Source organism: Homo sapiens, chromosome 20, assembly GCF_000001405.40.
Source record: "Homo sapiens chromosome 20, GRCh38.p14 Primary Assembly".
Taxonomy (NCBI): Eukaryota; Metazoa; Chordata; class Mammalia; order Primates; family Hominidae; genus Homo; species Homo sapiens.
The window spans coordinates 37,335,866-37,470,848 of NC_000020.11; the positions used below are offsets into that span (position 1 = coordinate 37,335,866).

Here is a 134,983-nt window from a genome sequence, read left to right on the forward strand (position 1 = left end):
GATGTTCAGCCACCCGGCAGGTCCCTCCCACTGACCCCTATATTTGTTTCTGCAAAAAAATTCTGATGAGTCAGAGCCCCGTGTGTGCATTTTACCAGTTCCACTTGGAGGGAAACTTTATTTGCAGGGCATTACATTGGGGCAGGAAGGGTTGGGGGAGCAGACATCACCATCCCTCCAGCCTGCCCCCTGGACATCGCACTGCTTCCCTTAGCAGCTATGGAAACCACTCCGACCAGAGAGGGGAAGGGACTTGCCCAAGGCCACACTGTTCAGAGGCTGCACAGGACTGCAGTCCTGGCTTCCGATTTCCCACTGGGGTGTGGATGAAGCATGCGGGACACACGAGACATAGGGATTAGAGGCTCCAGGTCCAAAGGGCAGGGACGGTGCCAGTCTTGGTCACTCACTGCTCACTTGTCTGTCCCCAGCTCCAGCACAGGAGCTGACATGCAGGCCTGAATGGATAAAGACGATAAGGAAGGCAAGACTGGGAGGGATCTCTGTGGAAGACTTCCAGGAGGGGCCGGGGTTGGGCCAAAGGGGAGTGGGGCTTGGACCAGCAGAGAGGAGATGGTGGTACTGCGTGGGCAGGTGTGTGGAGGAGGGAGGAAACCTGGCCTGCTGAGGAGAGAAATGGGTCTGGGAGCAGGCCAGCCAGCCAGAGGGGATGAGTCTGGGCGTGGCCAGAGCAGACCAAGGAGGCTCCAGGCTCCGCCTCTGGGGCAGCCCCACTCCCCCACCAGCCCCCCGTCCCCCAGCCCCACCACAGAGCCCTGCCTGGGTAATTCCTGAACAGGAACAGAAGGAGGAAGCTGTACAAGTGACACTCAGCTGGTGAGTGGGAGGCAGGGTTTGGTTTCCTTTCCAGATGAGCCCTGGGTTTGTTCAGCCCTGGTGCGTGCCCCCACCCCTGCCCCTCCCCTGCTGTCTGTGGCCTTGGCTCAGGCACTGGTGAATCTCAGAGGCCAGGCAGGCCAGAAAGGAGCCATCCAGGCCAGGAAATGGGGAGGTCCTGTTGCGTGGGAATCCCCTGGGAGGGTGGCTTGACGTGTCCCCTTCTCTCTCGGACCAGACTGTGAGAACTGAAAGCTGGGACCGCAGCTTTCACATCCTTCCGGTGTGGCAAAGTCCTTTCCATCCTTCAGGACCCAATCTATTTTATTTTTTTACTTTGGAGATGGGATCTTGCTTTGCTGCCCAGGCTGCAGTGTAGTGGCACAATCATGGCTCACTGCAGCCTCAAACTCCTGGGCTCAAGTGATCCTCCTGCCTCAACCTCCTGAGTAGCTGGAGTACAGGCACACCTACCATGCCTGGCTAATTTTTAATCATTTTTGTAGATACGGGGCCTCGCTGTGTTGCCCAGGCTGGTCTCAAACTCCTGGGCTCAAGTGATCCTCCTGCCTCACCCTCCCAAAATGTTGGGATTACAGGCGTGAGCCATTGCACCCAGCAGAGACTCAATCTAAATGTCCCTCGTTTGGTAAACTCTCCGAGAATCCCCTATCAAGGCAAACTGACAAATGCTCCCCACCCCCGAACTCCTGTAGCACTCAGAACACACTTAAAAATAAAAAGAATCACTGTTTATTGGGTGTCCACAATGCACAGGGTCTCACATTTCACCTCCTTGTTGTACCTCTCAGCATCACTGACAGTTGGCACCATCCTTAGTTCCATTTTACTGAGCAGCTCAGTGGGGCACAGGGAGGTTGCAGGGTTGCAGGCAGTGGGGCTGGGTCTCCTGGATACCAAAGTGTGTCGCTCTCTGGCCCTCCTGCTCATAGTGTTTCAGGGTCTGTTTCCTCTTCTGGCTTGGAGCCTTCAAAGGGCAGAGTCTGTGTCCCTGGAGACCTGGCCTTGGGGAGGTGTTGACCCATGGACAAATCTTTGAACCTCCCCACCAGCCTTCACCATGATGAGGACCTAGGCTGGTGCCTTGTATACAGTAGGCTGTTACTGAATTCTTGTGACATTGAGAAAGCTTGATCTTAGTCCAGGCTCTGTCATAAACTTGCAGTTTGAGTTTGGGCAAGTCACTTCTATTCTCTGGTCCTAAGTTTCCCTGGGTTTAGAAGGAAATGTTTACAGACAAGTGTCTTAACTTCCTCCCTGTCCGAAAATTCAGTCCTTTGCTCTAGAACATGGCACATACCCCACACTCAATTTCCCTTATTATTATTGTTATATTAAGTTTTTTTTTTCTCAAGTGGGCTTGCTAGGGAATCCCTGATTATTAATATCCATGATAGTATAGTATGTTACAATTAACGAACCAATATTGATACATTATTATTAACTAAAGTCCATATTTGCTATGGAGTTCCTTAGTTTTTCCCTAATGCCTAATGTCCCCTTTTTTTTTTTTTTTTTTTTTTGAGACAGTGTCTCGATCTGTCACCTAGGCTGGAGTGCAGTGGCATGATCTCGGCTCACTGCAACCTCCACCTCCTGGGTTCCAGCTATTTTCCTGCCTTAGCCTCCTGGGTAGCTGGGATTACAGGCATGCACCGCCAAGCCTGGCTAATTTTTGTATTTTTAGCAGAGATGGGGTTTCACCGTATTGGCCAGGCTGTTCTCGAACTCCTGATTTCAGGTGTTCCACCTGCTTTGGCCTCCCAAAGTGCTGGGATTCCAGGCATGAGCCACTGCGCCTGGCACCTATGTCCTTTTTCTGTCCCAGGATCATGTCTCCTCTTGGCTTTGATAGTTTCTCGGACTTTTCTTTTTTTGATGACCCTGACAGTTTTGAGGAATACTAGTTAGGTGTTCTGTTTTTTGTTTTTCGTGTTTTTTTTTTTTGTTGTTGTTGTTTGTTTGTTTTTTGAGATGGAGTCTTGCTCTGTTGCCAGGCCAGAGTACAGTGGCGTAATCTCAGCTCATTGCAACCTCCACCTCCCGGGTTCAAGCAATTCTCCTGCCTCAGCCTCTCGAGTAGCTGGGACTACAGGCATGTGCCACCACGCCCAGCTAATTTTTGTATTTTTAGTAGAGACGGCGTTTCACCATATTGGCTAGGATGGTCTCGATCGCTTGACCTTGTGATCCGCCCGCCTTGGTCTCCCAAAGTGCTGGGATTACAGGCATGAGCCACCTTGCCTGGCCTTTTATTTTTTATTTTTTGGATAGTGTCTAAGTCTGTCACCCAGGCTTGAGTACCGTGACACAATCATAGCTCACTGCAGCCTCCACCTCCCAGGCTCAAGCGATTCTCCCACCTCAGCCTCCTGAGTAGCTGGGACTACAGGCATGTGCCCCCATGCCCAGCTAATTTTATTAAAAAATTTGTTTTTTGGTAGAGATAGGGTCACACCATGTCACCCAGGTTGGTCTTGAACTCCTGGCCTCAAGTGATCCTCCTGCCTTGGCCTCCCAAAGTGCTGGGATTATAGATGTGAGCCACAGTGCCTGGCCTAGTCTGGTGTTCTGTAGAATGCCCCACTATTAGAATCTGTCTGAGGCTTTTCTCATGGCTAGACTGGGGTTCCGGGTTCTGAGGAGAAAGACCACAGAGGTAAAATGCCATTCTAATCACATCATATCAAGGGCAAATGTTATCAGCAGGCCCGATCACTGCTGATGTTGTCCTGATCACCTGGCTGAGATAGCGTTTGTAAGGTTCCTGCACTGCAAAGGCACCGCCCCCACCCCTCTTTCCACCCTGAACTCTTTAGAAGGGAGCCACCAAGCACAGCCCACATCTAGGGACTGGGGAGTAATGTTCCTCTCCTTGAGGGTGGAGTATAGTGTGAATATTTTTTCTTCTATCTACTTTTCAAAGTACTCCCACAAAACATTGCTACATTGCATCTTCCCAATGCTTAGGAAATGTGGAGGATGGAGGCATTCCATTGAGGTGGAGGCCAGTGCTCAGAGGGGCAGCAGTGGTTCCCTGCCCGGCCCCTGTGGATCTGGCCTTTTGCTCTTGGATGTGAAATATGCGAGCTTTGAGGTTCACAGACCCGGGTAGCACAGAACCGCAGCACCTGAGTTCCAGATTCAGGAAGGCTTAATTTTTTTTTTTTTTTTTTTTTTTGAGAGGGAGTCTTGCTCTGTTGCCCAGGCTGGAGTGCAGTGGTGCAATCTCAGCTCACTGCAACCTCTGCCTCCCGGGTTCAGGAAATTCTCCTGCCTCAGGCTCCCGAGTAGCTGGGATTACAGGCACCTGCCACCACACCCAGCTAGTTTTTGTATTTTTAGTAGAGATGGGGTTTCACTATGTTGGCCAGGCTGGTCTCGATCTCCTGATCTCAGATGATCCACCTGCCTCGGCCTCCCAAAGTGCTGGGATTACAGGCGTGAGCCACCGCACCCAGCCAGGAAGGCTTGAATTTTGTTTGGGTTTGAATTCAAGGTCCCGCCCTTCCTCACCACGTCATGTCACCTCACTGAGCCTCAGTTTCCTCATCTGTATGGTGGGATAACAATAGCTAGCTCCTACCTTGTTGCGTTGTGAAGAATGAACTAGATGCTACATCCAGAGTCCCTGGAAGCGATTCCCTGCTCAGGAAACTCCTTGCACCAGGACTGTGAGCCATGGTGATTATTTTTACAATGATTCTTTCAGCCCTCCTGTCGTGACCGTCTCCTCTCTGTGCGGCAGGTTTCTCACCCCCTGTGGACTGTGGGGTCACAGCTCTAGCTGCAGATTTCCGGCTGCCCTCTGCCCTCCCATCAGGCCAGGCAGATCAAGGGCCCAGCCTCCTTTCATCTTTTCTCACAAACATTCTGGGATGTGGCGGAAGGAGGCCTGGGCTGGGGTGGGATGGTGGCTCTGCCTGCCAGCAACTCTCTGTGTGACCTTGGGAGAATGCTTGTCCTTCTCTGGGCCTCTTCTGCAGCCTGAGGGGAGTGAGGTGTTGAGCGTACTTGGCCGTCATGCGAGCCCAGTGGGGCCAGGCGTCTCCCCCATTTTCACATGGGCAGGTCTTTTCTGCCTTTGACGTCTGTGTTTTGTCTCCAGATTCTGGGCTGGGTAGAGACACACTTGAGCCTGAGGTTCCCCATCTGTGAACCGGCCACACAGCCCAGAAGGTCCGGCTGTGAGGGTTTGAATGTGTGGGGCTGTGCTCAGTGGTTAATGCCGTTTGAAGGTCACCACTCAGGCGCCACCTGCTCAGGTGCTGCTGTCACCATCTCTTCCCTGACGGGGGCACATTTGTTATGATTAATGAATCAATACAATATTGATACATTATTATTATTTAAAAAAATTTCAGAGGCAGCGTCTCACTCTGTTAGCCAGGCTGGAGTGCAGTGGTACCATCACGGCTCACTGCAGCCTTGACCTCCTGGGCTCAAGCGATCCTCCTGCCTCAGCCTCCCAAGTAGCTGGGATACAGGTGCACACCACGCCTAGCTAATTTTTTGTTGTTGTTTTTTGTGGAGACAGGGGTCTCACTGTATACCCAGGCTAATCTTGAACTCCTAGACTCAAGTGATCCTCCCACTTCAGCCTCGATGCTGGGATTACAAGGCATGAGCCATTGCACCTGGTCTGATACATTATTATAATTGAAGTCCATGCTTTAGTCAGACTTCCTAAGTCTTTCCCTAATGTCTTTTTTCTGCCCCAGGATCATGTCTCCTCTTTGCTCTGATAGTTTTTCAGATTTTTCTTTTCTGCCTTTGACACCCATGTTTTGGACGCCCCTCCCGGTGCTGGCCGCTGGGGGAGAACAAGCTCATCTGCTCCTGGCTCCTGACTCCCATGGGGTTGGGGATGCTTCTCTAGTGTCTTGGGTTTCCCACCTTCGGCCAGTTTGGCCTCACTTCCTGGAACACGGATATATGCCCATGCACACACTCCTGTGTGAGCCAGGCCTTCTGCATCAGCTGGGTCCCCGCTGCTCCTCAGCACAGAGGCCTCCTGACTGCCCCCTCCCTGTCCCCTAATGTGACCGCCACTCCATGTCTCCCCAGGCCCTGCTCTGCTCACCACCCTCCGTGGCTCCCACCACCTCCAGGACAGAAGCCACGCCTGGCACTCAGGGATCCTCAGGTTCCCCTACCACCCTTCCCACCTCACTTCCCCGACTCCAGCCCAACCGCCATGCTGTGCTTCGCAAACACCACCTGCTTCTGCATGGAGTTGCAGACGCAGCGGCGTTCCCCATCTCTGTCTTTGCTCACACTGTCCCTCTACCTGCACACCTGTCCTGTCCTGTTTGTTATTATAATTATCTTGTTTTTTGAGACAGGGTCTTGCTCTGTCACCCAGGCTAGAGTGCAGTGGTACGATCATGGCTCACTGCAGCCTCGATCTCCTGGGTTCAAGTTATCTTCCCAGCTCAGCCTTCCCAGTACCTGGGACCACAGGTGCACACCACCACATCTGGCTAATTTTTAGTTTTTTTTTTTTTTTTTTGTAGAGACAGGGCCTCACTATATTGCCCAGACTGGTCTCAAACTCCTGGACTCAAGTGATCCTCCTGCTTCAGCCTCCCAAAGTGTTGGGATTATAGGCGTGACCCACCATGCCCTGCCTCCCTGTCCCATTTTCACCTGGCAACCATCTCCCCAGGCTTCTAAACTCTCCATAGACAACTCTCTCCTCAACACACATGCTGGGTTGGGGGCCCCACTCTGGGCCCTGCAGCCCCTGTACTTGCCCATCCCTGACTCCTCTAAGTTAGAGACCAAAGACCAGCCTTGGTTTTTTCACTGCTGTATCCCAGCATGTAGCACAGACCCTAGCACATAGTAGATGCTCAATAAATGACCACTGCAGGAGGAAGGAAGAGTGAAGCCAAGCCAAGGACTAGGGGGTGGGGAACCTTCTGGGCAGAGGGATCAGCAAGTGCAAAGGCCTCAGGACAGGGACTGCTTGTGGAGGGACAGCAGGAGGCAGGTAGAGGAGGGGAGGAGACCAGGGCCTGCACAGCACGACATCTCTGTGTAAACTGTGAAGTGCAGTGCCAGGGGAGGTGCCAAGCCCATTCCACAGACTCAGGCTAGAGCCCATCCCCCACCCACCCTGTCCTGTAGCCCTGAGCCTGGTGGCTTCAACTAGACCACTCACAGCACACCATGTGGAGAATGGCAGAACTGTTCTGGAGTTTCCCACTGAGGCCTGTGATGGGTCCAGTTTCCTGGCTGCTGCAGCAAGGGTGAGCTGGGCTGGGGCTGGGCATAGCAGATCAGCCATCATTGAGCCAGGGTCACCAGGGCACTAGGTGTGCTGTGGGCAGCACCTCTGATCCCATGTCATGGGACAACTCTGGCTCGTGGGTTCACTGCCAGTCGTGGAGGGCCAGGCCTCACCCTACCCCCTCCACCCTGCCCTCAGTTGTGGCTTTGGCCCACCCAGGTTGAGGGAAGGAGGGAAGAGGAGGTTTCTGGAGACAGAGGACTATACAACCAGCACTCACCATCTCAGCAATGTTGACGTCAATAGCATCTATCATCTGCTGGGTGCTTTTGGGTTGGGAAGTGGTTCCTGTTGGTGTTCTAAGACTGGCCTGGGGCCATATATACAGTTGGTAGTCAATAAATGCTTGCTGTCCATTAACGATGATTTGCAGGAATTAAGCAATGAGTTGCTGCTTTACCAACAAAGAATGTTTTAAGCAAAATAATTTGCACAAAGAGTCACTTATCTACCAGGCCAGACCAGCAACTCCCAACTGCACAATCCTGGAACTTGCCAGGGTTGTTACCCTCGTTTTACTGATGAGTAAACTGAGGCCCAGAGAAGGCAGGTTCACATAGTCACTGAAGGGAAGAGCTGGAACTTGAACTCTTGTCTGTAGGTCCCAAGTCAGTGTGTGCTGCCTGGCCAACTGGGCAGTGCCTGCTCCGTGCTGGGCATGGGCCAGGCCTTGGTCACTGCCCTCAGGGTGGGGACAGACACACTCAGAACGGACTTAGCACGTGCCTCCATCAGGGCGTGTCAGGAAGCATGTTGTGGAGAAGGTGGCGTTTACTCTGGACTTTGAAGAACAAGGCGAGGTAGCCAGGGACAGGGGCTGAGCCTTCCTGGCAGGGGTTACAGCCTAGCAAAAGCCCAGAGGGGTAGTTAAAAATAAAGAGTGCTTCAAACGCTCAATAATGGAACCATTGTGCTGGCCACATCCTCCTGAGAACCTCAGCCGCTGAGCCAGGCCCTTGAAGTCGGCAGTGGCTTCAGGTGGGAAGCTGCATCTGTGCTTGCAGAACCTTTACTTGTCTAAGTTGCCTCCTCTCTGATAAGAGCATGTAGGGTATGAATGAGAAAGAGATTTCACATGTGCTGAGCGGGCATCACCTCATTTCATCCTTACATGCGTCTTCTGGGGGCTGTGATATCTTTAGCCCACTCTGCAGGTTGGCATACTGAGGCTTCTTACATTATCTGCAAAGTGGCAGAGTTGAGACTTGAACCTGGGTCTGGTCCAAAATCTGTGCTTTTAAGCTCTCTGTCATCCCAGTTCTCGAAAAGCCCAGAATTTTCTGTTGAACTCCTGGGGATGAGTTTAGTGATGTGCTCGTACATATTGAATAACCAGCTCTCTGGAAGAAAAAAGAGGCTTGATTGGTAGCGTATTCCGATGTCCAAGGGGTAAATACTCCCACTGTGGCTGACATGGAGCTATCAGTGTGACATTCTTGAATATGGAGTTGGGAAGAGATGAGCACAGTTGGTTCTTGCAAGTAGGTAAGGGCCAGCTCCAGCGTGTCACTGGGTAAATGTCCCTGCCTCCCCCCCGAGCCCAGTATGGCCAGTAAAGGCCTTTAGACATGTCTAAGGAATGGAAGAGGGCTGAGAAACCTGCTCCTCCAGCTGGGGGCCCGCCCTGAGCCCTGGGAAGCTGCGGTTAATCTTTAAGCCAGCCTTGCAAACAAGTGCGGCCATTTCACCAGCCCAGGCTGGCTTCTGCTGTTGACTGGCTGTGGCACCTCAAGCAGCCCCTTTCCCCTCTAGCCTCAGTTTATCACCGCAAGAGCTACCATTCATCTAGCACAACCTGACCATCCTCACACTGGTCAGTTCCAACCTTCCCAGGAATCTTCTGTGGCCATGTTCACTCCGGTTTTACAGGTGAGGGGGCTGGGCTGGGAAGCTGATCGACTTGTCCACCCCACAGCAGAGGGGCAGCTAGCCTAGATGCGAACCTAGATCAGTGTAGAGTAAGGCTTTGCTCATTCCTGGTCTCCTGGAAGGTATGTTGTACCCAGAGGCCTTTGCCTTCCACATTCTAGGGTGCTCCTCCCAGCTCCTCTCAGCAGGGACCTTTGCCCAGGGAATAGAAGCCTGACCTGTCTGGGCCTTAATTTCCCATCTGTGAAATGGGAGAACTTTCAAAGAAGGAATATGGAGGCAGGTGTGATATTTAAAGCTGGACCCAGGCCCACCTTTCCCTGTGCTAGGATTCCAGGACAGGTAAGGAGCCAAGGGTGGGGTGCCCAGCCCCAAAAGGATAGCCCTGGAGCCTGCGCCAGGGGGTAAGAGGGGAGTCTTTGTGGCCTAAAGCAGCATTTCCTCAATGTCCCGTTTTTCTGCTACATTTCCTGCCCTGGTTCAGAGGTACTTAGCCTCTTTACTTACTTGGAAGTGTGACTGCCACTCAGATGCCCTGGTCAGCCCCTCCTAAGCAGTAATAATTAGAACTAGGGGACTTCCGATGGGCTGCCAGGGATGTTTTGCCCTTATGCACTTAAAATGAACCCGTAACTATTAAAATAAATGTCGCTCCTCCCCACCCTGTCCCTCCTGCCCCAGCCCCTACTTTGAGAAACTCAGGTCAAGGCTAAAGTCCAAGGCCTGGTTCTTGTCAGTGCCTCAGTTTCCCCATCTGTAAAGTGGGGCGATCTTCCGCCGCTCAGGCCAGGTGGTGGTTAGGATTAAACCCTGAAGTCGACCTGAGCAGCTTAGCATGGCGCCTGGCCCAGAGCGGGCGCTCCACGCCCGCTGATATTATTACCAATCGTGATTTCGGGAGAGGCGGATCTGGGGCGTAGAAGGTGGGTGGGTTGGGGAGGGCATTTTGGCCTGGGGGCGGATGGGGCCCGCGGGGTGCGGCGCCCTGGCGGAGTGGGAGGCGGGGCTTCTGTGCCCGGTGTCCCCACCCCGCCCGGACCCCCAGCTCGGGCCGCCCCTGGGTCTCTCCCGGGTCACCGGCGGGGAATCCGTCCCCGCGCGCTTCCTCCTTCCTCCTCCTCCCGGCTGCCTGCCGGGCCCCTCCTCCCAGCTCGCGCGCTCCCTCCCTCCTCTTCCCCTCCCCGGGCCGCCGCCGCCTCCTCCTCCTCCTCCTCCCTTTCTCTCTCGATCTGTCTCTCCCGGCCCGGAATCCATTCCGGCCTGGGAGCCGGAGCGGCCAGGCCGCCGTCTGCCCGTCCCGCTGGACGTCCCGCGGTCCGCCCTCCCGTGCGTCCGTCTGCCGGTGAGCCCGCCCGCCCGCCGGCCCAGGTGAGCGCCCCCCGCCCCTCCGCGGACCCCCCGCCCCGGCCAGCGCGGGGGAGCCCCCGCCCCGGACCACCCTGGCGTCGGATCGCGGGCCGGCGGGGACTCCTGTCCACCCCCCCAATTCCCACCCCCCCTCCGGGCCAAGCCGCGATACCCAAGCGCCGGGCGGGCGCACGGGGCCATGCCCGGCGCGGCCTTTTGTTGTGATGCAGCGGGGGGAGGGGGCTGGGCGGGGGGGGCGCAGGGTTCCTGGCTGCGTGGGGACCCCCTCCAGCTCATGCTCCCCATAGGATCCCCCAGAGAAGCCAGCGAGCTGGGCCCTAGCCCCCGGGCCAGGTCTAGGCCAAATCTGAAATCTGAGCCAGTCGGCGCCGCCTCTGCCTGGGCTGCCCGGCCCTGCGCCCCCCGGCCCCGGGTGGGAGGTGGGGGGATCGGCAGGGCGGGCTGAGGGGCCCCGGGGTCAGGGCGCCAGGCCGAACTGCCAGGACCTCCCTGCCCTCGTGGGGCCTCGGGTAGGGCCTGGTGCTGCCGGCCTGGAAGGGACTGGGCCAGACTGCGTTTGGTCTCCCCTGCCCACAGCCCCCAGCCTCGCCCCTGAGCAGGCCCAGCTACCAGCCGGCTCAGAAGTTGGCAAAAGTTTTGGGGGTTGGCCACCGGGCCAGGTCCACCTGTCTGCCTGGGCTGGGATTGGGGTGGGTTTGAGTCCCCACCAGGGCTGCCACTTGCCCTGCTGTGTGTCCTCAGACAACTGCCTGCCTCTCTGAGCTGGGTTCCTCATTGGTGGCAGGTGGGCCTGGCTGGAATTGCTAGGCTGGTGGAAGGATGGGGTGAACAGAAGGGGCTCACCTGTGTGGTATCCTTTCAGCCCCTGCGTCCTTCAGGTGGACTTAGGAGTGGACAGAGCCTGTGTGTGCCCCTGGGCAAGACCTCCTGAACTTCATGGACTCTGTACAATTTGGGGCAGTGGTTGCTGGGTCACCTGGGGTAAGTCCAGGCCCAGCCACAGCCACAGTGCAGCTGGGATCAGACTTGGTTTCAAGGGTGGGCCAGGCTGGTCCTGTTGCAGACCCTCTTCTCAGCCCCCTGGCTGGGGGATCAAGGCACCGAGTCTTCTTGTCTCACCCAGTGACCTGGGCCAAGAGACTGCCCCTCTAAGTCCCTATACGTGAAATGAGAATCCTCAGGCGAAGATTCTAAGCGCTTCTGCAGGTAGAGGCTTGGCGTGTAGTAGATGCTCAATAAATGAATTGTTCACTGGACACATTGGCTGAGAAAGATGGGTGAGATGTGAGGTTGCTGGCTAGTTCATTCTAGAAGAGGATGGGTTGGTGCCTTGAGAAAGAAATAGCCCTGGCACCGTCCTGCCAGCCAGCAGCTGGGTGACCGTAAGCAATTCACTTTTCCCTTCTGGCCTCAGTTTTGCCACATATAAAACTGGGCCAGTGGTAATGACAGCTGCCAACATCTACTGAACACCTTTTAGGAGGTACAGACTCTTGTTTATCTTCATTTTGCTGATGGGGAAACTGAGGCTAAGAGAGGGGAAGTGACTTGACCAAGGCCCTATAGTTGGAAGCTGGAATGAAAGCCCAGACCTCAGAGACCACAGTCTGGCTGTCCCTGCATCCCTCCAGTGATGGGGCAGTGGAGGTTCGCAAGACAGGACTGCACACACAGCAGTGTCGGAAAAGACTGCTCTGCTGAGGGATTGAATGAAAGCCACGAGGCCTTTTTGGTGATGTGGTGATGTGGTCTTTCCACCCAAGGAAATGATTTACAGTGTGTCACCTCTCTCAGCTGACTGCCTGCCTAGGCCCTCCCGCGTGCCCCTGGGCCTTTGCTCCTAAACTGTGTCCCTCCCAGAGTGCCCTCTCCTCCAGGTGCTGCTTATCTGCCCTTGCCCCGCCAGGCTTAGCTTAGGCCCCTCTCTTCTAGGAGGAAGGCCCGTGGCTCTCTCTCCCTGTCCCCTAGCTCTTGTTGGAGCATGACTTATCCACAGCTCAGCCTGGTTCCTGCTTTTGCTTCTCTGATTGTGACCAGGGGGGTGGGGTGGAGGGATGTCTGGCTCCCCCAAGCCCCAGGAACCAGAGAGGAGATGGCTCAGTGACCTGTTGAGGGACCTTCTGCCCATCTCCGTGGTCCTCAGCTGACCCCATTTTCTCAAACCTCCCCATGTATAAGCATTTGTGACCCCTGTATTGAGCACCTGCTGCGTACCAGGAACTTGGAACTCGGGCTGAGCAGTATTGTGCTGGGGTTAGCAGGGAGTGGGAGCTGTGGGAGTCATGGAGGCTTCTAGAAGGTGGCAGGGCCTGAGCTGAGGACGAGCAAGAGTTCACTTGGCAAAGAAGGGGAGAGGGAGCTCTTTTTTCCCTTCCCAGGGGCCCTGAGGTGGTGGGGTGTGGTCAGCCTGGTTGGATACTTGCTGGGGAGCTGGGAACAGGTCCTTGGCCTCCCAGAAGTTTGAATCTGGAGGGTGAGCAAAGTTGCAAACAAGTTGCCAGTTGAGTTACTATATAATCACAGATATGATAAGGACTCAGGGAGAGAGGCCTAGGGTACACAGGAATCTTGAAGAGGGCATGTAGGGGTTGACCAGGCATGGAGTTAGGGAAAGGGCTTGCCAGGCAGCAGGAAGTGCATGTGCAAAGGCCCTGAGGTATGTGCCAAGACGTGCTGTCATGGAGAATCAGTGGGGGAAGCTGTGAGGCTGGAGCGTGCACAATGAAGGGGAGTGGGTAAGAGGTAGAATGAGGGGGTGTATCAGCAGGGCTGGACCATGCTGGGGCCTTGTGGGCCCTGGGGAGGAGTTTGGCCTTCATTGTCACACAGGGGGCTGATCGGTGTCCCCTGTGTGAACAGCCCCAAGCTGGAGGCCAGAGGTACAGAGCTGACCAATAGAAATAGATCTGATGATAGACCTAGATCTGTAGGCTGGACTCCAAAATTTTATGGAGGCCTAGATCAGGTCTCAAGAGGAGCGGGTATTTGAGGCTGGGCTTTGGAAGTGGAGTAGGAGTTCACTAGCAGCAAGGCTGGAGAGGATGAGAGCCGGGGGTGTGGGAAGTGCAATGCTGGGTGGCTGGAAGCTGGGAGTGAGGTAGGGAGCAGGGAGGGGTCAGCCCGAGAGATGGGGACCAAAGGTTTGGTAAGGGCTTAAGAGTCAGACAGGCCTGGGTTTATGTTCTGACCGTCCCACTTGCTGTGTGTCTTTGGATCATTTACTGTATCTTTTGAGAGACTTAGTTTCTTTGTCATGAAAATGGGGACAACAGATACCTCCTTGTTGGATTAGGGTTAAAGGAGGGCTGTGTGCCCAGTGTCTGGCACCGGTAGGTACTTGGCAAATGGGACCTGCTTTGCGCTGTTGCATTGGACAGGTCACTCGGCCTCTCTGGGTCTGGCCCTGCTAGCTCTGTGGTCAAGCCCTTGCCTGGGTGATCTCATGGAGTCTGAAGGTGCCGGTTGGGGCAGGGCTGGCTCGGGAGAGGATGTTGGCAGCCAAGGCCGCCAATGTGCAGGGTGACTTTGAGTCCTGCCCTGCCCTCTCTTTGCCTTCTCTGTGTATGAAGAGGCTAAACTGGGGAGAATGCCATGCGTCTAGCCCCAGCCCCGCTTCTTCGAAGCCTGCCTTCGGTGTGATTGGTCCCATTTTCCGGTTGTAAGTACTAAGACCCAGGAAGGGAAAGCCACTTGCCTAGGGTCTCCCAGTTGCCAAGTGACAGGGCCAGGCCTTGGCTGTAGGCTCTGGACTCCTAGTCCAGCAGAGCCACTGAAAAAGGCCACCACTTCCCTGCTCTGGGCCTTTTGCCGGAGCTTCATTTCCTGCCTCGGTGTGTGTCCCCACATCTCTATCTCCCTTCGGATTCCCACAACCCTTTCCTTCCCCTCCATGGCCCCCACCCCTTATCTCCGTGGGAAACCCCTCTGGCTTCCCCTTGAGCTCCTGGGGGCCACTTCCTCTGGGGAGCCTCAGTTTCTTCATGCCTGAAGTAGGATAGTGAGTCATGGTTCCCAGGATGTCCCAAGAGGACAGAAATAAAGTGCTTAGCACACATTAGGGACTCAATCAGTGGAGGCGGGGGAGGGCCAGGCACCTGCTCAAGTCCTGCCTCCTCTGGCAGCTGATGCCCTGTCCTGTGATTCAGTTTCTGAAGCTGTGAAATGGGCCTAGGGCTTGTACCTGGTAAGGCTAACAAGAGGATGGTATGAGGCTGTACCTTAGGTCCCCACCTGGTGGCTGGCTCCGTGTCGCTGTTCCTGGGGGAGGGAGACCCAGTAGAGGCCTCCCCTGTGTTCAAGGCCTCATTCCCTGCTGTTTGTCCAAAGCCAAGTCACTTAGTCTCTCTAAACCTCAGCCTCTGCACACCTCCCTTGTGAGGATTAAATCAGCTAATGTATTCCCCGTGGCTCAAATCTACTGGGTGCTTAGAAAATTTTATATTTTTCTTTCCCCATTCTCCTCCCTGTTGGGGACTCAGATATTATCTAGTTTAGGGAAGCTTCTGGGCTTTCATCCCCCTGGCCTAGAGTGCTGTGTTGAGAAGCATTCTGAGGCTCAGTGTTGGCTTCATGGGAAAGAGTGCTGTGATAGATTAGTCATGTCTGCCATGGGCACAGGATAAGAGAGTATTGTATGTGTGCCATGAGTTTGTCATTCTTGATCTATTCTGACCTTCTCCTTTCACAGATCGGGGGGATTGAGGCTAGAAAGACCCAGGGCAAATCATCTACGCTGGGAGAAAAATGCAGAGCTCTTGTCTTCGATCCAGGACTCTCCCCAGCCAGCCAGCCTCCTCCTTCCCACAGTACAGCCTGGTAAGGCTGAGTCAGGGATAGATGACCGGGGAGGATCTCAGAGCTGGGAGCCAGACCTCCATCTCCCTACTCCTTGCTCTGGGTCCTTGGGCAAGTGACTTTCCCCCAACTTTGGTCCATTTGGTCCTTCTTCTCCCTTAGAACTACCCAGAGAAGTTCCAGAGTAAAAGGAGAAGCCAGAAGGGAGGAGAAGTTGAATGATCTTGGCCAAATCCCTTCCTGTCTGGTCCTCAGTTTCCTCATCTGTATGGTGAGGACTCCTCCCACTGAGGCTCTGTGATGGTGATCCTAGCTGGGGAGTGCTCCAGGGGCAGGCCCAGCGGAGTCTTTTTTGGTGCTCATGTAGGGGTGGGGATGTCTGTGGTGGGTGGGTGGTGATATTTGTGGACCCACTGAGAAACTTTAGGAACGGGTTCTTTTGAACCCTTGGACCTGCTGGGCTATGAGGCTGGCACAGGCAGAATCCAGTTGCTGGGAGTGGAAATTGAGCTGGAGTGGCCTGGGGAAGCATGGCCTCCCTGTTGGGGTCTGATTAGCTTCTCTTAGGCTGCTTTGCCCAAATTCATGGCCTTGACTTTTACCTTGTCTGATGTCGATATCTTCATGTCATGCCCTTCTGAGCTGGGTCATAATAAGGTGACCCATTGTGTCCCTTGCTCCATCCTGGGAGCAGTCAAACTCTTATTCCTGTTACACAGAAGAGGAGACTGAAGCTCAGAGAGGCTAAGAGCTGGGGCCACAGGAGTGCAGCAAAGTGAGGTGTGAGCCCAGACTTCTGGCTGCTGAGTAATTTGTGGGGATCTGATTCTTATTAAGTGTGTACCCAACGTGGCTAAAACTTTTCCCAGGTATAGGAGGGGTGCGGTGCTGGGGGCAGGTGACCCTGACTCTCTGGGTTCCAGCTCTGGCTGATGGATTCCCCAGTCGGACGTGGAGTACTGGGATCTTGGGTGCTCACGGATGCTTATGCCATAAAGGGTAATGGAAGTAGCAAAGCCTTTGAAGCCAGTTGGTTCTGGGTTCAAATCGTGGCTTGGCCACTTGTTTGCTGTGTATGATTGTACAGCTTAGAACCTCAGTTTCCCCATCTGTGAAATGGGGATGACGAGGCTGGCACCAGCTTTGACAAGATGGCATGAAGATCCGATGAGCCAATGTGTGCCAAGTGCTTGGGCGCAGGGCCTGCACTCAGGAAGTGCATGATATTTATGAGTGCCTGTTAGAAAGGTGATTCCCTGATGAGGCAGGAATCCTGGGCCTCTGCAGGCCAACTGATCCGGAAATCACCAGGGCAGTGACCAGCCACCTTTGTCTGTGGTTGGCTTGTTCTGTGGGGAAGGGAGTGGGGGGAAGATTAACTAGAAACAGACAAGCTTGGTGACTGGATTGATTGGAAGCCACCAGCTCCATCCAGCCTCCCTGAGCCTGGCTTCTGCCTTAGCCCTTGCCTGCCTGTGACCTAGCATAGCCTCCCAGTGCCCCGATGCCTCACCCTGGCCTCCCTCCTCCGCCTCACTGAATGGGCCCCTCTCTTCAAAGGTGGATTCTATTTGAGCATCCTTGCCCGTTTGACCTGAGAGGTGAGAGCTGTTCCTGCTCTTGTTTTTTGGGAGGCAGCTGAAGCTCAGAGAGAGGCGGGGATGGGCTCGGGCTGCACAGCAAGGGCCCCTAGAGGTGCCCTGCCCCGATCATCTCCCATATTTTCGAGCCGTAGCTATCTTCCTGCCTGACCGGGGTTATCGGGCCGTACACCTTTGCCCCTGCAGCTCCCACTGCCTGGTGTGCCCTCCCTCTCAGTGCCCCTCCAGTGGCTGAGATGCTTCTGGCTTCAGAAGGCCTTTGTGAACACCCTGCCGGTCCCACTGAGTCCATGAGTCCGTACTGACCCCACATCCACCATTGAACTTCACCTTGTCCCTTCTTTGCCCTTCCTCATGGCTCTGACACATTCTGCCTTAGATGACAAGTCATAGGATTCTTTTTGCCTCTAAGGGAATATGGTAATCACCATATTCCCAAGGGCACAGCCCTTTACAGTTTACAAAGAACTTTCCGCAGTTACCTCTGTGCATCCCCAGCACCAGCGGGGCTGAGACAGACAGAACCACCGTAATAAACTTTGTGTGGCAGATGAGGAAACTGTGACCTCAAATCAGGGTCATGCCAGGTGCTCTCTCTGCTTGGGCAAATGGAACTGGACTCTTTCCCCACTGAGCCCGTCTCCTCAGTCTGGGACCCCTCTCCCAGAGCTCTGTGAATAGCATGACTTATTGTCAAAAGGAGGATTTGGAGGTTCAGAGAGGTAAAGTGACTTGCCTGAGGTCACGCAGCCCTGAAGGGACTTGGAGGGTTCCTTCTAAAAATCAGAGAAGAGGCAGATTGGGCCAGTTTTCCTCCCACTTCTGAAGGGAGGACCAGACACGCCCGGGACCCTGAAGGAGCAATGAGCCACCGTGAGCCCTTGCGGTCCCTTCAGCCAGCGTTCATTCCTCCAGCACGGAGTTGAGCCCTTCTGCAGTGCCAGGCAAATGGTTGTCTCATGCTCACAGCAGCCTCGCGGGGTAGTGGTCCCGGCCCCATTTCACCAAAGAGGAAGCTCAGGAGCCAGGGGACTTGCCCAAGGTCATCCAGTGCATGGATTTGAACCCAGGGCTTCCTGGGCATGCCAGGCCTGCCCCGCCTCATCTGGGCTGAGCCCTTCTCTACTTCCACAGACCCTTGATCAGCCCTCCAGCCCTCCCCACAGTTCCTCACTGGGCAGCGTGAAGACAGGGAGACTTCTCCTCTACCCCCAACTGCTGTCACCCACTAGCTGTGTGGCTTTGGTGAGTCAGTTTAACCTCTCTGTGCCTCAGTTTCCCCATCTGAAAAATGAGCCTAGTGGTAGAACCCACTCCATGGGCTTGTTGCAAGGATGAAGTCTTGTGTCCAACGCCCTCAGCAATGCCAGCACACAGTAAGTGCTCGGTGCGTGTTATTTTATTGCAATTTGTATTAACCTGGGGAAGAAGGGAAAGACCACCCCGTTATCCAGATGGGAAAATGGAGAGAAAGGAAATAGCATCCGCCAGGTCACAATGTGATGTCACAGCCAGAAGTCTCCTGGGGCGCATTCTGCTTTCCAGATGGGGAAACTGAGGCCTAGAACCTGAGAAGGGACTCAATCAAGGTCCTAATTTCTTGCCTTTAGTTTGGGTTGAAGCCTCCTTGTCCACCTGCTTGCCCTGGGACTATGGGTCAGTTGCTTCCCCTCGCTGAGGCTCAGTTTCTTTATCTGGGAAATGAGGGTAACAAGTGTGCACCCGGTGGGGCTGGGGTGGGGACTGGGTACGGTCATCTCCATAAAGCATTTAGTTCAAGGCCTGGCCTGGAGGCAGCACTCAACAGCTGCAGGGACGGACTTCCAGGACTCAATTTTCTCATCTGTGCCATGCTCTGTGCATGTCGTTGGGGAGACAGTTCCATCTTATCCCGCCAGTGTGTCTCCTCAGTCTCTTAGAAGCCACCCTAGGCAGGGGCAGGGGCAGGGGCCGGGGAGGTGAGGTCTGGCTTCTTATTCTGCCTGGGAGGCCAGGGCTGTGCCTTGTGGACTTTGTCCCTGAGTTGTGCCAAGTCCTCAAGGCTGGGCCTGGTTGGGAGACTGCACCAATCCCCACCAGGCCTTCTGGGTGCCCTGTGGTTGCCAGCACCCAGATCCTGCCACATCACTGCGTCTGCCTGCCTTTGCTGCCGCGTGCCCCGGGTGGTGGCTTCTCTTTCTGAGCCTTGGTTTTCCCACCTATGAGAAGGGGTAAGGAGTCTTCCTCACCGGGCTGTTGGGAAGGCTTGATGTGCTCATTCTCCCCATGCCAGGCTTATAGAAAGTGTCACTGTTAATGGGTACGGCTGTGAGGACGGGTAGGATCCTGACTGGCAGGAGGGGCGAGCAGCATCCTGGGTAGAGGATACACGTGAGCACAGGCTTGGAGGTGGCACAGTTTGGGGAGCACCCTGTAGCCAGGTGGGTGAAGTGGGAGAGGACCCCATAATGTGGGGATTTGGACTGGCGCTGGGTGAAGTGGGCAGGATCTCAGCGCCAACTGTGGTGATTTTGGGTGATGCTGACTCCCCTGCCCTCTAAACTTTAGATTTGTGTTTGAAGCCTCGGGAGCAGCCTCCTGCCCTCCCCACCCCCACCCCGCCAGGTGTTCCCGAAGGCCCCGGAACCAGATGAGACATAGTTCTATTTGGGGACAATACTGCTGTTCCCGTTTCTCTCCTGTGCCCTAGTTTTAGAAACGGAGTGGGTTTGGTTACCAGTTGGCCATTTGCAGCGAGCTCCCCCCTCCGCCCACTCCACCCATACCTTAGAGCTGTGGGCATCGCGGGCAAAATAGGACTCAGTGCTGCCACTGGGAGTGGCTCCTGGGCTCTGCCCCTGGGTTCTCTGGGTAGGGAGTTGGCAGCTGGACTCTCTGTTATCCACCGGTGATATCTGGGCCTTGTGATGGGTGCTGGGAACCCTGAGGATGTACTTGGGACATAGCTTATATTCTGGGGGAGCCAGAGAGACTCCAGTCATTTCCCTATGGCACGATGGGGTAGGGGCCATATGAACTATGGCAACCCAGCACAATGCCAGGAGAGCTTCCCGGAGGAGGTGATACCTGGCCTGGATCTTAAAGGATGAGCAGGAGCTCATGAGAAAAAAAAGAAGGGTGAGGGTGGGCCGGGAAGAAGGGACCGTGTGCAAAAATGTCTGGGGGTAGGAAGTAGCCAGGCGGTGTGGATAGCCATGGAGGTGGGGAGCAGCAGGCCAGGTACAAGGGGGTTAGAAGGTGGCTTGGCTGATCAGGCAGAGCCTCAAACCCTCACAGGGCACTCAGGCTTGGGCCTGGGGGTGATGAGAGCAGAGCAGGTTGAGGCCAGACTCTTGCTGCAGGTGTGGAGGACAGAGAAGGATCAGACCGGCCTCAGAGGCTCAATTACTTTTGCCAAGTAAAGGCAGCCCACAGGGTTCAAGACAGGGATCTAAAACCTCTCCCTGGGGCAAAAGGTAGGGGCTGACCTGGGGCCTTGGAGGGAGTGGGTCAGGGAAGACTTCCTGGGGGAGGAGGTACCCTGACTTACCGGAAGGATGGGAGGGACCTCTGAGGGGAGATAGAGCTTGACAAAGGGCCTGAAGGTGCCCTGTGAGCAGCTCCTCTTGGAGGTCTGAGGAGCCATGGAGTCTTGACTTGGGTCAGTTGGCTGGTGCCAATGGGTAGAGGGCCTGGGGGCCTGCTCCTCGGGCAGTGAGGAAGGGCTACTGGATGAGAGTAATGTATCCCACATTCTGGGTAGTGTCTGGGTCAGGGTCAGTGTGGCTTCAGTGAGGTGGCCCTGGTGGCCGCACTGAGAACAGATGGGCCTGGAGAGAAGCAGGCACTGGCAGGGGAAATGGCCAGGTCTGGGATGGACAGGGGAGTGGTGGGGGGCAGGGTGGGGAGCTTCTGCCCCTGGGTCCTTCTGCCTGTCCATCCTTTCCTCGAAGACGCCTGCCTGGCAGGAAGTGGTGGAGACGTGTTGCAGCCCAACTGGCAGATTCCCAAGGCGCCTGGGGCATTGGGCAAGGGCTCTGGGGTTAGGGCCCGGCCTCCCTTCCTTTTTGGGTAAACCTCACCAGGGCAAAGCTCCCCGACGTGGGTGAAGGGCTAGGCCTGATTGCCTCCATAAAGACCCCCTCTGCCCTCTTGAACCTGGAGGGTCTGGACTCTAGACAGGGGGAGTTGAGAGCCGTGGCTGTTGGCACTGGTGCCAGATGGGCCTGGATTAGAATCCAGGCTTTGTTACCTGCTGGCTGGCAGACCTTGGCCTTTGAGAGCCTCAGTTTCCCCATCCGCAAAAATGGGGGTCACACTAGAGCTTCCCTCCTACGGCTCCTGAGAGAGTGAAATGATATTGTGAAGAGCTGTGCCAGCACTCTGCCCGCCTCGTGGGTCTGTGTCTAGAGCTGTTGCCCCAGCCGGCTCGGGGACTGAGACTTGCTGGGCTGTGGGGGGCGGCTTCCGGTCTACCCTGGGCTCTCAGCACAGAGGACAAAGCCCCTTTGTGGAGGGCGGATGGAGCTTGAGAGCCCCTGTCCTTGGGGAGCAGGGGACTGCTTGCCCCTTCTCTTCACTCAGTTCCCCTGGGGAGAAGGAGCTTCCTCAGACACAGAGGGTGGGAAACGAAAGTCGGGCTGTGCAGGAGGACAGGCTGGGCTGGCTACAGCTGCCCTGGCCAACATCTGGCTGTGAGCTCGGATGGGCCCTTCTCTTCTCTGGGCCACCTTCTCAGGCAAGTCCCAGGCCTACTGTGGGTGCCCTGCTTGCTCTTCCATCCATCCATCCATCCATCCATCCATGATCAGGTACTCACTCCATGCTAGGCTGTGTGCCTTTGGCCAGTGTCTGTTCTGACCCACTGGTACCCAAGCATCCCAGCTGTTCATTGTTTTGAATATTACACCTGCTGCAGAGTATTAAATTATAGGGAAGACAGAAGTGGCCCCCGTCCCCGTGAGACAGGTTCTCACACAGTGAGTTATGTCATCAGAGCTGTGGTCGGTCCATGCTAGGAAGCAGAAGTTGAAGATCCTCACTTGGACTGGGGTTTGAGGGAGGCTTTCTGTGAGGAAGTGGCTTTGGAGCTGAGACTTGGAGAGCAGAGTTGGCTGGGTGTATCAAGAAACAGGTGGTCGAGCAAGGCCTGTCTGAGCAGATGGCTGAGTCCTGAAGACCTGAAGGAGGCAAGGGAGTGAGGGTGTAGGTGAGGGTGGAGTGTGCTGCCAGTGCAGGAACAGCAGGTGCAAAGGCCCTGAGGCAGGAGTGTGCTGGCTTTTCAGGGAAGGGGCAGGCGGCTGGTGTGGATGGAGTAGAGCGAGGGGAGGGATGGGGTTGGTGGAGGCCACTGAGGGCCTTGGAGGCCCCTGTGACGACTTTGGCCTTTGTGTCAGGAGTGTGGGTTCTGTGGGTGGTATTAAGCAGGAACGAAGGGTTCAAACTGACATTTCAGAAGGGTTCCCTGCTCTGTATTAGCCAGCCTGAGAGGAGGAGGCTGGGCACAGTAACGGTCCCTACCCCACAGTGCTGGCAGGAGGAGCCGATGAGACTGAGTGTGAAGTGCCGAACTGATGTCCTGCATACGCCATGTGTTCAGTAGTTAGTAAGGATTTTGATCGCTGTTGTTTTTGTGGGGAGTAAGGGCATGTGTGTGGGCCCGGGCTCTGGCCGTGGTCACCCCAGAGCTGGGCTTTGGGAAGGGGCTGGAGGGCTGAGTGGCCCCTTTCAGGTAACTCAGCACCTTGGGATTCACAGTCCTGGAATCCATACCCAACACCACTTTCCACACAGGGAAACTGAGTCCAGAAGGGCTCGTGGATTCACTCAAGTCTCCCCAGCACCTTGGGACAGATCAGGGTTTCCGTACCGGGTGGTCTCTGCACAGCCCAGGGCTCACCTCTCCTTGCCCTCTTCAGGCGCCACCCACTTCCAGGCAGTACGCTTCCTTGGAGGGCTTCCAGGCCCTGCACAGGTCCCATTGGGAAGGGATCCAGTCCCCTACAGTGCAGGCCAGGGATTGGGGTCTGATAGAGGCCCCTTTTCTGCCTGGGAGGAAGCAGAAGAGCGGTCAGGGCTGGGACAGTTGTGCTCTCCAGGGCGTGAGTTTGGTAGGAGCTCCGTGGCCCCCCTGCTGGGCTTCTGCCCTTTCTGGGCTGCAGGCCCCGTCCCCAGTGCACCCCTCCATGTCTGCCGGTGTCCGCCCCGGCCTGCCGTCTCCACCCCAGCCCCACTGGCAGAGCCGGTTTGAGTCTACTGTCCCTGAGCATGTTCGCGCCGCGGACACGGGACCAGGCATGTCCTGGCTGCCCTGGCACGCGCACGGCCCCTTGCTCACTCTTCACTCACTCTTTGCTCACTCAGCAAACATCCTCTGGGACCTCAGTTCCTGGCCTGGGCCATGCTGGGTGGGGATCAGGGCCTGGAGTTGTCTCAGACTTGCTTCTGCCCTGTGTAAGCCAGGGTGGGCAGAAGCTCTGCCGCAGAGATGGACCAGGCAGGTGGCAGGAGGGCACAGTGGTGGGGCATAGGCTGTGGGACTGGACAGATCTGGGGCCGAGGGCTGCCACCTCTTATTCCTGTGGGGCCCTAGGTGGGGCCCATCCGTCGGTCTATCCATCCCACAAATATTTTCTGTGCTCAACAATGTTCTAGAGCTGCAGATAGCAAGGAACCAACCAAAGATCCCTGCTTTTGCAAAGCTCACATTCTAGAGGGGGAGACAGAAGAACACAACAAATAAGGAAACTGCACACACAGCCCGTAAGAAGGCGGTAAGGGCCACGAATCCATAATGCAGGGAAGCGGGTGGGCCTGCTGGTGGGCTCGTGGAGGATGGGTCGCAATTAGATGGTGGCCAGGGAAGGCTTCACACCTCAAAGAAGCTCACAACAAAGGAGGGGAGGGAGGAGCCATGCAGCTCCCTGGGGAGGGAACAGCCAGTGGGGAGACCCCGAGGCAGGGGAGAGCCTGGAGTGCTGGTGGAACTGGAGGGGGCCAGGGGAACAGAGTGAGAAAGGGGAAGAACAGGGGAAGAATGGAGAGAGGAGGGCGGATCAGGGAGGGCACCTGAGCCATCTAAAACGCAGGCTTTGGACTTGGAGCGAGATGGGGTCACACGAGGGTCCTGGGTGCACCTGGCTGCTGTGTGAAGAGCAGACTGGGGGCTGAGGGTGGAGGTGGGTGGACCAGTGAGGTGGCTGCTGCCTTAGTCTAGGGGGTGGCGGTTCGCTCAGTCTGGGCGTAGTTATTGGGAGGGTCAAAGGGCCAAGCATTTTTTTTTTCTTTGCATCATTTAAGTTAATCTTGCTTTTCCCACTCTATTCTGGAGGCATGTTCATAGAATGAACCCCATGAACCCATCGCTGAGCCAAGCACCACTACCCATGGCCAGTCCTGCCTCCTCCACACCTGTTCTATCCCATCCTATCTTGTGTCATTTTAGAGCAAATGACAGGCATCTTATTTCACGTGTGAAATATTTCAGTGTGTATCTCTAAAAGACAAGGACTCTTGTGTTTAAAAAGTAGCCATAAAACTAAAGTCCATGTAAAAAATGTGAACAATTTCTTTCTCTTTCTCTCTCTCTCTTTTTTTTTTTTTTTTTTTTGGTGAGACAGGGTCTCACTCTGTCACCCAGGCTGGAGTGCAGTGGTGCAATTACAGCTCACTGCAGCCTCAAGCTCCTGGGCTTGAGCGATCCTTCCACCTCAGCCTCCTGAGTAGCTGGGACTACAGGCGCATACCACCCCACCTGGCTAGTTTTTAAAATTTTTAATTTGTAGTGATGAGGTCTCTCTATGTTACCAAGACTGGTCATTCCTGAGTCAATTCCTGACTCAAGTGATCCTCCTGCCTCTGCCTCCCAAAGTGCTGGATTACAGGCGTGAGCCACCATCTAATGGCCTAACTTCTTAATATCAGCAAAAATCCCCTCCTCTCCCAGATATATTTTGATGGTGCAACTGATGTCTCTGGACTTCCCCCTCCTTGCCATAAAGCGAGGTTCATAATAGCCCCCGCTGTCATGCTATTGTGAGATCATTCAAGTAGGATGCCTAGCATAGGCCCGGCACATAGTAGGTGCTCAACAAAGAATAGCTGCTCCTACTCTTTTGACTGATAGCAAACACTTAGGGCACACTTGCTAGGGTCTGGGTCCAGTCCTGTGTGCTTCACAGATATAAACTTATTTAATCCTCACAACAGTCCTTTGAGGTAGATGATGTGTATCACTATTTGACAGGAGAGGCAGTGGAGGCACAGAGAGGTGGAGTAACTTTCCCAAGGTCACACAGCAAGGAAGGGCCAGAGCTAGGTTTTGAATCCTGGTAGTCTAGCTCTTAATCCCTATGTGGTGGAGGCTACATTAGCCCAGAAAAGGGTGGCGGTCCCTCTCTCAGCTTGTGGGGGGGCAGGCAAGGTCAGGTACTGCCTGTGGTCAGGCCGAAAGGGTACACTGTAGTTCATGGTGGGGCAGTGAAAGGGGAGGTGGGTGGTGGAGCTTAGGGGGGGAAGAATATGTGCAAAGGCTTGGAAGCTAGAGGGTAGTTACGAGTTTAAGGGAGGGTCAAGGGATGGGAGCTTGCGGCAGGCCCCCTCCATCCAAGTTTGGCCTTGGTCCTGTGATCACCAGGCTGGAGTGTCGATCGTTTTTATCATCTTACGATCACCCGTCCCCAGCCTGTCTCGGATGCCCTCTCCTCCCTCTGATACCTGCCAGAGACCCATTTCATGGATGAGTAAAGGCAGGCTGACCTTCCTGTGACCACACAGCCAGGGGCAGGCCACCTGCAGGCTTGAACGGGGCCAGGGGGTGGGTTTGGGGCTCAGGCTGGGCCGTGTGGAGGGCCCTGGCCACTAGGCGCTCCTGCCCACCAGTGTCCCTGGAGGGAGATACTGCATGGGTGTGGGCGGGGAGGAGGGGGCACTGTGTGTTCCCAAAGCAGCTGGCAGGGAACAGTGGGTGCCATGGGCAGGGGCCGGCTGGCGGCCATCTCCACAAGGCACATCAGCCATCACCCATCAGGGGTGGGGCAGCTGGGGGCTCTCGGAAAGATGACCTACGGCTGGGAGAGAGCAAAACTTGCCACCTCAGTGTTCTCTGTGATCCTCTCCTGACACTGAGCAGGGGCAGGGCAGGAGTGCTGCTGAGGGCCTCTGTGTGCAGGTAGAGATGCCGGGGTCTCTGTGTGCAGGTAGAGATGTAGAGATGCCGGGGTCTCTGTGTGCAGGTAGAGATGTAGAGATGCCGGGGTCTCTGTGTGCAGGTAGAGATGCCGGGGTCTCTGTGTGCAGGTAGAGATGCCGGGGTCTCTGTGTGCAGGTAGAGATGTAGAGATGCTGGGGTCTCTGTGTGCAGGTAGAGATGCTGGGGTCTCTGTGTGCAGGCAGAGATGCTGAAGCCCAGGTTAGCTCTTATTTATGTCTTTATTTATTTTTTTGAGACAAGGTCTCACTCTGTTGCCCAGGCTGGAGTGCAGTGGTGTAATCATAGCTCACTGCAGCCTCAAACTCCTGGGTGCAAGCAATCCTCCCACCTCGGCTTCCTGAGTAGCTGGAACTCTTGGGCACCACCATGACCGGTTACATTTTTTTTCTATTTTTTTTTTGTAGCGATGGGGGTCTCACTTTGTTGCCCAGGCTGGTCTCAAACTCTTGGCCTCAAGCGATCCTCCCATCTTGGCCTCCTGAGTCACTGGGATTACAGGTGCAAGCCACTGCTCCTGGCCGCACAGTGATTCTCATGGAAGCCTTCCATTCAGCCACGTGGTGGTTAGCCCTCAGCAGGCTGGGCCCCAAGGTTCTGTCTCCTCTTCCAGTTTCTCCTCAGCTCAGTGCTCTGGGGCCTGGTGCCCCAAGAATCTTATCCTCAGTGCCATTGCCCCCAGCCCACACCCTCATTCCAGGGCAGGCCTTGGTCTTGCTGTGTGACCAAGGCCCGGCAGCCCCCTTCTCTGAGCCTTAGCCTCCTCAGCTGCCAAGGAGAAGGGCCCACGAAAGCTCCTGGGGGTTGAGGCTGTGACCCCCTGGCCTTGTGAGCTGCCCTACCCACCCCGTTACGGGGCGGCCTGGTGACAGACTCTGGGATGGTTCCTGGGGTGGGGTGGGGGGGTCTGCGAAGCCTCCTAACCCCTCCAACTCACCAGTCCCTAGATGCTGTCTCCTTCTCAGTGACCTCACTCCAGGGTGTGGGGGCTCGGAGGAGGGAGAGATGGTGGGAAGTGGGTATAGGGAAGAGAGCGCCACCCTGGTGTGCCAGTCTTTCCCCCATTTTGCCGCTGAGGAAACTGAGGCTGCAGGACTGAAATTGACATAGCTCCCTCGCCTTTCTCTAAGCGGTCCCAGCTGCAGGCCCTGTCAAAGCCATCCCACCTGCCTGGATCACACTCCCCACCCTCTCTTCACAAACCGCCTAGCCTTTGGGCCTCAGCTGAGATACCCCCTCCTCTGGGAAGGCCACCATGGTTTAGGTGTCTCCTCTTGCCCCTCTGGCCCTTTGGAGCTGGAGATGACGGTCCCTGACAAGACACTGTGGGAAGGGCCACTGTTCTCTGACCGCCGGCTCCCAGGGGCCTGAGAAAAGCTTCCTGGCCCTGCTCTCAGTTTTGCAGGCCTTCGTGACTTGCATTGAACATATCCCTCTCAGGGTCTTCCCCGGGCCCCCTCGTGCCTAGGCCAAGGGCCAGCAGTGACCCAGTTATACCGGAACACACTCTGGCCAGACCTCGCTCTGAACAAGGCCCTGCCCACCTGGCACCCTGGTCCGCCTGCGCCTCTGCACCCAGGCTCCCTCCTGGGTCGCCCTTGCTGTGCTCCTCACAGGGGAGGTGGGGTAGGATGGGCTCTGGTGTCCCTCGGATCTGGCTGGTATCCTGGCTGTCTGCCTTCTGGCTGGGGCAGCCTCCTGGGGCCCCTGTGGCCTTGTATGTAAAACGAGTGTGGCCACAGCTTGCTACAGGGCTGCTGGGAACATTGGAGGGGAGCGTGAACCCCGGGCGGGAGGATGTGAAGGGGAGAAGTGTGGGTTTCTGCACCCCCATCAGCACACCCCATTCCACCCCCGCCTGGACCAGAGCAGCTGGTGACATTGGGTTTTGCCAAGAGGAGCCCAGGCTCCTTCCTTGGGCGGTTCCCAGGGGCTCTGGGTGGCCGTCCCGGTTAGGGAGACATGCAGAGCGTTAGGGATTGTCACTCGGCTGCTAAGAGTTGGGATCTCAGGCACGCCATTTAACCTGTCTGTGCTTCAGTTTCCTCATCTGTGCGATGGTGTGATGAGCGTGGTGCATGGCAGGTGCCTGACAAGTCCTTCGGCTCTCCCATCAGGGAGAGGATGGCTGCTAATGGGCCAAGTCCCTGCCCACCGCCTTCCCCCTCCATCCCCGCACAGGCCTGATACTACACCCACCACTGCTCTTCCCTGCCCCGCCTCCCACCTCTCCCCTGCCATTGGGGTACTGTTATCAGGAGGCATTCCAGGACTGGCTGAGAACAGCTTCCACCCTGGGCCCTTCTGAGAGGATGCGATCACTGATAGATGCCCTGCCGGGGCCTCCTTTGAGGAATGGGCTCTGGGGTACGAGACGGTGGAACCCAGATAGTCTGGGTTTGCCTCCTGGTGCTGTGTCTTATGAGCTGTGTGACATCAGGCAAGCAGCCCCGCCTCTCTGTGCTTCAGTTTCCTCATCTGCAAATCAGAGCCCACCACAGAGGGTTGGGGTGGTTCACTGAGCTCGTAAGCATGGTGCCCGCCACCCAGGAGCACCGTGATGGTGACGCCGTAGCTGTTGTTATCCTCTGAGGACCAACTGTCCCTCCTCCTTGTGGGGCCCCTGGTTTATTTGGCCTCTGTGTCCACCCCGTGATGAGGGCGTGGCAGGAGGACCCCTCTGGACTTTCTCTTCTCCAGGTCTAGGGGACAAGGAGAGGGTGGAGCTGAGAGAGGCTATGTTCAGAAATTGGGAACCTGCTGTGTGATCTTGGATGGCCCCTCTCCCTTTCTGAGCCTCCATTTCCTGGCCTGCTCTATGAGCACGTGGACCTGGCCCCTCGTTATCCTTGTCACGATACTTTCAGTAGTTCCTCCCTCGGCCAGCCCAGCCACATGGCTTTTGACTGTTTTTCCCACTACGGCATCTGGGGCGCAGTAGGTGCTCAGCTAAATCTTGTTGGAGAAGCCCAGGAGTGCACCACTGAGTGGCTGTCCCGGGCTTTCCCACTCCCGGCCTCTTGCTTGTGTAGCCCCCTTTGCCAAGAATGTGGCCCCCATTCATCTCTACTTGTGGAAATCCTTGTCCTCGAAGCCCTTCGCAAATGCTGCCTCCCCTAGGAAGCCTTTCCCAGTTTCTCCCAGCCAGAGGAGATGCTGGTCCTTGGAACACTTGCTCTGAGGCTCTCTGGTGGTCCCTGTTACAGTGCACTGCCGTGTCCATAGTAACAGATGAATGGCAAACAGGGACTGTGCACTTGCTAGGAGCCAGGCACAGGGGGAGGCCCTGAGCTTGTGCTGTCTTATTTCATCTTCCACACCAACCTCACAAGGTGGATATTAATCCTATTGTCCCTCCCTTTACAGAACAGAGAACAGAAGCTCAGAGAAGTGAAGCAACTTGCCCAGCTATGAGAGACAGAGCCAGGATTTGAAACCAGGTAAGCCTGTGTTTTTTCTTAAAAAGGAAAGAAAAGACATCAACACACACACACACACACACACACACACACACACACACACACACACACACACGACAGGGAAAAGTAAGCCTCTCTCACACCCAGGTCTCCTTGCCAGAGGCAACCACTTGAAAAAATTTCTGGTGTATCCTTCCAGGGAGATCCAAGCATATATAAGCATGTATATTAACAATTTTTTTAGCATAATGTGAATTTCAATAATGATGGGAATGCCAGGTGTTGATATTTTTAGCTTCTGCACTTGACTCAATATTACATATTTGCAAAGAATTTTTTTTTTTTCTTAGACAGGGTCTTACTCTGTTGCCCAGGCTGTAGTGCAGTGTCACAATCATGCTCACCGTAGCTTCGAAATCCTGGGCTCAAACGATCCTCCCACCTCAGTGTCCCAAGGAGCTGGGACTGCAGGCACATGCACCACACCCAGCCAGTTATTTATTTTTTTGTAGAGACAGAGTCTCACTATGTTGCCTAGGCTAGTCTCGAATGCCTGTGCTCAAGCAATCCTCCTGTCTTGGCCTCCCAAAGTACTGGGATTATAGGTATGAGCCATCATCCCTGGCCAGAATTTTTTTTTTTTTTAGACAAATGATAGCACACACTCTACCCTGTCCAACACACACAATTGACTTTTTTCTCTTGACAGTGTACCTCAGAGATCATTTATTTGTGCTGCACTTTTCTTGTTCATGGTTGCGTAGTATTCCACTGCATGTATGGTAGTCACACTTTATTTAATTAAGGACAGATATTTTGGTTGTTTCCAGGCTTTTGCTTGTTCTAGACAATTCCACAAATGAATATCCTCAATCATATGCCTTGTGTTTGTGTGTTCTTTTAGGATCAATTCCACCTTGCAGGGCCGGTGGGTGTGTAATTGTGATAGGTATTGCCAAATTGTCTTTCAGAGAGATTGTGCTGGTGTCACCACGCCCTCTGTTCTCCTCACTCTCACCAGCATAAATTGCATAAGTGCAATTTGCCAATCTGATAGGTGAACAGTGGCCCCCAGTGTAGTTTATTTGAAAAATGTGTATCACAGCTTTACTGAGATAAAATTCCCATACCATACAATTTATCTATTTAAAGTATACAATTCAGTGGTTTTTAGTAGAGTCACGGAATTGTACAATCGTCACCACAGTCAAATTTAGAACATTTTCATTACTCCAGAAAGAAACTTCACCCATTACAGTCACTCCCCACTTCCCCCTAAACTTCCCTTCCCTAGGCCTAGGCAGCAACTAATCTAGTTTCTGTTTCTATAGATTTGCCTATTCTGGACATTTAATAGAAATGGAATCATTCAAGTGTGCTCTTTTGTGGCTGGCTTCTTTCACTTAGCATAATGTTTTCAAGATTCACTCATGTTGTAGCATGGATCAATATTTCATTTTTTTTTCTTGCCAAATAATATTCTATCATATGGATATACCATATTTTATTTATCCATTCATCAGTTGATGGACATTTGGGCTTTCTGGCTATTATGGGTAATGCTGTTCTGGACATTCATGCACAAGTTTTTGTATAGACATATGTTTTTCATTTCTTTCGAGTGTGTACCTAGGAGTAGAATTGCTAGATCATATGGTAATTCCGTGTTTAACTTTTTGAGGAACTGCCAGACTGTTTTGCAAAGCAGCTGCACCATTTTACATTCCCATCAGCAATGTCTGAGGGTTCCAATTTCTCCACATTCTTGCCAACATTTGTCTTTTAGATTCTAGCCATCCATCCTAGTGTCTGTGAAGTGGCATCTCATTGTGGTTTTGATTTTTTTTTTTTTTTTTTTTGAGACAGGGTCTCACTCTGTTGCCAAGGCTAACTGCAACCTCAAACTCTTGGGCTCTAACAATCCTCTCATCTCAGCCTCCCAAGCAGCTGGGACCAAAAGTGTGTGCCACCACGCCTGGCTAATTTTTTTTTTTTTTTAAATTTGTGGAGATGGGGTCTCACCGTGTTGCCCAGGCTGGTCTCGAACTCCTGGGCTCAAGTGATCCTCGCACCTCAGCCTCCCAAAGTGCTGGGATTACAGGCATGTGCCATTGTACTTGGCTGTTTTGATTTGTATTTCCCTAATTACTAGTGACATTAAGCATCTTTTCATGTGCTTATTGGCAATTTGTATATCTTCTTTGGAGGAATGTCTATTCAAGTTCTTTGCCTATTTTTATGATTAATGTAATCTATTTTTTTCCTTAGAGACAGGGTCTCACTATGTTGCCCAGGCTAGTCTTAAAGTCCTGGCCTCAAGTGATCACCCTGCCTCAGCCTCCCAAGTACCTAGGACTATAAGTGCATGCCACCATGCCTGACTTAATTTTTTTTTTTTTAATTTTGTAGAGATAGGATCTTACTCTGCCACCCAGGCTGGAGAGCAATGCTGTGATCATAGCTGACTGTAACCTCAAATTCCTGGGCTCAAGCAATCCTCCCATCTCAGCCTCCTGAGTAGCTAGGACCACAGGCATGCAACACCACGCCTGGCTAATTTTTAAAAAAGTTTTAGTAGGGGTCTCACTATGTTTCCCAGGCCGGTCTCAAGCTCCTGGCCTCAAGAGATCCTCCTGTCTTGGCTTCCAAAGCACTGGGATTACATGCATGAGCCACTGTAAGAGATTTTTATATATTGTAGATACAAGTCTCTTGTCAGATATATGATTTGCAAATATTTTCTCCTATTCTGTGGGTTGTACTTTTATTTTCTTGATGTTGTTCTTTGGAAAACAGAAGTTTTTAATTGTGATGAAGTGCAGTTTATTTTTCCTTTTGTTGCTTGTGCTCTAGGTGTTGTATTTAAGAAATCATAATCTGGCCAGGTGCGGTGGCTCACACCTGTAATCCCAGCACTTTGGGAGGCCGAGGCGGGTGGATCACCTGAGGTCAGGAGTTAGAGACCAGCCTGGCCAACATGGTGAAACCCCGTCTCTACTAAAAATACAAAAATTAGCCAGGCGCACTGGCGGGCACCTGTGATCCCAGCTACTCAGGAGGATGAGGCAGGACAATCACTTGAATTCGGGAGGCGGAGGTTGCAGTGAGCTGAGATCGCACCATTTTACTTCAGCCTGGGCAACAGAGTGAGACTCCGTCTCAAAACAAACAGACAAATAAACAAACAAACACAAATAAACCAACCAAACAAACAAAAAAAGAAATCATAATCCAAGGTCATAACATTTATGCCTATATTTTCTTTTTTTTTTTTTTTTTTTTTTTTTGTTTTTTTTTTTTTTGTTTTTTTTTTTGAGACGGAGTCTCGCTCTGTCGCCCAGGCTGGAGTGCAGTGGCGGGATCTCGGCTCACTGCAAGCTCCGCCTCCCGGGTTCACGCCATTCTCCTGCCTCAGCCTCCCAAGTAGCTGGGACTACAGGCGCCCGCCACTACGCCCGGCTATTTTTTGTAGTTTTAGTAGAGACGGGGTTTCACCGTTTTAGCCGGGATGGTCTCGATCTCCTGACCTCGTGATCCGCCCGCCTCGGCCTCCCAAAGTGCTGGGATTACAGGCGTGAGCCACCGCGCCCGGCTATGCCTATATTTTCTTATGAGAGTTTTTTATTTTTACCTCTTTCATTTAGGTTTGTGATCCAATTTGTGTTGATTTTTATGCAGGATTTGAGGAAGGTGTCCAGCTTCTTCTCCCTTGAATTGTCTTGGCACCCTTGCATAAAATCAATTGACTGTCAATGTGATTGTTTCCTTTTGGACTCTGAATTCCCCTCCACTGGTTTATAAGTCTACACTTATACCAGTACCATGCTGTTACTGTTGTTTTACAGTTTTGAAATTGAAAAGTGTGAGTCCTCAAACTTTGTTTTTCTTAAAGACTGTTTGGCTATTCTGGGTCCCATGACTTTCCATATGAATTTTAAGATCAGTTTGTCAATTTTGGCAAAGAAACTAGCTGGGACTTTGATAGGGAGCAGACCAATTGGGGAGTATTGCCATCTTAATAATATTTAGGCTTCTGAGCCATGAACACGGGATGTCTTTCCATTTCTTTCAAAATTTTTTTGTAGTTTTCGGAGTATAAGTTTTATACTTTCATTAATCTTTTTCCTAAGTATTCTTTTGATGCTATCATAAATTTCCTTCTTAATTTTATTTTTGGATTCTTCATTGCCAACCTATAGAAATACAATGTATTTTTGTGTATTGATTTTGTACTTTACAGCCTTGCTGAACTCATTTATTAGTTCTACTGATTTTTTGGTGGAATTCTTAGGATTTTCTATATATAAGATCATATTATCTGCAAAAAAAGAGAGTTTTCCTTCTTCCTTTCTAATCTGGATGCCTTATGTTTCATTTTCGTTCCTAATTGTCCGGGCTAGAAGCTCCAGTACAATCTTGAATAGAAGTGGTGAGGGTAGATATTCTTTTCATTTCTGATCTTGGGGGGATGGCACGCAGTCTTTTACCGTTAAGTAGGATGTTAGCTCTGGGGTTTTCTTTTTCTTTTTTCTTTTCTTTCTTTTCTTTTTCTTTTTTTTTAAGATGGGAGTCTCACTCTGTCACCCAGGCTGGAGTGCAGTGGTGCGATCTTGGCTAACTGAAACCTTTGCCTCCTGGGTTCAAGCGATTCTCCTGCCTCGGCCTCCTGAGTAGCTGGAATTACTGGCATCTGCCACCACACCCAGCTAATTTTTGTATTTTTAGTAGAGATGAGATTTTACCATGTTGGCCACACTGGTCTCTAACTCCTGACCTCAGGTGATCCACCCGGCTCGGCCTCCCAGAGTGCTGGGATTGCAGGTGTGAGCCACCACACCCGGCCTAGCCGTGAGGTTTTCATTGCTGCTTTTTATCTGGGTGAGGAGGTTCCCTTCTATCGTTTTTGTCATGAAGGAGTGTTGAATTTTGTCAAATGCTTTTTTCTACATGTATTAGAATTATTACCTGGTTCTTGACCTTTATTATATTGGTATAGTGTATCACATTAATCGATTTTCAGAAGTTAAACCAACTTTGGCTGGGCTTGGTACCTCACGCCTGTAATCCCAGCACTTTGGGAGACCAAGGCGGGAGGATTGCCTGAGGTCAGGAGTTCGAAACCAGCCTGGCCAACATGGCGAAACCTTGTTTCTACTAAAAATACAAAAATTAGCCGGCTGTGCTGGCAGGCACCTGTAATCCCAGCTACTTGGGAGGCTGAGGAACAAGAATCGCTTGAACCCAGGAGGTGGAGGTTGCAGTGAGCCGAGATCGTGCCACTGCACTCCAGCCTGGGTGACAGAGAAAGACTCCGTCTCAAAAAAAAAGTTAAACCGACTTTATATTCCTGACATCGGTCTTACTTGGTCATGGCATCTAATTCTTTTCATATGTTGCTGGATCCAGTTTTCTAGTATTTTGTAGAAGATTTATATACATGTAATATATATATTCATTTTCATAAAAGTCATTGGTCTGTAATTTTCTTTTCTTGTGATGTCTTTGTGTGGTTATGGTATCGGGGTAATACCGGCTTCAGAAAATGAGTTGGGAAGTGTTTCCTAGAGAAGAACTGGTATAATTTCTTCTTTAAAAATTTGGTAGAATTCACCAGTCCAGCTATCTGGGCCTGGGCTGCTTCTGTGAGAAGATTTAAAATTAATAATTCCATCTCTTTACTTGCTTTAGATTTATTTGAATTTTCTATTTCTTCTTCTTCTTCTTCTTCTTCTTCTTTTTTTTTTTTTTTGAGACGGAGTTTCACTCTTGTTGCCCACGCTGGAGTGCAATGGCGCCATCTCGGCCCACCTCAACCTCCGCCTCTTGGGTTCAAGCAATTCTCCTGCTTCAGCCTCCTGAGTAGCTGGGATTACAGGCATGTGCCACCACGCCCGGCTAATTTTTTATTTTTAGTAGAGGCAGGGTTTCACCATTTACGTGTGGCCCAGGCTGGTCTTGAACTCCTGAACTCAGGTGATCTGCCTGCCTTGGCCTCCCAAAGTGCTGGGATTACAGGCGTGAGCCACCGTGCCCAGCCTATTTCTTCTTATTTTTGATAATTTGTGTTTTTTTCCTAGGAATTTCATCTAAGTTATCTAGTTTGTTGACATAGAATTATTCATAGTAGTCTCTTATAATCTTTGTTTCTTTAAGGTTAGTAATAATGTCTTCCCTTTCATTCCTGAGTTTAGTAATTTGAGTCTTCTCTTTTTTTCTTGTTCAGTGTAGCTAAAGGTTTGTCAATCTTGTTGATCTTTTCAAAGAATCACCTCTTGGTTTTGTTGATTTTCTCTATTGCTTTTTATTTTTTATTTCATTAATTTCTGCTCTAATTTTTATTCTTTCCTTCCTTGTATAGCTTTAGGTTTAGTTTGCTCTTCTTTTCACAGTGTCTTAAGGTAGAAGTTTAGGTTATTGATTTGAAATCTTTCTTATTTTTATTTTTATTTATTTACTTATTTTGAGATGGAGTTTCACTCTTGTTGCCCAGGCTAGAGTGCAATGGTGTGATCTCAGCTCACTGCAACCTCCACCTCCCAGGTTCAAGCAATTCTCTTGCCTCAGCCTCCCAAGTAGCTGGGATTACAAGGCACCTGCCACCACGCCTGGCTGATTTTTGTATTTTTAGTAGAGATGGGGTTTCACCATGTTGGCCAGGCTGGTCTTGAACTCCTGACCTCCAATCCGCCCCCCCTTGGTCTCCCAAAGTGCTAGGATTACAAGTGTGAGCCACTACACCTGGCCTATTTCTATTTTTTGAGAGAGGGTCTCGCTCTGTTGCCCAGGCTGGAGTGTAAGTGGCACGATCATGGCTCATTGCAGCTCTGAACTCCGGGGCTTGAGCAGTCCTCCTGCCTCAGCCTCCCGAGTAGCTGGGACTACCGGCAGGTGCCACCATGCCTGACGATTTTTCGTGTGTGTGTGTGTGTTTTTTAGAGATGGGGATTTCACCATCTCCTGAGCTCAAGCAATCCACCTGTCTCAGCCTCCCAGAGTGCTAGGATTACAGGCGTGAGCCACCACATCTAGACGGTTTCCTTTTTTTAAAATATAGGATTTTACAGCTAGAAATTTCCCTTTAAGTTCTCTTTTACCACATCCATATATTTGGATATGTTGTATCTTCATTTTCTTTCATCTCAAAGTATTTTCTAAGCTTTTTGGTGATTTATTCTTTGACTCACTGGTAATTGAGGAGCGTGTTGTTTAGTTTTCACATATTTTAATTTTCCAAATTTCTTTCTGTTATTGATTTCTTACTTCATTCTATTGTGGTTGGAAACATACTTTGTATGATTTCACTCCTTTTAAATTTATTGAGGCTTGTTTTATGGTGTAGCATATGGTCTATCCTGGAGAATGTTCCATGTGCACTTGAGAAGAACGTGTATCTGCTGTTGTTGGGTGGCTGGTATGGTTTGAATTTGCATTTATCTTATGAGTGAGGTTGAGCATCTTGTCATATGTTTGCGAGCCATTTGTTTGCTTTTTCTGTAAACTATATGTTGTCATTTTTCTTATTTTATGGGAGCTTATTATATACATGCTAAGAAAAAAAAACACCCTTACCTATCATATGAGTTGCAATTATTTTTCTTTGTTTGTCCTTTGAACTTGTTTATGATGTCTATTGAGCCATATCAGATTTTTATGTAGATTGATTTATCATTTAAAAAATGGTTTCTAGGTCTTATGTCATGTTTAGGAATGCTTTCCCCATTCAGAGATATGAAAATTCATTATCTTTTCCCCTTTATGCATATATATACACATATATACACATATACACATATATACATATATACACACATATACACACATATATACATATATAAATACATATACACATATATGTACACACACATATGTACATATATACACATATGTACATATACACACATACACACATATATGTACACACATACACATGTATACATATATGTACATATCTACACACATGTACATACGTACACACATGCACATATGTACACACGCACACACATGTACATACGCACACACACACACACATATTACATATGTACACATGCACACATTACATATGTACACACATACACACATGTACACACACATATGTACATATATACACATACACATATATGTACATTATACACATATATGCGTATATATACGCATATATACGCATATATGCGTGTATATACGCATATATACGCATATATGCATATATACACACACACATACATATATATATTTTTTGTGGATATGAGGTTTCACCATGTTGTTCAGGCTGGTCTCAAACTCCTGGACTCAAACAACCCTCCTGCCTTGGCCCCCAAAGTGTTGGGATTACAGGCGTAAGCCACCACGCCCAGCTCTTCCCCTTTTTAGAGCTTTATTGTTTGAGTATTTTGTGGTTTAAATCTGATTGATTTGTAATTTATTGGCATATATAGTGAGATTGAGATCCAGCTTTGTTTTCTGATGGCAGATTGTTGGTCCTAGCTCCATCTTAAAAATCATCCACCTTTTTCTCACTGGTATAAACTGCCATCTTCATTATATAGTAAATTCCCATATGTTTCAGGACAACTTTTGGACTCTATTCTGTTCCCCTGATGTACTGATGTGCCAATAGCACACAGTTTTAATTACTGTGTCTTTATAGTAAGGTTTACTGTCTGGTTGGGCTGTTTCTCCCTCATTAGTCTTCTTTTTAGGAGTTCTCTGGCTACTCTTATTCATATGTTTTTACTTACAAATTTAGAAATTGACTTGCCTAGTTAAAAAAAACTTGGGTTTTTTTTTAATTGGGATCACATTGAACTTCTAGATTGATTTATGAATAATTTTTTTTTTTTTTTTTAGATAGAGTCTTGCTCTGTTGCCCAGGCTGGAGTGCAGTGGCATTATCTCGGCTCACTGCAACCTCTGCCTCCCAGGTTCAAGCGATTCTTCTGCCTCAGCCTCCCGAGTAGCTAGGACTACAGGTGCCTGCCACCACACACTGCTAATTTTTGTATTTATAGTAGAGACGGGGTTTCACCATATTGGCCAGGCTGGTCTTGAACTCCTGACCTCATGATCTCCCCACCTCGGCCTTCCAAAGTGCTGGGATTACAGGTGTGAGCCACTGCCCCTGGCTGATATTTTAATAATGCTAAGCTTTCTTTCATTTTATTTTCTAATTGCAATTGGTATATATACACATAATTGATTTGGGAATGTTAACTTAATTCCCTGCCACTTTACTTAATTTGCTTTTGGTTTAATAGTTTTGCAGTAGATTCTCTTGGATTTCCCAGACTTATACCTATACCAAATACTATAATAATACTCTTTTTTTTTTTTTTTTTTTTTGAGACAGAGTCTTGCTCTGTTGCCCAGGCTGGAGTACAGTAGCGTAATCTTGGCTCACTGCAACCTCCACCTCCCAGGTTTAAGCGACTCTCATGTCTCAGCCTCCAGAGCAGCTTGGATTACAGGCATGTGCCACCACACCTGGCTTATTTTTGTACTTTTAATACAGATGGGGTTTCGCCATGTTGTCTAGGCTGATCTTGAACTCCTGACCTCAGGTGATCCACCCGCCTCTGCCTCCCAAAATGTTGGGATTACAGGTGTGAGCCACCACACCTGGCCAATAATAATACTCTTACCTTCTCTTTTCTAATTCCATTTATTCTTCAATTTCTTTTTCTATTCTTTTTTTTTTTGAGACAGAGTCTCACTTTGTCACCCAGGCTGGAGTGTAGTGCCATGATCTCCACTCACTGCAACCTCTGCCTCCTGGGTTCAAGTGATTCTCCTGCCTCAGCCTCTCGAGTAGCTGGGATTACAGGTGCCTGCCACCATGCCTGACTAATTTTTGTATTTTTAGTAGAGACGAGGTTTCACCATGTTGGCCAGGCTGATCTCGAACTCCTGACCTCAGGTGATCCACCTGCCTTGGCCTCCCAAAGTGCTGGGATTACAGGCATGAGCCACCGCACCTGGCCTCTTTCCTTTTTTTTTTTTGAGACAGAGTCTCACTCTGTTGCTCAGGCTGGAGTGCAGTGCTGTGATAATGGCTCACTGCAGCCTCAACCTTCCAGACTCAAGTGATTCTCTCACTTCAGCCTCCTGCGTAGCTGGGTCTACAGGTGCACACCATCATGCCTGGCTAATTTCTTTTGTGTATTTTTGGTAGAAATGGGGTTTCACCATGTTGCCCAGGCTAGTCTGAAACTCCTCAGGCTCACGTGATCCTCCTGCCTCTGCCTCACAAGGTATTGGGATTACATGCATGAGCCAACACACCTGGCCAAATTTTTGTGTTTTTTTTTAGAGATGGTGTTTTACCATGTTGCCCTGGAAAGTATGAAACTCACGGGCTCCAGCAGTCCGTCTGCCTCAGCCTCCCAAAGTGCTGGGATTACAGGTGTGAGCCACCACACCCAACCCTCTTTTTCTAAGCTAATTGTATTGGCAAGTATCTTAGAGTGGGGTTAACTGGTGGACATGTATCTTAGTTCATTCAGGCTGCTGTAACAAAATACCATAGACTGGGCAGCTTAAACCATGAACATTTATTTCTCACAGCTCTGAAGGCTGGAGAGTCCAATATCAAGGTGGCAGCAGATTCAGTGTCTGATGAGGACTCTCTTCCTGGTTTGCAAACGGCCACCTTCTTAATGTGTCCTCACATGGCAGAGAGAGACAGGGCTCTGGTTTCCTCCTCTTCTCATAAGGGCACTAATCCCGTCATAAGGACTCCATCCTTATGACTTATGTAAACCTAATCACCTCCCAAGGCCCACCTCCAAACACCACCACACTGGGGATTAGGGCTTCAACATGTGAATCTGGGGTGGGGGATGCACATTCAGTCCATAGTGATATCCTTGTCTTTTCTGGGTTCTTTCCCTGTAAAGGGGCTTTTGTAGGCCTTGGCTCCTAATCAACTCCACCAGACAACACCCCTCAGGACCATGCACAGGGCATGGCACATGTAGTAGGCATTTTGGAGGCTTTTGCCTAACTGTCAAAGTGACTGCAAAAGAGGGCAAGTGTCTGAACAAGGTCTTCCACAGAAATCATAATAATAGCCAATTAGATATTGAGCACTTTCTATGTGCCAGGCACTTTACAAATATGACATCACGCTTCCTCACAATGAACCCCACATTATGTAGGAACAATCACACCAATTCCCATTTCCCAAGGCTGCATGGTTAGGAAGTTGCAAGCTGGCATCTGAACCTGGCATTCTGGCCCCGGGCCACCTGTATATATATATACATATTTTGGAGATGGAGTTTTGCTCTTGTTGCCCAGGCTGGAGTGCAATGGCACAATGTCTGCTCACTGTAACCTCCACCACCCGGGTTCAAGTGATTCTCCTACCTCAGCCTATCAAGTAGCTGGGATTACAGGCATGCGCCACCATGCCCAGCTAATTTTGTATTTCTAGTAGAGATGGGGTTTCACCATGTTGGCCAGGCTGGTCTCTAACTCCTGACCTCAGGTGATCCACCTGCCTCAGCCTCCCAAAGTGCTGGAATTACAGGCATGAGCCATTGTGCCCGGCCCCACCTGTAGTTTTTGACTGCTCTGTGATGCTTCTGCTTCCCTGGAGGGTCTAAGATGTGGGCGATGAGATCATAGGTTGCCCTCTGACCCCTGTGTTGCTTTGGACCATGGGGTCATTGGCACAGTGGGCGGGGTACCAGAGGTAGGTTCTGACACTGCTCTCCTGAACCGTGAGCATCCCAGCTCTGCTGCACTCACTTGCTGTGTGGCCTTGGACAAGGTTTTAGTTTCTCTGAACCTTGATCCCATCTGTAAAGTGGGTGCAGTTACAGTCCCTGCGTCACTGTGCTGTTGGGTCAATTAAGAACCAACTGTGTGTAAAGCGCCCAGCCTTGTGCTTGGCATTCAAGGCCCTGCCACTGCCTCCTCTTATTCCCTGGAATGATAATAACAACAGTAAACAACATTGTGTGCTGTTTGTCATGCACTTATTCTTTTCCTGCCACAAGGACTCTCACTCGTACTTTTCAGTTGTTAGGTTTCTATCCCCATTTTAAAGGGGAGGAAACTCACAGGCAAAGTGACTTGCACAAGAAAATGTAGCTACTAAGAAGTGCAGCCAGGACTCGAACCCAGGTTTGACTGGAGTCCTCACTCTCAGCTCCTAAGCTCCTGGCCTACTCTCCACCCTTAGAAGAGGTGAGATGATGTTCTTCAGAGTCAGGAAGGAAGGGGCTGGTGTGTGGTGGCTGAACAGCAGTGTGACCTGAGCATCTGTGAGCCAGGAGGTGAGAGAGAGTGTGTGGCACCCTGTGGTTGGGTAGATCATTGTGGGAGGATGGGACACGCCGTGGGAGCATGGGACACACCATGGGAGACGGCAGCACCACCAGCTGCAGGGCCATGTGGACCCAGGTGATGGCTTTAGGCCTCATCCACAGGCTTATGATGGGAAGCTCTTGAATATTTTTTAAAAATTGTCACTTTAGAAAATCATGACAAAGTCATTTCTAAATGTCAACTGATACAGGGTGTAAAGTGAAAAAGGGATTTTCCTCTCCCCATCCCACACTTTTGAGATGAAACATTGTGATGAATTTGGAATCCTTCCAGAGCTTTCTTTTTTTAAAGTTTTTTTAATTTTTAATTTTTATGGGCACATAGTAGGTGTATATATTTATGGGGTACATGAGATATCTTGACACAGGCATACATTGTGTAATAATCACATCAGGGTAAGTAGGGTATCCGTCACCTCAGTTATCATTCCTTTGTGTTACAAACAATCCAATTCTACTCTTTTAGTTTTTTTTAAAATTATTATTATTATTTTATTTTTATTTTTTTTGAGACATGGTCTCACTGTGTTGCTCAGGCAGAGTGCATGTGTGTGTGTGCAATTTCCTTTCTTTCTTCTCTTTTTTTTTTTTTTTTTTTGAGACAGGGTCTCGTTCTGTCATCCAGGCTGGAGTGCAGTGGCGCGATGATAGCTCACTGCAGCCTCAAACTCCAGGGCTCAAGTGATCCCCCCACCTCAGCCTTCCAAGTAGCTGGGACTACAGGCTAATTTTTAATCTTCTATAGAGATACAGTCTCACTATGTTGCCCAGGCTCAATCTTCTTTACAGAGATAATAGCAGCTCATGTTTGCTACAGGTCCAGTACCACATTAAGCCCACTGCCTGCATTATCATGTTTGATTGCTCACAACCCTATTATGTGGGTAGCATCGTCCCCATTTTCCAGAGGAGGAAACTGAGGCCCTAATATGCCCAGAGGAGATTCTACCCTGCCGCTGCCTTCTTTTCACTGAAACAGTGTGTTGGGGTCTCTTATCAGGCCACTCTCAGCTCTCATTCTTTGTAATGGCTGCACTGCTGTCCACTTGAGGACTGGAGCCCCTTTATTTAACCAGCCCCTCTCTGAGGAACACGTAGGTTGTTAATGGCTTTCTGTGGAGAGTTTTAAGCGGAGGAGGCCCAGTTGTCTGTGAGGTTTACAGAGCCGCCTCTGGCTGCGGGGGGAGGGTGGACTGGAGGGGCCCACACTGCTGTGTCCAGGCCTAGGATCACAGGGCCCTGGCCTGAAGGACTGGAGATAGACAGGGTGGAGGGGAGGAATGCGCTTGAGGAAGATTCAGGAACTACCCCGGGGCTCCCCAAGGGCAGAGCCCCACACAGGGCTTGGCACGTGGCAGGTGCTCTGCGAATACCTGGAGAATGACTGGGGTGGGATGTGCAGGGGTTGTCGCTGAGTCAGTGATGGGGATGGGGGTGGGGGGGAGATGCAGGCTTAGCGGGAGGTACTAGGCCACTTGGGGACCTGCTGAGCTCAAGGCACTGGGAACGCCGAGGGAAAAGTTCTTATAGCAGCAACTCGGCACCTCTCGAGGGAGCGAGCCATAGTGCAGGCCCCCTGTCTGCTGAGGAGTCCAGAGCCCACGGTGAGGAGTGGCTTCCCGAAGGAAAGGGGCCACCTTTCCCTGGGAACCTCAGGCAGCCCCATTGTGGGGCCCCCACTGCTTCCCCTTGACCCCCGCAAGGGTCTATCTCTACCTTGGAGGCTGCAAGTGGCGGAAGAGATGAGGGGGGTTGGCCCCTCTCCAAGGAGCAACTCATGGTGACTCGGCAGTTGGGCCCCAGAACCAGGAAGTGCAAGGATAGAGCTCTGTGCCAGGGAGGAGGGTGGTCTCTCATGAGGTCCCACGGCATGGAAGCAGCCCTCCGAGACTAACTCCCACCCTCACTGAGTCATCGAGTGAAGAGCCGTGTAGCTTTCGAGACCAGCCCAGCCGACATGGTGGAACCCCGTGTCTACTAAAAATACCAGAATTAGCCGGGAGTGGTGGCACTCACCTGTAATCCCAGCTACTCAGGAGGCTGAGGCAGTAGAATTGCTTGAACCTGGGAGGCGAAGGGTGCAGTGAGCCGAGATCACACCATTGCACTCCAGCCTGGGCGACAGAGGAGACTCTGTCTCAAAAAAAAAAAATAATAATAATAATTAGCCAGGCGTGGTATTCGGTGACTGTAATCCCAGCTACTTGGGAGGCTGAGGCAGGAGAACCGCTGGAACCCGGGAGGCGGAGGTTGCAGTGAGCCGAGATCGCGCCACTGCACTCCAGCCTGGGCAATAGAGTGAGACTCCATTTCAAAAAAAAAAAAAAAAGGAAAAGAAAAAGAACGAGAGAGCTTGGAGTAAAAAAAAAAAAAAAAAAAAAAAAAGGAAAAGAAAAAAGAAAAAGACCGAGAGAGCTTGGAGTGGCCTGAGAAGATGCTCTGAACACACTAACACATAAAGTGAAAAGAGGGAGGCGGCAGTGTAGAATCTCCTCTGGGTATCTCAGGGCCTCAGTTTCCTCATCTGGAAAGTGGGGGCCACAGTGCTACCCGCATGACCCTCAGTGGGCCATTCTTGCTCAAGGACGTTCTGCTCGGAGCTTTCTCAGGCTTTCTCTGGGAGTGGGGTGGGCTGCTTTATCCTCTCACCCCTCTTCCAAGGCCATCTGGCTGCTTTGTGAGAGAGATCCCTGGGGGTAGGAGGTGGGGCCTGTGAGTTTCAGCCCCTGATTCCCACCTGCCCAGTGTGGTGGCCCCTTTTCACTCTCACCCATGCTGTGTGACTTCAGGCAAGTTCTTCAACCTCTCTGTGTCTTAATGTCCTCAACAGTAAGATAAAGACATGATTAGTATTTACCTCCTAGATTATCATGAGGAGCCGATGAGTCAATGTTTGCAAAGTACTTAGAGCAAGGTCCAATTCAAGGTCTGAGCTCTGGGAGTATTTGAATACCACGGAATGATATTTAGTCTTTTCAGTGTGGCATTGCAGGAACAAAGTAGGATGCAAATTATACATCCATGCCCATTTAGTCTTTTGTCTATTCTGCAAATAGTTCCAGAGCACCTAGTGGGTGTCAGGCCCGTCCTGGTCTCTGGGGGCATGGAGATGGATCCTGCCTGGCCCTGACAGCCGCGAGTGCACAGTGGAGGGCACTGGGTGGACCCCAGTTTGTTGACCGTCTTGCGTTGCTGTGACGCTGGAAGGAAACGCACCACCACACCCAGGTGTTTGTCTTCTAGGGGCAGAATTATGGGGCATTTTCTTTTATTTTTTCTTTTCTTTTTTTTTAATCTTCTTGTAGTTCTCAAAGAGTCCACTCTGAATGATAAAAGTTACCATTTACGGAGGCCTGGTAACGTTCCGTGCCATCCTGAGCATGTTCCGTGTACTTTTCTCACGGATTCTCCCAGCAGTCCTGACACGGGTGTTATTCCCGATCGATAGAGAGGAAAACTGAGGCGAAGGGCGGCCGGCCAGGATTCAAACCAGGGAGTCTGCTCCAGCACTCCGGCTCTTAACCTCAACCGTCTGCCTCTCCACAAACACCAGGATCAACCACCAAGACCAAAAAAACAGTCTCACAAACCATCAAACATTGCACTTGGTGGCTCAGGACCTTAGCTTCGTCTTAAAGGTCCCTGTTATGCTTTTTCTGAGTGCCCCAGTGTGGAGTGGTCTTCGTGTTTGTGAGTGCAGGGGTCAGGGGTTGTGTCTTTTCTTCTTGTCCCCTTCCAAGAGGTGACATGTATCCTTGATACTGGAAGGGCCCTTAAGGTCTAGCCCTGGCTCTCTGTCTCCCTTCATGGCACATCAGCCAAGTACCCATTCTCCCGTCTTTGATTACCTCCAGTGACAGGGAGCTCACTCCTCAACATTTATTTTATTCTAAAGAAAATTCAGGCTCTTAGATAGTTCTTCCTCCATAAAAATTTTTTAAAAAAATTTTTACTTCCTCTTAAAGTCTCATAAACAAGTCCCCTGCTTTGGGGTCCTGAGGCAGGACCTGGCTAATTCGTCTCTATGTCCCCCTATAGTGAGGAGCACAGGGCCTGCTAGTAGGTACTATAAATGCTGCACCAGGAAGCAAGTGGCTAGGGGGCGGGCTGGTTGGGCCCCCATCAATCCTTGGGCTGCAGGTAACCAGGTCAGCAGTTCTTGTGGGACACCAGCTGGGTGAGTGCTGATGGGTATCGTGACCTCAATGGAATAGGTTGCCATAGAAACTGACTTTGGACCTGTCCCCAGGTCCATTGACTTGTCCCTCAGGAGACCATGGTAATCCCTTGAGCTCTTCAGCAGGTCTCCCCAGGGCCTCCCCAACCCCACATTCTCTGAGCTGGGTGGTCCCCAGGGAGCATGCAAACCATACCCCCATTGTGCAGCTGGGTAGCCTGAGGCCCCAGGGGCACAGGGGACAGGCTGAAATTCACACAGGCAGGGGGCGTCTCATAGCTGGGCTGGGCGCTCAGGGCAAACAGCCTTGCCCGAGGACCCAGCCAGTCAGGGGGCCTTTTCCCCACTCATGGGTTCTCAGAGGAAATTCTGGACCGATTCCCAGGCCTTCTGCCTCCCCAAAGAATAATCGGAACCTGCCTCCCTGGTGTGTCCAGAATTACACAATATCAATAACGGCTGAGGTGACCTGTGATGCCCCTAGCACCCTACAGTGTCTTGTGCATTTATCACAATGACCCCATCGTTACAGATGAGGAAACGGCACAGAGAGAAGTTAAGTCACATGCCTAAGGTTACACAGCTATTTAGGGGTAGAGCCAGGATCTGGATGTGGAGAGCCCAGCTCCAGAGCCCACTCTCACCACCATGCCATACCCTGTCTCGCTCTTGCTTTGAGAGGGTTGAAAAGACTTTGGGAGGGTTGAAGGATATTTCAGGTCTAGGAGGCTCTTAGCACGGGCCTGCTAGAGCCATAGCCTGATGAACAGTGATCAGAGAGTGGGCGCCATTATGATTTCTCTTTCTAATGACATCCTCAAAACAGTGCTGAGATGTCTGCTTTATCCCTGCTTTGCAGATGAGGACGCTGAGGCCCAGAGAGGGAAAGCCACTTGCCTAGGGACACACAGCGGGGAGAGGTGGAGCAGGGCCTCTATTTCGAGACCCCTGACTCCACACCTGGTGTTTGTGCCAAGACCCCAGGCTGCCTCCCAGGTCCTCTGGGACAGCCCCTGCCTTCTACCAGGTGAGATGATGGCCCTATCAGGGCTCAAGATGGGTGGGGAGATCCCAGCGAATCTGGGTGGGAGCTGGGACCAGCCAGGGCCTGCGGATGGGGAAATGGGAGGCAGAGGGTGGTGGCAGGACTGTGGGCGTCAGGGGGAGTTTTCAACTTGGTTTACTCTGTGTTTCCGTCTCTCTGGACCTCCCAGGTTTCTGGCTCTGAAGTCCCTTAGCTCTTAAATAGTCACTCATTCGTTCAGCTGTTTACTGAGCACCTACTGTGTGCCACACCCCATGCTAGGCACTGGGAGCACAGCAGTGAACAAGATGAACAAAAGCCCACGACAGTAGTCACATAACCACATGAATTCAAACAACAAAAACAAAACAGGACCACATGTTATCAAAGACAGACACAAGTCAGGGGGACCCAGTGAAAGGATTTGGGGAACACTTCCCAAGGAGGGGACTTTTGAGTTGAGAACGGAAGGAGGCACCAGTCACCCTGGTGAAGTGGCCAGGGAACAGCATTTGGGCAGTGGGAATGGTATGTGTGAAGGCCCTGTGGCTGGAGTGAGCTCCCAGCCATCTCTGCTTCAAACCTCCTGCTGTATGGCCTTGGCTGCCACTTTTAGCACCTTTCCCCAGCGTTAGGCAATTCCCGTCAGCCACGTATTCATTCAACAAACCCTCAATGAGCCCCCTCCATGTGCTAGGTGCCCGGGACATAGGCGTGGCTCAGATACTGTCCCTGCCAGGAGGGAGGGAAACAGTGACTCAGGGGGAGGTGGGTGGGTAAGGTCAGGGCTTCTGATTATGAGGCATTTCTTCCGTTCCTGGCGCTGGACCGAGGAAGCCCTTTACGGATGGATGCCATCCTTACGCTCATTTTACAGATGAAGACATCGAGGTTTTGAGAGGCTAACTCTCCCAAAAAGGCTGGTGCCCCTGTCCCCCATTTTTTTCTTTTCTTTCTTTTTTTTTTGAGACAGAGTATTCCTCTGACGCCCAGGCTGGAGTGCAGTGGCAGGATCTGAGCTCACTGCAGCCTCTGCCTCCCCTGTTCAAGCGATTCTCCTGCCTCACCCTCCGGAGTAGCTGGGACTACAGGCGCGTGCCACCATGCCCGGCTAATTTTTTTTTTTTTTTCAAGTAGAGCCCGGGTTTCCGCGTGTTGGCCCGGCAGGTCTCAAACTCCTGATCTCAAGTGATCCGCCCGCTTCGGCCTCCCAAAGTGCTGGGATTACAGGCGTGAGCCACCGCGCCCGGCCCTGCTGCCTCTCCTTGGGCCTCGTTTTCCCTATCTGTGGAATGGGTGGGAGGGAGGCCGGCCAAGGGGCCCCGGCAGCCCTGCCTGTTCCAGTGTCTTCTCTCTCTCCTGCCAGGACCATGGGTAGCAACAAGAGCAAGCCCAAGGATGCCAGCCAGCGGCGCCGCAGCCTGGAGCCCGCCGAGAACGTGCACGGCGCTGGCGGGGGCGCTTTCCCCGCCTCGCAGACCCCCAGCAAGCCAGCCTCGGCCGACGGCCACCGCGGCCCCAGCGCGGCCTTCGCCCCCGCGGCCGCCGAGCCCAAGCTGTTCGGAGGCTTCAACTCCTCGGACACCGTCACCTCCCCGCAGAGGGCGGGCCCGCTGGCCGGTCAGTGCGCGGGCGGCGCGGGGTCCTCGCCCACCTGGGGCCACGGCGGGGAGGCGGCGGGGCTGTGTGCCCGGGGTCGCCCCCTCTGCGCAGGCCCTTCCTCTCGCCAGGGGTAGCGCCCCTGGGTGACTTGGGTGTCCGGGGGGTGGGGGGGCGGCCGTACACACTGTGAAGCGTCCGCGCCGCCGCCGCTGGCTTTGGGGTGGAGCAAGCGCAAAAGACACGGGGTGTGGTTAATGGGTTCTAATTGGACGCTTAAGCCCAAGAAGAAGAAGGGCGGCGCGGGACCGGGCCTGTTGCTGCCTTGGCGCCCAGTCCTTTTTCGTTGCCTGGGTCCGCCCAGAGATGAGTCGGGACGCGCGGCCCACGTGCGGCGGAGGGGCAGCTGGGTCGCTCGGGGAACGGGGCACCGGATGGCCCCGGTTGGGCCCGCGCCAGGATGCGCCCCTGCGCCCTCTGCTGGCGCTCTGCGGTCACCGCAGCCCCGGAGAGGGCCGTTTTGGAGAGCCGCGGCGGTGCCCCAGACACTCCACGCAGACTTCACTCCTTCACTCAGACCCGTTCACTCTCCCCACAGGCACACGCTGGGCCACACACACGGCTACACCCCCGCCAGGGACACGCACACATGCGGGGTGGAGGCAGGGTCACAGACACCCGCAGACACATCCCCAACGCAGATGTACCCAGATACAAACTCACATGCACAGGTGACCTCACACTTGTAGCTGAAGACACACGCACATGCCGTCAGAAGCGCATTCAGAGACACACGCTCAGCTGGAAATCACAATCTCACCATCGTGGCCGCCCAGGAGACAGATACACACAGGTGCATCGAGAACATGAGAACACTCAGAGACACACGGACAGGCGTGGACCCTTCAGACGCAGACGCACGCCCAAGCGAGAGAAACAGACCCACAGACACACCATTCATTTGTTCAATAAGTATATGTGGAGCTCCTACTACAGGCCAGGGCTCCTCTGCTGCCCGGGCCCCAGCGGTGCAGACAGAACCCACCTGGGGGAAGGAAGCAAAGGGCAGCTCGTGGAGGGTGTTAGAAGGGGCGCTGCTGCGAAGGCGCAAAACAGGCAGGGAGGGAGGGCTGGGGGATGTGAGGAGGTGGAGGCTGTAGCTTAAAATGGTGGAAGGGGGTACGGGGGCCTTTCTGAGGGGGCAGTTACTTGGAGCCAAATCTTCCTGGACACCAGGAGCGCCCAGAGTGACACACTTTATAGAGAGAGAGCGAGCCTCCTGGGGGAGTGTTCTTCATTCACCGCTTCCTTCAGCCTATAGCTCTTTCTTGAGCACCTACTATGTGCCTGGCTCTGGAAACAAAACAAAGATGCTGGTTATTGGCGACTTCTGCTCCTAGAGCAAGACAGGCACCAAACAGATAAGCCAGCACCCAGCACTGCCCAAAGCCCCGGGGACGGACGCGGACAGGAAGGGATGCTCCCGCTCCCACACGCCCTTGCAGGGATGCGCAGATACACGGATGCAGTGGACACGTGCACAGGCCCATCTTCACTGAACCTGACTGTGTCTTTGGGCTGAGCACTTGCGTGTGGGAGACAAATCCACTCCTCCTGGGTACAGGGCCATCCTGCCCATGCCTTCCCTGGCTGTGGCCCCACTGTTCTGACACACCCCACCCCTCTCTGCAGGTGGAGTGACCACCTTTGTGGCCCTCTATGACTATGAGTCTAGGACGGAGACAGACCTGTCCTTCAAGAAAGGCGAGCGGCTCCAGATTGTCAACAACACGTGAGTGCCCCCTTCCCTATTGCCCCTCAGGGCTGGGTGGTGGGACTTCAAAGCGGGCAGGGGCTCATGCAGGATCTGGCATCAGGGCAGCACAGTGCAGAGCCCAGGGCAGTGCGAAGCCCAGGGCAGTGTGGAGGCAGGCGCCTGCTGCACTCTCGCCCTGGGCAGCACCTGCTGTTGCTCCCCCAGCCATGGGGAACTCCTCCCAATCCCTGGCTCTCGCTTGCTCCCTCCAGCCCTCTCTCAGCTTCTCCCTCTCTCTGCTTCTCTCTCGCTGGCCCTTAGGAGGAAGGTGGATGTCAGGTGTGTACATGCTCCGTGGGCGGCGGGCTGGGCGGGGTGCTTCGCGGGGGGTGGGGGCTGCTGTCTGCATGTGCTTCCACTCCCTGCCTGTGATCTCTGGCTCTCTTGGCTGCTCCTCACCTCCCAGCTTCTCCCCTCCCCCCTCCACCAATTTGATTAGGTCCTGGACCTTAACGCAGGCTGCGATCAGGGGCCCTTCCATTGCACTCTCCTGCACATCTCCTCCCCATCCACCTTCCTACTCACTCACCCTCCCATTCTGCCCCGTCAGCCCACCCAAGTATCTGCTGCATGCAGGACCCAGTGCTGTGATGGGGATAGCCTGGGTGGAGAAGGCCTTGGCCACGTCCCCCTGGAGCCAGCATGTGGCCAGGGAGACAGCACATGGCCCCAGCCCAGGCCAAGAGTCAGGCAGTGGGCGAGCCCAGAGTCGGCTCCTGGAGCCCCTGCTGTGGACCTGCCTCCGGTGATGACCACAGGGACTGAGAGGGTCAAGGGCCTCGAAGGAAAGCCAGTGAAGTTATCTGGCAGGTGGAGGTGGTGGAAGGGCAGCTTGCGGGAGGGTGCCGGACTGGAGGGGGCTGACGCCTTCACGGGTGTGGAAGGCAGGAAGGTTCTAGAAGGCAGAGGAGAATCGATCCCTGGGTGTCCTCGAAGGCCTGGCTAAGGAAGTTGGGGGTTTCCACTGCCCCGAGCGTGTCTGGCTTGCTCATGCCCCACTTGCCTTGCGCATGCTCTTCCCTTTGCCTGAAATGCCCTTTCTCCAGTGTCTGCCTGGGGAACTCCTGTTCATCGCTCAAGATCAGTGCAGGACTGCCTTCTCAGAGGGGCAAAGGGGAACAGAGGTGCCAGTTGCCATGCCAGTCGTCTCCACCTGTGTCCTTGTATTGACTCCTCTCTGCAGTCTAGCCAGGGCTGAAGTGATCGGGGAGGGGGCTGTCTCCATTTTGCAGATGAGGAAACTGAGGCTCAGCGATGTGAAGGCCCTTGTCCAAGGTCACACAGCTGCCAAGTAGCAAAGCCAGGATTGGAACCGAAGCAGCAACTTTCTGCCCTCCTCAACCTGCTCTTGGCGGGGGGGTGGGAGGGGGGGCTCTCCCGGCTCCGCCTCCCCCCTTGCATGGCCGAGTCCTGGTGCGAAGCTACAGTTTCCTTATTGTCACCAGCTGTTTGTGTCTGCTTCCCCCCTAAACTGGGAGCTGCTGGAGGGTGGCTCTCTGGTGCACCTCACTTCTGGGTCCCCATAGCACCTGTAACTCAGCACAGTGGCGGGTGCCCAGCAGGTGATGGTGAACAGGATGAATGAACAGCAGTGACAATGTCACCATTTCTTGTGCTCTCTGTGTGAGCTGGGCCCTGTGCTGAGTGCTTGAAGTTGCGTTATTTTATTTACGCATCACCATAGCCTCGAGAAATGGGAAGTCTTACTTGCACCATTTTACAGATGAGGAAACTGAGGCCCAAAGAGGTGAAATAACTTACCCAAGGTCACATGGCTAGTAGTGGCAGAGCTGGAAGACTAGGCTGGCCCTCCGACCCATGATCCTTTCAGGAAGGCTCAGTGGAGGTGCAGCAGAGGCCACAGGAGGGAGAGGCCCGTGCAGGGGAGGGGCGTCAGCAGGATGGCTCTGAAGTCCTGGTGGAGTCTCTACCAAGCGTCTCAGACTGGGGTGACAGCTGGGGCAGAGCTGTGGAGGCAGGAAGGGCTGGGAGAACTTTGGTTCTGCCTTTTTCACCTGGATTCAGAGAGTAGCCCCATGCTTGCCTTTTTCCAGCCCTTTCCCTCCACTCTTCTTGTCTTCCAGGGAGGGTGGGCTGGGGGAGGTTTGGCCAGGAGGCTGGGGCTGCCAGGAGGCCTGGAAGTGATGGAATCTCATTCAGGGAAGACCCTGGGGTAGCTGATTGGGAGATGGGGGTGGGTGGATTGGGAGCCCCTCCTCATGTCACAATGCTCCAATGCTCCTTCGCTTAGACGTCAGAGATGGTGGCTGAGCGCGGTGGCTCACGCCTGTAATCCCAGCACTTTGGGAGGCTGAGGCAGGAGGATCGCTTGAACCCAGAAGTTTGAGACCAGCCTGGGAAACATAGGGAGACCTGGCCTCTACAAAATATAAAAATAAATTAGCTAGGTGTGGTGGCGCATGCCAGTGGTCCCAGCTACTCAGGAGGCTGAGGCAGGAGGATCGCTGGAACCAGGAGTTGAAGGCTGCAGTGAGCCATGATCGTGCTACTGCACTCCAGCCTGGGTGACAGAGCAAGACTCTGTCTCAAAAAAAAGAAGTGAAGGAGGGAGGTGTAGGTGGGGGGCTGGTATTAGTAGAAGAGGAGAGGGAAAGGGATTTGGGGGGCGGGGCTTGGTAGGAGATGGGCCACCGGAATTTAAGGTGTTTGAGTCTCACACCTCATCCCGGGGACCCGCCTGCATGCACGTCCTTCCTCCATCAGTGCTCAGGGCCTATTACTGTGCAGTGCCTCCCCCACCCTGTAAGAGTGGGGGGCTTTCTGAATCTAGCATGGGGCCCAGGCACGTGTGGAGGCTGGGCTGGCTGTCAGGGCAGTAGAGAGCTAGAGGAGGAACCCGTCTGTGGATGGGGTCTGGCCAAGTGGGGGTCCTCGCAGTAGCAGACCCAGAGATCCCGCGCCATGGATCTTGCTGCCACATGGCCCTGGGTCCTGGTATTCTGGGTATTGTGTGGCCCTGGGTGTGAGGAAGCCCTCTGGGGCTGAGGTCTGACTGCCTCAAGCTCCCTCATCTGACATCCTAGTCTCAGGAGTCAGGGCCCCTCCTGGGTCTGACTCTGGGTTGCTCCCTGAACTGCCCCTTCCTCCCACCCAAATTCCAGGAGCTTCTTTTGGGAGTTTTCTGGCAGGCGCTTCTGGGCAACAGCGCCTCAGCTGGCCTCTGCCTCCTTGCCCCCGGCATGGCGGCAGGGGGCACCTCGGGAGTCTAGAGCCTCGGGGTCCTGCCTTCATGCTCTCCTCCAGAGACCTGTGCTGGCTTCACCCCTGCCTCGCTCCTCCCTCACCCCACAGACCATGTGCTCCAGGTCTTGGGGCTTGGCAATTGACCTCCTGGCCACTGCCCACCTGGCCAGCCTCAGCTGTGGTGCACCAGCTCAGCGGCCATCCCCAGAGTGCCCTCCCAACCAGTCCCAGCAGCCCAAGGGAGCGAATGTCAGTGCCCACGCTGGCACATGTCCCAGGTTCCAAAGCTGCCGTGCCCCTGAGCCACACGCCACCCTGGCTGGCCCCAAGGATTAGGGCCCCAAAAGAGGATCCTGAGGCTCAGAGAGGTGAACTCAGTTGCTTGAGGTCACACAGCTGGTGACCAGCAGTTGTGAAAAATCATGGCTCTGGGACTCTTGGCCCTTCTTCTAGCCATGGGTGGGAAGGCTTCCCTTCCTTCCCTGCTTGCTGCCCACCTGATGAGGACCAGGCCCGGGGGAAGGTGCTGGATGCCGTAGAATTCCTCTCCCTGATGGCTTGATGCTGCTGTGACTGGTGACCGCAGCCACCGGAGGCAGCTTTGAGCCTCCCAAGCCCTTGACATGGGAAGATGGGGATTGATATCTCCATTTCACAGGTGGGCAAACTGAGGCTCAGATGATCATCACAGTCGTCATCTCAGTTTACTCTGAGCCCAGCATGACGCTCACTGTTTACACACTTTGCCTGCAAGGGAGATTCTGTGAATGTTGTCTGCTTTTTACATATGAGGAAACTAAGACTCAGAGAGGGCAGGGTACTTGCCCAAGATCACACAGCAAATCCTTGTTGGAGACTGGGACTGTGCTGCTTTGGTTTTTAAAAAGGGTCACTGTGGAAATACCAATTTAGTTGTTTTTATTTTTATTTTTTAGCTAAATCCAGATCTAACAGCTGATGCATGTTGTGCTGGGCTCTGATCTGGCTTTTTTTTTTTTTTTTTTTTTTTTTTTGAGACCGGATCTTGCTCTGTGGCCCAGGCTGGAGTGCAGTGGTGCGATCTTGGCTTACTGCAATCTCTACCTTCTGGGTTCAAGTGATTCTCCTGCCTCAGCTTCCCAGCTTCCCAAGTAGCTGAGATTACAGGCACGCACCACCATGCCCAGCTAATTTTTATATTTTTATTAGAGACGGGGTTTCGCCATGTTGCTGGGCTGGTCTCGAACTCCTGACCTCAAGAGATCCATCCACCTTGGCCTCCCGAAGTGTTGGGATCACAGGCGTGAGCCACCGTGCGCTGTCTGTTCTGGCATTTGATATCCTGGGAGGGAGACATGCTGACCCTGCAGATGAGGAAACTGAGACTGGCGAGTGTGGTATGGAGGGGCCAAGGTCAGACAGCCAGCAAGTGGTGAGCTGGGATGGTGTCTAGGGCAGTGCAGCACTGGAGCCCATTCCCTCAGACCCCTCTAAATCAGGGGCCAGGCTGAGACTGGATCTTGGGTCCTTCAGTAAAATTGGAGTGCATCTCATCTCTCTCCCTGCCCCTTGTGAAATGAAACCTCCAGACTAGACCATGAAACCCCAGGCTCACAGGTGGGCTGACTCTGGGGAGCTGGGAGCCCTGCTCGCTGAAGTCGGGTAGCATCGGCTGCACTCCTCTCGCTCTTGGGCCCTGCTTGGCTGGCCTCCGAGCACAGGCCTCCTGCCAGCCTTCCACTCTGGGTGGCTGGAGACTCCCCAGAGGCCGGCCAGCCTGCGGACTGCAGCTTTGTCAAACGGCCTCAATTTTTAGCGTCTGGTCTTAGACCTTGGCCCCTTCCCGCTGTGGCCTGTCCTCTGACCCCGCCCTGCAGCCTCCTCTTTCATCTGCCACAGGCTTTCCCAAAGGTCTCAGCCTCTCTGGGGCCTGGGGAGGCCCTACTGTGCCTGGCTGTGGACAGTCAGGGGCCCTGCTTCTCACTCTTGCTCTGCCATTGGTTGACCATGTGGCTTTGGGCAAATCACTGGCCTGTCTGTGTCTCATTTTCCCCCACTGGTAAATGGAGGCTTTGAACTGAAAGATCTCAGAGAGCTGTTTTCTGTGATTTGAGTCCTTGCTTTGTAGCTTTGGGCAAGTCGCTGCACCTCTCTGTCCCTCAGTTTCCCCAACTCTCTAAAGAAAGTGCTGGCCAGGCGCGGTGGCTCACTCCTGTAATCCCAGCACTTTGGGAGGCCGAGGTGGGCAGATCACTTGAGGTCAGGAGTTCGAGACCACCCTGGCCAACATGGTGAAACCCCGTCTCTACTAAAAATACAAAAATTAGCTGGGCATGGTGGGGCTTGCCTGTAATCCCAACTACTCAGGAGGCTGAGGCAGGAGAATCGCTTGAACCTGGGAGGTGAAGTTTGCAGTGAGCCGAGATCGCGCTGTTGCACTCCAGCCTGGGTGATAGAGCAAGACTCCATCTCAAAAAAATAAATAAATAAATAAAGTGCTGGGCTACTCTGACCTGGGTGCTGTGTGTCCCTGCGCTGATCGCTTGACATTTCTGAGCCAGTTTCTTCATCTGGGGCCTGGAGCCCTGCCTTCCTCCCTTGCAGGGTGGCCTTGGGGGTCAGTGGGAGAGACAAGTGTGGACACCCCGGGTGGGTGTACAACAAGGAGGTGGGTGGGGATTTGGGGCATCCAAAGGCTTCTTTTCTTGAGGTGGGTCTTGCCTCCTTACTCCCGGGCCCTCCCTCCAGTGACCCCATATGGCTTGCCCCCCTGCCCGAGTGTGTGTGTAGCCATCACAGAGCCAAGACAGGCCACACAGCCCCAGTCACACCCCCTTGCCTCACTCCATCAGGAGGGGACACAACACCCTCTGGCTCACTTCGAGCCATCCGGCTGAACCCCAGTGTCTCAGGTGCTCACCTGTCCTCCGACAGGTCCCTGGAGAGCTCCCCAAGCCCTGCTCCCTCCTGGCCTCAACTTCTCCATCTTCTATATGGGCTGAAGAATATGGCCAGGGGCAGCTCAGAAGAAGTGGGAGCCAGGGATCCAGGTTCATGTTCAGATTGTGTGACTGTAGGCAAGGGCCTTTCTCTCTCTGGGCCCTGGCGGTGGGTGGGGGCCACCCTGCCTGCCGTGTGTCTTCTCAGGGTCCTGGTGAAGTACAAAAGTGGCCTTGGATTGAGAAGAGCCCAGCAAGCTGTCAAGCCCTGCTGCAACCTGCAGGGGGTGCTCCTATCTGGGAGTCAGGAGCCTGGGCCTGGCTGTGTGACCTTGAGCAAAGAGGCCTTTGCTTCTCTGGCCTCAGTCTTCCCAGCTGTACAGTGGGAATGAGAGGGGCTGGACCCTAGTTCCCAGGTCTCCCTGCCCATTGACCTCTCCTCACTCCCTGTGGACCCCGTCCCTGTCCCCTTGGTTGCTTTGGATGTGAGGCCTCTGTGGCTGCCCCCTCGTCCCCTGTCCCCAGCACCGCCTGGCTCTCCCGCTCTCTCCCCTGCTCTTTCTGCCACTCTCCGCCTCTCACCACCCCCATCTCTGCCTCTTCTCTCCTGTTGGGCTCTCGCTCTCTCCTCCCTCCTCTGTGTCTCTGGACCCCCGCTCCAGCCAGACCTGGTTCACATTCAGATGGCTGCAAAGGTACTTCCGCCCCTCCCCGCTCCCGCCCAGGCCCAGGGGACCCGACCACGCCGGGAGCTCTTCCTGCCCCATCCCCATCACACCCCCCACTCCTTCTCCTCACTTTCGCATAGAAGTGCCCTGGGCATTGGGGCTCTGCCACCTCACCCCCTCTGACAGGGCTCACTGTGTGACTTTGGGCAAGTCCCAGCCCCCTCTGGCCTCAGTTTCCCCCTGCAGATGGGTAGGCTGGAGGAGGAGGCCTGTAGTTTTCAGCCGAGGAGCCCTTTAGGTGTGACCCGTGATTTGGGACAGAGGCAAGCCTTGCTCTAGTTTGCAGGGTTGGGGCCTGGATGGTCACTGGGTCCCAGCAGGGCCCCTGCTTGCCTCCACCCAGGTCTCACCAGCTCCCAGGAGCGGGCTTCCAAATCTCAGAGCATGGGGACACTTTGTAGGTCTCACTTGACTTTCTCTCAGCCAGGAATCTCTTCTATTACAACCTTACTTGCCCGCAGAGACAGGGGGTTCCCTCCCTCCCTCCCAAGGCAGCTCTCGGCATCTTGAGATGTCTTGGTACATCTGAAAGGAAGTGAATTTCTTCCTGTCCCGGGACTCCTCCCCTATGGATTTGAGCCTCAGATGACCAAGGCCAGTCCTGCCCTGGTCCAAGACAAAGTCCATCTGATCCAGCTTTGGCAAAAAGGCGTCTGCGCCAGGGAGGGGAGGAGTTCCAGGCCAGCTGGACCTGGCATGCTGTGGGGACTCACGCTGGCCCCACCACCTCCCTGGGCCTCCCTCAGCCACTAGAGCCCTGAGCACAGCACCTAGGAGGATGGTGGGCACCGGGCTTGTGGCTGACGGCTCCCTTCTCCTTTCCTCCCTCCTTCTGTCCCTGCTCAGAGAGGGAGACTGGTGGCTGGCCCACTCGCTCAGCACAGGACAGACAGGCTACATCCCCAGCAACTACGTGGCGCCCTCCGACTCCATCCAGGCTGAGGAGTGAGTACCGTCTCTGGCTGCCTCTACCCGTCGTCCCTGGACACTGCCGGTGCAGAGTGCCTCTCCTGGGCTGGGGTGGGAGGTCTGGCTGTCCAGCGCCCCAGCCATATCCAGGGAGAAGCACTGTGAGTGGGCAGAAGCCTGGACAGTCAGCACCATCCTCCGTCCTCCCACCCCCAGGTGGTATTTTGGCAAGATCACCAGACGGGAGTCAGAGCGGTTACTGCTCAATGCAGAGAACCCGAGAGGGACCTTCCTCGTGCGAGAAAGTGAGACCACGAAAGGTACGAGCGCTCTTGCTGGCCAACGGATACTGAGTCTTCTGTGAGTGGTTTGAGCTGGGTGTTGTGGAATGAGCAGGAGTTTGGTTTGTGGAGTAGGGAGGGAAGAACCTTCCGGGTGGAGGTAATGGCAGGATCAAAGTCAGGGAGGTGCATTTGAGGAACACTGAGTAATCCGCGGTGGCCAGATGTCCAGAGAAAGATGAGGCTTAGTCTCTCTGGCCTCAGTTTTCTCAGATAAAAGATGAACATAGGTTGTCTGGAGGTCTGAGTGTCACACAGTAACAGGCTCGTTCCCAGGGTAGGTGCTGCTACAATGAGCCCCGCTTCTTCCTCTTCCCCAGGGGTCCCTGGGCTGCACTGGATGCTGGAGGCTGGTTTTGCCCTCCCCCAACTGCAGTCCTGGTCCCTGCCCCTCTCCTGTCCCTCCCCTGAGCCAGAGAATGAAGACCATCCCCTTTCTCTCCAGCCCCTCTGAAAGTGGGTTGCAGGCGCCCGTCACCATGGCAGCCAAGCTGAGCTGCTTCCTGTGGGCCTGGGGCTCAGCGGGAGATGGGAAGCAGAGCATCCATGTCGAGCCGTGCATTTACGAGCAGTCGTGCAGCCATGTGCGGGTGTGCATGCTGTGTGTACATCTGGGCGTGTGTGTGTGTGCATGTGGGGTGGAATTGTCTGTGTGTTGCTGTGTGGGAATGGACTGCTGTGGTTTGTCTGGTGCCTGAGGGCCTAGGGAGCGTGTACTTGTGTGAGCGTGTGGCTACTGGGCATGGGCATGCCTGTGCGTGTATGGACATGTGGCTGGGGTTGGCTTCAGCCTCAGGCCTGTGGCTTCCACATGCACCCTCCCGGGCCATCAGTAGAAAATCATGGTTGCCTAAGGCAGGCTTTGAGTCCCCGGATGTGGGTTTGAGCCCCAGCCCTGTCTCTGGTTTGCTGGGTGACCCCAGGCTGGCCACTTCCCTCTCTGGACCTCATTTCTTCTGTACGCTGGGATTGTAATCTCCTGAAGATCGCAGAGGGGGAGGTCTGTGGGCTAGGATGGCTGGGCTTCCCCCATGCCCATGCACTGCCTGGCCAGGCTCCTGAGAAGGCCTGTCCCTGGCTGCTGGAGCCTCTGCCCCTGCCTCCGGGGCTCAGCCTTGTTCCCTGATGCCATTTGGGCGTCTCTTGGCCTCTGGTCCTACCCAGGCCTGCTGGATGGGAGGAAACTTTTCCGGCCAAAAGCTTTTCTATGCTCAAGGGAAAGAGGGGAGGCACCAGGGCTGGCCCCGTTTGACCCAGGCAGCCTTCAGGCCACACCCAGCCCGTGGTCTCCTGCCCACGACGGCCAAAGCCTCTGCCAACCACCCCCTCCCGCCTGAGCCTGGGCCTGTCTTCAGCAAGGAGGTTGGGGGGACATGGACAGTGCCCCCGCAAGCTGACCCAGAGAGGGAAAGCAGTTAGGCCAGGGCCACACAGCCACAGGGAGCCACTCACAGGCTCCCAGCAGTTATTGAGTGCCCAGTGTGTGCCGGGCCCTTCTATATGTGGTTGCATGGAATCTCCCCAGCAGCCCTGGGAGCACCCGCATTGTGCAGAGGAGGAAACTGAGGCCCAGATAGGGCCAGCAACCCCTCCAAGTCTCATAGCTAGGATGTGCACCTGGGATATGGAGGTCTTGCTGGGGCCAAGGGTGCGTGGCAGGACGTACTAATCAAGTGTCTCTTGGGTCCCTTGGCCCTGCCTCTGTGGCTGCCCCGGGGCTGGCTGTTGAGAGACAGGGTGGGCCTGGGGCCCCGCCTGGGCCTCCCTTCCCTCCAATGTCAGGCAGGCACAGAACGGTGTCCAGAGCAGCGGCCTGCGGGGGGAGAGGGCATGGCGGTCACGGCTCCCCTCGGTGCCCCGCAGGTGCCTACTGCCTCTCAGTGTCTGACTTCGACAACGCCAAGGGCCTCAACGTGAAGCACTACAAGATCCGCAAGCTGGACAGCGGCGGCTTCTACATCACCTCCCGCACCCAGTTCAACAGCCTGCAGCAGCTGGTGGCCTACTACTCCAGTGAGCCAGCCTCGGAGGGCGGAGGGCGGGCGGGCAAAGCCTCAGCTGCAGACTCTGGGGAGGGGCCTTGGAGCCTAGAAGGGTGGGGACTTCTGTTATCCTGCTTCTCTCCCCACTTCCCCCTCCCCCCTCCCTTCCTCTCTCCTCCCTTTTCCCTCCTTTCCTTGTCTCCTTCTTCTTCCTCTTCTTTCCCCCAGCCCCCCTCCTCCCTGTCCCCCTCTCTCCCTGCTCCACGCAGTGTCCCACTGCCCGCCTTTCTCTGCAGCTGGCTGGTATGGAGGGGGCTGCCCTGAGGAGCCCCAGAGTAAGCTGGAAGGGAGGGGACAGAGGCTGGTGTCATTTGTCTCTGTAGCCCTAGGACCGGTCTGAACCGGTTGCTGGGAGAGGAGGAGGGGGCGGCCAGATCGATTGCAGCAAAGAGGGAAGAGAGCGGCAGAGGGAGCTCGCGGGGCTTGCGTGCTGGGTGAGGGCTCGGGCGTGGGCGCAGTGCTGTAGCCCACCCACCTGGGCATCCGAAGCTGACTGCAGTGTCGGGCCTGTGGGTGCCTGTGTGCCCGTGTGTCTGTGGCACACATGGCCTCTGTGCACAGGTGTTGGTCCACTCCCCACCCCGAGCCTCCTCCTCCTCTCAGCTTGGCCTCCTGACTTCCTCTGGGATCACCCGCCACTCTCTGTCTCTTCGGCCACCGCTGTGTAGCTCATTCTGAACCCCTTTCCCTCAGATCAGAACTCTCCAGGGGCTGTCTTGGAATCTTGGGATAAAGACCCCCACCGGCCCCTGAGTGGTCTAATCCTAACTGCCTCCCCACCTCCGCCTGGTGCCACCCTTCCCCACCTGCTCCCTGCGCCCCTTTGTCCTCCGCTTCTCCAGCCCTGCAGCTGTTCTTTCCTCAGAGCCTTTGCTCTGGCTGTGCCCCTGCCTGGAGGGCTCTTCCCTACTTAACCCCTCACCGTCCTGCACATCCAAGCTCAGTTGCTGCTTCCTCCAGGAAGCCTTCCAGGCCACTCCTGCTGTTGCGCGAACAGCTCTCCAGTCACATTCACATCTGTGGTCCTGGGAGGTGATTAGGGAAGTGGGGCTCCTCCCTGGACTCTGAGTTCCTGAGGGCAGGTTCCCTGGACATGTTCCCTCCCCGCAGGGTTCCTGGCACCCCCTACTGTCTGCTGAATGACTGACTGAATGACTGACTCAGCAGATGCATAAAGCACTGTGGGCCTGTGTGGGGGTGGGGCTGTGTGCACACAGATGTAGATGCCTGGCTTTGAGGGCACCCTGCGTGTCCCCTGAAATCTGTGTGCATCTGGCATGTAGGGCGACACACACTGAGGGGCAGGGAGGCCCCAGGGCAGAAGACCCGCCTAACTGCTCCTCCTGCCTCCTCCTCAGAACACGCCGATGGCCTGTGCCACCGCCTCACCACCGTGTGCCCCACGTCCAAGCCGCAGACTCAGGGCCTGGCCAAGGATGCCTGGGAGATCCCTCGGGAGTCGCTGCGGCTGGAGGTCAAGCTGGGCCAGGGCTGCTTTGGCGAGGTGTGGATGGGTAAGGCCTGGCCCCTGCCCTCGGGAGAGGCATCCACCCCCCACCCCGTGTGGCAGCTCCGGGCTCCCTTGGTCCCTTTGCCTTTAGCTGCCTCTGCTGGATGACGGGGCCCTGTTGTAAATCTGGAGCTCCCCAGCGGTGGCTGGCACCGAGTTGGGTTGTGGCCACCCAAGCACTGTGCCCCGGACCGTGCAAACCATAGTGCCTGATTCCAAGATCCGCACAGGGCTGGGCATTGCACAGACCTGCTGTGTAGGCTGGGCCCGGTGGCCTCACTCAGAGCCTCAGTCTTCCCGACTGTGAATGGGGCTGGTGACAGTGGGACCTATGGGAGACTGTGGAGACCCTGACCCAGTGCGTGTCCACACACTAGCTGTTCGCCATGGAGAGAGAAGCCCGGCTCGCAGGAGGGAGTGCTGGGAAGCTTAGGTCTGGCATGGTCTGGGCCTGTTAGCGATTTCCCGTCTGACCCTGGAGAAACAGCAAAGCATGAGCACCGTGCAGCCCTGACAAAACCCAGGCCCCTCTTCCACCGGATGCTTTCTGCTCACACGGAGGGACCGGAGGCCAGGGTGGAGGAGAGACGGCGGTTGTAACCCCGTAAGCCCATGGTGCTAGCGGGGATCACGGTGCGCTGTTTTCAAGGTGGTTTCATCTGAGCCGCATCTCCACTCACTCCCACTGCCTCCACGTTCCGCCCTCCAGAGGGCTGATGGAGGAGAGCAGAGCGGCCTCCTGGGTGGAAGGCACTGCAGGGACAGAGGCCTGGAGGCTGGAGGTCAGGCTGTCCGGGAAGGGGAGGCGTGGGCTTTGAGCTGGTGAGAGGGGAGAGGGGTGAGAAGCCAGGGTGTGGGCACAGCCACAAAGTGAGGACTTGAGCAACACCTGGGTGAATGCACAGCGTCAGCCATTATGGTGGCTGCAAAACTCATTTCTGGCTTGGGTGAGAGGTGCTGTCCCTGGGAAGGGCCTCACTTCCTCCCTGGGTGCTCCAGGTCGACTCATGAAGTGCCACATGCAGATGGCCTGAGCCAGCAGGGCCACAGAGATTGGCCTGAGCCCCAACCCTCGGACGGAGGCCCAGCGACTGGGAGGAACGGGCCCAAGGTCACACATCAAAGGAACCTCGAGGCCCACTGGGACAAGAACCTGGATTAAACATGCTGGTCTAGAATGCAGCTTCCCCCAGAGCCCCACAGTTAGAAAAGCAGATAGTAGTGAAATGATAACCACATTACTTACTGAGCCCTCACGGTGGGGCTGGCCCAGTGGTTAAAATCTCATTCAATCCTCAAACAGCTCCACGGGTAGGCACTATGGAATCCCCATTTTCCAGATGAGATAACTGAGGCTTAGAGAGGGGAACTGACTCTCCCATGGTCTCTCCGCTGGCAGGAGGCGGAGGTGAGAGGCTCTGGCCAGCCTGACCCCCAAGCCCTCATGCTTAGGACAGTGTCTCATTTTGGGGGGCGGGTGGGCTCCAGAGGTGACCTCTTGTTCTGGCAACAGCCTTAGAAATCCCTGGGCCAGCTCCACATCACCCCTGGCTTCCACCAGTACACATTGCATTTGCTAACACATGAGGCACGTTCAAAGTCCTGCTCAGAGGGAACATGACTAACCCAGAAGTGACACCGGTTGAGTTGGAACCTTGGTCCCCTATCTGTCTAGGCTAATAAGCTGCTTTTTAGGACTTTTTTTTTTTTTTTAGACAGGATCTCACTCTGTCACCCAGGCTGGAGTGCAGTGGCACAGTTTCGGCTCACTGCAACCTCTGCCTCCCAGGCTCAAACCATTCTCCTGCCTCAGCCTCCCGAGTATCCAGTATTACAGGCACGCACCACTACCACCTAGCTAATTTTTGTATTTTTAGTGGAGACAGGGTTTCACCATGTTGGCCAGGCTGGTCTTGAACTCCTGACCTCAAATGATCCACCCGCCTCGGCCCCCTAAAGTGCTGGGATTACAGGCGTGAGCCACCACGCCCAGCCTGGACATTCTTAATAATCACAGTCCCGACAACAGCTACTGGTTCTTGAGCATTTAATCCTAGTAACAGTGCCATGAGGAGCACCCTGTCATTGTACCCATTGTACAGATGGGGAGACTGAGGCTCAGAAAGGGCCCAGGCTTTGACTGGGTTTGTCACATGGCTGTGGAGGCCACAGCTGACACTGGCGCCCAGGTGGGCAGATCCTGGATCCCTGTGTGGTAGGAGTTGGGGGGCTCCACTGAGTCAGCCTGCATCCCTCCTCAACAGGGACCTGGAACGGTACCACCAGGGTGGCCATCAAAACCCTGAAGCCTGGCACGATGTCTCCAGAGGCCTTCCTGCAGGAGGCCCAGGTCATGAAGAAGCTGAGGCATGAGAAGCTGGTGCAGTTGTATGCTGTGGTTTCAGAGGAGCCCATTTACATCGTCACGGAGTACATGAGCAAGGGTGAGTCCTGGGCGGCCGGGGCAGGGGGCAGGGGCACTCCGGACAGGGCAGGGAGCATGAGCCTCATTTCCTCTCATGTCTAGAATGGGCATCTTCAAAGGTGGAATGCAGTAGAGCCAAATTCTCTGTTGCCTGGGCCGGAGTGTGGTGGTGCAATCATAGCTCACTTCAGCCTCAACCTTCCAGGCTCAAGCAGTTCTCCCACCTCAGCCACCCAAGTAGCTGGGACCACAGGTGTGTGTCACCAGGCCCAGCTAATTTTTTATTTTTTGTAGAGATGGGACCCTATGTTGCCCAGGCTGGTCTCGAACTCTTGGGCTCAAGGAGTCCTCCCACTTCCACCTCCCAAAGTGCTGGGATTACAGGTGTGAGCCACAGTAATTTTTAAACTAATTAGTTATTTTTCAAAATTCCACTTTTTGGAGGTATAGTTTACATATGATAAAATACACCCCTTTTAAGTGTTCAGTTCAGTGGGTTTTAACAACTGGATTTACTGTGTACCCCTAACCATAATGAAGATATATAACATCTCCATCACCCAGAAAGTTCCTCATGCCCTTTGCAGACAGTACCCTCCAGCCCCAAACCCAAGCACCCACTGATTTGCTTTCTGTCATTATAAATTTGTTTTGTTTATTCTAGAATTTCATACATGGAATCTTTTACATCTGGGATGCATTGTTTTTTTACTTTTTACATTTCAATTTTTTATTTTTTGAGATGAGGTCTTGCTATGTTGCCCAGGCTGGAGTGCAGTGGCGTGATCATAGCTCACTGCAGCCTTGACCTCCCAGGCTCAATTGATCTTCTCATCTCAGCCTCTCAAGTAGCTGGGACTACAGGTGCACAACATCCTGCCCAGCTACTTTTTTTTTTCGTATTTTTTGTACAGACAGAGACTTACTGTGTAGCTCAGGCTGGTCTCAAACTATTGGGCTCAAGCGATCTTCCCACCTCGGCCTCCCACAGTGCTGGGATTGCAGGCAGGAGCCACTGCTCCCGGCCTGAGATGCATCCTTGTTGCATCTCCCAGCAGTTTGTTCCTGTTGTTGCTGAGCGGGACTCCGCTGTCTGCATTAGCACAGTTTACCTGTTCACCTGGAGGTGGACTTCTGCTTGTTTCCCATCCTGCTTGCCTTTTGAGTGACAAGCACTGAGTGAGACTTTATTCAGAGATGAGTTTACGTAAAATCTGCTGTGCTGGTTAAAGCAAGGCCAGCCACCTGGGAGGATGGGTTTTGGGAATCACTGCATCCTGGCAGAGGGACAGGGCAGGAGCTGGAGCTGGGTCTCTCTCTGCCCAGGGAGTTTGCTGGACTTTCTCAAGGGGGAGACAGGCAAGTACCTGCGGCTGCCTCAGCTGGTGGACATGGCTGCTCAGGTGAGTCAGCCCCTCCCGCCTCCCCACACCCTTGGTCCTCAAGCACCCAGACCCATCTGGTGCAGCCAGTTCTGGCCTCTTGAGTGCCCCCTCCAAGAAGCCTGCCTTGATTGCCTCCACACTCACTGATCTTGCCGCACGTATTTACCAGGTCTGCTTACAGGTGCCCTGAGGGGTGATTCTGGGCAGCAGAAGGCCCTTACCTGGGCATCAGGGGTCACTGACTTACTGTGGGACCTCGGGCCTCAGTTGTCGTCTCTGTAAAGGTCATTTAGTCGCTTAGCAGACGTGTTCATGCTTGCTGTAGGCAGTGGTCAACAAGCCTTTTTTTTTTTCATTTAATCCTCATCACGACCAGGAGTGACGAGGATTGGCTGTTATTCCCATTGGACGGATGAGAAAACTGAGGCTCAGAGAGGGGACTTGGGCAGCAGGCAGGACCTGGCACTCATCTGTGTCTGGGTCCGCTGGGGCCTCTTTCCCTGGTCACCTCGCTTTCCTGGCTGCATCGGATCTCGTGCCTCCCCTTTGACCTTTGCCTTCTGCCCTCTGCTCTGTGCCCTGTGCTCCCTACTCCCGCAGAGCACTGCTCCTGCTTTCGATGCCAACAGCATTTACTGTGAACTGACCTCACTTGCCTGAAGAAGTGTGGGGAGGGTGGGGAAGGGGTGGTTGGCTCTCCAGCCCCAGAGTGCTCTGTGGCCCTGGGAGGGCATGGGTGGCACCTGAGCCAGGCTCCCACGGTTCCGCCTGCAGATCGCCTCAGGCATGGCGTACGTGGAGCGGATGAACTACGTCCACCGGGACCTTCGTGCAGCCAACATCCTGGTGGGAGAGAACCTGGTGTGCAAAGTGGCGGACTTTGGGCTGGCTCGGCTCATTGAAGACAATGAGTACACGGCGCGGCAAGGTGGGCAGGGGCTGTGTGGTATGTCGCGCTTGGCCTGGGACAGGTCACGTCCCGCTCTGAGCCCCAGTTTTTTCCTCAGCTGTCATTCCTCATGGTGCTTATCTAGCAGAGCGGTCATGACAGGAGGTCAGAGCTGCCCTGACCTTTCTCGTTCCTGCAGGTGCCAAATTCCCCATCAAGTGGACGGCTCCAGAAGCTGCCCTCTATGGCCGCTTCACCATCAAGTCGGACGTGTGGTCCTTCGGGATCCTGCTGACTGAGCTCACCACAAAGGGACGGGTGCCCTACCCTGGTAAGAAGGTCCTCATGGCCTGTCTGTGGTCCCTGAATCCCTCTGCCCTGGTGGCCTTGGGCAAGTCATGACTCCTGCTGGGCCTGTTTCCCCACCCGTAAAACAAAGAAGTTGAGCGTCTGATGTTAGGCTCTCTCGATGGTCCATGCTCTCAGCTTCGGGGACAGGACTTATCTATGGTCACTCCCAACCTGTCCTAGGCAGGAAGCCCTCGCTGCCCTCCCCATCAGCTTCCCCCACCCCACTTTCCTCACCGGAGCCGGGCTCCCCATGCCTCGCTCTGCCCACAGGGATGGTGAACCGCGAGGTGCTGGACCAGGTGGAGCGGGGCTACCGGATGCCCTGCCCGCCGGAGTGTCCCGAGTCCCTGCACGACCTCATGTGCCAGTGCTGGCGGAAGGAGCCTGAGGAGCGGCCCACCTTCGAGTACCTGCAGGCCTTCCTGGAGGACTACTTCACGTCCACCGAGCCCCAGTACCAGCCCGGGGAGAACCTCTAGGCACAGGCGGGCCCAGACCGGCTTCTCGGCTTGGATCCTGGGCTGGGTGGCCCCTGTCTCGGGGCTTGCCCCACTCTGCCTGCCTGCTGTTGGTCCTCTCTCTGTGGGGCTGAATTGCCAGGGGCGAGGCCCTTCCTCTTTGGTGGCATGGAAGGGGCTTCTGGACCTAGGGTGGCCTGAGAGGGCGGTGGGTATGCGAGACCAGCACGGTGACTCTGTCCAGCTCCCGCTGTGGCCGCACGCCTCTCCCTGCACTCCCTCCTGGAGCTCTGTGGGTCTCTGGAAGAGGAACCAGGAGAAGGGCTGGGGCCGGGGCTGAGGGTGCCCTTTTCCAGCCTCAGCCTACTCCGCTCACTGAACTCCTTCCCCACTTCTGTGCCACCCCCGGTCTATGTCGAGAGCTGGCCAAAGAGCCTTTCCAAAGAGGAGCGATGGGCCCCTGGCCCCGCCTGCCTGCCACCCTGCCCCTTGCCATCCATTCTGGAAACACCTGTAGGCAGAGGCTGCCGAGACAGACCCTCTGCCGCTGCTTCCAGGCTGGGCAGCACAAGGCCTTGCCTGGCCTGATGATGGTGGGTGGGTGGGATGAGTACCCCCTCAAACCCTGCCCTCCTTAGACCTGAGGGACCCTTCGAGATCATCACTTCCTTGCCCCCATTTCACCCATGGGGAGACAGTTGAGAGCGGGGATGTGACATGCCCAAGGCCACGGAGCAGTTCAGAGTGGAGGCGGGCTTGGAACCCGGTGCTCCCTCTGTCATCCTCAGGAACCAACAATTCGTCGGAGGCATCATGGAAAGACTGGGACAGCCCAGGAAACAAGGGGTCTGAGGATGCATTCGAGATGGCAGATTCCCACTGCCGCTGCCCGCTCAGCCCAGCTGTTGGGAACAGCATGGAGGCAGATGTGGGGCTGAGCTGGGGAATCAGGGTAAAAGGTGCAGGTGTGGAGAGAGAGGCTTCAATCGGCTTGTGGGTGATGTTTGACCTTCAGAGCCAGCCGGCTATGAAAGGGAGCGAGCCCCTCGGCTCTGGAGGCAATCAAGCAGACATAGAAGAGCCAAGAGTCCAGGAGGCCCTGGTCCTGGCCTCCTTCCCCGTACTTTGTCCCGTGGCATTTCAATTCCTGGCCCTGTTCTCCTCCCCAAGTCGGCACCCTTTAACTCATGAGGAGGGAAAAGAGTGCCTAAGCGGGGGTGAAAGAGGACGTGTTACCCACTGCCATGCACCAGGACTGGCTGTGTAACCTTGGGTGGCCCCTGCTGTCTCTCTGGGCTGCAGAGTCTGCCCCACATGTGGCCATGGCCTCTGCAACTGCTCAGCTCTGGTCCAGGCCCTGTGGCAGGACACACATGGTGAGCCTAGCCCTGGGACATCAGGAGACTGGGCTCTGGCTCTGTTCGGCCTTTGGGTGTGTGGTGGATTCTCCCTGGGCCTCAGTGTGCCCATCTGTAAAGGGGCAGCTGACAGTTTGTGGCATCTTGCCAAGGGTCCCTGTGTGTGTGTATGTGTGTGCATGTGTGCGTGTCTCCATGTGCGTCCATATTTAACATGTAAAAATGTCCCCCCCGCTCCGTCCCCCAAACATGTTGTACATTTCACCATGGCCCCCTCATCATAGCAATAACATTCCCACTGCCAGGGGTTCTTGAGCCAGCCAGGCCCTGCCAGTGGGGAAGGAGGCCAAGCAGTGCCTGCCTATGAAATTTCAACTTTTCCTTTCATACGTCTTTATTACCCAAGTCTTCTCCCGTCCATTCCAGTCAAATCTGGGCTCACTCACCCCAGCGAGCTCTCAAATCCCTCTCCAACTGCCTAAGGCCCTTTGTGTAAGGTGTCTTAATACTGTCCTTTTTTTTTTTTTAACAGTGTTTTGTAGATTTCAGATGACTATGCAGAGGCCTGGGGGACCCCTGGCTCTGGGCCGGGCCTGGGGCTCCGAAATTCCAAGGCCCAGACTTGCGGGGGGTGGGGGGGTATCCAGAATTGGTTGTAAATACTTTGCATATTGTCTGATTAAACACAAACAGACCTCAGAATCTGATCAACAGTTTATTGAACATCTACTGTGTGCTGGAAAGCGAGATGGGGCGGAATGCGAGAACAAACTACCCCTTGAGGGGTCTTTGGGCAGCACTAGTAGCTGGAGGGCTTCAGGCCAAGGCAGGGGTGACATCAGATTGGAGACAGCTACGGCAGAATGTGGCTGTTTGTGAACATCTGCACCTGTGTTAGGGGGTGAGCACCTGGGAGAAGGACAAGGCACATCACAGGACTTCCCTGAGCATGACAAGTTCAGGACTCAAATGTCCGTGGTGGATGGTAGCAGTGACATTGGGGAGTGGGTGGGGCTGTCAAGCCTGCCTAGAGGAGATCACAAATACACGACGAGAATACCGTTGTGTGTGCTCTTCGTGTGTTTCCTAGGAGTGCAGGGCAGGGGTGCTGGGTCGATCCACAAAAGTCCTGAAAACGCTGAAGAAAAATCCAAAGACCCTTCCCCTCCTCCCTCCTTCCCCACCACCGAAGCACACAGTCTTGAAGGTTGATTTGCAACCGTCTATACAAACACATTTATTTTACACAAATATACATCAGATCACACACCTGTGCACCGGAGTCAACTCTGGCCACGACATTGCTTAATTAAAAACAAATTTCAAAAACTGGACATTTTTCTGTTCAGTATTATTTTCACAAGCCAAACACATCATAGTGTCCAGGTCAGGGTGGCATCTGGGTGGCATCTGGAGATCGCAGGGGGCGGGTGTGTGTGTGTGTGTGTGTGGGTGTGGGTGTGCGTGTGTCTTAGGAGTAGAGATGGAGTTCTGGATGTGAGGTTGTGGCAGGTGTTCTCTGCTTGCTGGTGGGAGTATACCTGGATGCGTGTGCCTTTGTGTTCATGGGGGTATGTGCGTGGGCTCTGTTTGTTCGCAGACATGGTGCTTGGATGTTTGTGTGTGAGCACTTGTCTAGGTGGTCTGTGAGCCTGGGCTCATGGAAATGCGTCCCAGATGTGTGTGCTTGGGCATTAACGCGATGAGGTGAGCCGGTCCGCTTGCTCTGGCTGTGTGTGCAGAATGTGTGTGTACTGTGTGAACACAGATCCAGGGGCTTCATGAGCCTGTGGGCTCCTGGAGTGTGTGGGCACCGAGGTGTGCAGCTGGGTTCACGTGGATGTGGGTGGGAACAGCATGTGTGCCCGTGGACCCGTGTGAGCTTGGGCTCGCACCCCCAGCGCTGGCCACTCCCGGCGGGACCCACGTGTGCCCGGGGGCGCAGGGCCACGTGCGAGCGCAACCGGGACAAAGCGCTCGCCCGCGCTGCCGCGGCGGGTCAGGCGTGCGCATGCGCATGCGCGGCGCGGCAGGGTCCAACCCCAACCCCGCGCGCCGGGACAGGAGGGACCGGCCACCGCGCGGCCTCTCTCCTCTTCCTTGTCCATCTGAGTCTTTCTCTCTCTTCCTCTCTCTTGTCTGTCAGTGCCTCTCCAGCCCTCTCTGGCCTTACATCAATTTCCTGTTTCTTCTTTTTTAATTTTTAAAAATTTCAGTAGCTTTTGGGGTTACAAGTGGTTTTTTGGTTACTTGGATAAATTATGTAGGGGTGAATTTTGTAGTACACTCGTCATCCGAGTAGCGTACGTTGCACCTAATATGTAGGTTTTTAAAAATCCCACACCCCGCCTTCCTTGCTTTTTTCTTTCTTTCTCTTTCCTTTTCTTTTTCTTTATTTCCCTTTCCCCTCCCTCCCTCCCTTTTTTTGAGATGGAGTCTTGCTCTGCCCCTAGTCTGGAGTGCAGTGACTCACTGCAACCTCCACCTCCTGGGCTCAAGCCATTCTCCTGCCTCAGCCTCCCGAGTAGATGGAACCACAGCTGTGTGCCCTCATAGCCCGGCTAATTTTTTTTTTTTTTTTTTGTAGAGACGGGGTGTTGCTATGTTGCCCAGACTGGTCTTGAACTCCTGGGCTCAGGTGATCTGCCCCCTCCGGCTCCCAAAGTGTAGGGATTACAGGTGTGAGTCACTATGCCTGGCTGATTTTCCTTTTCTTTCTCTATGTGTCTCTCTGTCTCACTGTTGCTAATTTCTGTCTCTTTTCCTCTTTGCCTGGGTGCTGTCTCTCTTTCTCTAGTCCCCACCCTCCCTTTCTGCCTCTCAGATTTTTCTCCCCATCCACCTCTTCACATCTCTGACTCTTCCCAGGCCCTCCCACACCTCCATGCCTTTGCCCAGGCTGTTTTCACCGCTGAGAATGCCCTTTCTTCCCTCTCTACAACCTGGCAAACTCCTATTCATCCTGCAAAGCACATCTCCGAGGCCACAGACCGGCCCTGGGAGCTCTCCCTGACGCCCTGGAATCCGCAGAGCGTGTCAGCCCGCCCACTAGAACAAGCGCTTGAGGGACTGGGTGACGTTCTCCCTAGTGATCCCAGGTCCCGCCACATTGGTAATGTCTGCTCAGGGAAGGCAGGCGGGAAAGTCGCTCTGCCTCTCCCACTCCTGTCTCTGGCTCCTTCTCCGGTTGGGACTTCCTCACTCTGGGCCTGTGTCCAGTTGGCTTGTGCTGGACTCGGTGTGTAAGGGAGACAGAGATAGACACACAGAGATGGAGTGCAGAGGCGAGAGATGTCATCCACTCTGCTGGGCCACAGTCTCCTGGCCCCGCTGTCCCCTCCTTCGGCCCTGTGTAGTGTCCAGGTGTCTCCCGGGGATATGAGACCCCAGGGCTCCATGCCCCCTCAGCCTTTCCTTTCTGCCTTCAGTTGGTTTTACTCTTAATTCTGCATGCATTTTTTTCTTTTTGAGAAAACTAAAATGTTTCCCCCATGACAAAAAAAGAATATATATTCTTTCTGGCAAAATAGGAAAGATACAGGAAAACACAAACCAACCAACCAACCATATTTCACACCCCCTGCTCCACCCCTCCCGCCTGGAGTCTGGGGCATGTCTCCAGGGTGCATGCAGGGTGTGTGTGGTGTGTGGTGTGTGGTGTGTGTAGGGGTGTGCGGCATATGCGTGTCCCTGCTGCTGTTGCCTCCCAGGCTTTTTCCTATGAGCTTCGAAAGTCTCTTTGTTCATCCTCTGCTTCTCTCGTCCCCTCTCTTCCTCCCTCCCTAGTTACATTCTCCAGACCAGACTTCATGCTGGGTGCACGCATGCACAGACACACACACACACGCGCGCATACACATGCACACACACACACACACACGCACACTCTGCATTTTCTATCATCTCTGTCTTCTTTTCCCATTTTTCTCTCAGAGGCTCTGAAACGCTGTGATTCATAGAGAGAAAAAGAGACAGGCAGAGATTCAGAGATTCAGACAGGACAGACAGGAAAAGGGGATGGAGACAGAGGGGCTGGAGTTGGTGGCGGGGAGGGAGCGGCAGGGAGAGAAGCTTTTTGTCCATCTGTTTGTCGTCTGTGAGGTCCATCCCGATTCTCACTCCCCGCAGCCCTCCCCTTTCTGGGGCTTTTCCCACCCAGCCCTTGGAGCGTGTCTCCTGGGATCCTGGGGCCGTGTCCATCTGTCCGTCTGTGTGTCAGCCTCTGCCTCCCGCCTGCCTCTTGCTGTGGTCTCATTAAATGCTCATCTCTTTCTTTGATTGTTCCACCCCCAGGTTGTGTGTGTGGGCACGTGTGCATGTGTCCATGTATCCAGATCTCTGTGCCTTTGTGGCTGTCCATCTGCCTCCCACCTGACTTCCCCTTCTCCCTCCCTCCTGTTCTTGCCACCGTGTCAGTGTGTGTTTGCATCTGTGTACGTGTATGCACCTGTGTACATGTGTGTCTGTGCATGAATCTCTTGCTCACCTCACTTCCCCTGTCCCAGAGGCTCCTGGACTTGGCATCTGGGGGTGTTCTTCTCCTCACTCCCCATCCTGGTCCAGCCTCAGCCTCAAGGCTTGCCTCCTGGACAATTTCCCTGGCAACCATCCCTGGACATCTTACCTGCAACCTCCGAAAACTCAACTCACTTGTCCACTCCCACTCCGTCAGCAGGGGGACCTCTGGCACAGAGCCACATGCCCTGGGTGGCTCAGCCTTCTCTCACTTAACGCTCTGCTGTGGGCTTTCATTTCCTCTTACCACTTCTGGCCCCACTCAGAGCCCTGTGTCTCCCCCACCTGCCTGTGCACAGGCTGACCTGTGTCATCCTGATCCCCACCATGCAGGCATTGCTCATGGTGCCTCTGCCTGACATCTTTCCTTTCTTTTTTTTTTTTGAGACAGAGTCTCACTCTGTTGTCCGGGCTGGAGTGCAGTGGCGCAATCTTGGCTCACTGCAACCTCTGCCTCCCGGGTTCATACGATTCTCCTGCCTCAGCCTCCCGAGTAGCTGGGACTACGGGAGTGCGCCACTATACCCAGCTAATCTTTGTATTTTTAGTAGAGACAGGGTTTCACCATGTTGGTTGGCCAGGACGGTCTTGATCTTTTGACCTCATGATCTGCCCGCCTAAGCCTCCCAAAGTGCTGGGATTACAGGCATGAGCCATTGTACCTGGCCGACATCTTTCCTTTCTTCAGCCTGCAAATCCCACCTCCTCTGGGAAGCCCTCTTGATAACCCCCTTTGCTGGGTTCCCTTGTCTCTGATACTCCCTGCAGTGAGATCTGTCCTGGCCTTGGTCTTATCGCAGGCTGGGCACCCAGCTGGAGTCCCATTTGGACCTTCGTGGGCCTAGACACCTTGGCCCTTTCCTTAGAAAAGAAAATTAAAAATTACATGTTACGATAGCACTGGTATCAACACGAATATATTAATAGGACATACTGAGACATTTTCTTTGAGTTAAAAGTTCGTTTTTCTTCTGATTTTAAAAGAAATTGGAACATTTTCTTGGGGTCCCAAAAGTATGGTGCATGGGCTATAGATTCACTGATCCCCTCCTCTTGCCAGGCCTGGGCGAATGCCATGCCGGGCAGGCTGTGTATGCTCCCCGCCTTCTACCCTCTCTGTGTCTGTCTTCTTCATTTTGCCTCTGCAGTTTGTCCTTGTGTTAGTGCATTAAAGCAAGACGATGCGTGTGTGTGTATGTGTGTGTGCATGTGTGCATGCACACGCACGCCACATCCTCCCTCTTCATCTCTGTGTCCATCTCTCTGTGTTTGTTTGTTTGTTTGGTTTTTTTTTTTGAGACAGGGTCTTGCTCTGTCTCCCAGGCTGGAATGCAGCGGTGCAATCACGGCTTACTGCAGCCTCAACCTCCTGGGCTCAAGTGATCCTCCTACCTCAGCCTCCTGAGTAGCTGGGACTACAGGCGTGCACAACCATGCCCGGCTATTTTTTTTTTTTTTTTAGTAGAAACAGGGTCTCACTCTGTTGCTCAGGCTGGTCTTGAACTCCTGGGCTCAAGAGATCCGCCCACCTCAGCCTCCTAAAGTGCTGGAATCACAGGCATGAGCCACTGTGCCTGGCTTATGTTCATCTCTTTCACCATAACAGGTTTGTCTCTTTCTCCGGGGTCCCCTCATTCATTCATTCATTCATTCCTGCAACAAACACCTGTGTGTGTCCCTGTGTCTGTGCGTTGGCGTGTCTGCCAGGGAGCAGGGGTCTTGGTTCCTCATCTTTCCCCAGGTCTCCTGCTCTCCCAGATCTGCAGGCTGTGAGCTTTCCAGGGTGGGCCATGCTCCCTGCTCCCGACCCTTTGCCTGCCCGCCTCCCCTTGCTCCAGCATTGGGGTCACTGCTATGGGTGGTGGTTGTTTTCCCTCTCCCCCTTGGTTCTTCCTAGAACACCATGTAGCAGCTGCTCCTGCCCAGCAGGGTGTGTGTGTGTGTGTGTGTGTGTGTGTGTGTGTGTGTGTATGGGAGGGAGTGAGAGAGAGGGCCAGGCCGACATATAGACAGACAGACACCAAGAGAGGGTGACAAGTGCACAGCCGGCACCTGTCTCTCCTGTATTTGCCTTCTGTCTCCTTCCCTCTCCTCTCTGAGGTTTTGCTGGCATTTTGTCTTTTCTCTGGGCTTCCTGCATTTGTGTGTGTGAGTGTGTCTGTGTATGAGTGTGTGTGTGCACGTGGCATGCTCAGGTCTGGGTCCCCCCTTCCTCACCCTCCCTTTGTCCCCCCCAATCCCCACACCTTCTCTACCACAGTCCAGGTGTGAGTGTGGTCTGCGGTGTGTGTGGTGTGTGATGCGTGTGTTGCATGGTTGTGTATTGCATGGTTTGGGTGGTGTGGATGTGGTACAGTGTGTGTGCAGCACGGCCTGTGTGTGGTGTGGCCGTGGCCTGCGGTCCCTTGCGGTTGCCTGCATCCAGCGACGGCTGTGCTGATGCCCCTCCCACCCATCGAGGCCTCTCCTCCTTTCTTTTTCCCTTCCCTTACCTTCCCTTCCCTTCCCTTCCCTCCCCTCCCTTCCCTTCCCTTCCCCCCTTCCTTTCCTTTCCTTTCACTTGCTCCTTCGTAAAATCCTGATTGAGCCATTCCCATGAGGCAGCCCTGGTGGCCGGGGCACACTTCTCTCACTGGGTCGTTCTCTTTCTCCTTTTCTCTCTCTCTTTTCCTGTCTTTGGCTCCGTTTCTGTGTCTGTTTTTCTCCCTCTGTCTTTTGTTTTGTTTCTCTGTTGTCTGAGTCTTTGTCTCTTTGTTTCTATCTTTGCCTGTTGGTTTTAGCCTAGCCCACTCAGGCACTAATTAGTTGTTCCCGTTAGGAAGTGGCTGCAAAGTCGTGTATGTGTGTGTGTGGGGTGTGTGTGTAAGTGTGCATGTGAGTGTATGTGCCTGTGTGAGTGTACATGTGTATGTGTATGTGAGTGTGTATGTATTGTGTATATGTGTGCATGTGAGTGTATGTACCTGAGTGTGCGTGTGAGTGCATGTGTGTGTGTATGTGTGTACATGACTGTGTGTTTATGTGTGTGAGTGTGTGTATGTGTGCGTCTTGTGAATGTGTATGAATGAGTGTGTGTGTGTTCTTGCTCTCTTTCCAACAGTTTTGGCCATGACTCCACCTCCCATTCATTTCCTAAGCGCCCCCCTACACACACACACTCACAGGGTCCTCCCAGGCGTGAGTATGTGTATGTGCAGCTAACAGGTCTGGCTCCTCATTGTTCCCCGAGGCTCTTGCCTACCGTGGCTGCAGGCTGGTGGGATTCCGGCGTGGGCAGCAGCTGCCTCCCCTTGCTCCAGCGTTGGGGTCGCTGCCATCGGCTGAGGGTTTGTTTCTTTCACTTTCACAGCTCTTCCCAAAACACTCGTCTCGGAGCAGCTGCTCCCGCCTGTGTGTGTGTGTGTGTGTGTGTGAGAGAGAGAGAGAGAGAGAATGTGCATGTGTGTGTGTGTGTGTGTGTGTGTGTGTGTGTGTGGAGGGTCACAGCAGCCCCTCCCTGGCCCCCTTTCTGCAGGGCTTGGCTTTTGTGTTCATTCTGAGTCCCTTGCACTTGTCCCTCAGTTCAATCAACACCTCTACATCTCTCCTGTGTACTGGGCTGTGTGTGTGTGTGTGTGTGTCTCCACTTCTCCCTCCTTCCCACCTGTTCTCGCCAGTCTCTAAGGCACTCTGAAATCTGCCCTGGCTGTATGTGTGTGGGTTCACAGGGCGAGGTCTGTGCACGTGAACCAGTATGTGACAAGCTGTCAGGGCATCATCTCTGCCACTGTACCTAATCCTTCACTCTCACCCTGGGGTAATTTCCTTTGTACTTTCCTTTGGTCCACACATGCAGAACAGCTCTTGTGAGTTGTGCACACAGGTGTGTGTGTGTGTGTGCGCGCGCGCGCGTGTGTGTGTGGTGTAGGGGGAGAGACAGAGAGACAGATCTCCTCTTCCCTTTGCTCTCTCTGGCTGCATCTTGACCTTTGCACACCTGCCCGGATCCATCTCTCTCTCCACTTCTCCTAAACCTCTCCTTGTCTCTTTCTGCATCATCTCTGAGGCTTTGCTTTCCCTCTGCAGATGAGAGAGGGTGCTCTGTCCATCCATCCATCTATCCATCTGTCTGTCTGTCCAAGAGTTATTTGTGGGCCCTTTTCTACCTCCCCACCCCTTTCCTGGGCCTGCACTCTTGTCACCCGCCCCCCTGCACCCTCCTGCGGGGCCATTTCAGCGCCCACCCTCTTCACCTCTCCATCTCCATCCCTCCCCGCTTGTGGGTTCTGGACCGGGACCTGAGAACAAAGCTGCCTCCTGGGCCCCACACCCATCACCCGGCCCCAAACCCTTCAAGGCCCGTTGGGCTTGGCATCCTGTTTGGCTCCTTCCCTCATCAGGGGGCCTCATGCAGCCTCACTCCACTTCCAGCAGGTCACCCCTGCCGGGCCATTCCCCTGCCACTCTCTTATGCCCCCCTCTAGCTCAAGGCGATTTCCTTCCTGCCTTATAAATCCCCTACCCCCAATTCAGGTCTCCCAGGGGCCTCTCCTTTTCCATGTGGGGGTCTAGGAGTCGGTCTTTCTCTCCTGGTCAGGTTCCATTTTATTTCCTTTTTCCTCTGACTTGGTCGGGTTTTGTTCTTCCCTGGGCATCACTGGTACCTGTGTGTGTGTGTCTGTTCCTGTCTCCCTGTCTGACGCATTCACCTTTCCTTCCACCTTTTATCCTCTTCCTCTCATTTCAAAGAATTGGGATCTAACTTACATATCGTAAGATGCACAAATCTGAAATGAAAAGCTTTGATGAATTTCACATGTGTCTGCACCTGTGCCTCCACCACCCGGAGCAAGAAACAGACCGTCCTGGCCCTCGAGTGCAGGCTCCCTCCCACCCGCCCCTTGAGGCTCGGGGTGTTTCTCACTGTGTGTATGCGTGACATTTTGTCTGTCTGTCTATCCTGCAACTTTCTCAGCTGTTGCTTCCCTCTGGGAGCCCCTTGTCTTTGTTCCTGCGCTCCATCAGCGGTTATTGAACACCTCCTAAGACGGGCTCCGCGTGTGCCTACCTCCCTCCCCTACTACCCTCCCTGCCTGCTCTCTCCCGCTCCGCTCCCTCTCCAAGTTGTTATTGAATTCTGCTTCTATTCTGTGCGTCCCTGTAGGAGTGTGTGTGTGTGTGTGTGTGTGCGCGCGTCTCCCCGATTGCCCACCACCTCCCCCCTCGCTCTCCTTCCCCCACCTCTGCCTTCCTCCCTTTCTCTCCCACTCCTGGGGGCTCCATCGAGATTGTTCCAGGGTAGCCCAGCCCCGTGTCTCTCTCTGGCTCTTCCACCCCTCCTTCCTCCCCTCGCTGTCTCTGAGGGATGGGCGCAGGCTGGCTCTCACCCTGGGCATGTGCCGGCCTGTCCGTCTCCATGCCAGCTCTGGCCGCCTCCTCCTGCCCCTGGCATCCCCCCATTCCCTTCTGCCAACTCCCTTTGCTCCACACATAAGCTGCCAACATCGGGGTCTCTAGCCAGGATCTCCGAGCCGAGCCCAGACCTGTCCACTCATCACGGTCCATCTCTTCCGCTGCAGAGCAACCCCCAGCCCCCTTCAAGCCCCTACCCCATCCCTCCCCTCCACATCCTGAGCTGTCTTGCTGTCCGTACCTCCTTCTCACTCACTCCAGCTGCGATTTGTGCCTGACCTCCCGCATGGCTCTCACCAGCACCTCGCCTACCTCCCTGCAGACATGACCTTGTCCTCATCTTCCTCAACTTCTCTGGCATCTGACTGTAGACACATTGGTCCCCTAAGCCTGCCCTGCTTCCAGAGGACTCCTTCTCCGAGCCTTGGCCTTCTAACATACTGTTGTTCCTTGTCCTCTTCTCCCTTCCCACCACGCCTGGTGACTGTCCCCACTCTGGGGCTCAGCTCCCCCTTTGTAGGGACCACCCCACCTCCATCCCCTGAGTTCCAGCCCTCCCTGCATACAACCTTCCGGACATTCCATGGGCACCTCACGATGGACTCACACACCCCTCTTTGCCAAAGCCTGGGGTGTCCCGCCTCATATGCCCACTACCTGGCAGCACCCAGCTCAGACCCTGGGCTGGTCCGCTTCCCCTCCCCGCCCACGTCCGGTCCATGTGGTCCCCCAATGGGTCTCGCCCCGTCCCTTCCCCAGCACCTTGCCTTGGGATTCATGTCCCCTCCTGGGCTGTGCTCTAGTCCCCTCCTTGGAGTCTCTGTCACCTGTCACCTCCTGCAGTGCAGCAGCCCGTGCAGTGCTCTGGCCTGCACTTGGCTCACAGCAGGCAAATTTGGTCGTGCCTTTGGTAGATGCTCCCTGACCCAGCACCCACAGGGGGCGGACTTAGGGATACGGAGGCAGATCCGCGGCCCTGGTCCCTGGTCTGGTGGGGAGACTCCAGTGGAGTGTGCTGGGCCGCGGGCCGTAGGCTCATACGCTCCTCCTCAGCTGTGACTTCTCTCTTCTAGTGAACCCCTCTCTTTCCTCCTGCCTCCTGTTGTCCCACCCAACTCTTTCCACTGCAGTGGGGTGTTTCGGCCTGTCTGAGGGAGGGTCTGCGGGCCTGTCCCCGTCTGTCTGTCTGTCTCTGTCTGTCAGCGCTGCGTATCTGGTCTGCCTGTCCCTCTGTCTTCGTGTCTGTGAGAGATGTGTGTGTGTGTGCATTCTGCTGTTGGGCAGTCCTGGCGTCTGATTTGTGCGTGTGTGTGTTTCTTGTGTTGGGGTGTGTGTGTGGTGGTCTGTGTGTCCTGGAGTGGGTTTCTGGCTGGCCGGTTTTGCCGGTGTGGAGGGAGGCCTGCAGCATGGCAGCTGTCTGTAGGGGGCTGTCTGTGTGTCTGTCTCGGTGTATGGGGCTGCTGGCCAGTCCTGCCTGGGTGCAGAGATGAGTTGGGGGAACTCCCTGAGTGCAGGGGTCTGTCTGGGTGATACCATCCATGTGTCCTTCCTTCCCTCTCTGGGGGCTCTGGAGGCATCACGACTCCCCTCTCTCTGTCCGTCTCCCCCTCGTCTTCCCTGAGTCCCCTCCTGGAGGCTTTGTCAGGATCTGCTTGTCACTGCCTTGCCTGGCACGAGGCCTGCGTCACAGAGCGCAGCTGAGACCCTCTCCCTGCGTGGGCCTGGTGTGTGCATCATCTGGGAGCCCCTGGCGGTGTAGGGAGCCTTGCCTCGCCGCTCCGAGCTCTCCAGCCCCTCTCTCTCTCCCTCTGAGCCTTTCTGGAGCTTTCTTCCCCTTCCCGCGTGCGTCAGGCCTCTGTCTGTGCCGTGGAGCTCCCACCCTCGCCCCTCTGGTGGCCTTCCTGCTGCTGAGTGAGTTTGTCTGGAACTTTCAAGGTGTACCTGAGCCCTGCACCCACAAACTCCTACGGGGCAGGGCTGGGCAGAGCCAGGCAGGGCCCTGACATGTTCCTCAGTCCTCACCAGAGCCCCGATTCCCTCCAGGAGCCTTACCTTTTGGAAGCGGATCCAAGGCCCTCACCCGACCTTCAGGGAAGGCCCTTTGGCTCTAGCCTGCGCCCTCCTCGGCCGCCCACAGACCCCGCCACTTTTTGTGCTGCAGTTGCCCTGCCGTTTCTGTGCCTTCGATACACAGGCTGTTCCCGCTGCCTGGACTGCCCATCCCCAGAGAGGCCCTTCCTGGCCACACCATCTGAATGCGTCTCTGTCACTCTATTTCCCCTTACGCTGCTGTTTGTCTTTATAACACTGATCACTCCCTGCCATCTTCTTACACGTTGATTTCTGGCTTAGTTTCAGTCTCTCACGCTATCATCTCTGCCACTATGCTGTAAGCCCCATGAGGGCAGGCCCATGTCTGTGTCGTCCAGTGTTGCGTCTCCAGCTCCTAGAACAGCGCCTGGCATGTAGAAGGGGCTTGATTGAATGAACAATCTCATTTCTGAGCTCTGTCTGGCCAGGATGCAGTGGAAATCCCTCCCCGCATTCACCCAGTCCCCAGGGAGGCCACACCCAGCTCCGTCCTCCCCTTCCCAGTGTGCACATGGAGCCCGTGGCTGCCTCTCAAGCACTTCTGGCCATGTGTCCCTGGCTGCTTCAACCCTTCCTGGGCTCCCTCCATCCCGCGGGCGCCGTCCAGGCGTTAGCCTGGGCGTCAAACCCTTGCATGCTTCAACCCCCATTGCCTCTCAAGCCTCACCCCTTCTCTGTCACCCCCACACCAGCCACCGGCCACCCAGATGGCCTGTCATCTCAGACACCACCCCGCCCTCACACACATTCTCACCCCTCCTGGCCCTTGCAAACTCTCTGTGTGAGGTGTCCCTTCCCAACCTGCCCCGGTGATCGGGCATCTGGCTCCAAGTCACCTCCCCCTGCAGACTGGGGGACTGTCCCCGCCTTCCCCTCCCCGTGCCTCCCACCCCTAAGCAGAGTCCGTGTCTCCCCTGCCACCGTGGCTTCCTGAGGGAAGGGGCTTCCAGGAGCACTCCTGCCGCACCGTGTGCTGATGGTGTCCCATCTGTCCGTCAGGCCAGGCCGTGAGCCACTCGGCTCTGAGTCCCCTGGGCCCAGGAGCGGCTTCCCCCCAGGCGGCTATAGAGAGGGACTCTGGAGGATGAGAGGAGGGGTCCTGTGTCCTGGCCCCTCGGCCCCTCCTCCTCTCCCTCTCTGTCTTCCTGCTCCTCTTCTGAGTGTCCCACGCCCAGTTTCCTCCCTACTGTGTGTGTCTGACTGTCTTTCTGCAACGCCTTCCCCCACTGGAGCATTAGTGCTTCATTGCTCCTTTTGGGCATCAAATACTTTGCCCTGTGTGTGTGTCACAGTGCCCCCCAGTGCCCTCTCTCAGTCAGTCTGTCTGTCTGTCCATCCGTCTATCTCATCACACTGTACTCTTTGCTTTCTCTCTGCCCTAGCCCTGGAGGTCATTGTCATTCTTTGAGCATGTGAGACACACACACACACACACACACACACACAAAACACCAAACCCCCGCCTGGCCCCCTCTCTGTGGGGTCTGGCTTTTGTGCTCATTCTGTGAGTCACCGCATCCACTCCCTCCTTCAGGCAGCACCCCTCGAGTCGCTCCCGTGTGCTGGCCGGGCACGTGTGTGTGTGTGCATGTGTGAGTGTGTGCATGTGTGTGTGTGTGCGTGTCTGTGTTTCTCTGGCTCTTCCCCTGCCTCCAGCCTGTTCTCTGTCTCTAAGGCGTTACTGAAATCTGCCCTGGCTGTCAGAGAGACAGAGGTTGGGAGGGAAGGAAGGGAGGTGGTGGGCAGCTTCCCAGTGCCTGCTACTCACTGCCCGCTCCCGTTCTTCTCTGGCTGTCTCTCTCTCTGTCTCTCAGCCTCTCTGTCTGTCTCTCTCCATCTCTCAGCCTCTCTCTGTCTCTCTCCATTTCTCAGCATCTCTCTGTCTCTCTCCATCTCTCAGTCTCTGTCTCTCTCCATCTCTCAGCCTCTCTTTTTCTCTCTCCATCTCTCAGTCTCTTTCTGTCTCTCTCCATCTCTCAGTCTCTCTCTGTCTCTCTCCATCTCTCAGCATCTCTCTGTCTCTCTCCATCTCTCAGTCTCTCTCTGTCTCTCTCCATCTCTCAGACTCTCTCTGTCTCTCTCTTTGTCTCTCAGCCTCTCTCTCTGTCTCTCTCTGCTCCTGTTCTTCTCTCCCTCTCTCTCCATCTCTTGGCCTCTCTCCTCCCTTCTCAATTTTTCCAGATGTGCCATGTCTGACTCTGCTCATGCCACGTATTTCCCTTCCTCCTCCTCTCTTAGGCTCCGTCTTCTCCCACTTCTTCTGGACTCCTGTGCATCTGTGTGTGTCTGTGTGTGTGTCTCTGAGTGTGTATCTGTGTGTGTGTCTGTGAGCATGTGTGTTTGTGTGTCTGTGTGTATCTCTGTGTCTGTGTGTCTGTGTATTTCTGTGTATGTGTCTCTGTGTGTGTCTCTGAGTGTGTATCTTTGTGTGTCTGTGTGTGTCTGTGTGTGTCTGAGTGTGTGTGTCTCTGAGTGTGTATCTCTGTGTGTCCGTGAGTGTGTATTTCCGTGTGTCTCTGTGTATCTCTGTGTGTGTCTGTGTGTGTGTATTTCTGTGTGTCTCTGTGTATCTGTGTGTCTGTATGTGCGTCTGCGTGTGTATCCTGTGTGTGTGTCTCTATGTATGTCTCTGAGTATCTCTGTGTGTCTGTGAGTGTGTGTGTGTCTCTGAGTGTGTATCTCTGTGTCGGAGTGTGTGTCTGTGTGTGTTCTGGAGTATGTGTCTCTGTGGTCTGTGTCTCTGAGTGTGTGTCTGTTTCTGTGTGTGTCTGTGTGTCTGTGAGTGTGTCTCTATGTGTCCGTGTGTGTGTGTCTGTGACTGTGTGTATGTCTGTGTGTGTCTCTGAGTGTGTGTCTGTGTGTGTCTATGTGTGTCTGTGTGTGTGTATCTGTGTGTGTCTATGTGTCTGTGAATGTGTCTATGTGTGTCTGTGTGTGTCTCTGAGTGTGTCTGTGTGTATGTGTGTGTGTCTGTGTGTCTCTGAGTGTTTGTGTCTATGTGTGTCTGTGAGTGTGTCTCTTTCCCCTCCCTCTGCCTACCCCTACCCTGCTGGGGGCCCTGGGAGGGGGGGGTCCATCCTGGGGTCTTGCCCTCTCACTGCTGCCTCCAGCTGGGTCTCACTGCTCCTGGAGCTCCATCCTGAGGGATCCCCACATCCCCCATGTTTCCCAGGAGGCCACAGAGCTAAACCCACCCTCTGGTCACACCTGGTCCCTGGTTCCAGAGCTGGAGGTTCCCACCCTCAGCCCACTCGCCCAGGCCAGGGCTGGCCTGCCCCTCCCCCATCCACAAACCATCATGAGGACTCCTGAACTCCCCTCCACACCCCCGACAGCTCTCAATCCCCACCTCCCTCTCTACGGGTACCCCAACTCTCCCTGGAAGGACCCTGCTGGCTTCCTCTGTGGCCTCTGCTTCCGCTCCCATCAGGGTCAGAAACCCAGAGCAGTGCCTGTCCCAAGTCCTCCAGATGCCCACGCCCAGGCCCCGTCTGGCCCCTGCCTTCTCTGTCCTCTGTCCTCTGTCTCTGCCGCTATCTGTCTCCGTGTCTCACACCAGGATATTCTGCTCCTCCAAGCCTTTGTCCTTGTGCTCAGCCTTTGTCCTCTGCCTGGTGACCCGGCCCTCTTTCCCCCATGCCTTCTTCCCCCTCTGGCAAACTCTTCTTCCTTCCCCAGGGCCCCGCTTTGTGCTCCTGGGCTCTGGGACCTTCCTCTGGGAGACCCTTTCCCTGCCCGGCCTCCAGGTCAGCCCAGACTTGCCCCCAGATCGAGGTAGTTTCAAGGGGAACCGGCTGCAGCCCAACCTAACCCTGGAAGCCTGCACACAGCAGCAGGTCGCCCCAAACACACCCCAGTCTCCTTCTCAGTGGGTGCCAGCCTGTTTGGGGTTTGGGGCTCAGTGCCTTGGAGGCCTACCCCACCTTGCCAGCCCCTCCTCGTTCCTTGCCCACAGCCTCCCTGCTCCTCCTTCCCCATGTGCAAACACATGTGTATGTATATGTGTGTATGTATGTGTATGCATGAGTGTGTATGCACGTGTGCGCACACCTGTGTGCGTGTGCATGCGTGTGCATGCACGCATGTGTGTATGTATGTGTATGCGTGAGTGTGTATGCACGTGTGTATGTGTGTGTATGCATGTGTATGCAAGCGTATGTGTGCATGTTGATGTGTGTATATATGTGCGTGTGTGCATGTGTGCATATTGTGTGTGTATGCGTGTGCGTCTGATGGCCTCCCCTCACTGTTCTCTGTAACTTCATCTCCATTCACTCCCTCTGCGACAGTTTTGTTTCTTTATCTTCTTTCTTCTTCCCAGCCATGCGTTTTTTTTCCCGATTGCAAAGGTAATGCTCCATCTTCATGACAGGATGTTTAGAAAATACAGAGAAAACAATCGAAGCCTCTGTGGGTTCCGTTTCCCAAGAAGAGAGGCCTCTGGGTGTAGGTTGGGAAGTGGCCCCCACGTTGGTCTGTAGCCCGGGCCCCCATGCACAGGTGTGCATACCTTGCACACTCTTGTCCGCCCCTTCTTCCCTTGGGCTCTGCCTGGCCCTCTCTCTGTTCCTCTCAGGGACTCTGCCTTTCTCAGTCTGTCACCGTCTCTCTGGTCTGTCTCTGAGCCCCTCTGTCTCTGGGCGCCTTCCTCCGTCTCCGTTCTGCCCTCACCCTGGGGATTCCCACACACATCCACTTTCATTCATTCACAAACCCCACTCTGCAGACGCCGGGCCACACTGTGTGTGTCTGTGGGAGAGCGTGCCTCCTGCTGTCTCTGAAGGTTCCTTGGATTTTGTCCCTACCTGTGGGAGCTCCTGGGGTGCATATGGGGGGCGGGGTATCCACACATCTGGCTCCCTGGACACCTTCTGCCTGTGTGTGCGCTTGTCTTTCTGCCGCCTCCCTTTCTCTGCACCTTCGTGAACTGCCATCTTGCCCTTCACTGCATCCTCTGTGTGTGTGTGTGTGTGTGTGTGCGCGCGCGCGTGTGTGTGTCCCTCCACTCACTTTTGTCTCCCTCGCCTCCTCTCTGTGGTTTCTTCATAGTTCGCTCTCCCTCTATTCCCCCGGGTCACCCCCATTCATCATTTCTTTTGCTCATTCAAAGATGGAGCATCATTTCTTTCTAAATTATCTGCCGTGAGCACAGAGAGCTTTATTACCTTTGTAATAAAAAAAAAACCATGAACATTGCACCCACCACCCACAGGAGTAACAGGGTGCTGGTGCCTATTGCTCGTGTCCCTTTGAGGTGTGCCTGTGCGGGGGTGAGTGAGTGTGTCTGTCTGTCCTTCCACCTCCAGGCTTCCTGGCTGCCTCTCCTTCCTCCTCTTCTCCACCCTTTTTCCTGGAGATTTCTGGAATTTCACTCTCGCCGCTCCTGCTGTGAGCCTGAAGAAGGGGCTGTGTGTGTGTGTGTGTGTGTGTGTGTGGTGTGTGTGTGAGTGTGGGCGCTGAGGGTTGTGTGTGTGTGGTGGGTGGGTGTGAGCCAGGCTGCATGTACTCCCGCCTTCCCTCACCGCCTCTGCAGCCCTGCCAGCTTTTGTTCCCCTCTGCGAACATTTCCTTTCTTTCAGAAATGACATTTATTGTTTTCCTTTGGTTTCAGATGTCATATGTGTTCCCTGTAGAAAAGGTGGAAAATACCAAAAAGAATGTGCAGAGGAAGACAAATAAAAATCCCTGTGCTCCCAACTCCCAGGGAGAGAGGAGCCGTCGCCGACATTTTGGGGAGCTTTTCATTATCTTTGCCTTGTGTCTGTGCACTGTTTTTCTCGCTTTTTCTTTGCAGATTCTACCCCACTCTCTACTCTCTTATTCATTCCTTCAGAAACATTTGGGGGTCCCCACTTGGGGCACCCCTGTGTGTCTTCGTCAGCCCATCTGAATGTCTTTGTTGGGAAGGTCCGTCTGTTTGAGGGTCTCCTACCTCTCTCCCTTCGTGTGGGTGTGAGTGCGTGTGTGTGTGTGTGTGTGGGGGGGGGGAAGCAGCTAGAAAGAAATAGTTGGGGGGAGAGAGAGACAGAAAGAGACCCTGCGTCCTCCGCCCTTCCTCCCTCCTCCTTCCTCCTCTGCCCGCTTCGGGATGCAGGGATAACTGTGCTAGGTGCCTGCCTGTGGCCCCCAGTCCCTTTTCCTGTCCCCATCCCTTTGTCTTTGGGTTCCTAAAGGATGGCACAGAGCCTCCAGGAGCGGAGTGGGGCGGTGTAGGCAGAGGACACAGCTCCTAGCAGCAAGTGGAAGCAGGAAACGGTTCTGTTTCCAGGAGCTTTCCTCATGTGGCCCGGGAGATGAGGGGGTAGGGGACCAGGGGACTGGCCACGGAGGAGCTTCCCTCTTGCTCTACCCTCATAGGGGCTGGGAAGTGGGCCGTGCCGTGGGAGCACCAATTACCTGTTGTCAGCACGCAGTGGGACCCCTGCTTGACCCCTGGCTTCTGCCACCCAAGCCGGAGTGTCCTGCTTCCTGCCATTCTGAACCCCAAACATCTCCCTGAGGTCCTGTCTCCTCCTTGCCCCCTTGCCCTGGCCTGGGCTTTGTCATTGCAGGCCTGGATTCTGCCTGGGACCCCTCCACTAGCCTGCAGTGACTTCACAGTGTGGCTGAGAGGCCCTGGGGGGTGGGGGTGGGAATGGTCACCAGAGGGATGGAGTGGCCCATAAGAGTCCCATACTGTCATGAGGTTCCCAGCCTAAACTCTGACCCCGAACTAGCTGTACCCCGTCTCTGCCTCAGTTTCTCCCCAAGGCCTCCAGCTCAGTACAGGGCAGGAGGACATCAGAGAGGGGCATGGAGTGTGGATTTGGAGCAGGTAGGTCTGAGTCTCCCTCCAGGGTCGCTGCTTTCATCCTCACCCTTGAGCGTCAGTTTCCTCCTCTCTGACATGGAGCTGCCACTAGCTTCTCTTCCAAAGGCTGTGCACCTGGCCAGTGCCAGGAACGTTTTCTCCGATGGCACTACAGTCATTCTTATCACTGGCGATGGCGCCCCCAGCCCCTCTCCTGGCGCACAGGAGGGCTCCCTGGCTGGCATTTGAATGAGTGACTCAGAGAGACTTGGAGAGCAGGCCTGACCAAGGCAGGTGGACAGAGGGACAGATGTGTGAACACACACAGGCGTGCGGGCACCACACGCACAGCAGCACTCACCCATGGATTGGAAGGAAATGGAATTTAATTCTAGAGACAGGCACTGAGAAACAGAAGACAAAAGTTGTGGGGTTGGGGGCCAGGAGAAAGACCCTCCAGGGGCAGACCTGGAGCCCAACACAAAGACTGGGACTCAGCACACAGCCTGCCCTGGAGGGCTTTAGGGTCTGCACCAACGTGCCGGCCACCAGCTGCGCGAGAGGGGAATGGAACACAGACTCCAGGAGGACAGAGGTGGGGAGAGAGACAGAGAGGGAGAGAGAGAGACAGAGAAATGGAGAGGGAGATGGAGAGGCACAGAGAGAGAATGGGAGGGAGGGAGAGACAGAGAGGGAGGGAGAGAGAGATGGAGAGAGAGCAGGGAGGAGAGAGAGAGGGAGGGAGAGACAGAGGGGGAGAGAGAAATGGAGAGGGCAACAGAGAGACACACAGAGAGACATGGAGAGAGGGAGGGAGAGAGACAGACAGAGACAGAGAGATGAAGAGACACAGAGGGAAACAGAGGAAGAGATGCAGAAACCCAGAGCATAACAGTAACCCGGAGAGAGACAGAGAGACAGAGAGATATAGAGAGACAGAGAGAGACAGAGGGAGAGATAAAGGGAGGCAAAAAGGCAGAGAGACCCAGGGAGAGACAGAGATGCCCAGAGAGACAGCAAGAGTCCAGAAGGGTGCAGAGTAAGGGGTGATGTGGGAGACAGAGGGAGCCAGGAAGGAGAAGGAGCTGAGGAGGGAGGCGTGTCCAGTGGGGACTTGAGGGTGAGAAAGTGCCCTGAGGGGAGGTCTTGGCTGTGGGAAGAGCCTGGGCCAATGCCAGGAAAGCTGCTGTTGCCCTGTTTTAGCAGACATTAGGAATTCTGGACTTTACTGCATGGCCCGTAGGGAGCTAGTGAAGGTTATAGAGCAAGGGGGTGATCTGTCACAGTTGGGGAGTTTGATAATGTGCCCTCTGGCAGCAAGGAAGAAGAAGGAAGGTGCAGAGGCTGTGAGGGGCTGCGGTGGCAGTAGGGAAGAAGGAAAGAGGTTGGTCCACGCAGGTGTGGCTCCTCCGAGATGTTTAATAGGTACTCAGGGAATAAGCATGGGAGACAAACTATGGAGGGCTGCGGGTGGTGAGGATGGGGAAGGGAAGGCTGGTCAGGATCACTGGGGACATGAGTGGCCTTCCCCAGCTTTGACACTTTGCTATGGCTGTCCCCTCGGTCTGGGATGCACCCTCCTTCCCTCCTCCTCCCCTTTACCCAGCTCCCTTCTTCTCACAGCACCCCTTCCTGTCACCCCACAAGTGGGCATCCTGCCTTGGGGCTCCCATGACCCCTGGGCACCACCTCATTGTTGCTGCTGTTCCCATCTTCTCTTGTAATTATTTGTCTCTCTGTACCTGCCTCGTACCCAGGCCAGGGGTGGCGGAGGGTGGGCCTGGCACTCCAGTTCTCTCTGGAGATTTTCCTCGCCTGCCTAGCATGGGGCTGAGTGCACTCAGTGGATCCTGGGAGCAGCTGGAAGAAGGAACACACCTTCTTTCTCCACCTGGCTAACTTCTATGCATCCTTCGAGGCCCTGCTCAAATGGCCCTTCCTTCCGAAGCCTTTCCTGCTTCCCCTTTAGAAAGTGGCTTCCACTCCGGGCTCTCTCATAACAAGCCTCAGTCACATCATGGGTCTCTTTGTGTCCGTCTGCCTTTCTCAAGGCTATTGGTGCTCAAGGACAAAACAAGACGGAACAGAAGAGCAGCAGCCATGAATCCTTACACAGCGCTCACCACATGCTGGAAACTGTCCTAAGCACCTTCCGTGGGCTTTTCATTTAATCCTTACGGGACAAGTATAGACCCTATGATTATTTCCTTTCACGGATGGTGAAACCAAGGCTCAGAGAGGTGAAAAGACTTGTCCCAGGTCACACGGCAAGTAAGTAGTGAAGGTAGGATTTGAACCCAGGCTGTCTGGCTCCAGAATCACCCTGTAAGGTGGTGTGAGGTGGTATGTGTCAAGCATTTCTCTCTCAGTGTAAAGGGCCCTGGAATCTTTCTCTTTTCTGCAGTTTCTGTCCTGTCCTGGGCTCCCTGTACCCTGTCCACCTTCTGCACCTTCTCACTGGGAAGCCCATTCCCTACCCACAGTGCTGACCCTCAGAGTCCCTCCCTGCCATTCGCCTTGATGAAGGCACAAGGCCGGCACCTGCTGGCCCCTCCACCGATGCCTCAAGCCCACTGCCTGTCGTTACAGTCCTCAAATGTGTTTTTCTCCTGTTCTCATTAGCGCTGGGCGTCACCACCCACCGGGGCTGCAGCCAGGAGCCCGGACTCATCTCTGACTCTTCCAGTGGCCTGCCGCCCACCACCCATCTGTGCCCATTTCCTGCCGACTGTCCTCCGGGGCCCCTTTCCTGGGCCACCACCTTCGGTCTCACCCTCCACTTCTTACTGAAACACCTGTTACCTTCCTAAGTCCCCGTGTCCGTTAACGAAGCTGGTGACGACATGTTCCTCATGGAGTATCTCGAGGATTAGGCAAATACCGAAAAGCTGTTGCGGCAGGGCCAGGTTTGCAATCCGTAGCTGTAATTAAAGATTAAACGGGTAGCTGTGACTAAAGATTTTCTGAATGAATGAATGAGTGAACGACCCCATGGGTATGCCATTTTCTTTTCCTTATATTCCTCTCAGATTCCCCGTCCCCCACACTCCTTGTCTCTAGGGCACAATTTTTACTATTTTTGAATGATGGCTGCCCTTTGGAAATGCCCTGGGTCTCCTGAGCCAGCCTGCAAGCCTCTCTGGTCTTAGAAAAAGATCCTTCCCGTGACTCCATCTCTCTTCCAGCTACAGCTCCATTCCTTTCCTTTCCTTTCTTCCTAGAAAACCTCTGGGAAAGAATTGCACTCCCGCCACCACCACTAGCCCCATTTCCTCCACCCACTCCCATCAGCCCCTTCCCCTGATGCCTCTGCCCTGGTCAAGCTCATAGGTGGCCCCCATGCTGCCAAATTTCATGGACATTTTAAATGTTAGTTTTTCTCTTCCTCTGACTCTTGGCAGCATTTCAGCACTTTCTGGGATGTCCCTCCTGCATTTCTCCTCATGTCCTCCAATGACCAGCCCCTGGAGAACCCCTTGTAGAGGTTGTTGAAATGTTGGTGAGCCCCTGGCTCAATGTCTGCTTATCTTCTCTTTCTCGGTCTCTGTTTCTCTCCTCACTTCCTTGGGAATCCTGATTCACCCAGTCCTATGACTTGAAAAACCAGCAAGACTTGTGTTGATGATTCCTAGCTTGGGCCTGAGCCCCAGGCATGGATGTCCAGCTGCCCCGTGGCCATCTCCATGTGTCAGTCTGTGGCCACTCAAACGTCACATGCTCCAAATGAGCCCCTGACTTCAATCCTCCAAGCTGGGCCTCTGCCTGGCTGCCCTCACTTCAGGACCTGGCACAGCTACCACTCAAGTCTAAAATAATAGCTGGGCATGGTGGTGGGCACCTGTAATCCCAGCTACTTGGGAGGCTGAAGTGGGAGGATCGCTTGAGGTGGAGAGGCAGAGGTTGCAGTGAGCCAAGATCGTGCCACTGTACTCCAGCCTGGGCGGCAGAGCGAGACCCTGTATCTCACACACATACACACACACACACACACGTCTAAAACAAGGGTCTCTCCAGACATGCCACCCTCTCTCATCCTCAGGGTTGCATCCCCAGCCCTCCTCATGACTCCTTTTCCCCTCTTTTCCTCACTGTTTCAATAACCACACAAATACTGATGATTCCAGGGTCTCTATCTCTTGCCTAACTTTTATCCTGAGCCTCTGATTAGCCATTTCCTGGAGGTTTCTACCCCGAGGTCCCTCAGGCACCTACTGCTCCACCTGGACCAAGTGGACTCAGCGTCATCCCCTACACATGCTCCTTCTCTGTCTGGGGTCCTTGTGCTGGTAAAGAAGACTGCCATGTGCCCTACCATGGAGGGCACCCCACATCACTCTTAATTCTGTGTTGTTTACTTCCACTAGTACTTCTCATTGGGGTGGTCATTTGCCAAGCCCTTCTTGTGTCCCCTCAATCACTGTTTGTTTCTTGGTTCTCTGTCTTCTCTATTCTGAATTCTGTGGCCATTCTTGATAACTTCAATGCCAACATGGATGGCGTAGCCAACACTGTGATCTGGACCTCCCAGGTGCCCAAAATATTGTCCTTTGTTCAACTGCAGCTATGATCACATCTTTGGTCTTGCCATACAATGACAGTGCCAACTCTGAAATCTCAATTTTGAGCCATCCCACTCCCCAGCATTCATCTGCTGCCATTCCACCTCATTTGCTTGAGCACGTCTTTGATCAAAACAAGACTTTGGAAGTCAATCCCCAACTATTCTTTCTTTAGCCCCTCTAATTAGCCTTCCATCCCCACTTTGCTGCTGGCATTGCTCTTGGCAGGATCAACAGTGACCTCCATCTTGTCCTATCCAGCGGTCACTCCTCAGGCCTCGTCTTCTTTGTCCCATCAGCAGTGCCTGATGAGGTTGATCACTTCTTCAGTCTCAAAACATTCACTCGTCTTGGCCTTCACGATACGACACTCTTGTACTTTTCCTTCTCAGTCTCTGTTGCTGGATCCTGTTGCTTCCCCAACCTCTAAATGGCCCCCTTCTCTTTTGTACCCACACCCTCTCCTGATCTCTATCAGCTCACTGGGTTGAAACACCATCTATTTGCTGACGACTTCCTAACTCCAGCTCTCCCTGAACTCGACTCCACTGCCCATTCCACATCTCAACTTGGATGTCCAGGAGGCATCTCAAACTCACTATGTCCAAAGCAGAACTCATTCCATCTTCCCACAAACTTGCTCCTTCCCCAGTCTTTCCCACATCAGTAACTGACACCACTCTAAGACCGTAGAAGTCATTCTGGAGCCCCCTGTTCTTCCATGACTCATATCCATGTTTAATCCACTGGTAAGTACTGACTTAACTCCCAAAGCTCCCCACATCCATTCCATGTTTTTCACCCTAGCTGCCCCATGCTAACTCAAGCCCCCATCATTCCTCTGGGACACCAGCCCAGCCTCCTCTGTGGGCTCCCTGTTTTTACTCCTGTTTCCAACTCATTCTCCATCTAGAACCAGAGGGATCTTGTAAACAGGATCATGCCACCTCCTGCTCATAACATCCAAGTTTTGTGCCATAGTCTACAAAATCTGACATGATGTGACCCTGATCCCAGCTCTGGCTTCATTTCCTGCATTGCTTCCCTCCCACTTTCTTGGTTCCAGCCCCGTTGACCTGCTTGCTCTCCCCCAGACACACCAAGCTCATTCCTGTCTTAGGGCTCAGCCTGCAGTTCCTTCAGACTGGAAGACTTTCCTCCCAGGAATCCACAAGGCTATGTCCTTCCTTCTTGTCACTCAGTGCTAGGTTCAGATGCCACCTCCTCAGGATGGCCTTTCCTGACCATCCCCCGGACTCAGTCTCACCAGCCTACTTTATCCTCTTCTTCACTCTTATCATTATCTGAAATGATCTCATTAATTTACTCCTCCTTTCTTTCTGTCTTTTGTACTGGAGGGTCAGTTCCGGGACAGCCGGGACTGGGTCTGGTCTGCTCCCTGCTGTAATTTGGTCATTCAGCACTGTCTGGCATGCAGTAGGAGCTCTGTCAATTCTTGTGGGTTACAGGCATGGCTCAGGTCCTTTCAGGTTGGTTCCTTAACAGCTCTCACCTCTGTGCCCTCCACTCACCTCTCTGCCTCCCTGACTTGCTCTCTGAGCTCCCTTCCTCCTTGTCTCTTGGCTTCAGGGTTCTCACTCTGAGCCCGCACAAGTTTGGCCTCCCCTTTGTGAGTGCATCATCGTGTGTGTGTGTGTGTGTGTGAGTGTGTGAATGCACACCCATGTCTGTGCCTGTCTGTGTCACTGTGGGTCTTATTTCTGTTTCTCTCTCACATAGTGGGCTTTGATATAACTTCTGGTTTGCCTCATTCATTCATTTGTTAATTTATTACTTTATTCAGTTATTCCATCTTTAAATATCTTGTGGTGGATGCTATGCTAGACAGTGTAGATGTGTGATATGTGTGTGTGGACACATCTGTGAATCTCTCATATTCTGGACCCTTATCATGTGTTGTTCTCACTCGATATTAGCCAAAAGGCTGAGAAGCAATCAGGTTTTGTTCTCATCTCTGGATTATTCCATCCATCCATTCACACACCCACCCCCTATCCATCCACCCATCCTCCTCTCCACCCACCTACTCACTCACCTATCCATCCACCCATCCACTCATCCAACCACCCATCCATTCATTCACTTCCATTTATCCATCCATCCATCCACCCACTCACTCATCCACTCATCCATCAACCCATCCACTCATCCATTCACCCATCCATTCATTCACTCCTCCATTTATTCATCTGTCTCTCCACCCACTCATCCATCAACCCATCCATTCATTCACTTTCATGTATCCATCCATCCATCCATCCACCCACCCACTCACTCATCCATTCATCCATCCACCCACCCATCCACTCATCCATTCACCCATCCATTCATCCACTCTTCCATTTATCCATCCATCTATCCATCAATCCATCCACCCGCCCATCCATCCATCTAAAATATTCTGTGCCAGTCAGTGAGAGGTGAGTTTGTGCCTGTATCTGTAGGGTGCCTGTATCCATGTCCCTGCTGTGTGTCTGAGGGTCCCATCTCCCTTCCCTCAATGCCTGGGTTTTTATCTCCTTCCAAAGCCACATTTTCCCTTTCTCTTTACAGAGAAGCCTTGTTGGGTTTTTGCTCTGAGTCTGCAAGCCATTCATGCTGTGTGTGTGTGTGTGTGTGTGTGTGTGTGTGTGTACATCTGTCAGTCTCTCACTTCTTTCCCCCTGGGACTTGGGATGGGCGGTTCCTGGTCTCTGGGTCACTGTCATTTACACCTTTTCCATCTATTTGTTGATTCATCCACAAGAGGTTGATTAAACACCTGCTTCATGTCAGGACCTGGGCTGCTCCATTGTGTACGTGTGTGCATGTGTGAATGCATGCTGTCTGCCATCCCTGCCTTTGTCTCCTTCTCATCCTCTTCTTCCACCTGCCTTCACATCTTGGGGCCCCGGTGCATGTCCTGAGCTCCACCCTCCTCCTCTGCACCACCTTGCCCTGCCCTTGGTGCTGACGGCCCCAAGGGCCAGGTTGCCCTCATGCTCACAAGTTGGATACTCAAAGCCAATCCTCAGCTGTCTTTGGTATCACAAACTCAGTGGATGACAAACTCACCACATCATTTCCGCACCCCTGATGTGTTTCTCTCCCTGTTCTCGTTAGCGCTGAGTGTCATTGCCTGCCTGGGTCCACAGCCAGGAGCCCCAAGTCATCTATGAGTCCTCACTCTCCTGCCGCCCACAGCCCATCTGTTCTTCCTGTATAATCTTTCCCCAAAAGCTGCTCAGCACCCCCCAACCCCCACCATCTTATCAGCCCCTGCCACAGCCCTGGCCTAGAAAATTGAAGCCTGGACCACTGTACCCATCCATCCATCCATCTGTCCATCCACTCATCACCCACCCATCCATTAATAGACTTGCACTGAGTACACACTGGGTCCCTGCTGAGCACACAGGCCCCAAAGGCAGGAGCTCAGAGTCCAGAGGGGTGACAGAATAGTTGTCACTGCCCTTCAAGATGGGTGATGGAGACTTCCCAAGGCTTTATGTCCCTTTTGTCATCACACAGTGTGTTTGGGGGAGTGATCTCTCTCTTTTTTTTTCAGACAGGGTCTGGCTCTGTCACCCAGGCTTGAGTGCAGTGGCATAATCACGGCTCACTGGAACCTCTGCCTCCCCAGCTCAAGCAGTCCTCCTACCTAAGCCTCCCGAGTAGCTAGGACTACAGGCACATGAACCAATGCCCTGCCAATTTTTGTATTTTTGGTAGAGACGGGGTTTCGCCATGTTGCCCAGGCTGGTCTTGAACCCCTGAGCTCAAGCAATCCTCCCACCTCGGCCTCCCAAAGTGCTAGGATTACAGGCGTGAGCCACTGCACCTAGCCGGCATCTGTCTTACTTATCACTTTTTCATACCTCCTTCCTCCATCCAACCCTCCACCAGGGCTGTGTCCTCCCGCTTTGGCCCAGGTCCTTCCATGATTAGTGTGCCTGCACCATGCTGTCCCTGACCAGGGCTGCAGAGATGCGCTTCACGCAGACGGTGCTCATGTACGTCCACCCAGCAGGGGCTGGATCTGTTCTGCTCTGTGCCGTAATTTGGTCATTCAGCACTGTCTGGCATGCAGTAGGCGCTCTGTCAATTCTTGTGGGTTACAGGCATGGCTCAGGTCCTTTCAGGTTGGTTCCTTAATAGCTCTCACCTCTGTGCCCTCCACTCACCTCTCTGCCTCCCTGACTTGCCCTCTGAGCTCCCTTCTTCCTTGTCTCTTGGCTTCAGGGTTCTCTCTCTGAGCCCACACAGGTTTGGCCTCCCCTTTGTGAGTGCATCATCGTGTGTGTGTGTGTGTGTGTGTGAATGCACACCCATGTCTGTGCCTGTGTCACTGTGGGTCATATTTCTGTTTCTCTCTCACATAGTGGGCTTTGATATAACTTCTGGTTTGCCTCATTCATTTATTCATTTGTTAATTTATTACTTTATTCAGTTATTCCATTTTAAAATATTTTGTGGTAGATGCTATACTAGACAAATCCACTCAGATGCTCAGCAACAACACAGACTTGGCAAGATAGCATCAAACCCCTTAACATCCCCACTCCCCTTCCTTGTTCCCACCCCCATCTCTGAGACCAAAAACCCAGACACCTTCTCTTCCTCCTTGGATGGGGAAGAGATATCCATCTTCAATTTGACTCTAATTTCTTGCCAATTCTTCCTCTAACATCTCTCCCCTGTCTTCCCCTTTGGTCCTCTCCATCCTCATGGCCAGTATTGTTGCCCTGGCAACGGCCATTCTCCCTTCTCTCCTGGCTGCTCTCAGCTGGGGAGCATGCCCACTTCTCTCTAACCTGTAGAGAAACTCTCATCTTGATCTGTCTCCCTTCTGTCCCCTCTCTCCTTCCATCATCAGAAGAGCTGGGGAGGGAGCCATTGGCTTCAGTGTTGCCACCCCTGCTTCCTCTGTGCCAGCCAAGGTGCTCAGGCAGGGCCCTCTACCCACCTCCTGTGTGCCAGATCTTCAGTCTCTTGTCCTTTGCACGTTCATCTGCCCAATGTGAGAGGTCCCTGTGGGTGTCTTATGGGCTCCTCCTCACCATTGGCTACAATGACCTCTTTTCCTTCCCTTCCCAAACCCATCTTTCAAGAATAACACACTGTATGTCCCCTTTGATGAAGCCTCTGCTGGCTTCTTCCCCCCAGGACCCCCATCATCTCCCAAGAGCTCCCCCAAGGAACAGCCAGGCATGCCTTGGTTTGGGCACTTTTCTCCCCTACGAGACTGTGAACCTTGATGTCAGGGTCTTCTGTGGATGTCAGCACAGAGGAAGGCTAGGGATGTGTGTGGCTGGGTGGGGAAGGGGATGGACAGATAGACGGAAGTCATGTATGTCTGTGGGTTTCCTCTTTGTCTTACTCTTCTTCTTCTTCTTCTTTTGTTGAGACAGGGTTTCAGCCTGTCACCCAGGCTGGAGAGCAGTGGCACAATCACAGCTCACTGCAGCCTTGACCTCCTGGGCTCAAGTGATCCTCCCACCTCAGCTTCCAGAGTAGCTGGGACTACAGGGGCATGCCACCACACCTGGCTAATTTTTTTGTATTTTTTTGTGGAGATGGGGTTTCACCATTTTGCCTAGGCTGGTCTTGAACTCCTGGCCTCAACTGATCCACCCACCTTGGCCTCCCAAAGTGCTGGGATTACAGGCATGAGCCACTGCGCCTGGCCTCATCCTCTTCTTTATCAGTCCCTTTCTCCCCTTCCTGTCATTCTTCTATTTTTTTTTTAACCAAAATTATTTTGCTTTCCAATCTCATCAGTGATATGCAAATACATTTTCTTCTTAAAAGATTAAAACATTACATATGAGACTAAAGTCTCTTCCACTGTACCCACCACCCTACCTCCTGGTCCCCAGTCCTCTCTTTCCTAAGAGGAAACTAAGTTATCAAATTAGTGGGAAAAAATTCATCTCTCTCTCTCTCTCTCTCTCTCTCTCTCTCTCTCTCTCTCTCATAAAACAGCCCAAAACAAAGCCAATGATGATACTGCTTTCCCTTAAGATCAGGAACAAGGCAAGGGCACCTGCTTTTAGTCTTTCTATTTAACATGATATTGGCAGTCCTAGCCAGTGCAATAAGACAATAAAAAGAAATAAAAGAAGATATAGCCTGGAAAGGAAGAACTAAAACTGTCTCCATTAGCAGATGACATTACTATCTATATAGAAACTTCCAAAGAATCTACAACCCCCCACCCAGAACTAGAAAGTGAGTTTAGCAAGGTTGCACAATAAAAGGCCAATGTAAAAATGGCCAATATAAAAAAAAGTCAATGAACAGTTGGAAATGGAAGCATATATATTCCTCTAGAAAATGCAGAATACTGTTTGGTGTTTTTTAAAGAAATGGCCTCATACTGTATACATTATTCTCCAGGGGCTTTTACCTCCAGCAGCCCCCATAGGGCCCTCTTCCCCCTTTAGAACAGAGAGTTGCACTACATTCTTTTCCTCTGCTGCATAGGATTCTGGAAAAGGGAGGCACTGGGGTTTATGTAGACATTTCCCCAGGGAAGGACACTTTGGTTGTGTCTACCTTTTCACCATTACAGACGAGGCTGCAGTGAACACACACGTCTCCTTCTGGCTCCCTCTTTTAGGTTCCAGGGCACTCCAAACCTTGTCTGGGCATTCATCTGTCTCTTGGGGTCTCCAAGTGCTCTGTCACTCCCCTTCTTGGCCTCATTTGCCCTTTGTTTCTCCCTCATCTTTCCCAGTTCCCCTTGGACTTGGCCCTAGTTCTTGAGTATGTGTGTGGGGAGTGTGTGCGTTGTCTGTTCCCCATTCTGTTTATGTAACAGTAACAGGTCCCATCAGGAAAGTGATATCACAACCAAATTAGGATAATTTCAGGTGACTCCTCTCTGGGGCCTTTCTCAGGTTTTTGTTCTCACCCTCTGGGCTACCCCACCCATCCTCCCACCCACCGTGTACCCATTCAGAAAAACGCACTGAGCCTGTTCCAGGAACTGGTGTTCAAGCTTGGCCATGTGTGTGTCAGGGTGTCTGTGTGCATGCATGTGCCTGGGTCTCACCTGCCTGCCTGGCCATCTCCCTGAAGACCCCACCTCGCTCTACTTCCCATGCTCTAATTTTTTGAATGTACACATCATCTTGCTCATCCAGCTTCTGTCTTGGTCTCCTGGCTCAGTGTGTTTTTTTCCCACTCTCTCAAGAAGTGTTATTTAATTTTGCTCTGAGTTGGTGCATCCTTCCTGCTGTGTGTGTGTTTGTATGTGTGTGCACACACACATGCGTGCGCACAGCTTCCCCCTAGCTCCCTCTCTTTTTCTCAAGCTCATAAAGTTTCCCACTTTCTCCAGGTCTTGCTGTGTGTGCATGCACATGTGTACATATGTTGGTCTTCATTGGATTCCATCCTCTCTGTTTTTCTCAGTGATTCTTCATCCATCTGCTAGTCCATACATCCAACACACCATACTTGTTGAGCCAGGACCAGGGTCTGCCTGTGTGTCCTGTGTCTTTCTTTCCTTCCTGACTCCTCCTGCTTTACCTACCCTCACATCTTGGGGCCCCAGGTTCCTGTCCTGGATCATTCCCTCCCCAGCTTTTCACCAGCTCCCTGAGGTTCACAGAGTCATTCTTTGCATTGACACTCCAGCATCCCCTGCAGCCCAGACCCTACTTGTTCTCTCCTCATCCTGCCAGTGAATCGTGGCTCACACAGACTGGGCTCTTTCACTCAAGCCCAGCACATCCTGTCCCCATCCTCCAAATGCGTTTCTCACTCAGTTCTCATTGGCACTGAGCTTCACCACCACCTGGGGTTTCACAGCCAGGAGCACGAGTCATCTCTGATTCCACTCCCTCCTGCTGCCCACTACCCATCTGTCCTCTTTTCCTTTCAAGTCTCTCTCCAAGGGGTGGCTAAGCAGCCCCCTCCCCACTCCGATCACTTCAGCCCCTGACATAGCCCAGTTGTCAGGTTTATGATGCCAGGAGCATCCATCCATCTATCCCTCCATTATCCATTCATCCCCCATCATCCATCCATGTCCCCATCATCCATCCATCCCCATCCATCCATCCCCCATCATCCATCCCCCATTATCCATCCATCCTCTACCATCCATCCATCCCCCATTATCCATCCATCCCCATCATGCATTCACCCCCCCATCATCCATCCATGTTCCCATCATCCATCCATCCCCCATCATCCATCCATCCGTCATGCATCCACCCACCCATCATGCATCTCCCCTATTACCCATCCATCCCCCATCATCCATCCATCTGTCATCCATCCACCCCCCATCATGCATCTCCCCCATTACCCATCCATCCCCCATCATCCATCCTCCCATTATTCATCCCCCCATCTTCTGTCCACCCATCATCCATTCCCCCATTACCTATCCCCTCATCGTCCATCCTTTCATCCATCCATTAACAGACTTGCACTGAGCACCCACTGGGTATTCGCTGGGGTCACAGGCCACAAAGCCTTAGGCCATGGCCTGTGGGAGCTCAGAGTCCAGGGAGAATACAGAGCAGTTATGCCTGCACTAAAAGATGGCTGATGGAGGCTTCCTAAGACTTTATGTCACGCTGCAAATCACAGTGTGTGTGCATGTGCACATGTGTGCGTGTGTGCATATGTGTATACATATGAGTGTGCACCTGCGTGTGCATGTGTGTGTGCGCATGTGTGTATGTGTGTGGGTGCATGTGTGCATGGGTGGGGTCACTCCTGGCTACTTCTCCAGCCCCTTTGCCTCCTCCTTGCTCTAGCGCAGATGCCTCTGCAGCTGCGCCTCCCTCTTCTGCTTCTCTCCCTCCCTGAGATCTCCCTGCTTGTCCACTCCTGGGAATTCAAAGGCCCTGCAACAAACTGCCTCACCTCAGTGTCCCCCCATCACGGCTCTTCAGCTCAAGCCCCAGACATCACATGTTCACTATTCTCTCCCCTGCTCTGTTCACTGGTTCCACCAGCTTCACAGACTCCCTGAGCCAGGATCAAACTCTCCATCCTCCTACCCCCACCCCCACTCCCAGACCCAGCTGTCTGGCCACCCCTCCCCTCTCCCTGCCCTACCTCTAATGTGCCCCAGGTCTTCACAATCTTTTCCGCAAAATCTCACTCCCACCCCCACCTGACGCTCTCTCTTCCCCATGGCCCTCTCAGCAGGTAGATGAGGTGGTGGAGGTGGGGGTGAGACTGTGCGCCCTCATAGGCTCCCTCCTGTTTGGCCACAGATGAGCTGGGGAGGGAGTATTAGGCCTGGAGGTTTCTCTGCCTTCCCCTCTGCAACTGAGGACCCCTGCCCTAAGCCCCTCATAGTGCCCCGCAAGTCTGCCTACCTGCTCCTTGACAAACCTGCAGCCTATCCATTCTTCGCTCCCCTGCCCCATGGAGGCCAGTGCTGGCTTCTGGACAGCAGCCTCTCCCTGGGCCCCAGACACGGAGGCCAGACTTTCCCGCACCTCTCAGTTGGGCCTCCTCCATTCCTTTGAAGGGTTTCTCCTGCCAGCTGCGTGGGACTCCGGTGCTCCAGGGCCCTGCCCTGCCTGCTCCCCAGCACTTTCCTGCCCTTCCAAGGCTGACCCCTGGCCAGGCTCCACTCTGGCCCTCTCTGCAGAGCCCAGATGTCATCAGCCTGACGGGGAGGCTCCATGTGGAGTGGCCACCAGGTTCCATCCCCTTCTCCCACGCCCCACCATTGTAGAGAAGAAGGCCTGGGCCCTTGTCCTCCCCAGAGGGCCCTTGTCCTCCCCAGAGAAGCTCCCGCTGAGCCTTCCCTTGGGCCCTCCTGGATGCAGGGAGCACTCCCCTGGGAGCACTCAGCACCAGGCTTGTGGTCGTCCTTGTCCCCGCCAGGCCACGGGCTCTGTGGGGCCTGGGTGTGACCTCTCTCAGGGTCTTGGCACTGAGGGAAGTGTGGAGATGAGGACAGACGGGGCATCTGCGAGCTCTGCTCTTCTACCCTCTTACTCTTTCTCCCCTTGTTGCTTCCCATCTCCTTTTGGAAAATCATTTTTTAACTCCACACATGCTATAAAGACCCACTGTATTTGTAAAAAACTGAAGCCTTCCATGTAGGACTGAGGTGCCCTTTGACCCCTGCTCCTCTCTTCATTCAGGCCCCAACAGGAAACAGATGTCTCCCTCCAATCTAGGAAGCCTCAGGAGGGTCTGTTTACAAAGGTGCTGAGGGAGGGGGTGCAGGAGCCAGGAGAGCAGCAAACTTGTGATTTCCAGTGAATCCAAAGGAACCAGGGAGGAGAAGTTTCCAGAAGGCAGCTGAGAGGGCAGCTGAGAGCAGAGGGCACAGCAGCCTGAGCTCTGGGGGAGCAGACATGCTGATCTCCCTCCCTCTTCCCTCCACTCTCCTGCTGGGGGTCCCCAGTGGCCAGGTCCAGCGCGAAGCTGTAGGCCCAAGGCTCATCCACGGGGCTCAGCCTCCCCAGCCCAGAGCAGGGAGGAGGAGCGGGGCCGGTGGGGCGGGAAGGGCAGGTGTGGGAGTCATTGGGCATCTGCGTCGCCCTGGGGGCTTTCCCCCCTGAGGCCTTTCTCAGGCTTGGTTGCCCTCTCTGTGCTGCGGCGTTCACCACCCACCTAACAAAAGCATGTGAGCGCCTCCTGGGAGCCGGCGGGTGGGCTGCGCGCCTGCTCCTCCGCCTGTCTGCCTCCCCAGGCTTCTGCTCCCCTTCCTTGACTTTTCAAACTTTTCTCTGATGCACCACCCCCTCTCTCGGTGCCTCTGTCTCCTGCTCCCTCAGCCTCGCTCCTCCAACTCTCCAGGGGAGCTTGTTGAATTGGGCTGTTTGTGCATCATTCCTGCAGTGTGCGCATGAGTGTATACACAAGGTCAAGGTTGGTTCCCACCTTTCCCGTCCTGCTTCATCTGTCTGTGTCTGCCCACCCATCTATCCAGTAGTCATTCAACAAACGTGAATTGAACATCTGTGTGTGCGCTGCTGAGGGTGAAGAGCCCGGAGTCCCACCCAGGCTGTGTCCTGAAGAAACTTGGAGTCCAGGGCAGACACACCGGTTGTTATATCACAAGAAGACTGGGTTGGGTCACCGAGCATCACACTCAGGGTGTGTGTGTAATGTGTGTGTGCATGTGGGTGTGTGTTGTGTGTATTGTGTTATGTGTGTTGTGTGTGTGTGTTGTGCGTGTACATGTGCATGTGTGTGTTATATGTGTGTTGTGTTGTGTGTTGTGTGTATGTGTGCGTGTGGTGTCTTTCTGCATTGCCCACTTCTCCACACCCGTTCCTCCCTCACCCCTCCAGCGTCAGCCAGCCCTGGGCTGTGTTCTCTTCCATCTGCGCCCCTCCACGCATACCCCCTCCCCGGGCCAGGCCGCCCACCTGTGGGGCTTCTGAGATTCCCTCTGCTTGCCTCTGTGTCCACCCGGGCCCCCCTACGTACACCCCAGGCCTACGCATCTAAACATCTTCTTACCCGCCCCCACCTCCTGGACGTCCCACCGGCATCACAAACTCTCTAAGCCCAGGGAGAAATCCTTGACTTCCCAATCCTTCCCCTGTGCTCCCCTTCACCATCCCTGGGCACTCGAGTCCAGGCGCCCTTCCCCTCTACTGCCCCCACCTTTCAGGTTTGCCTCCTCTAAGCCACACTCCCACCCCGTCTTCCCTTCACTCCTCTCCATTACCCCATTCGTGTGGTTGCCCTGGCAACGCCATGTTCCCCTCTCCTGGGTTTTTCAGAGGCAAACTTGTTCACTTCCCTCCGCTGACTTTTCGTTCCCATCTCCCTCTCATCTGCTCTCTCCTCCGTCCACAGAGGAGTTTGAGATGGAACTTCAGGCTCTTTCCCCTCTTCCCTCCCGGGCCCTCTGTGACCACCACCTGCCCCGACCTTGAGCCCACCACGGGGTTCACCTGGGGCCTCCACTGACCTGTTTGCCAAATGGAATAGGATCTTTTATCTCCTCCTCTCCCCTCGTTCATGAGGGGTCCTGGTCAAGGTGCCAGGACCAGGATCCCTCTCCTCCCTAAGCTCCTGGGACAGTGAGGGTCTGTCCTGCCACCTCTGCTGTTTGCTTTGGTGGAATCCTCTTGCTCTGTGATCTGCTGCGTCGTAGCGCTCCCCAGGCCAGGCCCTGCCTTCCCCAACCTGCTGCACAAACTCTTCTGTGGGTCGGTTCCATCCCTCTCAGGCCATAGGGTCCATTCACACCTTGACTGTGTCTGTGGCCAACTCTTCCTGCTGAGCTGGGACCCCCACATCCATTGCCCTGAGGGGCTGTTCCCCTGGCCACGGCCTCGACAGGGCTCCTTCCTGTGTCCTCCCCACAGAGAGCCCTGCTGAACCTTCCCCTGGAGAAGCTCCCCTGCCCCCCAAGGGCACTGGGACCCTCAGGAACGGCTAGGTTTGGACATCTTTCTTTGAGCTTCTTAAGAAGAGTCTGCATGTCTGGTGCTCAGCATGGAGGAGAGGCTGGCTGGAGGGGAGGACAGACAGACAGATGGATGAAAGTTGTGTCTTTCTAGAGGATCTCTTCTCTTCCTTTAACTCTCTTGTTCTCTTTCTCTTTCAAAAAATTAATGCTTATTGTGAAACCTCGTCTCTACAAAAAAAATCAGAAAATTTGCTGGGTGTGGTGGTATATGTGCCTATAGTCCCAGCTACCAGGGAGGCTGAGGCAGGAGGATCACCAGAGCCCAGGAGTTTGACGAGGCTGCAGTGAGCTGTGATCTCACCACTGCACTCCAGCCTGGGTGACAGAGCAAGAGCCTGTCTTGAAAAAAATATGAATATTTAATTACTTAAGTGACACATGACCACATCATCTTTGCATAAATAGTAAAGTATTACAAATAAGATTAAAGGTCTCCTTTGACACTCACTCATCCCATCCTGTTCTCTAGCCATTTCCTCTGGGGAAAACCAGTTCTTACTTTAGCAGGAATCATTCTATACTACATACATATTTTTAAACATAAAAATGTATATTTTTCCCCTATAGAATCTGATTTTTTTGGTAGGTTTTGGCTTAGGGCATTTTTTCCTCATAGAAATTGCATTGAGCTATGAATATTGCTCTTCAGTGGGACTTTGACTTGACATATTTTGGGGATCTCCTTCCATCTCAATATATAAAGCTGTCCATCTGCCTTTTTGTCAGCTGCATAGTATTCCAGCAGGCAGAGCTGTCATGGTTTATTGGCCATTCTTCTGGTGATGGGCATTTAGATGGTTTCTACTCTTTTGTAATTAAAATGAGGTTGCCGCGAACACCTGTGTCCCTGCTTCCCCTTCCCATTAGTGCGTTCTCCCTTCCGCCTCCTGGGGCCCTGGGTTACTCTTTCTGTCTCCTTTTCTTTCTTGTTCCCTCTCAGCTTCTCATCCCTCCCTGTTCTTTCTAGATGTTGCTGTCACTTTATGTGTCCCAGCATGGGGTGTGTGTGTTTGTGTTGTCTATTTTTTTCACTGTGGGTTTGTGTTAGTCAGGGTCCTAACAGGAAAGGGATGGAACACTTAAATTTAGGAAAATCTGAGGCGAGTTTGTTTACAAAGGTGCTGTATTGCAGGATGTGGGATTTTGCAGAAACCTAGAGCTAATAGTTGTGAGGCTGTGACCACCCCCTACTCCCTAAGGGGTGAAGGGTGGAAGTAATGAGTGACCAGGCCCTGGAGGCAAACTGTCACCTAGAGGGGCTGCCTTGCTGGGAGCTGAGACCTCTAGGAGAGGGACCACCCAGACTGAGGTGACCCGGGGGGATAAGCATCCTTATCTCATTCTCCTCCCCCATCATCTCCTGCTGGCCATCTCACTGGCCAAGCCCAGCTGGAAGCCAGAGGGAAGAGCACCTCCCTGAAGGGTGTCATCAGCCTCCTAGAGCAAAGGAGAAGGGTGAAAGGGACAGGGGAAGTAGAGGGCATCTAGAACTTTCTCTCTCCAAGCCCTTTATCAGGTTTTGTTTCCAGTCTCTGGGTTACTTCATCCACCCATCATTCCCATCCACACATCCATCCAGCCAATGTGCATGGATCCCCTCCCAGGTGCCATGTGCGGAGTGGCATACCTTTTGGAGGGTTTGGCTCCCCTGTGAGCCCATGCTGGGCCTCTGCCTGCCACCCCCACTGCCTGCTGGCATGGCTCACGCCCCCTCTTGTTTTCAACTTTCTTATTGACGTCTACTCCCCCTTCTCTTCCTGTATCTGACTTTGTCTTGCTCATCTCTGCTCTTTCCCTCTCTCTAGAGGAGAGTTATTGAATTTTGCTCTGAGGCTGTGCGTCATTCTTGCAGTGTATCTCTGTGTGTGTGTGTGTGTGTGTGTGTGTGTGTGTGTGTGTGTGTGTGTGTGCTTTGTGCATGTGCTGGCTGACTTTCCCCTGCAGCTCTCTCTTTTCTGGGGCTTGTGGAGTTTTGCTCTAAAGTTCTAAATTTCTTATTGATTTTCCTGATCCTAGTTTCCACCCCCTTTCCCAGAGGAAATTTTGGTTATCACAATGATGACCAGCAAAGTGGTCACATAGGAGTCTTTTTCTTCCTGGCTCTTTTATCTGATTTTATTCTTACTCCCTGAATTACTCCATCCATCCACCCATCCTTCCACTCCATCTATTCATCCATTCATTTATCCATTATCTATCATCCATCCAACCATCCATCCATCCATTCATCATCCATCCATCCATCTCTCCATCTGTTCTCCCATCCATTCATTCATCCATCCATCCATCTCTCCATCCATTCATTCATTATCCATCCATCCATCCATCCATCCATCCATCCATCCATCCATCCATCCACAAACACAGCAGCTACTGAGTGCCAGGACCCATGTCCTTTTTCCTCTCCAGTCACCGTTGTGAACACACATGTGGGTCTCATCTCTTGCTCTGAGGTGTGACTAGAGTTGCCCCCCACCCTCTCTGTCACTCTCCTTGCTGTTTGTCTCCTGCTCTTTTATTTGTCTATAAACTGCTTAGTTAGTTCAGTGCCAAGGGTGGTCTGTCTGTCCTGTCTCTCCTCCTCTACTTCCCTAACTCCCCCTCCGTCTGTTCTCACACCATGGGGCCCCAAGGCCTATCTGGAGTCTTCTGCTTTCTCTGCACACATTCCCTGGATGTGCTCACCCACAGCTTTCTGTGCTGACACCACCCCCTTGGCCCCTCATGCAGCCCAGACCCTTTCCCTTCCCCTTAAGACACAGGCTCAAGCTTGACGAAGCCCTGCCCAGCTCAAGCCATCGCATTGTTTTTGTACCCACCAGAGGTGCTCTATCTCCATTCTCCTTGGCACTGAGCATCTCTGCCACCCAGGGCTCAGCAGCCAGGAGCACCAAGTCACCTCTGGCTGCTCTTATCCCTGTCTTCATGGTCCATCTGTCCCCTCTTCCTGCCACATCTCCCTCGAAAGGGCAGGTAGATAATCCCTCTCCATCCCCTCAGCCCCTGCCTCAGCCCTGATGTAAGAATCTAGTGCCTGAACCACATCCATCCATCCATCCCTCCAACATCCATCCCTCCACCACCAAACATCAGTTGGACACTTCCTAGGTGCTCTGATTATGACACAGACGCCCAAACCCCAGGCTATGCCCTGCAGAAGCCCAGAGTTCAGGGAGAAATTCTCTTGAGATCTTGGCCTTCTGTTAATGTCTCCTTCCTGCCCTGCCCCCCACCAACTCCTGTGCACAGAAGTGCTGGGGAGGGAATCCTAAGCTCTGCTGTTTTCTCCACAGCCCCACTTCTCTATGGCTACCTGTGGCTGGCTCTGAACCCACCACCAGGCTCAGGCAAGGTCCAGAGCCCCAGGCCTGAACTTCCTGCCGCTTCTTCCTGTTCTGCCTTTTCTGCTGGGGCAGTTTTCTCTGGGAAACAGGGTGGCTTACTATCCATGCCTTTTTGCACACAGTAAAGTCCAGACGTAAGCTCCCATCTGCCTGGGGTGGAGACGGAGTCTCCCTATGAACACCCTACAGGTATGTCCTCCTACTCCACCTCTGGCCTCCTTCTTCTTCCTTCCCCCTCCACGTATTAAGAATAAGGCATCATTGAAAAAAACAAAGGAGGCTGAGAATAAGTGGAGAATCAAAGTCTGTGCAGTTGAAGAGCTGAGGCTTTGCAAGTTCAACAACAAAGAGAGAGGGACTGTGGAATCCAAACTAGATAAGAGTGAGGAAACTGGGTGGGAGGACAGTGTACAACTGGCAGGTGCAATGAGGACAATGAGGCCCTGGGTCGTCCCCACAGAGGCCTTTGCTGGCTGACTCCTGTCTTCCAGGAGCCCCCGGGCATGGGTATGAGGGCATCTTTCTCTTCGCTCAGACATGGAGCTTCCTGGGAAGAGGACCTGCACCTGGCTTCCTTTTGGGTCTCAGGTTGGAGAGGAGGATGGACAAATGGAAGGTGTGTCTTTCTACTAGTCTCTTTTGCTCCTCCTTTGCCGCCTCTCCTCTCACCCTTTATAACATTCATTTTCTTTTGAGACAGGGTCTTGCTCTGTTGCCCAGGCTGGAGCGCAGTGGCACAATCATAGCTCACTGCAGCCTCTAACTCCTGGGCTCAAGCGATCCTCCCACTTCAGCCTCCTGAGTAACTGGGACTACAGGTATGTGTCACTATGCCCAGCTAATTTTTTTGAAGCAAAATTTGTATCATTTTAATTATTTTTATGTACAGAAAACTCAACAGTGTACATTTAACCCAGTTTAGTGGCAAGTTCTTTAGCGTTTACCTTTTTGAGCTTGGCGATGCGAGCCACAGACTCGGGACCCAGGACATTGCCTCCCCAGTGATGGTGGATCTCATTGTATCTCTCATTGTAATTGGTCCTTATACCTTCCACCAGCTTAGCCAAAGCACTTTTGTCTTCCCAGTTAACCTGTGTGAAGGCGACAGTGGCACAGGTCTTCCTGTGGACTAGACGCCCCAGTCTTGCCTTCCCCTTGATAATGCAGTAAGGGACTCCCATTTTATGACACAGGGCAGGCAAGAAGACAACCAGCTTGATGGAATCCACATCGTGTGCAGTCACCACCAGCTGAGCTTTCTTATTCTCCACCAAGGTGGTGACTGGGTGTTAACTCCTGCTTGAAGGACAGGTAGTCTCTTAGTGGAGATGTCCCCTTTGCCAGCAGTTTTCTCCTCGGCCTGGGCCAAGAGCCTCTGCTTCTTCTCTTGCTTTGTCTCTGGTCTGTACTTGTGGGCCAGCTCAAGCAGCTGAGTAGCAGTTTGGCGGTCCAGGGCCTGGGTGAACTGGTTAATTGCAGGAGGCACTTTCAGCCGTTTATAGAGGAAGGCTCTCTGATGCTGCAACTTGATATAGCGGGGCCATTTCACAAAACGGGTGAGGTCTCTTTTGGGCTGGATGTCCTGTCCAACACCAAAATTCTTAGGCCTTTTCTCAAACAGGGGATTCACCACTTTCTTGGCCTCCTGCTTCTTCACGACAGCAGGGGCTGGAGCCACCTTCATCCCCCGGCCTTCTTTCCTTTCGGCATCTTGGGCGGCGGGAGGAGAGAGTACACCCAGCTGATTTTTAAAATTTTTTTTGTAGAGACGAGGTCATGCTATGTTGTCCAGGCTGGTCTTGAACTCCTGGCCCTCAAGTGATCCTCCTGTCTCAGCCTCCCAAAGTGCTGGGACCACAGGGGCATGAGCCACAGCACCTGGCTGTAAAATTAATTTTTAATTACACAAGTCATTCACGGACCCACTGTCTTTGTAAAAAACAAAAATCAAAGTGTTGTACATAAGACTGGTGTTCTTGTCCACTTCCCATCCCATCTAGCCCAGGGTACAAATACTGCTCCCCCGAAGTAATCTCAGTATTGATTTGGGAGAATCATTCCACTCTCTGTATATGATATTTTCTCACGAAAAAAGGCAAGTCCTGTGGGTGGTGCTGGCTTTGGTTTTGATGTCAAATGAGAATCATATTGAACCAGGCACACCTGCTCTGTGGTGGGCTTTTCTGCACAACAGCGGATCACAGATGGCTTCCAGGACTCAGAATCTCTGCTGCATGGTAGTGCGGAGGCCAGGTGAATGGTGGTTGATGCCACTCTGTGGATGGGCATGTAGCTGCTTCCCCATGATCACTATTACAGACGAGCTAGCTGCAAACACCCCGGCCCAGCCTGCCCCCATCCCTCTGCATGCACAGTGCTCGCTGAGCTCCAGGCTATGATCTGTTATGTCCTCCCCTCTCCTTCTCGACTCCATCTCCTCCTCCTGTCCTCCAAGGTCAGGCCCCACTCCTTGTCCTGGTCCCACTCTTCTGGCTGACACCGCTATCCCTCACTTGCCATCCGAACTCTGCCCTCAAATGCAGAATCAGACTTGAAACCAATATGGACCCAGAGCTTCTCACCCACAAGTCATCTTCACATTCCAACCCATCACCTCCCAGGGCCAGCCACACACTTCCTGGTCTCAGCACTGAGCATCACCACCTGCCAGGAGTTATCTCAGCTGCCAGGAGTTATCTCTGACACCTCCCTCTCCTGTCACCCATGGCACATCTGTCTCCCCTTCCTGCTGCTGAATCTTCCTCCAAGGGGCTGTTCAAGACCCTAACCCAACGCCTCAGCCCTGGCCACAGCAGGCCTTAGCATCTCATGCCTGGACCATAGGCCTGTGTAACTACTTCTTCCATTCATCCACCCACACATCCATCTATTTTCCTTCCTTCCTTCCTTTCTTCCTTCCTTCCTTCCTTCCTTCTTCCCTCCTTTCTTTCCTTCCTTCCTTCCTTCTTCCCTCCTTTCTTTCCATCCTTCCTCCCATTCATTTTTACGTATCCATCCATCATTTCTATCCATCTACCCATCCATTCATCTATCCACCCATTCATCTATCCATCCATCCATCATCCACCCATCCATCGTCTACCCATCTATCACCCACCCATTCACCCATCCATCCATCCAACAAGCATACACTGAACACCTACTGGATGTTCTGCTGAACAAAACACACAGCTCCCAGAGCCCAGGAGACATCCTGGTGCATCTGTGTCCATGAGGAAGCAGACTCATCATCTGCAATGAAAATATGGGGTGATAGGTGCCACCCATGTGTTTGTGTCACTGTGCCTCACAGTGTGTGTGGTGTGTGAAAGGGAGAGATGTCCACGTCTCTGGGCCCACGCTAGATCTCTCTGCTGAAGCAGCACGCTTTCAACCATGCACCCCACTGAAGACCCTGCCAACAGCATTGACTCACTAAGTCCTCCACAGGCTCTGTGTTTTCCCCGTTTTCCCAAATCCAGGACTGAAAACAGGCAGGCCCCATGCCCTCTGCCTGCCTCCCACTTCCAGCCCAGGGCCACTTCCTCCTCTAAGGGCTCTCTCCCATCTTCTCCTCTGATCCTCTCTGTGCTCCCAGGCAGTGCCTTTGCCCTGGCAACAGCTGTCCCCTCCCGTAGACCCTCTCCTGCGCTGTTTCAGCAGGTGGGCAAGCTCACCCCACTCCTACCCAGGAGTCCTTCCTTCTCCCTTGACCTGTTCCCTTCTTCCTCCTATGCCTTCTTTCCTCCCAGACCAGCCGGGTGGGAACTCTCATCCCTGGATGTGGCCACTCCCTCCCTCCCATCCTGCACACCCCTGCAGCTGCTCTGTACCTGCCAATGGGGAGAAAAGAGGCCTCCAAACCCCACAGCCCATTTTCTCTCCATTGATGGCCTCTGATGCTGGGGGTCTCTCCTGGCTTCTCAGCCCCTTTCTTTCCTTGATTCTACCTCTCGGGCCACCCTTCTCCTGTTTCCTCTGCAGCCTCCTTGGCTTCCATCAGCCCTCTGTGTCCATGTCCCCAGGGCCCCATCTTCCCTCTCCCTGTGCTCTGCCCCCCAGGCAGCCTTCCCTAGAGCCTGTGTGACCATCCTCATGCTGACCTCATCCAGCATCTCCCCTCTCATCCTGCAGCTGTGCTGAGCAGGGTCATGGGAGGCCCTGGGAAGCCCCCTGTCCTCCTCAAAAGAGTCCTTGCTAAGCTCTTCCTGGGGGCCCCTGACCTATTGGGCGAGGATTCTGTGTCCGGAGCACCCAGATATATGTGTGTTGGGCAACTTTCCCCACCCCCAGGCTGTGAGCACCTTGAGGGAAGGACCTGCATCTGATTTGTCTTTGCTGAATGGCTATGACTATGGCAGAGGCCGGAGGGACAGACGAACTGAGGACAGACGGACTGAGGAGAGCGCTCCTTCCTCCTCACTCTCGTGTTCCCTTTTTTCCTTCCATTTTCTTCCTCTCCTAATTAAAAAATTAGTTTTTAATTATGTGTGGTACATGAAGCAATTATTTTTGCACAAAATTTTAAAAATTTTTTGTGCTTTCACAAAATTAAAGCATGACAAAAGGCTGAAGTCTCTTCTCTCTCCCTCCCGCTTCCCACCTCCAATTCCCCCAAAAAGGGGAACCTCTGTGGCCAGTTCTGTGTGACCCTGTCCACACAGCCTATATGTGTCCTCTCATCTAAATAAAACAGAGCTGCATTTGGTGGTGGTGGGGTGTTGTTTAAAATATAAATACCATTTACTCTGTGTAAATTTTGCCAATAGCTTTGTCTGTCCAGTGATGAGTCTTCGAGTTCTTTCCACGAACATGTGGGTGCACCGTCATTGGTGTGCAAGAGCCAAAGTGGGCACCTCTTCCTCATCCTGCTCAGCGATGGCACGATGCTAGCCTGAAATTGGCCATGGTGGTAGTATTTACACTACAGAAGCGGGCACAAGCAACCCATAGGGAACATTCTCCCCAGAGGGCCAGTGTGCAAGCATACCCCAGGATGCACCCTGTTTCACAGATCTGGGTCTTTCGGGAGAGAGCTGCACTGTGGGTGACCAGCTCTCCTGTGGATGGACATGGGTGTTTTCCCCTTTTCACCATGACAGATAATGTCACCACAACCTTATCTGTCACCGATTCCTCTTCTGCCTTGCCCTCTGCTGGGTTCTGGTGTGGTGGGGCGGTGGGGCGGAGGGGTCCTCAGAATTCGTCTACAGTATGTGGGTTCTTTTCTGTCTGTCCATGGAATGTGCTGCCTCTTCAGGTCTCTGGGAGTCTGTCTCTCTCCTTCCTTCCTTCATCTTTCCTCATCCTCTCCCTCGTTTCTTCTCCTCCTCTCCAGATTTGGCCCTTGCCCCAAGGGTCACGATCTGTGGCTGCTTCTGTGTGGAGGTGTGGGTCCCACTGTGCACCCCTCTATTTAGGCCCTTTGTCAGGCTTGTCCTCCCCCGTCTTTCCCTCCTCTTCCATGTGCACGCATCTCTGCATCTGCCTGCGTCTCAGCTCCCCGAGGGTCCTGCCGCCCCCTCTTCATTTCATTTTTTAACTTTATTATTGATGTGCCCCGCCAACACTGCCTCTTCCTGCATCTTGCTCAGCCTCGCTCCCTCTCGCTCTCCAGAGGAGGCTTATTGGATTTTGCTTCAAGTCTGTGCGTCATTCCTGCTCTGTGCATGTGTGCGCACATGTTCGTGCGTGTGTGTGCCTACCACTTTCCCCGTCAGCTCCCTCTCTCTCTTTCTGGGGCTTGGAGAGTTTTACTCTATGTGTGTGTGCACAGGTGCACATGTGTGTGAGTCACTTCTCTGTAAGGTATGGTCAGGGCTGGGTCCCACCCTCCCTGTCACTCTCATGAACTCCATCTATCCACAACATGCCTGGTGAGCTCTGGACCAAGGTTTGTCCATCTGTCCTCTCCTGTTCTCTTCTTTCCCTCCTCTTGCGCTGCACCTGCCCTCTGCACAAGAGGTGCCCCTTATGCACCTTGGGCATAGAGGCCTCTGTAAGGACATCCCCCAATCTCCTTCTGCGTCTGAAAATCACCCACCTTCATTCTCTGTTGCATGCCACAGATTTGGGGCCAGTGTTGACTGGGGCCCTCCAGAGGTACCTCAAACTCATCTAATCATCTCTGCACTACAAACTGGCCCCTTTCCTGTTCTCATTAACACTGAATGTCAGTGCCTTCCTCGGTGTGGTGCTGCAGCCAGGAGCCCTGCATCGTCTCTGACTACTCCTGTTTAGCCACCCACAGCCCATCTGTTCCCCCTCCCTGCCAACTCTTTCTCCGAGGGGCTGCTAAAGGCCCCCATTCTCTCAGTCCCTGCTGCAGCATCGTGTGGAGATGAGGGGATAATTGTCTTCCTTTGTCCATCCATTCATCCATCCATCCATCCATGCATGCATTCATCCAACCATCCATCCATCCATCCATCCATCCATCCATCCATCCATGCATCCATCCATCCATCCATCCATCCATCCATCCATCCATCCATCCATCCATGCATCCATCCATCCATCCATCCATCCATCCATCCATCCATCCATGCATCCATCCATCTATGCATCCATCCATCCATCCATCCATCCATCCATCCATCCATCCATCCATACATCTACCCACCCATCCATACATGCATCCCTCCATCCATCCATCCACCCATCCACCCTTCCATCCATACATCTACCCATCCATCCATCCATCCATCCACCCATTCCTCCATCCATCTGTTCATTCATCCATTCATTCAGCCATCCATCTGCCCATCCACCCATTCACCCACCTATCCATCCACCCATCCATACATATGTCCACCCACCCATTCATCTGCCTACTCTTTCATCCATCCATCCATCTATATATCCATCCATCCATCCCTCCCTCCTACCACCTGACATACATTGAGCACCTGAGTGCTCTGTTGAAGACAAAGACTCCAAAACCCCGGGCTGTGTTCTAAGGAGTCCAGGGGGAGAGAGGACCAGTTACCACCCATGGGAAGATGGGGTGATAGGGACTTTGGAAGTCTCCAAGCATCACCGTGTGTGTTCTTGCATGTGCATATATGCATGTGTTTGCTCTGTCTTGGCCACTTTCTCAGACCCTTCTCTTTCCTCCTGATCTCTACTATCAGTGCTCCCCAGGGCTGTGTCCTCACCCCTCTGCCCTTGTCCTTCCATGGGCCATACTATCCACACCAGGGCTTCAGAGGTCCCTGCACACAAACTCCTCTGCATTTCTGTGCTCATCTCCCCTCTCCCAGACCTGTATACTCACTGTCCTGTCCTCAGCCCCACTCAGTCATACTCCCAGCATCATACACTCCCCAGGCTCCAAACAACCTCCCTCCTCTCCAGGCTTCATCTTATGCTCTCATCCTCCATCTCCAGGGACAGAAATCCAGGCTTCCCCTTCTCCCCACCTCCTTCCTTTAAACTTGTGCTGACTCTTTCTCCCAAATCTCCCATCTCCTCCTTTGCTCCTTTCATCCCATGGCCAGCATGGTTGCCCTGGTGACAGCCATCCTCTTCCCTCCTTCTGAGTCTGCTTTCCAGCATGAGAGATGTGTTCTGGTGACCTGTTCCTCCCATGCTCTGTCTTCTCTCTCTGTCCATCTGCAGAAAATCTGGGAAAGGGACCCTTGGCTTTACTTGCTTCCATTCCCAGCCCACGCATACCCCATCCTTGGCAAGGGACCTCAGCCACATTGAGCCCACCATGGTTCTCAAGAGAGCTCTCCATAGACCTCCTTCTTGCCAAAGCCCATGGTCCCTTTTTCCTCCTCATTTCTCCTGGCCCATTGGGGTCCTGATTGGGGTGCCCATCCTTGCTTGGGAGGCCACTGTCTCCTCCTTCAGGACACTGGGTGCTCCTGGCTTTTCTCCCACCCATTGGGCAGTTTCTCTCTTCCATCCACCTCTCAATACTGATGCTTCCCAGAGCTCAGTCCTCCACCGCTTCCTGCCCTGCCCGTTCCCCAAGGGCAGCTTCCTCCACCCCCAGGACATCTGTGGCCACCCATTGTCCTTCTTGGACATAGAGCTCTCTCCTGAACTGGGACTTGCACATCCATGTACCTGAACACAGGACTAGACACTTCCCTGCCCTTCCCACACTGCTCTTCTTTTCTCCAACCTCCTCACCTGCCCAGCTCCCCATCCTCAGCACAAGTAGACCAAGTCTCAGGCACTTTCTTGACTCCTTCTGACCACATCCAGTCCCACCATAGGGCTGTGCCTCCAGCACACCACCACCATCCCATCTGGGTGTCAGCTCCCAGGGCCTCCCGGGTTTCCCATCTCCAGCCTTGCCCCTTCCTGTCTACACTTGGTGAGGCCACCCAAGCCACCTTTCTAAATCTCCCACTTGGCAGCTCACCCTTCACTGGCCTAACCCCACTAAGCCAGCTTCCCCACCTCCCCACCCTCCTGATAAACTTCAAGCCAATTTTTCCTGCTTTAAGGCTCTGGGCAAGGCCAAACCCTCACACTCTTGGTGACTTATCCTTCTGCCCTGTCTCCAGTCACAAGGAACCTCTTGCAGTGCAGAAAGACTCACCCTCTCCCCACCTTCTGGCCTTTGCTCAAGCTGCCCTTGGCAGGAACGCCTCTCACCTGTCTGCCTGGCACACAGCAAGGCTTCTCTTGGCTCAGGCACTTCATCCTCCCTGATGAAGTCCCAGGGCCTCTCCCCTGAAAGCCCCCATAGCATCACAGGATCACACCCCTGGGAACAGCCAGGCACATGCATGTGTTTGGGGGGATCTTTCCCGCCAGACCACGGGCATCTTGAGAGCCTGCATCTGAGTTCTCTCTGAGTGTCAGCACAGAGGAAGGCTGAGGAATGTCTGAAGCTGGAGGAACTTCAAGTTGAAAAAAAACACTAAAATTTCAGGAAGGAAGGACTAAAGTCTCCTTTGAAACCTCCTCCCAAATCCTGATTTCTACTTATTTTCCCACATGGATCCTCAGTTATTAGACTGATGTGAATTATACTGGTAGCTAGCTAGCTAGATGATTGATAGGAAGGAAAAAGGAAGGAAGGAAGGAAGGAAAGAAGAGAAAACTTGTTCTATTATTGTTGGTTTGGTTATTGTTGTTTGAACATAAATACTACACACTGTGCATGTGATTTGGCAGTGGCCTTCCTCATTCAGCAATGTGTCTTGGGTCTGCTTCCATGTCAGAGTTTAGGTGCATCACATTCTTTTATCAGATGCACAATGGCCGAGCTGGCTTCCTCCTGCCGATGAGCATGTTGGTGTCCCTGCTCTTTTGGTGAGGTGGTAGCAGCTTCTGTGCATGGCCTCTTTCTGTGTCTCACTCTAGGGTCCCCAGTGTGTGATCAGGCTGCCGTGTGCCTGCTTGTCTGTCTGTCTGTGTGTGCACACATCTGCCTCTTTGCCTCTCTGAATCTCTCTCCTTCCTTTTCCCATTCTCTCTCATTATTCCATATTCCCTCTAGATTTGGTCCCCATGTTGCAACACAACTGTGTTTGTGTGTCTCACCCTGGGTCACATCTGTGGGTTCCTCTTTACTTGGAGCCTTTTCTCCTTCTGATTCTCATTCACTTGGTGACTTCTCACCCCTGTGCATCCACTTGCTCTGCCATCCATTCATCCACCCACTTTGGACATTGAGCATCTTCCAGGAGCTGGACAGCTCCCATACGTGAGTCAGTGTGTGTGCCCCCTCTGTGTACTGCCCCTGGGTCTCTGCCTGTCTGTGGGCCTGTCTCTCCGAGCCCCCTTCTCCCACCCCTGCCTTCATCCTCCTCAGCTGCACTTCCTTCTGCTCTCCAGAGGAAACTTATGGAATTTGCTCTGTCCACGCATCATTCCTGCTGTGTGTGTGTGTACTTGTGTGTACGTGTAAGTGGGTCATCTCTTTCTGAGGCATGGTCAGGGTTGGCTTCCACTCTCTGTCACTCTCATGGACATTTCATCTGCTTGCCTCTCCATCCAGCCATCTGTAGCATGCTCAGCTAACTCTGGGGCAGGGTCTTCCTGTCTGGTCTGTCTTCCTTTCCTTCTCTTTCTCTCACTCCTCACACACTCCCCGGATGAACTCATCCCCTGCCCTCTGTGCTGACATCTCCCTAACTGCTCCTGCAACCAAGACTCCCCACCTTTTTCTCTTCTTCGCAAGCCACTAGATTCCTCCCCAGGAGAATCCAACCCATTGCATCATCTTCACACCCTGAGATGTGTTTCTCTTCCAGTTCGCATTAGCACTGAGCCCCGCTGCCTGCCTCAGGCTGCAGTGGGAGACTGAGCCATCTCTAACTCCTTCTGCTGCCCACGGCACATCTGTCCCACTTCCTGCCAAGTCTCTTTCCAAGGGACCACTCTGAGACCCTTCTAACCCCAATCCCTTCAGCCCCTCTCTCTGGCCAGGCCCCAGCATCCTGTGCTTGGACAACTGAAGAGGCTTCCTCCTTTGTTGTCCATCCTCCACTCCCACCCCCTCTTCATCCTCCATTAACCTCTGGAAGAATCATGAATCACCTTTGCTTAAATCCTCCCATAGCTTCCATGTCACTCACAGTAAAAGTTAATATTCTCACCATGGCCCACAGGCCTTACCCAGTCTATTTCCTGTTACCTCTCTCCTTTCATCTCCCACTCCTTTCCCCCTTGCTCATGTTGCTCCAGCCACATGGGCTTCCTTGGTGTTCCTTGAGCAGACAGACACCAGGGCTGTCACCTATGGTTGTTCATGGCATGAGGGCACCTGGCAGAGGATGTCAGTGGAGGACAAAACCCAGCCCTTGTTCTGTTCTCCAAGCCATGAGCCCTGGTTTGGGGTTGCCTCTGCTTAGAAGAAAGATTGTCTATTTCTTTTAAATATATAGATAGAAAAGACCTTTAGCATTCTTGCTTACTTGTTTCATTATCTGTTATTTTGGGATCTGTTTCTATTTACTGATTTTTCTCCTAGTTATGAGCTACAATTTTTGGTTCTTGGCCTGTCTAGGAATTTTTGATTGGATGCTGGACATTGTAAATGTTACACTATTGATGGTCTGGAATTGTGTTGTCTTCTGTTAAAGAGTGGCATGCAGTTAAATTACTTGCTAATTACTTTGATCATTTTGAGGCTTATTTTTAAGCTCTTTTAGGGTGGGTCCACAGTAGCCTTCACTTATGGGATAGTTCCTAACCTGTGTGACTTCTAGGAATTGTTCAAATTAAAATGCTTCAGTCTTTCTTTGCCTGGCCTCAGGGAATTTCACCCTACACACCTGAAGCCTTGCACATGGCAGTGATTCAAGAGGACACATGTAGATTTCTGGAGCTGTTTTTCTTCCTTCAGTCAGGTACTCTGCCCCTCAACTTACAGCCACCTAAGCCTACCTGAACTTTGTTCTTGGTCTCAAAGATCAACTCAGCAATACTGCTGGACTCTATTTGAATTTCCCCTCCCTGCACCTAAGATGCCTCCAGACAGAAAGCTGGGTGAACTGTAGAGCTAACTTGATTTGCTTACCTTTCTTCAGGGATCACTGTCTTATGCTACTGCCTGTTGTTCAATGTCTGCAAACAATTGTTTCCAATGTTTTGCCTAGTTTTTTTTTCTAATTTTCATAAAGCTCTTTATTGGTTAGTAGAGACATTGGGAGTCATGATCCCACCTTAGAGCCTTTGCACTTGGTTCCCTCTACCTGGAACGCTTCCCCCAGATATCCACGTGGCCAACTTGCTCACTTCACAAGTGCTCATGTTACCCTCTCAGTGAACCCTTCCCTAACCACCTGCTATGGACTGAATGTTTGCGTTTTCCCAAAAGTCAGGTGTTGAAGCCTTAATGCCCAGTGTAGTGGTATTTGGAAGTGGGCCTTTGGGAAGTGATTAGGTTTTGATGAGGTCATGAGGGTTAAGCCTCCATGATGGGATTAGTTCCCTTAAAAGAAGAGGAAGAGAGGACCAGATCCCTCTCTCTGTGTCATGTGAGGATACAGCAAGAAAGCTTTCATCTGCAAACTAGGAACAGGGCCCTCACCAGACACCAAATACGCTGGCACCTTGATCTTGGACTTCCCAGCCTCCAGAACGACGAAAAATAAATATTGCTTAAACCATCCAGTAGATGGTATTTTGTTATAGCAGCCTGAGATAAGATATCACTTTACTTAGAATTGAAACTACCTCAACTTGTAATGCCCCATTACCTTGTGTATTTCTCTCTATGTATATATTTACTGTCTATAAAATTAATTGCCTGTCTTCGTCCCCTAACCTCCTTCTGCTCTATACCTGTCTTTTTTCCATTAACATGGAAGCTTGATGAGGGCAGAGAATTTTGTCTGTTTATTCACTGCTGCATCCCCAGTGCACAGTGGGGATAGTTCGGCTTGACTGTGGGGCTCACAGGGATTTAAGTTGAGCAGCGTTTCTGTAGGTGCCCAACACATCCTGGAGCAACTGCTGGTGCTGGCTGAGGTTAGGATGGGGAAGGGGTAGAAAGGCCTGTTCAGGGCCTAAGCAGCTCACCATCCATTCACAGTTATGCTCAGAATCTCATTCTCTACCTACACCTACCACCTCTGACATAAGACAATGTCTGGCCTCCTTGCCCCAGCACAGGCTTCTTCCTCTGCCCAGAGTACAACTCCCTGGCTCAGCTATGTGGCACAGACACCTAGCTTCAGAGTCTCCACCTGTATGAAGTGTTCTGTGAATCTTGTGACTTCCAATCCCTTCTTCACTCTGGGACCAAGAAAATTCTTTCTAAATGCCTTATTCTATTCAGGCTTCTATAACAAATTACCATAGACTGGGTGGTTTACAAGCAACAAATATTTATTTCTCAAAGTTCTGGAGGCTGGGAAGTCCAAGGTCACAGCACCAGCAGATCTGGTGTCTGATGAAGGCTCTCTGGTCCATAGACAGTGCCTTTCAGCTGTGTCCTTACATGGTGCAAGGGCTGAGGAGTCTCTCTCAGGCCACTTTTTAAGAAAATCATTCATTTTTCTTTCCAACTTTTATTTTACATTCATGGGGTACATGTGCAGATTTGGTATATAGGTAAATTGCATGTCTCGGGGCATTAGTGTGCAGATTATTTTATTACCCAGGTAATAAGCATAGTACCTGATAGGTAGTTTTTCCATCATCACCCTCTTCCCACCCTCCACCCTCAAGTAGGCCTCTATGTTATTGCTCCCTTCTTTGTGTCCATGTGTACTCAATGTTTAGCTCCCACTTATAAGTGAGAAAATGCAGTATTTGGTTTTCTGCTCATGCATTAATTCACTTAGGATAATGGCCTCCAGCCCCATGTACGTTGCTGCAACGGACAAGATATTGTCCTTTTTTATGGCTGCATAGTATTCCATGGTGTATATTTACCACATTTTTCTTTATCTAGTCCACTGTTGATGGGCATTGAGGTTGATTCCAGGTCTTTGCTATTGTGAATAGTGCTATGATGAACATGTATGTGTCTTTATGATAGAATGATTTTATTCCTTTGGGTATATACCCAGTAATGGGATTGCTAGGTCAGATATTAGTTCTATTATAAGTTCTTTGAGAAATCTCCAAACTGCTCTCCACAGTGGCTGAACTAGTTTACATTCTCACCAGCAGTGTATAAGCATTCACTTTTCTCTGCAACCTCACCAGCATCTGTTATTTTTTGACTTTTTAATAATAGCCATTCTGCCCAGTGTGAGATGGTATTGCACCATGGTTTTGATTTCCATTTCTCTAATGATCAGTGATGTGGAACATTTTTTCATATGCTTGTTGGCCACATGTATGTCTTCTTTTAAGAAGTATCTGTTCATATCCTTTGCCCGTTTTTTAATGGACTTGTTTGTTTTTTTCCTCAGGCCCCTTTTACAACGGCACTAATCCCATTCATAAGAGTAGAGTCCTCATGACTTAATCATCCCCCAAGGGCCCCACCTCCTAATACCATCACCTGCAGATTAGGATTTCAACGTATGAATTTTGTGGGGGGACATAAACATTCAGACCATAGCACTAATCCCAGAACGTTCTATGTCATTTCCTCTCTCTAACGCCTTCCACTGCACCCCATTGCTCCTGTGAGAAATATCAGATTCCTCAAGTTGGTGTATCATCTTTTACAACATAACAACAAATTACGCCCATGCAATCAGCTTAACATGACAAAATCATTTTCTCACAGTTTCCGAGGTCAAAATTCTTTGAGCAGCCTGGTTGAGTGTTTCTGGCTCAGGTTTTCTCATGAGATGTAGTCAGGCTGACAGCTGGGGCTGCTGCATCCTGAAGGCTTCAACTGGGGCTAAGGATCTGCTTCCAAGATGGCTCCCTCCCAGGGCTGTTGGCAGGAGGCCTCATTTCCTTACCACATGGGCTTTCCACAGGGTTGCCTGAGTGTTCTTACATGGCAGCTGGATTCCCCCAGAGAGAGTGATGACAAAGAAAGGTAAGGAGGGGAAGAGGGTGGGGAGGGAGAGGGGACACTGGGGAGCCACAGTGACTTTTATGACCTAGTTTCTGAGGCTGTACATCATCACCTCCACTTTATTTTATTCACTAGTGACTTATTAAGTCTAGCCTACATTCAGGGGAAAGGAATTAAGCTCTATCTCTTAAAGGTAAGAGTACCAAAGGATTTGTGGACATACCTAGCTACTTGGGAGGCCGAGACAGGAGAATGGCTTGAACCCGGGAGGTGGAGCCTGCAGTGAGCTGAGATTATGCCACTGCACTCCAGCCTGGGCAAAAGAGCGAGACTCGGTCTCAAAAAGAAAAAAGAAAAAAAAATTGTGGACGTACATTAAAAGCACTATAGTCTTCCCTCTGACCACAAATTATTTACATTCTTCTAACATGCAAAATACAGTCCACCCTCCGAAGGACCCTGAAGTCTCATACTGGTACAGTATGAGCTTGAACTCAAGACTTTTGTCATCTAAACCATATGCAGGTGTGGGTGAGTCTCCTTGGGAGTGGTTCCCTAAGCATATCCCCAGCAATACACTCCCTCTCAATGAGTAAACCTGTGAATCCCAAGAGGTGAGTTACCTATCTACCCCTCAACCCCACTCGGCACCCAGTATACAATGGTGGAATAGGTATAGGATAATCGTTCAGAACCAGGGGAAATGGGAAGCACAGATAAGTCGCTGGTCCATAGTAATTCTGAAATCTAGCTGGGGAAATGTTGAAGGGTTAGGACTTATGCTACTCTGGCTCAGAAATAATTTTCCAAGGGGTTCTGCTCTTTCTGTCTCCTTCTAGGTTCTTGGGTCTACCTCAAAGTAAAAAGTAGCCTGTGTTTACAACTGTGTTCTTTTCTCAGCCTGCTTCCTGCTAATAGAATTTAGCAAGTTCAAAGGCCTCTTTCCTTTCACATTACCTCTGTCCCTTTCAGTACATGCTGATGCTATTTCTGTTGATATAATTCTTTTTTTTCCCCCTCAGACAGGGTCTTGCTCTGTCACCCAGGCTGGAGTGCAGTGGTGTGATCTCAGCTCACTGCAACGTCTGCCTCCCAGGTTCAAGTGATTCTCCCACTTCAGCCTCTCCAGTAGCTGGGACTACAGGCACACACCACCACGTGTGGCTAATTTTTATATTTTCTTAGAGATGGGGTTTCGCTTTGTTGCCCAGGCTGGTCTTGAATTCCTGGGTTCAAGCAATCCTCCTGCCTCGGCCTCCCAAAGTGCTGGAATTATAGGCATGAGCCACTGTGCCTGGTGATATAATTCTTTTTAAAATGTTGTTGTTTTCCTGTGAATCTTTTTGGGATCTACTCTACAAGACAAAAGCCACACCCAAAAATCTCTTGAGATAAGCCCTTGACTACTTTGTGGTTCTGCAGAGACAAGCTCTTAAACATCCAACTGTTTGAGTCAGAGGGTCTGTGAGGTAAGTCTTTAAATTTTTTAGAGGGCCCTTTGCTGACTGAGAGTACTCTGAGGAACCACTTTAGATCTTTTGCAGCCACATCCTCACCTGATTTTTAGATTATATTTTCTTGGCAATGTTCTGGATTGAATCTTTACTCAAAAAGCATTTCTTAATTTTAGCAAGGAGGCCAAGACTTTTCAAAACCATCAAGTCCTGGCTTCTTCATGTTTAACAGTTATTCACTTAGTTCACCTCTTTAATCTTGCATTTACCATAAATATCAAAAATAAACAGATGACATCTTCAACAGTTTGCCTGGAAATCTCCTTCACTAGATCACTTGTCTCACTGGGCACATTTTGTACTTTTCGTGTTACTGTAAGCAATAGTGTTACTAAACTTTTTGCTACTACATTAGAAGGATCCCTTTTCCTCCAGTTTCCAATAAGATCTTCCTCACTTAAAGAAAACAAAACAAAATGCTCACTGCAGTCTGCAAAGGACGTCATGCTTCTATAAATAGTTTCTCTTTGAACTCTTCAAATGTTCACTATAATTCTCATCAAAATCTTTCAGCTTCTCCCCAGTACCTGGTTCCTAAGCAATTCTCATATTTTAGGTTTTTGTTATGGTAGCACTCCACTTCCAAATACCAAAATACGTATTAGTTATCCATTGCTGTGTAACAAATTGTTCCAAAACTTAGCATTTTAAAACAACAAACCATTGTTATCTGACAGAGTTGCTGAGGGCCAGCAGTCTGGGAGCATATCTGGATGGTTCTGGATCAGGGTCTCTCAGGAGACTGTAGTGAAGCTATTAGCTGGGGCTTAGTGATCTGGAGTCCTGACCAGAGCTGGAGGCTCTGCTGTCAAGATGGCCCAATCAAGTGGCTGTTGGCAGGAGGTCTTAGTTCCTCACCATGTGGCTCTCTTCCCAGGGCTCCCTAAGTGTCTTCAGGGCATGGCAGCTGGCTTCCCCAAGAGGAGGTAATCAGAGAGAAAAAGAGAGAGAGTGGAGAGTAAGAAGGAGGAAGAGGAAGGGAGGAGCTACAGTCCTTTTATGACTGAGTCTTCAAAATCCTACACCATCTCTTCTGGTTTGTCCTATAGCTAGAAGCAAGTCACTAAGTTTGGTCCATACTCAGAATAGAGGAATTAGGTTCTACCTTGAAGGGAGGTGTGTAAAAGCATTTGTAGACGTCTTAAAACTGCTGTACTTGGCATTCAAAGCCTTCTGGTATCTGGCCCTGACTAACCTTCCAGGGCTAGATTAAGACCAAACAGAGGGCCGGGTGTGGTGGCTCATGCCTGTAATCCCAGCATTTTGAGAGGCTGAGGTGGATGGATCACCTGAGGTCAGGAGTTCAAGACCAGCCTGGCCAAGATGGTGAAACCCCCATCTCTACAAAAAATACAAAAATTAGCCAGTCATCGTAGTAGGTGCCTGTAATCCTAGCTACTTGAGAAGCTGAAGCACTAGAATTGCTTGAACCCGGGAGGCAGAGATTGCAGTGAACTGAGATTGCACCACTGCACTCCAGCTTGGGTGACAGAGCAAGACTCTGTCTCGAAAAAAAAAACAAAAACGGACCATGCAGAGGCCCCAGGATTATGGTTCTCCCTCCTCAACAGTAAATAAAAATAATCAATACACAATAAATTAAGTATAAGCAGGTTCACAGAGTTCTATTTTTCTCATGATAATGATTTTCATAATATTTTTAAATTATTGAAGTATAATTTACATGCAATGCTACGCATCCATTTTAAGTGTACATCTTGATGAGTTTTCACAAATGCATACACCAATGTAACCACCACTACAATCAAGATATAGAACTTTCCTGTCCCCAGAAACTTCCCTCCATGGCCCTTTGAAGTCAATCTCTCACCACTCCTTGCCTCAGGCAACAAATAAACTGCTTTCCATCAATGTAGATCAGATTTACATTTTCCTGAGTTGCACATAGAGGAATCACGCAGGAAGTACCTTTTTGCTTCTGGCTTATTTTATTCAGCATAATGTTTCTGAGATTAATCCATGTATCAGTAGTTTGCTCCTTTCATTCCTGAGTAGTATTTCATTCTATAACTATATACATATTTATTTACCTTTTTGCATGCCGATGAACATTTATTTTTTTCCCAGTTTATTTTTATTTTTTTAAGATGGAGTCTCACTCTGTCACCCAGGCTGTAATGCAGTGGTGCGACCTCAGCTCACTGCAACCTCTGCCTCCCGGGTTCAAGCGATTCTCCTGCCTCAGCCTCCTACACTTGATCTGAGCCAAAAGGCCGAGAAGCGATATGCCTCAGCCTCCTGAGTTGCTGGGACTACAGGTGCCTGCCACCACGCCCAGCTAATTTTCATATTTTTAGTAGAGATGGGGTTTCACCATGTTGGCCAGGCTGGTCTCAAACTCCTGACCTCAGGTGATTCACCCACCTCGGCCTCCCAAAGTGTTGGGATTACAGGCATGAGCCACTGCACCCGGCCAAACATTTATTTTTTCCCCAGTTTTAGGCTATTATCAATAAAGCTGCTATGATATTTGAGGGCTGGCCTTTGTGTGGACATATGTTTTCATTTCTCTTAGGTAAGTATATAGAAGAGGAATTGCTGGGTTGAATGGTTGGTGCGTGTTTAACTTTATAAGAAATTGCCAAAATGTTTTCCAAAGTGATTGCACCATTATGAACTTCCACCAGCAATGTATGAGAGTTTCAGGTGCCCCACAGTCTTGCTAAGATGTGATATGGTCAGTCTTTTATTTGAGCCATTCTAGTGAGTGTGCAGTGGAATCTCATTGTGGCTTTGATTTGCATCTGCTGAATAACAATGTTGAGAATCTTTTCATGTGCTTATCTGTCACTCATATATCTTCTTTGGTGAAGTATCTGTTCAGATCTCTGCTAATTAAAAAAAAATCAGCTTGAGTATCTTGTTATTACTGAGTTGTAAGCATTCTTGTTTTGCTTTGTTTTTGAGACAGGGTTTCTCTCTGTCACCAAGGCTGGAGTGGAGTGGCATGATCTTGGCCTCCACCTCCCCGGTCAAGGTAATCCTTGGCTTCAACCTCTGCAGTTGGCTCAGGTGATCCTCCTACTTCAACCTCCTGAGTAGCTGGGACTACAGATGTGTGCCACCACACCTGGCTCATTTTTGTGTAGAGATGAGTTTTGCCATGTTGCCAGGCTGGTCTTAAACTCTTGGGCTCAAGCAATCCACCCGCCTCGGCCTTTCAGAGTGCTGGAATTACAGGCATGAGCCACTGTACCTGGCCAGAATGTTCTTTATAAATTCTGGATATGATGTGAGATAAGAGTTAAGCCTCATTTTTTTTCCATGTGGTTTTTCAATTGTTCTAGCAGCATTTCAGGAAAATTATCCTTTCCTTGTTGAATTGCCTTGGCACTCTTGTCAAAAGTCAATTAATTGACTGTGTATGTGTGGTTTTACATCTGGACTGTCTATTAGGTTCCATTTAACCACAGGCAATACCACTTTATCTAGATTACTGTCGGTTTATAGTAAGTCCTCAAATTAGGTAGCATAAGACCTCCTAATGTGTTCTTCTTTGTTGAGATTGTTTTGGTTATTCTAGGTCCTTTGCATTTCTTTTTTTTTGTTGGGGGGATGGAGTCTTGCTCTTGTTGCCCAGGCTAGTGTGCAATGGCGCGATCTCAGCTCACTGCAACCTCTGCCTCCTGGGTTCAAGCGATTCTCCTCCCTCAGCCTTCTGAGTAGCTGGGATTACAGGTGCCCGCCAAGATGCCTGGCTAATTTTTGTATTTTTATTAGAGACGGGGTTTCAGCATATTGGCCAGGCTGGTCTTGAACTCCTGACCTCAGGTGATCCGCCCGCCTCCGCTCCCAAAGTGCTGGGATTACAGGAGTGAGCCACCTCGCCCTGCTGGTCTTTTGCATTTCTATATCAGTTTTACAATCAGTTTGTCAGTTTCTACCAAAAGTCTGCTAGGATTTTGATTGCAATTGCATTGAATCTATAGATCAATTTGGGGAGAATTGATATCTTAATGCTATGTGACCCTGGATCAGTTACGTGCCTCCTCTGAACTGCAGCTTCCTCCTGGTCCCTCCCTGACAGGTTTTAGTGAGCAGGCAAAGCTGAGCTGAGCACAGTTATGGGCACACAAGGGAACAGGCTCCCTGTGTGTTTCAGTGGTGAGGACAGGGGCTGCCATAATGCTTTTCACAGTGTGTGCCAGCCGCAGGTCGCAAGACCATGGGGGCTGCCCCAAGCAGGGAGTCCATGGCCCTGGACTGGGTCCTGTGTCCCCACTCACTTGTTGCAACACTCCAGCCATGTGGCCTCCTCTCCCTGGGCCTCAGTTTTCTCATCTGTAAATCGGAGGCAGTGAGTGTTGCCAGGCAGATTCCACGAGATGGCGGATGAGCAGGAGCTAAGAAAACCACCTGTTTTCTCCATTTCACCCTGGGCTGCCAAGTGCTGCAGGCACAAATCACATCACCATGCCGATTGGCGCCAGCACAGATTAATTTTCTCCAACCTTGGCTGGGTCTTAAGTGCAGCTCAGCAACCCCTTGACTGGTCCCCAAACGCCTTTCCGTTCCCGTAGCAGTTGTTCCGCCGGGGCCCCCATTCCCCCCTTGTTCCCCTGGGCCCCACAGACAAGCCCAGCTCCTGCTCAATGGAGAAAACACAGGCATTTGTGGAGGCACTGGCCGCTGCCACTCCCCTCCCTCACGCCTCTGCAGCGATCTGCCTGCACCTTCCTGTGTCCAAGGCCAGCTGTCCCTTGCCTGTGTCCTCCCGGGCCTTACATCTGTCTTTTCCTTCCTCCAGTTTCTCCCTCTCTGCTGGCTCTTTTCTCTCCACCCATAAATTCTCAAAAGCTCCCATCCTGCCTCTGCCTTCATCAAAGTCCCCCTCCTTCCTGGGCACCCTTCCCTGCATCTCCCCTTCTTGTCATAATCCTCACTACCCCCATGTTTTTTTCCAGGATGCCACGAGGCTCCCACAGGCTCACCTGCCTGCCTGTCTCTTGGGGGCTTTCAACATCAGCCACAGCCAAGTGGGACAACTGCTGGGGGCCCCAGGCATGATGTAACACCACCCCGCTGCTCGGGAGGATCTGGGACCCCACAAAGTTCACCCAGGACACGGGGATAAAGTTACACACTGAGGACTTAATGAGCTCACCTTGGCAGCTCAGCCCAACACTGAGGGATTGCTTAAATCTGAGCCTTCCACCAGGCCTGGATCTCATCGATGTGGGGCCTCCCAGCCCATTTCTTCCTTCTTAGTATACCCTGTCTTTTCCTCCACCCCTCTACCAACAGTCCCCCTCCTTCTCAGGCCTGGCTGCCCCTTCTGGGCTGCTCCAGGCCCTGTGGGCCATCGAAACCTCCCTGGCCAATGTCATCAGGGTCTTCCATGAGGGCTCAGCCAGTGGTGTTAGCTGGGCAGCATCTGAGACCATCAACCACCTCTTCTTCCTCAAACGTGTGACCCCTGGGTTTCCCCAGCATCCACTTCTTTCCTGGCTTTCTTGCCCATTCTCTGGCCACTTTGTGCCCTCCTCACCCTTTGTAGCTCCTCTTCCCTGGCTCGCTAAGCCTCTAAGACTTCCTTTTTTCTCCTCTTCTTTTTCTTTTTTCCTTTTGGAGAGACAGGGTCTTGTCTGTCACTCAGGCTGGAGTGCAGTGGCGCGATCACGGCTCACTACAGCCTTAAACTCCTGGGCTCAAGCAACCCTCCAGCCTCACCCCCTCAGAGTGCTGGGATTACAGGTGTGAGCCACTACCCGCCTCCTTCCTCCTCTTCTCTCCTCTCTCGACACCCTCTTCTGGGGCCATCATCTCTCTGACTGCCGTTCTGGCCTCCTTACACTCTCCCTCGTGCTCGATCCTTGGCTAACACTGCTGATGACATGTCACCACCTCAAAGTCATCGGGCCCCAAACCAAACTCTATTTTTGATGTTTATGGTAAATGCAAGATGAAATAGGTGAACTAAGTGAATAACTGTTAAAAACATGAAGAAGCCGGAACCTGATGGTTTTGAAAAGTCTTAGCCTCTTTGCTAAAATTAAGAGGTGCTTTTTGAGCAAAGATTCAAAGATTCAAACTCTATCTTTCCTCAGAACCAGCCCTCCTTCCTGAGTGTCCCATCTGCCATGCCTTCAGTGCTTTATTTATTCAGTGATTTCAGCAAGTATTTACTGGGCACCTACCAGGGGCCAGACTCTGTTCTAGATGCTATGATGCTGCGTTTGAGGTGGGACGTGTTGAGGCTCTGCTAGATCCTTTCAGACCCTGCTTAGCCAGTGTTTTATGCCCCTGAACCCTATCTTTGGTATGTTAGTTTCCCACGACTAGCCCTTGCAAGTTGTGTTTGTGACTAAAGTTCCGGGAGCTTCTTTCCCCACAGGTTTTGAGAGCTGGAATTACATGGGTGTTTATGTTTTGCGTCCCAACCCCACGATGCATCCCAAATCCTATAGGCATGCCTGCCTTGGTGCAAGACTCTGAAAGCCCAGCTTCCTTGCCTCCAGGAGGGACAGCTCGGGAGTGTGACTTACCCAGTGGAGCTCCCCTGTGGGGTGAGGCTGAGGCAGCCCCCTGCGGGACCTGGTCTAAGGTCACAGCCTGGCCGGACCTCCTCTCCCTTTCCTGTCCTGCTTCCCCATTCCCTGTCCAGTTTGTCTTGAGACCGCTTCCTGAATAAATCACTTGCTCCTAAATTCTTGTCCCAGGGTCTGCTTCTGGGGACTCCAGCCCAAGGCAGTGTTGAACACGACGGCCAACGAGTTACCAGCACTTCCCTAATGCCCTCTGAAACCTCATTCAGACTCTCGCACCCTGCACCCTCAGGGCCATCCTCTTGAGGTGGGCCTTGTCATCCCGTTGAATGCACCAAGCACCTCCCAGACCCCAGAAGACAGGCTCGTCCACTCTGGTCTAGCTTTCCCTCCAGCCCGCTCTCAACTACACATCTGATTATGCTGTTCCTCCACTTGAAACCCTCCCAGCCAACTCAACCAAAATATGAGAAAAAGATTTGAACCCCTACATACCCACTTAGAATAGCTAAAATCAAAAAACCAAACCAAACCACAAAACCTAACAATATATGAAGTGCTGGCAAGGATGAAGGGTAACTGGAACTCTCATAGGTTGCTGGTGGAAGTGCCAAAATGGTAAGCCTTTAAAAATGGTTTGACAGTTTCTTATAAAGTTAAACATACGTTTTATCGTATGACACAGGAACCCCACTCTTGGGTATTTCCCCTAGAAATGACAACTCTTGTCCACTCAAACGCCTCCACATAGACATTTATCGTAATTTTATCCATAATTGCCCCATATCCATAATGCCCCATATGTGAAACAACCCAAATATCTTTCAACTTGCAAAGACATTAAAACAAACAAACAAATTGTGGTACAGCCATATAATAGAACGATTCTCAGAAATAAGGAGGAACAAACATTTAATCATACAACAACATGGGTGAATCTCAGACGCATTACGATAAGTGAAAGAAGCCAGACCCAAAAGGCTACATACCATATGGCTCCATTTATGACATTCTGGAAAAGGCAAAGTAGAGGGACAGGGGACAGATCAGTGGTTGCCAGGGGCTGGTGGGGCATGAGGGAGTTTTGGAGTTGATGGAAATGTTTTCTATCTTAATTGTGGTGGGAGGTATGCAATGACATGTATTTGTTAAAACTGTCCACTGAGAAGAGTGAATGTCATTCTATGCAAATGGTACCTCAATAAACCTGACTTAAAAAAAAAAAAAAAAAAAAAGCCCTTTCTGGCCAGGCACAGTGCCTCATGCCTGTAATCCCAGCACTTTGTGAAGCTGAGGTAGGAGGATTGCTTGAGGCCAGGAGTTTGAGACAAACCTGGGTAACATGGCGAAATCCTGTCTCTCCAAAAAAAAAAAAAAAAAAAAAGAAAAAAAAAGAAAGAGTACAAAAATTAGCTGGGCATGGTGGTGCACACTTGTAGTCGTGGCAACTTGGGAGGCTGAAGTGGGAGGGGTTCCTGAGCCACACACTACACACCACCACACTCCAACCTTGGCAACAGAGTGAGACCCTCTCTCTAAATAAATAAATAAGTAAATAAATAAGCCCTTTCTGCTGAGTGCAAATTGGTACAACCACTGGGAAAACTGTTTGACAATATCTGTGAAAGCTGAACATATGCCTATCCCATGACCCAGCAATCCCACTCCTAGGGATATACCTAAGAGAAAGGAGTACACAGGCCACTCAAAGATGCACACTGAATGCTCCCAGCAGCTTTATCTGTCATAGTGAAAAACTAGAAACAACCCAAATGTCATCAATGATAGGCCCTAGAAGGACACAGGAATTAGGTTACCCATGAGAGGTAGCTGGTTTAATAAGGTCCTGTTCAACCTAATGCCTGTGACTGCCCAGTAATCCCTCTACTATACCCCATCTGCTCACTGCTGTATCCTTAATCGCCCAGTGTCCCCAGCCCTTCCTCTTGGAGTGCTAACACATGCACAAATAGATCCCTTGGTGGTATATTCATAAGAAGGAATACTACATAGCAATGAGAAAGAATAAACTACATTTACATACAGCAACCTGCGTGAATCTCATAGACAGGTTTCATGAAAGGAGACAGACATGAGGAGACACACTGATTCCATTCATCTGAAGTTTAAGAAGAAGCAAAACCACTCTTGGGTGATAGAAGTCAGAATAGTAATTACTTCTGTGGGGTTGGGTACTAACGGACAAGGGGTACAAGGGAAGCTTCTAGGGGATGGAATTATTTTATATTTGGGTGGTGATTACATGGGTGTGTGTGTAATTAAAAATTCACTGGGCCACACACTTAAGATTTGTGCACTGTATTGTGTGGGTTCTAGGTGTGTTAATACAAAATAATGAGATGTTGAGGTGGGAGAATTGTTTGCGGCCAGGAGTTTGAGACTAGTCTGAGCAACATAACAAGACCCCCCCAATCTCTAAAAAAAATTTGTTTTAATTAACAGGGCGAAGGGGGCACACCTGTATTCCCAGCTACTTGAGAAGCTGAGGCAGAAGGATTGCTTGAGCCCAGGAGTTTGAGGCTGCAATGAGCTATGATTGCACTGCTGCACTCCAGCCTGAGTGACAGAGCAAGATCTTGTCTCTGAAAATAACAATAATAATACAAAATACAAAACAAAGTATATTATGCACTTGTCAGCCTCACTGATCATTGCAAGAGCCAAGGATGAGAAAAGATGAGGAATACAAGATCCCAGCCAGGAGGTGAGATGAAACTGGGGCCTGCAGGGGCTGCTAACACCCATGGAGGGGGAGTTCTAAGCCCTAGAAGGACACAAGAATCAGGTTGCCCATGAGAGGCAGCGGTTTAATTAGGTCCTGTTCAACCTGACACATGTGACTGTCCGACCATAATCCCTCTGCGATGACCCATCTGCTCCCTGCTGCATCCTTAATTGTTCAATGTCCTGGCCCCTTCCACTCACTAACCCTCACACATCTCATGCTTGATCAAAACTAGTTCTCGCTGGACCCTGCCTTCCTGCCTCTCTCCTTCCTGCCTGCCTCTCTCCTTCCTTCCTGCCTCTCTCCTTCCTTCCTTTTTCTTTCTTGAGTGGTTTCCCAACCAGTTGTGCCCCTCCCCTCTCCTCACCAGCTGCTCCCATGAAGGTCCTCCAAAGCTTCCCATCGGCCAAGCCCAGGGGCTCCATGGCTTGCTCATCCCCCATCCAAACTCTCTGCTCACAGCCCATGGGTGACCCTGTCCACCTGCTGGAAACGCCCTCCTCCCTTGCTTCCCAGAGCACCTTCTCCTGTTCTCCTGGGACCCCCTTGAGGACCTTCATCAGTCTCCTTGGTACCTTCTCCTGCTCCCCTAGGACCCCCTTGTGGGCCTTCATCAACATCCTTAGCGGGCTTGTCTTTCTGCATCCAGTGCCTATGTCTGGCGAGGTCCAGGACTCAGCCCCAGGCCTCTTCTCCTTGGCATTCCCTCAGGTTCCTGGACTGTGTCCTCCTTCCCAGCCTGGCGTTCTAGGTTAGACGTTGGTCTCTGAGCTGTAGCCCAGGCCACTAAAGCACCCTGGCTAGCAACCATGGATGGCACTTCTCAGCCCCCACCCTACTTGGGGTGTAAGCAGATGGCAAGGCCCTCTATGCATCTCCGCCTCAGTCCCCAGAGCAGGTGGCTCCGGAAATCCCGTTGGCCCTCCTGCTCAGCTGGCTCATGTCTGGAACCTATCCTGACATTGTCATGTCTCCCATTGTGTTCTTGCTGGGCCTGCTCAGCCCCTTTGGTGCAGAGGACTCCACCTGCAGACTTACTCGGTTACTCTCCACATGGTGGCCGGAGGATCTTTAAGAAATGGAAGTCAGTTCTCAGACCCACAACGCCCCCCACTGCAGTTGGAATAAACTCCAACAAGGCCCTGTGTGAAGTGCCTCTGTTTCCCACTCCACCCTCTTGCTCCCTTCCCCTTGCTCGCTGGTGCAGCCACACTAGCCTTGTTGCCCGTCCTGGAACACACCAGGACATGGACATTATGGGGACATGCAATTCAGCCCATTTACAGGGCCCTGCTTTACAGGATCTCTGTTAATGGGCTGAACTGCACCCCCCACAATTCATGTGTTCAAGTCCTAACCTCCTATACTCCAGATTGTGACCTTATTTGGAAATAGGGTTGTGCAGGCTGGGCGCGGTGGCTCACGCCTGTAATCCCAGCGCTTTAAGAGGTCAAAGCGGGTGGATCACCTGAGGTCAGGAGTTCAAGACCAGCCTGGCTAACATGGTGAAACCTCGTCTCTACTAAAAATACAAAAATTAGCCAGGCATGGTGAGACATGCCTGTAATCCCAGCTACTCTGGAGGCCGAGGCAGGAGAATCGCTTGAACCCGGGAGGCAGAGGTTGCAGCGGGCCAAGATCACACCACTGCACTCCAGCCTGGGTGACAGAGCAAGACTAAATCTCAAAAAAGAAAAAAAAAAAAAAAGAAATAGGGTTGTGTAGATGTAATTCATTAAGATGATGATATGGTTTGGATCTGTGTCCCCACCTAATCTTATGTTGAAGTGTAATCCCCGGTGTTGAGGGTGAGGCCTGATGGGAGGTGATTGGGTCACGGGGCATGGGGGACATGGGGCG

The 134,983-nt window shown here is 52.8% G+C and overlaps 1 protein-coding gene, 1 long non-coding RNA gene and 1 pseudogene across 22 annotated transcripts, besides 31 other annotated features; 1 reads left to right on the forward strand and 2 right to left on the reverse strand.

Annotated features, from left to right (window-relative positions):
• Positions 455-954: an enhancer, noted in NCBI's record as "H3K4me1 hESC enhancer chr20:35964723-35965222 (GRCh37/hg19 assembly coordinates)". NCBI's record gives its function as "activates a minimal SCP1, AML or CMV promoter by ChIP-STARR-seq in naive H9 embryonic stem cells {active_cell/tissue: H9 hESC(naive)}" and the evidence as "EXISTENCE:reporter gene assay evidence [ECO:0000049][PMID:30033119]".
• LOC105372606 (uncharacterized) lies at positions 1,575-8,730 on the reverse strand. The gene is made up of 2 exons (XR_936699.2): positions 7,374-8,730; positions 1,575-2,068 (listed from the first exon to the last, which is right to left on the reverse strand). It is a non-coding gene; the product is annotated as an uncharacterized LOC105372606 (long non-coding RNA).
• Positions 4,271-4,803: an enhancer, noted in NCBI's record as "H3K4me1 hESC enhancer chr20:35968539-35969071 (GRCh37/hg19 assembly coordinates)". NCBI's record gives its function as "activates a minimal SCP1, AML or CMV promoter by ChIP-STARR-seq in naive H9 embryonic stem cells {active_cell/tissue: H9 hESC(naive)}" and the evidence as "EXISTENCE:reporter gene assay evidence [ECO:0000049][PMID:30033119]".
• Positions 8,198-8,257: an enhancer, noted in NCBI's record as "active region_17836". NCBI's record gives its function as "activates an Ori minimal core promoter by ATAC-STARR-seq in GM12878 lymphoblastoid cells {active_cell/tissue: GM12878}" and the evidence as "EXISTENCE:reporter gene assay evidence [ECO:0000049][PMID:35858748]".
• On the forward strand, positions 8,834-70,185 carry SRC (SRC proto-oncogene, non-receptor tyrosine kinase). Of its 21 annotated transcripts, XM_047440399.1 has the most exons (19): positions 8,834-9,022; positions 9,184-10,390; positions 11,253-11,371; positions 15,078-15,205; positions 15,347-15,455; positions 29,339-29,412; positions 46,754-46,921; positions 48,285-48,538; positions 50,210-50,309; positions 50,595-50,612; positions 58,030-58,128; positions 58,309-58,412; positions 60,297-60,446; positions 61,834-61,989; positions 64,250-64,429; positions 65,737-65,813; positions 66,570-66,723; positions 66,884-67,015; positions 67,306-70,185. In XM_047440399.1, the coding sequence occupies exons 8-19, from the start codon at positions 48,289-48,291 to the stop codon at positions 67,512-67,514; spliced, it is 1,629 nt and encodes a 542-aa protein (XP_047296355.1). In that variant the 5' UTR covers positions 8,834-9,022; positions 9,184-10,390; positions 11,253-11,371; positions 15,078-15,205; positions 15,347-15,455; positions 29,339-29,412; positions 46,754-46,921; positions 48,285-48,288; the 3' UTR covers positions 67,515-70,185. The 21 variants fall into 21 exon arrangements, with proteins under 21 accessions (XP_047296355.1, XP_047296356.1, XP_047296352.1 ...); XM_047440400.1 differs by lacking the exon at positions 15,347-15,455; XM_047440396.1 differs by lacking the exons at positions 15,078-15,205; positions 15,347-15,455.
• Positions 9,644-9,723: an enhancer, noted in NCBI's record as "active region_17837". NCBI's record gives its function as "activates an Ori minimal core promoter by ATAC-STARR-seq in GM12878 lymphoblastoid cells {active_cell/tissue: GM12878}" and the evidence as "EXISTENCE:reporter gene assay evidence [ECO:0000049][PMID:35858748]".
• Positions 9,914-10,213: a silencer, noted in NCBI's record as "silent region_12889". NCBI's record gives its function as "represses an Ori minimal core promoter by ATAC-STARR-seq in GM12878 lymphoblastoid cells {active_cell/tissue: GM12878}" and the evidence as "EXISTENCE:reporter gene assay evidence [ECO:0000049][PMID:35858748]".
• Positions 10,764-10,923: a silencer, noted in NCBI's record as "silent region_12890". NCBI's record gives its function as "represses an Ori minimal core promoter by ATAC-STARR-seq in GM12878 lymphoblastoid cells {active_cell/tissue: GM12878}" and the evidence as "EXISTENCE:reporter gene assay evidence [ECO:0000049][PMID:35858748]".
• Positions 10,764-11,284: a biological region, named in NCBI's record as "H3K4me1 hESC enhancer GRCh37_chr20:35975052-35975552".
• Positions 10,784-11,284: an enhancer, noted in NCBI's record as "H3K4me1 hESC enhancer chr20:35975052-35975552 (GRCh37/hg19 assembly coordinates)". NCBI's record gives its function as "activates a minimal SCP1, AML or CMV promoter by ChIP-STARR-seq in primed H9 embryonic stem cells {active_cell/tissue: H9 hESC(primed)}" and the evidence as "EXISTENCE:reporter gene assay evidence [ECO:0000049][PMID:30033119]".
• Positions 21,235-21,284: an enhancer, noted in NCBI's record as "active region_17838". NCBI's record gives its function as "activates an Ori minimal core promoter by ATAC-STARR-seq in GM12878 lymphoblastoid cells {active_cell/tissue: GM12878}" and the evidence as "EXISTENCE:reporter gene assay evidence [ECO:0000049][PMID:35858748]".
• Positions 21,655-21,704: an enhancer, noted in NCBI's record as "active region_17839". NCBI's record gives its function as "activates an Ori minimal core promoter by ATAC-STARR-seq in GM12878 lymphoblastoid cells {active_cell/tissue: GM12878}" and the evidence as "EXISTENCE:reporter gene assay evidence [ECO:0000049][PMID:35858748]".
• Positions 22,909-23,479: an enhancer, noted in NCBI's record as "H3K4me1 hESC enhancer chr20:35987177-35987747 (GRCh37/hg19 assembly coordinates)". NCBI's record gives its function as "activates a minimal SCP1, AML or CMV promoter by ChIP-STARR-seq in naive H9 embryonic stem cells {active_cell/tissue: H9 hESC(naive)}" and the evidence as "EXISTENCE:reporter gene assay evidence [ECO:0000049][PMID:30033119]".
• Positions 29,392-29,461: an enhancer, noted in NCBI's record as "active region_17840". NCBI's record gives its function as "activates an Ori minimal core promoter by ATAC-STARR-seq in GM12878 lymphoblastoid cells {active_cell/tissue: GM12878}" and the evidence as "EXISTENCE:reporter gene assay evidence [ECO:0000049][PMID:35858748]".
• Positions 30,778-30,877: an enhancer, noted in NCBI's record as "active region_17841". NCBI's record gives its function as "activates an Ori minimal core promoter by ATAC-STARR-seq in GM12878 lymphoblastoid cells {active_cell/tissue: GM12878}" and the evidence as "EXISTENCE:reporter gene assay evidence [ECO:0000049][PMID:35858748]".
• Positions 39,614-39,753: an enhancer, noted in NCBI's record as "active region_17842". NCBI's record gives its function as "activates an Ori minimal core promoter by ATAC-STARR-seq in GM12878 lymphoblastoid cells {active_cell/tissue: GM12878}" and the evidence as "EXISTENCE:reporter gene assay evidence [ECO:0000049][PMID:35858748]".
• Positions 41,357-41,466: an enhancer, noted in NCBI's record as "active region_17843". NCBI's record gives its function as "activates an Ori minimal core promoter by ATAC-STARR-seq in GM12878 lymphoblastoid cells {active_cell/tissue: GM12878}" and the evidence as "EXISTENCE:reporter gene assay evidence [ECO:0000049][PMID:35858748]".
• Positions 46,867-46,956: an enhancer, noted in NCBI's record as "active region_17844". NCBI's record gives its function as "activates an Ori minimal core promoter by ATAC-STARR-seq in GM12878 lymphoblastoid cells {active_cell/tissue: GM12878}" and the evidence as "EXISTENCE:reporter gene assay evidence [ECO:0000049][PMID:35858748]".
• Positions 48,812-49,101: a silencer, noted in NCBI's record as "silent region_12891". NCBI's record gives its function as "represses an Ori minimal core promoter by ATAC-STARR-seq in GM12878 lymphoblastoid cells {active_cell/tissue: GM12878}" and the evidence as "EXISTENCE:reporter gene assay evidence [ECO:0000049][PMID:35858748]".
• Positions 54,783-55,284: an enhancer, noted in NCBI's record as "H3K4me1 hESC enhancer chr20:36019051-36019552 (GRCh37/hg19 assembly coordinates)". NCBI's record gives its function as "activates a minimal SCP1, AML or CMV promoter by ChIP-STARR-seq in primed H9 embryonic stem cells {active_cell/tissue: H9 hESC(primed)}" and the evidence as "EXISTENCE:reporter gene assay evidence [ECO:0000049][PMID:30033119]".
• Positions 58,307-59,163: an enhancer, noted in NCBI's record as "H3K27ac-H3K4me1 hESC enhancer chr20:36022575-36023431 (GRCh37/hg19 assembly coordinates)". NCBI's record gives its function as "activates a minimal SCP1, AML or CMV promoter by ChIP-STARR-seq in primed H9 embryonic stem cells {active_cell/tissue: H9 hESC(primed)}" and the evidence as "EXISTENCE:reporter gene assay evidence [ECO:0000049][PMID:30033119]".
• Positions 59,164-60,019: an enhancer, noted in NCBI's record as "NANOG-H3K27ac-H3K4me1 hESC enhancer chr20:36023432-36024287 (GRCh37/hg19 assembly coordinates)". NCBI's record gives its function as "activates a minimal SCP1, AML or CMV promoter by ChIP-STARR-seq in primed H9 embryonic stem cells {active_cell/tissue: H9 hESC(primed)}" and the evidence as "EXISTENCE:reporter gene assay evidence [ECO:0000049][PMID:30033119]".
• Positions 60,020-60,876: an enhancer, noted in NCBI's record as "NANOG-H3K27ac-H3K4me1 hESC enhancer chr20:36024288-36025144 (GRCh37/hg19 assembly coordinates)". NCBI's record gives its function as "activates a minimal SCP1, AML or CMV promoter by ChIP-STARR-seq in primed H9 embryonic stem cells {active_cell/tissue: H9 hESC(primed)}" and the evidence as "EXISTENCE:reporter gene assay evidence [ECO:0000049][PMID:30033119]".
• Positions 60,877-61,733: an enhancer, noted in NCBI's record as "H3K27ac-H3K4me1 hESC enhancer chr20:36025145-36026001 (GRCh37/hg19 assembly coordinates)". NCBI's record gives its function as "activates a minimal SCP1, AML or CMV promoter by ChIP-STARR-seq in naive and primed H9 embryonic stem cells {active_cell/tissue: H9 hESC(naive and primed)}" and the evidence as "EXISTENCE:reporter gene assay evidence [ECO:0000049][PMID:30033119]".
• Positions 61,734-62,590: an enhancer, noted in NCBI's record as "H3K27ac-H3K4me1 hESC enhancer chr20:36026002-36026858 (GRCh37/hg19 assembly coordinates)". NCBI's record gives its function as "activates a minimal SCP1, AML or CMV promoter by ChIP-STARR-seq in naive H9 embryonic stem cells {active_cell/tissue: H9 hESC(naive)}" and the evidence as "EXISTENCE:reporter gene assay evidence [ECO:0000049][PMID:30033119]".
• Positions 70,498-70,887: a silencer, noted in NCBI's record as "silent region_12892". NCBI's record gives its function as "represses an Ori minimal core promoter by ATAC-STARR-seq in GM12878 lymphoblastoid cells {active_cell/tissue: GM12878}" and the evidence as "EXISTENCE:reporter gene assay evidence [ECO:0000049][PMID:35858748]".
• Positions 71,463-72,382: an enhancer, noted in NCBI's record as "H3K4me1 hESC enhancer chr20:36035731-36036650 (GRCh37/hg19 assembly coordinates)". NCBI's record gives its function as "activates a minimal SCP1, AML or CMV promoter by ChIP-STARR-seq in primed H9 embryonic stem cells {active_cell/tissue: H9 hESC(primed)}" and the evidence as "EXISTENCE:reporter gene assay evidence [ECO:0000049][PMID:30033119]".
• Positions 76,140-76,649: an enhancer, noted in NCBI's record as "H3K4me1 hESC enhancer chr20:36040408-36040917 (GRCh37/hg19 assembly coordinates)". NCBI's record gives its function as "activates a minimal SCP1, AML or CMV promoter by ChIP-STARR-seq in primed H9 embryonic stem cells {active_cell/tissue: H9 hESC(primed)}" and the evidence as "EXISTENCE:reporter gene assay evidence [ECO:0000049][PMID:30033119]".
• Positions 76,650-77,158: an enhancer, noted in NCBI's record as "H3K4me1 hESC enhancer chr20:36040918-36041426 (GRCh37/hg19 assembly coordinates)". NCBI's record gives its function as "activates a minimal SCP1, AML or CMV promoter by ChIP-STARR-seq in primed H9 embryonic stem cells {active_cell/tissue: H9 hESC(primed)}" and the evidence as "EXISTENCE:reporter gene assay evidence [ECO:0000049][PMID:30033119]".
• Positions 85,395-86,008: an enhancer, noted in NCBI's record as "H3K4me1 hESC enhancer chr20:36049663-36050276 (GRCh37/hg19 assembly coordinates)". NCBI's record gives its function as "activates a minimal SCP1, AML or CMV promoter by ChIP-STARR-seq in naive H9 embryonic stem cells {active_cell/tissue: H9 hESC(naive)}" and the evidence as "EXISTENCE:reporter gene assay evidence [ECO:0000049][PMID:30033119]".
• Positions 89,792-90,292: an enhancer, noted in NCBI's record as "H3K4me1 hESC enhancer chr20:36054060-36054560 (GRCh37/hg19 assembly coordinates)". NCBI's record gives its function as "activates a minimal SCP1, AML or CMV promoter by ChIP-STARR-seq in primed H9 embryonic stem cells {active_cell/tissue: H9 hESC(primed)}" and the evidence as "EXISTENCE:reporter gene assay evidence [ECO:0000049][PMID:30033119]".
• Positions 90,293-90,793: an enhancer, noted in NCBI's record as "H3K4me1 hESC enhancer chr20:36054561-36055061 (GRCh37/hg19 assembly coordinates)". NCBI's record gives its function as "activates a minimal SCP1, AML or CMV promoter by ChIP-STARR-seq in primed H9 embryonic stem cells {active_cell/tissue: H9 hESC(primed)}" and the evidence as "EXISTENCE:reporter gene assay evidence [ECO:0000049][PMID:30033119]".
• Positions 105,771-106,271: an enhancer, noted in NCBI's record as "H3K4me1 hESC enhancer chr20:36070038-36070538 (GRCh37/hg19 assembly coordinates)". NCBI's record gives its function as "activates a minimal SCP1, AML or CMV promoter by ChIP-STARR-seq in naive H9 embryonic stem cells {active_cell/tissue: H9 hESC(naive)}" and the evidence as "EXISTENCE:reporter gene assay evidence [ECO:0000049][PMID:30033119]".
• RPL7AP14 (ribosomal protein L7a pseudogene 14) lies at positions 108,808-109,691 on the reverse strand (annotated as a pseudogene).

What these genes read in the sequence shown, in the direction of transcription:
- SRC (XM_047440407.1), top strand. Translation starts at nt 48,211, where the DNA reads ATGGGTGGGAGGGAGGCCGGCCAAGGGGCCCCGGCAGCCCTGCCTGTT. An exon ending in CACGGAGTACATGAGCAAGG is followed by an intron (nt 64,430 to 65,736) that starts GTGAGTCCTGGG and finishes CTCTCTGCCCAG; the next exon opens with GGAGTTTGCTGGACTTTCTC. An exon ending in TGGTGGACATGGCTGCTCAG is followed by an intron (nt 65,814 to 66,569) that starts GTGAGTCAGCCC and finishes TTCCGCCTGCAG; the next exon opens with ATCGCCTCAGGCATGGCGTA.